This window comes from Moschus berezovskii, chromosome 9 (genome assembly GCF_049115385.1).
Source record: "Moschus berezovskii isolate FMDL1 chromosome 9, NW_MosBer_1.0, whole genome shotgun sequence".
Lineage (NCBI taxonomy): Eukaryota > Metazoa > Chordata > Mammalia > Artiodactyla > Moschidae > Moschus > Moschus berezovskii.
Genome location: NC_142468.1, coordinates 27,690,940 through 27,798,589, shown reverse-complemented (window position 1 = coordinate 27,798,589; position 107,650 = coordinate 27,690,940). Strand labels below are relative to the sequence as shown.

General features: G+C 41.0%; 1 protein-coding gene and 1 pseudogene across 4 annotated transcripts; both read right to left on the bottom strand.

Annotated features, from left to right (window-relative positions):
- Positions 1-27,177: 27,177 nt before the first annotated feature.
- Positions 27,178-84,321, bottom strand: WDR89 (WD repeat domain 89). Of its 4 annotated transcripts, XM_088839551.1 has the most exons (5): positions 84,249-84,321; positions 67,261-67,385; positions 49,839-49,948; positions 28,799-35,527; positions 27,178-28,513 (listed from the first exon to the last, which is right to left on the bottom strand). In XM_088839551.1, the coding sequence occupies exon 4, from the start codon at positions 35,494-35,496 to the stop codon at positions 34,336-34,338; it is 1,161 nt and encodes a 386-aa protein (XP_088695677.1). In that variant the 5' UTR covers positions 35,497-35,527; positions 49,839-49,948; positions 67,261-67,385; positions 84,249-84,321; the 3' UTR covers positions 27,178-28,513; positions 28,799-34,335. The 4 variants fall into 4 exon arrangements, 3 of the variants coding, with proteins under 3 accessions (XP_088695677.1, XP_088695678.1, XP_088695676.1); XM_088839550.1 differs by lacking the exon at positions 49,839-49,948 and having other exon boundaries at positions 27,179-28,513; XM_088839552.1 differs by lacking the exons at positions 49,839-49,948; positions 67,261-67,385 and having other exon boundaries at positions 84,249-84,305.
- A 3,929-nt stretch (positions 84,322-88,250) lies between these two features.
- LOC148776417 (28S ribosomal RNA) lies at positions 88,251-89,413 on the bottom strand (annotated as a pseudogene).
- Between the last annotated feature and the right edge of the window lie 18,237 nt (positions 89,414-107,650).

Below are 107,650 nucleotides of genomic sequence, written 5' to 3'. Positions count from 1 at the left end.
AAGAATACTGGAGTGGTTGCCATTTCCTTCTTCAGGGGGTCTTCCCGACCCAGAGACCAAACCCAGGTCTCCTTCATTGCAGGCAGATTCTTTGCCATCTGAGTCCAGTGTAAAACCTTGTGACCAGGAGAGGCAAATGGAAAAAAAAAATAAAAAGAGGGCGTGGTATATAAGCTAAACATTGTGACACTCAGAGCTCTCATTCATTCCTGGCTCGGCATCTTATTTGTTTCCTTGTTTGTTTAAAATATTCTTTGCTATAGCCAGGAAATATCCAAATGAGTCACATAAATTATTTTCATTTTATAAATAAGTGCTCAACTGATGTTGAATTCTTCCTTCCATTCCTTCTCCTCTTCCCCAGTCCACCTTCAGAGTTAGGAATTATGATATTTATTTCCCTTCACACTCTGTGTGCTGGGATATTGCAGAACGAGGTAGAATCTAGGTTCTCTCTCTTGAATCAGAGCAGCAGGGTCCTGGAGAGTGGGATGAATTGGGAGATTAGGATTGACGTATCCACACTACTATGTATATGCAGAGGACATCATGAGGAATGCTGGACTGGAAGAAGCACAAGCTGGAATCAAGATTGCTGGGAGAAATATCAATAATCTCAGATATGCAGATGACACCACCCTTTTGGCAGAAAGGGAAGAGGAACTCAAAAGCCTCTTGATGAAAGTAAAAGAGGAGAGTGAAAAGGTTGGCTTGAAGCTCAACATTCAGAAAACAAAGATCATGGCATCTGGTCCTATCACTTCATGGGAAATAGAGGGGGAAACAGTGGAAACAGTGTCAGACTTTATTTTTGGGGGCTCCAAAATCACTGCAGATGCTGATTGCAGCCATGAAATTAAAAGACACTTACTCCTTGGAAGGAAAGTTATGACCAACCTAGATAGAATATTAAAAAGCAGAGACATTCCTTTGCCAACCAAGGTCCGTCTAGTCAAGGCTATGGTTTTTCCCGTGGTCATGTATGGATGTGAGAGTTGGACTGTGAAGAAAGCTGATCGCCAAAGAATTGATGCTTTTGAACTGTGGTGCTGGAGAAGACTCTTGAGAGTCCCTTGGACTGCAAGGAGATCCAACCAGTCCATTCTAGAGGAGATCGATCCTGGGTGTTCATTGGAAGGACTGATGCTGAAGCTGAAACTGCAGTACTTTGGCCACCTCATGCGACGAGTTGACTCACTGGAAAAGACTCTGATGCTGGGAGGGATTGGGGCAGGAGGAGAAGATGACAACAGAGAATGAGATGGCTGGATGGCATCACCGACTCGATGGACATGAGTTTGAGTGAACTCCGGGAGTTGGTGATGGACAGGGAGGCCTGGAGTGCTGTGATTCATGGGGTCGAGGTCACAAAGAGTCGGACATGACTGAGCGACTGAACTGAACTGAATTGAACTGATATGGAAAATAGATAAATGAGAACTTACTATATAACATAGGGAACTCTGTTCAATGCTCTGTGGTGACCTAAACGGGAGGGAAATCTAAAGAAGAGTGGATATGGGCTTCCATGGTGGTCCACTGGTTAAGAATTCACCTTGCAATGCAAGGGACACCAATTCAATCTCTGGTCTGGGAGGATCACACATGCAGCGGAGCAACTAAGCCCATGCACCACAACTACTGAGCCAGCTCTCTAGGGCCCATGCTCCACAATAAGAGAAGCCACTGCAATAAGAAGCTCATGCACTGCAATAGTGAGTAGCCTCTGCTTGCCTGCCGCAGTTAGAGAAAGCCCGCATGAAGCAGCGAAGACCCACCAGTCAAAAAATAAAAGCAATAAATAAATCATTTTAAAATACAAGAGTGGATATATGTATACATATAACTGATTCACTTTACTGTACAGCAAAGTGTATCAGTCAGTTCAGTCACTCAGTCGTGTCCAACTCTTTGCGACCCCATGAATCACAGCACGCCAGGCCTCCCTGTCCATCACCAACTCCCGGAGTTCACTCAAACTCATGTCCATTGAGTCGGTGATGGCATCCAGCCATTCTCTGTCGTCCCCTTCTCCTCCTGCCCCCAATCCCTCCAAGCATCAGGGTTTTTTCCACTGAGTCAACTCTTCACATGAGGTGGCCAAAATATTGGGGTTTCAGCTTTAGCATCAGTCCTTCCAATGAACACCCAGGATTGATCTCCTTTAGAATGGACTGGTTGGATCTCCTTGCAGTCCAAGGGACTCTCAAGAGTCTTCTCCAACACCACAGTTCAAAAGCATCAATTCTTTGGCGATCAGCTTTCTTCACAGTCCAAATCTCACATCCATACATGACTACTGGAAAAACCATAGCCTTGACTAGACGGACCTTGGTTGGCAAAGGAATGTCTCTGCTTTTTAATATGCCATCTAGGTTGGTCATAACTTTCCTTCCAAGGAGTAAGTGTCTTTTAATTTCATGGCTGCAATCAGCATCCACAGTGATTTTGGAGCCCCCCAAAATAAAGTCTGACACTGTTTCCACTGTTTTCCCGTCTATTTCCCATGAAGTAATGGGACCAGATGCCATGATCTTAGTTTTTTGAATGTTGAGCTTCAAGCCAACCTTTTCACTCTCCTCTTTCACTTTCATCAAGAGGCTTTTTAGTTCCTCTTCACTTCCTGCCATAAGGGTGGTGTCATCTGCATATCTGAGATTATTGATATTTCTCCCAGCAATCTTGATTCCAGCTTGCGCTTCTTCCAGCCCAGCTTTCCTCATGATGTACTCTGCATATAAGTAAAAAGCAAGGTGACAGTATACAGCCTTGACGTACTCCTTTTCCTATTTGGAACCAGTCTGTTGTTCTATGTCCAGTTCTAACTGTTGCTTCCTGACCTGCATACAGGTTTCTCAAGTGGCCGGTCAGATGGTCTGGGATTCCCATCTCTTTCAGAATTTTCCACAGTTTATTGTGATCCACACAGTCAAAGGCTTTGGCATAGTCAATGAAGCAGAAATAGATGTCTTTTTGGAACTCTCTTGCTTTCTCCATGATCCAGTGGATGTTGGCAATTTGATCTCTGCTGCTTCTGCCTTTTCTAAAACCAACTTGAACATCTGGAAGTTCATGGTTCACGTATTGCTGAAGCCTGGCTTGGAGAATTTTGAGCATGACTTCACTAGCGTGTGAGATGAGTACAATTGTGTGATAGTATGAACATTCTTTGGCATTGCCTTTCTTTGGGATTAGGATGAAGACTGACCTTTTCCAGTCCTGTGGCCACTGCTGAGTTTTCCCAATTTGCTGGCATATTGAGTGCAGCACTTTCACAGCATCATCTCTCAGGATTTGAAATAGCTCAACTGGAATTCCATCACTTCCACTAGCCTTGTTCATAGTGATGCTTTCTAAGGCCCATTTGACTTCACATTCCAAGATGTCTGGCTCCAGGTGAGTGATCACACCATCGTGATTATCTTGGTCATGAAGATCTTTTTTGTACAGTTCTTCTGTGTATTCTTGCCACCTCTTCTTAATATCTTTGCTTCTGTTAGGTCCATACCATTTCTGTCCTTTATCGAGCCCATCTTTGCATGAAATGTTCCCTTGGTATCTCTAATTTTCTTGAAGAGATGTCTTGCCTTCCTATTCTGTTGTTTTCCTCTATTTCTTTGCATTGATCGCTGAGGAAGGCTTTCTTATCTCTCCTTGCTATTCTTTAGAACTCTGCATTCAGATGCTTATATCTTTCCTTTTCTCCTTTGCTTTTCGCTTCTCTTCTTTTCACAGCTATTTGTAAGGCCTCCTCAGACAACCAATTTGCTTTTTTGCATTTCTTTTCCATGGGGATGGTCTTGGTCCCTGCCTCCTGTACAATGTCATGAAGCTCCATCCATAGTTCATCATTCCTTAGAAGAAATGGAGTAGCCAACATGGTCAACAAAAGAGTCCGAAATGCAGTACTTGGATGCAATCTCAAAAATGACAGAATGATCTCTGTTCGTTTTCAAGGCAAAGCATTCACTATTACAGTAATCCAAGCTTATGCCCCAACCAGTAATGCTGAAGAAACTGAAGTTGAACGGTTCTATGAAGACCTACAAGAACTTTTAGAACCAACACCCATAAAAGATGTACTTTTCATTATAGGGGACTGGAATGCAAAAGTAGGAAGTCAAGAAACACCTGGAGTAACAGGCAAATTTGGCCTTGGAGCACGGAATGAAGCAGGGCAAAGGTTAATAGAGTTTTGCCAGGAGAATGCACTGGTCATAGCAAACACCCTCTTTCAACAACACAAGAAAAGACTCTACACATGGACATCACCAGATGGTCAACACCGAAATCAGATTGATTATATTCTTTGCAGCCAAAGATGGAGACGTTCTATACAGTTAGCAAAAACAAGACCAGGAGCTGACTGTGGCTCAGATCATGAACTCCTTATTGCCGAATTCAGATTTAAATTGAAGAAAGTAGGGAAAACCACTAGACCATTTAGATATGACCTAAAGCAAATCCCTTATGATTATACAGTGGAAGTGAGAAATAGATTTAAGGGACTAGATCTGATAGACAGAGTGCCTGATGAGCAAAGTGTATACTTCAATAAAAGTAAATAATAATAAAAGAGCAGCAGGGGCCTTATCAGGGATTTAGCCAGTGTAAAAAAGGGATGAATTGTTATTAAAATTCTGGGCAGGGACATACAGCCTCAGCACACAGGGACTAGCTGCAGGACAGGAAAGCCCTGAGGTCTTTTTTTGTCTCTGTCCCTTGCTGTGATTGTACTCTATTTTTTTCTCTCATTAAACAGGCACTTTCTTTGAAGACCAGGCTATGGTGCAAAATGGCAGATCAAGCTCTCACGCTTTCATTGTCTCCATTTAAGACAGTATCCAGAAGTTAGGCTAGACTCCCTGAGGAGGGGACTCTGGTCCAACCTAGGTCCTCCCCACATCTGGCCCTGTCACCTGTGGTCAGGACATCAGAGGATTGTTGCATAAAATGATCAATGAGGCTTTCTGTTGTTTCCATGTGTGTTGAGAAAGAAAAAAAAGAAAAGGAGCCATTACCCCAAGACACATGCAATGACTGTCTGCTTATGACATCTTTGATTTTTTTTCCTCAAATTAAATTTATAATAGTGGAATTAATGATCTGGGGAGAAGAGTATTCGTTAAGTCCTTGATTAAGTTCTGCCACATTGCCAAAACTATTACTCCCTTTCTCATCTTGTCTAAGTTGATAGGTCCCAAATTTGAAACTAATTTTAACTTTCATCTCTTTAATTATAGAGCTAGAATAGTTAAAATATTTTCCATATTTAGTAGTCATTTATATTTATTTTCCTGCAAATTGTTTGTTAGTGTTCATTGCTTGTTTTTCTATTATAGCTTTTATGATCTACTTTATGAATTTTTTACATATTGATTTACATACAGGAATATACTAGGTTTCCTTTGGGATTTCTTTCATTGCTAAGCATAAATTCTTAGAAATTCTTTGCCTTAAAAATTCCTCCCTCTGGAAATAATTCAAACAAAAACACTCCTAAGGTTTACCAGGGATATTCATTGCAGAATTTTAATAACAAAAAAATATAAACAACTTAAATATGTATCAGTTGAAGGATAGTAAAATGAATTATGGTACATTCATACTATGGAATACTATGTAGCTATTAAATATAAGGGAGATGTATATGCATTCATATGGTAAGGTGTCTACAGCAGTAAGTGAAAAAAGCAAGAATCATAAAATTTTAGATAAGGTAGTCCCCCGTTTGTATTAGGAGAAACCTGATGTATAAATAGATATATAGATATATAGAAAACATCTGGAAGAATATATCTGGAACTATTAACAGTGAATTTTGATGGCATGGCTCAGAGGAAGATGGTAAAGGTTAAATTATATACTGAGATATTGTTTTAATTTTTATAAAGAATATGCATTATCTTACATTTTATTTAACAAAACATTTTAGGGAATTCCCTTAAACAGTGGTCCAGTTGTTAGGACTCCAGGCTTTCACTGCTGAGGGTCCAGGTTCAATTCCTGGTCAGGGAACTGAAATCCTACGTGCCTCATGACTTGGTCAAAAGAAAAATTATGGTGGAAGTCTCTTATGTAATGGTCTCTCATCATGCCCTTTCTTTTCAGAGGTTACCATGACCCCGAATCTGGGGGGCTTTTATTCTCATGACGTCATATTTAAGTACATGTTCCTAAACATCATGTAGTACTTTTTTCATGTTTTCGGTTCAGTTCAGTCACTCAGATGTGTCCAACTCTTTGCGACCCCATGGACTGCAGCACACCAGGCTTCTCTGTCCATCACCAACTCCCAGAGTTCACTCAAACTCATGTCCATCGAGTCGGTGATGCCATCCAACCATCTCATCCTCTGTCGTCCCCTTCTCCTCCTGCCTTCAATCTTTCCCAGCATCAGAGTCTTTTCCAATGAGTCCATTCTTCACATCAGGTGGCCAAAGTATTGGAGCTTCAGCTTCAGCATCAGTCCTTCCAGTGAATATTCAAGACTGATTTCCTTTAGGATTGACTTAGGATTAATCTCCTTGCAGTCCAAGAGACTCTCAAGAGTCTTATCCAACACCAAGTTCAAAAGCATCAATTCTTTAGCACTCAGCTTTTTTATGGTCCAACTCTCACATTCATACATGACTACTGGAAAAACCACAGCTTTGACTAGACAGACCTTTGTTGGCAAAGTAACGTCTCTGCTTTTTAATATGCTGTCTATGTTGGTCATAGCTTTTCTTCCAAGGAGCAACCATCCTTTAATTTCATGGCTGTAGTCACTATCTGTAGCAATTTTGGAGCCCAAGAAAATATAGTCTGTCACTGTTTCCATTGTTTCCCCATCTATTTTCCATGAAGTGATGGGACCAGATGCCATGATCTTCGTTTTTTGAATGTTGAGTTTTATTTATTTATTTATTTAATTAATTTTGAGTTTTAAACCAGCTTTTTCACTCTCCTCTTTCACTTTCATCAAGAGGCTCTTTAGTTTTTATATTTTCATTTCAGTTCAGTTCAGTTGCTCAGTTGTGTCCGACTCTTTACGACCCCATGAATCACAGCACACCATGCCTCCCTGTCCATTATCAGCTCCCAGAGTTCACCCAAACTCATGTCCATTGAGTCGGTGATGCCATCTAGCCATCTCATTCTCTGTCGTCCACGTCTCCTCCCACCCCCAGTCCCTCCCAGCATCAGAGTCTTTTCTAGTGAGTCAACTCGTCGCATGAGGTGGCCAAAGTATTGCAGTTTCAGCTTTAGCATCAGTCCCTCCAATGAACACCCAGGATTGATCTCCTTTAGAATGGACTGGTTGGATCTCCTTGCAGTCCAAGGGACTCTCAAGAGTCTTCTCCAGCACCACAGTTCAAAAGCATCAATTCTTCGGCGATCAGCTTTCTTCACAGTCCAACTCTCACATCCATACATGACCACGGGAAAAACCATAGCCTTGACTAGACGGACCTTGGTTGGCAAAGTAATGTCTCTGCCTTTTAATATGCTATCTAGGTTGGTCACAACTTTTAGGATTGCATATAATTGGTATTATATTGTACATTATCTTCTGTAACATAATTATCCACTCAACTTGATATTAACCATGATGATAGAGATGCGTTGGATCCTTCACCTTCCCTGCTATATAGCATTCTACTTACAAATGCTCTGCCATTTATTCGTCCTCTTATTTTGTGATGTTTGGATTGCTTCCCAGCATTTTGTATCTTGAACAGCGGTGCTGTGAACATTCCTCGTGTACTGTGGATTCTCCAGTGTGCATGTCTAGAAGAGGCATCAGGTCAAAGGGTATGTCCTCTCAACTTCAACAAGATTGGGGCATACTGCTTTCCTAAATGTGTGCACCAATCTACAGTCTCATCAGCAGCATACAGGAGATTTTGATGTCCAAAAATATCCCTTCTCATTCAGAAAGTAGACATTCATCAACATTATCTTCTAATTTTTATTTCTCTCTTATACTACATCCTTTAATTGACCTTGAATTAATTTTGGCATATGGTATAAAATAAGAACCTAATTTGATTTTTTATAAATAACCAATTTTTCCACCATCATTTATTGTCATGACAAGTCCATTTTCATTAAACTTTTAAGCCTTTTTCTTCCTTATTCTCACCTGATGACTTGCATAGTAGACTATCGGAATCATGTTGTAACTCTCCTAAATAGCTTATCGAGATTTTATTGTAATTGCATTAGGTCCAAGAATAATTTTAGTCTAAAACCCACACTAAACAGATCAAACTTCCACCCTCAAACTGAAATGACTAAACTCTTCACTGCACAAAATCCAGTACCCTCAGCTTCTACTGAAGTCCCTTCTATTATCTATACCTCTTTCTCATCATTCAAGCTCATTATTTCAAGCAGACTTGTATCCTCTTTGCCCCTTAAACTTTTCTCTTCTATTTTTGTCTCCAAACTTTGCTCATGAGGTTTCCACCCACCAGAAATGCCAACCCTTCCTTCCATTCCCCAAAGAAGGGGTCCTAGCTACTCTAAGAGTCTTAGTAGTTATCCCACTATCTTGCATTGCAATTCTATTTCCTCATGCTTATATTTAATCTCTCCAACTCGATGACTGGATTAACTAAAATAAGAAAAGGGAGGCAAGAAGAACTTGCCTGGAGAGAAGTCAGTAAGAACAGTTGTTGAGTGACTTCCCTGGTGTTCCAGTGGTTAAGACTGTGTTTCCTCTGCAGAGAGCGCAGGTTCAACCCCTGATTGGGGAACAAAGACTTTTCCTGGTGGAGCCAGGAAAAAAAAAAAAAGGTTGCTGGTAACAGGATCAGCAACCAGGTTAGGCGCTCTACTTTTAAAATCTGTAACCTGGAATTGAAGCAAACAGCAGGACAAATGGAAGAGAGATGCTCGGTTATCTCATACAGTGCCTCAACATCCTTCCAAGTCCAGGTATGGCCAGATGCCTCAGTGGGGAAGCCAGATAATAGAGAAACCCATCATCATATCAACTAGCAGTGTTTTAGGTCTGCCAACTTGCGCAGACATCATCTCACTATCTCACTTAACCCTGCAGAACTTCTTTTTCTTTGAGTTTTTTGGGAAAAACTCATATTTTTATAAACACTGAAAATTAAATAGTGTAATTTTAAAAATTGTAAGATGATTACCTGCAAAACTCTTTGAAGTAGTGACATGACCTCCGTTTTATCAGGGAGGACACTGTAACTGAGAGGTTAAATGCAAGTCCAAGGTCACAGTCACACAGCTAGGAACTGGCAGGGCTAGGTCTATAACTTCAGTCTTCTAACTGACCCCAACTCACCACTCCTTCTATCATACCCACAGTTGTTTCCATGGTAACCATGTTAACTTTTTAAAATTACTTCTTTAAATTTTTAATTGTGGCAAAAAACTGACATAATATAAAACTTTCCCTTAACTATTTTTAAGTGTATGGGTCAATATGTTAACCATGATCACATTATTCTATAATGGATCTCTAAAATTTTTTTATCTTGTGAAACCGAAATTCTTTAGCCATCAAACAACTCATTTGTCCTTCCCCTCAGTCCCTGGCAACCATCATTTTACTTTCTGTTTCCATGACTTTGACTGTTCTAGATGTCTCATATAAGAGAAATCATACAGTATTTGTCCTTTTGTGACTGGCTTATTTCACTCAATATAATATCCTCAAAGTTTGTCCATGTTGCAGCATATGATGGGATTTCCTTCTTTCTTAAGGCTGAATAATATCCCATCGTACAGTATTTTCTTTAATGTATTTGGGAGGATAGAAGCAAGATCTTTTTAAATTATTTATTTATTTATTCATTTACTTAATTTTGGCTGTGCTGGGTCTTCATTGCTATGCGAGGGCTTTCTCCAGTTCCAGAAAGCAGGGCTACTCTTCATGGCGGTGCATGGGCTTCTTATTTCAGTGACTTCTCTTGTTGTAGAGCACAGGTTCGAGGGTGCACTGACTCAGTAGTTGTGGCACCTCAGGCTTAGTTGTCCCAAAGTATGTGGAATCTTCCCAGACCAAGGATCGAACCTGTGGTCTCCGCATCAGCAGGTGGATTCTCAGCCACTGGACCACCAGGGAAGTCCCACTGTATGTTTATATCACATTTTCTTTATTCATTCATCTGTCTACAGATGAATGGTGGACTGCTTCCACCGCTTGGCAATCGTATAATGCTGTGACAAACAGAGGTGCTGATATCTCTTCAAGATCCTGCTTCTGATTCTTCTGGAATATATCCCCTTCATGGATCACTGCCTTCTCATGGAGCAGGGACTTGCATAACTTGATGAAGCTATAAGCCATGTCGTGTAGGACCACCCAAGATGGATGGGTCATAGCAGAGATTTCTGACAAAATGTGATCCACTGAAGGAGGGAATGGCAAAACCCCAGTATACTTGCCGTGAGAATTTCATGAACTGCATAAAATGACAAAAAGATATGACACTGAAAAATGAGTTCCCAGGTCTGAAGGTGTCCAATATGGTACTTGGGAAGAGCAGAGGAAATTCATAACAGCCCCAGAAAGAAAGAAGCCGCTGGGCCAAAGCAGAAATGATGCTCAGTTGTGAATGTGCCTGGTGATGAAAGTAAAGTCCGATGCTGCAAAGAACAGTATTGCATAGGAACCTGGAATGTTAGGTCCATGAATCAAGGTAAACTGGACGTGATCAAGCAGGAGATGGTAAGAATAAACTTCGACATCTTAGGAATCAGTGAACTAAAATGGACAGAAATGGGCAAATTTAATTTAGATGACTATTTTATCTACTACTGTGGGCAAGAATCCCATGGAAGAAATGGAGTAACCATCATAATCAACAAAAGAGTCTGAAATGAAGTACTTGGATGCAACCTCAAAAATGACAGAATGATCTTGGTTCATTTCCAAGGCAAACTGTCCAACATCACAGTAATTCAAGTCTATGCCCCTACCACTGATGCTGAAGAAGCTGAAGTTGATCAGTTCTATGAAGACCTAGAAGACCTCCTAGAACTAACACCAAAAAAAAAATGTTCTATTCATTATTGAGGATTGGAATGCAAAAGTAGGAAGTCAAGAGACACCTGGAGTAACAGGCAAGTTTGGCCTCAGAGAACAAAATGAATCAGGACAAAGGCTAACTGAATTCTGCCAAGAGAATGTACTGGTCATAGCAAATACCCTTTTTCAACAACACCAGAGACGAATTCACACATGAGCATCACCAAATGGTCAGTACCGAAAGACAATTGATTACATTCTTGTAGCTGAAGATGGAAAAGCTTTATACAGTTAGCAAAAACAAGACCTGCCTCTTGAGAAACCTGTATGCAGGTCAGGAAGCAACAGTCAGAACTGTACATGGAACAACAGACTGGTCCAAATAGGAAAAGGAGTACGTCAAGGCTGTATATTGTCACCTTGCTTATTTAACTTATATGCAGAGTACATCATGAGGAACGCTGGGCTGAAAGAAGCACAAGCTGTAATCAAGATTGCCGGGAGAAATATCAATAACCTCAGATATGCAGATGACACTACCCTTATGGCAGAAAGTGAAGAGGAACTCAAAAGCCTCTTGATGAAAGTGAAAGAGGAGAGTGAAAAGGTTGGCTTGAAGCTCAACATTCAGAAAACAAAGATCATGGCATCTGGTCCCATCACTTCATGGGAAATAGATGGAAAAACAGTGGAAACAGTGTCAGACTTTATTTTTTTGGGCTCCAAAATCACTGCGGATGCTGATTGCAGCCATGAAATTAAAAGATGCTTACTCCTTGGAAGGAAAGTTGTGACCAACCTTGATAGTACATTAAAAAGCAGAGACATTACTTTGCCAACCAAGGTCCGTCTAGTCAAGGCTATGATTTTTCCTGTGGTCATGTATGGATGTGAGAGTTGGACTGTGAAGAAAGCTGATCGCCAAAGAATTGATGCATTTGAACTGTGGTGTTGGAGAAAACTCTTGAGAGTCCCTTGGACTGCAAGGAGATCCAACCAGTCCATTCTAAAGGAGATCAATCCTGGGTGCTCATTGGAAGGACTGATGCTAAAGCTGAAACTGCAATACTTTGGCCACCTCATGCAACGAGTTGACTCACTGGAAAAGACTCTGATGCTAGGAAAGGTTGGGGGCGGGAGGAGACGGGGACGACAGAGAATGAGATGGCTGGATGGCATCACCGACTCGGTGGACATGAGTTTGAGTGAACTCCGGGAGTTGGTGATGGACAGGAAGGCCTGGCGTGCTGTGGTTCATGGGGTCGCGGAGAGTCGGACACGACTGAGCGACTGAACTGAACTGAACTGAAAGCTGACTGTGGCTCTGATCATTAGTATCTCATAGCAAAATACAGGTTTAAACTAAAGAAAGCAGGGAAAACCACTAGGCCAGCCAGGTATGACATAAATCAAATTCCTTATGAATTTGCAGTAGAGGTAATGAATAGATTCAAGGGGTTAGAACTTGTAAGAAGTGTGCCTGAAGAACTATGGATGGAAGTTTGTAACATTGTACAGGAGGCAGCAAATAAAACCATCCCAAAGAAAAAGAAAAGTAAGAAGGCAAAGTGGTTATCTGAAAGTGAAAGTCGCTCAATCATGTCCGACTCTTTGCAACCTCATGGACTATACAGTCCATGGAATTCTCCAGGCCAGAATACTGGAGTAGGTAGCCTTTCCCTTCTCCAGGGGATCTTCCCAACCCAAGGTTGGAACCCTGGTCTCCTGCATTGAAGGTGGATTCTTTACCAGGTGAGCCACAAGAGAAACCCAAGAAATACTGAAGTGGGTAGCCTATCCCTTCTCCAGTGGATCTTCCCAACACAGGAATCAAACCAGTGTCTCCTGCCTTACAGGTAGATTCTTTACTGAGTTTCGTGGAAGCCCTTCCCTCTGAGGAGGCTTGCTGCTGCTAAGTCACTTCAGTCGTGTCCGACTCTGTGTGACCCCATAGACGGAAGCCCACCAGGCTCCCCCATCCCTGGGATTCTCCAGGCAAGAACACTGGAGTGGGTTGCCATTTCCTTCTCCTGAGGAGGCTTACATATAGCTAAAGAAAGAAGAGAAGTGAAAAGCAAGGGAGAAAGAGAAAGGTATATCCAACCAAATTCAGATTTCCAAAGAACAGCACGAGACACAAGAAGGCCTTCTTCAATGAACAGTGTATAAAACTAGAAGAAAACAACAGAAGGGGAAAGACTAGAGATCTCTCCAGGAAAATGGGAGATATCAAGGGAACATTTTACCCAAAGATGCACGCAACAAAGGACATAAACAGTAGATACTGAATAGATGCTGAAGAGATCAAGAAGAGATGGAAAGAATGCATGGAAGAATTGTACAAAAGAACTGTACAAAAAAGATCTTAATTAACCGGATTACTATGATGGTATGGTCAGCCACCCAGAGGCAGACATTCTGGAGAGTGAAATCAAGTGGGCCTCAGGAAGCACTGCTGTTAATAAAGCTAGTGGATGTGATGGAATTCCAGAACTATTCAAAACCCTAAAGGATGATGCCAGCAAGATGTTGCATTCATTATGTCAGCAAATCTGGAAGATCCAGCAGTGGCCACAGGACTTGGGAGCTTAGTGCTACCAATTCCCAAGAAGGTAGTACATCAGACAACTGCACTCATCTCCCATGCTACTAAGGCAATGCTTAAAATCTTGCATGCTAGGCTTCAGCATTATGAGAACCAAGAATGTCCAGATGTCCAAGCTGGGTTTAGAGAGGAAGAGCAACCAGAGATCAAGCTGCAAACATTCACTGGATCATAGAGAAAGCTAGGAAATTCCAAAGAATATCTACCTTGGCTTCATTGACTACAGTAAGCCTTTGTGTGGATCACAACAAACTGGAAAATTTTTAAAGAGATGGGAATACCAGACCATCTTACCTGTCTCCTGAGAAACCTGTATGTGGGTAAAGAAGCAATAGTTAGAATCCTCTTTGGAACAACTGATTGGTTCAAGATTGAGAAAGGTATACAACAGGGCTGTCTACTGTCACCCTGTTTGTTTATTTTAGATGCTGAGCACATTGCGAGAAATGCCAGTCTGAATGAGTTACAAGCTGGAATCGAGATAAGGTGGGAGAAACATAAACAACCTCAGATATGCGGATGATACCACTTTAATGGCAGAAAGCAAGGAACTTAACAGCCTCTTGATGACAGTGAAGGAGGAGAATGTAAGAGCTGGCTTAAAACTAAATATTAAAAAAACTAAGATCATGGCATCCGGCCCCATTACTTCGTGGCAAATAGAAGGGGAAAAGGTGGAAGTAGTGACAGATTTCCTCTTCTCAGGCTCTAAAATCACTGTGGATGGTGACTGCAGCCATGAAATCAGAAGATGTTTGCTTCTTGGCAGGAAAGCTATGACAAACCTGACAGTGTGTTGAAAAGCAGAGACGTAACTCTGCTGACAAAGGTCCATATAGTCAAGAAGACTATGGTCTTCCCAGTGGTCATGTGCAGTTGTCAGAGCTGGACTGTGAAGAAGGCGAAGCACTGAAGTACTGATGCCTTTGAACTGTGGTGCTGGAGAAGACGCCTGAGAGTTTCTTGGACAAGAAGGAGATCACACCAGTCAATCTTAAGGGAAATCAACCCTGAATACTTGTTGGAAGGACTGACACTGAAGCTGAAACATCAGTATTTTGGTCAGCTGACTGTTCGCATTAGATGAAAAGTCTCTGATGCTGGGAAAGACTGAAGACAGCAGGAGGAGAGGGCATCAGAGGATGAGATGTCTGGATGGCATCTTCAATGCACTGGACATGAACTTGGGCACACTTTGGTAGATGGCAAGGGACAGGGAGGCCTGGCATGCTACAGTCCATGGGGTCGCAAAGAGTCAGACACAACTGGGCAACTGAACAACAGCATATACCCAGAAGTGGGATTGCTGGATCATATGGACCACATTTAGTTTTTTAAGGAACAAGTTATCTTTTAAACAAATAGCCCCATTCTCATGGACTCTCCTGCAATATGTTAAGAGACAGTACATTGCCTTCCCTGTAATAAAATTGAAAATAGCAATCCATACTCATCTATAACAATTAAAATATGTTTAAACTTTTTACTTAAAATGCATCAGTTACAATGATGCCAAATGTAAATGCTTCCATTTCCTCCCATTCTCAATTATAATCTGTTCTTCACTTTTAATACCACCCCCCATCAGGGTCACTAGGTCAGAAGATTCATAATGGAAGGATCTTTCTGTTTTGTCCAGCACTGTGCCTCAAGTAGTTACTTAAGGCTGCCAGTGGCTGGCATTGAATAAGCAGTCAAAAATGGATAAATGAATGGGTATATGAGTAAAAGACCATGCTTCTGGTTATAGTTTAAAAGATTAAACTTAACCCCAGAAATGGGTGTTGTCACTGATGAGAGAGAATAGTTTAGCACTTCTTGTTCCAACAAGCAGGAAGTATAACACAGATGGCAAAGAAACACTCAATGACATGAATTTTGCCAGAATGATGATAATATCCCTAGGATGAATTCAGACTAGATCTCTGCTAGTAACATGCTGCTGCTGCTAAGTCACTTCAGTCGTGTCCGACTCTGTGTGACCCCATAGGCGGAAGCCCACCAGGCTCCCCCGTCCCTGGGATTCTCCAGGCAAGAACACTGGAGTGGGTTGCCATTTCCTTCTCCAATGTGTGAAAGTGAAAAGTGAAAGTGAAGTCACTCAGTCATGTCCAACCCTTAGTGACCCCCACGGACTGCAGCCTACCAGGCTCCTCCATCCATGGGATTTTCCAGGCAAGAGTACTGGAGTGGCTTGCCATTGCCTTCATACTAATCATGAGGTTTTGGGGAGCTCAGAAAACCCTTGGTATTCTAATAAAATCAGTGAAAGTGTTAGCCACTAAGTCATGTCCTACTCTTTGCAACCCTATGGACTATAGCCCACCAGGTTCCTCTGTCCATGGAATTCTCCAGGCAAGAATACTGGAGTGGGTAGCCATTCCCTTCTCCAGGGGATCTTTCCAACCCAGGGATCAAACCCAGATCTCCTACATTGTAGGGAGATTCTTTACCATCTGAGCCAACGGGGAAGCCCTTGGAATACTAATAAAGTCCTGCCAAATTGACAGGATAGTGCTTTATGTAGAAAAAGCCAAGAGAGGGTGCTAGTAGTGTAGGACTGTATTTTCCCTTCTATTCTGCCAGACAGCAGGAGCCCTGGATAGAGAGCATCAGAAGTAAAAGCATTGTCACCCCAAATGGAGGAATCCGTGATGACCAGTTTGCTGTGCATTAGGCTGACTGATGCCCTCTGTTGGGGACAGGGGTGTAGAAGCAAAGAGTGTTAAACACAATGAGGGTAGTTATTGTCACATGGAGAAAGCAAGTTTTTCCTGTGAAAGGCTGCTGTCCATACATCTTTGGACTTTATGTATCTTATGAAAGGAGAAGTAGGATTACACTATCAAAGAAAATTAAATTTAGACTTTAAAAAGGATACATGCACTGGAACAAATTGCTTGGTAGAATCTATGCTCTGCGCATATCCGAAGAATGAATGAATTGTAGCTTTTTTCCTGTCAAATGAAGAGATGGAATTCAAGAGAAAATTATCTTCTAATAGGCACGTCTCCCTCCCTCAAAGAGGGGAAAGACAGGGTTAAGTTGTTTAGTGATTATATGAAATCTTTTCCCATTCTCTTAGTTCAGAATTTAAATTCACACTAGCAAATCATTAAAGAGTGGGACCTTTGATAAACTGCTCTGTAGAAGGGTCAGCATGGTTTAATGGAAACCATGCTAAACTTGGGTCAAAAGACTTGAGTTCTGATATTGGTATTGATTTGACAATTTTAGCCTTTTAGAATATAATCTCCCCCTTGTCTACTCTGTCAACTGTTGCTGCTGCTGCTATTTAGTCACTAAGTTGTGTCTGACTCTTTGTGACCCCATGGACTGTAGCCCACCAGGCTTCTCTGTCCATGGGATTTCCTAGGCAAGAATACTAGAATGAGTTGCTATTTCCTCCTTCAGGGGACCTTCCCAACACAGGGATCCAACCTGCGTCTCCTGCTTGGCAGGCAGATTCTTTACCACTGAGCAACCTGGGAAGCCCCACACTGCCAACAATTCTCATCCTGCTACTCTCCAACACAAAATCCATCACCTACAGGGCAAATTCTGAACACCTCTGTCCTAGTACATTCCTTCATTATCTGACTCCTCCTGCTTGTGTAATTAGCATTAATTTCTATCATTTGCTGCTCACTTTGTGTCAAGCAACACTGAATGGTTCATAATTTCCTCAAGCTATAGCACAGTCATTCATGCTTCCTCTGCTTGAATACCTTCCTCTCTTCATTTATTGCAAACTTCCTAAAGTTCCTGTCCCTGGTTAAATGCCACACCTCTGACTCTCCTCCTGAAAGTCCTACATGTGCATTGACCCTTATCTGCACCTCCGCTGTGACAAATGTATTCAGTTAGTTCAGTTCAGTCGATCAGTTGTGTCCGACTCTTTGCGACCCCATGAATCACAGCACACCAGGTCTTCCTGTCCATCACCAACTCCCGGAGTTCACCCAAACTCATGTCCATCGAGCTGGTGATGCCATCCAGCCATCTCATTCTCTGTCGTCCCCTTCTCCTCCCGCCCCCAATCCCCCTCAGCATCAGAGACTTTTCCAGTGAGTCAACTCGTCGCATGAGGTGGCCAAAGTATTGGAGTTTCGGCTTCAGCATCAGTCCTTCCAATGAACACCCAGGATCGATCTCCTCTAGAATGGACTGGTTGGATCTCCTTGCAGTCCAAGGGACTCTCAAGAGTCTTCTCCAGCACCACAGTTCAAAAGCATCAATTCTTCGGCGCTCAGCTTTCTTCACAGTACAACCCTCATATCCATACATGACCACGGGAAAAATCATAGCCTTGACTAGACGGACCTTTGTTGGCAAAGTAATGTCTCTGCTTTTTAATATGCTATCTAGGTTGGTCATAACTTTCCTTCCAAGGAGTAAGCGTCTTTTAATTTCATGGCTGCAATCAGCATCAGAAATGATTTTGGAGCCCAAAAAAATAAAGTGTGACACTGCTTCCACTATTTCCTCGTCTATTTTCCATGAAGTGATGGGACCAGATGCCACGATCTTTGTTTTCTGAATGTTGAGCTTCAAGCCAACCTTTTCACTCTCCTCTTTCCTTTCATCAAGAGGCTTTTCAGTTCCTCTTCACTTTCTGCCATAAGGGTAGTGTCATCTGCATATCTGAGGTTATTGATATTTCTCCCGGCAATCTTGATTCCAGCTTGTGCTTCTTGCAGCCCAGCGTTCCTCATGATGTACTCTGCATAGAAGTTAAATAAGCAGGGTGACGATATACAACCTTGACGCACTCCTTTTCCTATTTCTGCATGGAAGTTAAATAAGCAGGGTGACGATATACAACCTTGACGCACTCCTTTTCCTATTTCTGCATGGAAGTTAAATAAGCAGGGTGACGATATACAACCTTGATGCAATCCTTTTCCTATTTGGAACCAGCCTGTTGTTCCATGTCCAGTTCTAACTGTTGCTTCCTGACCTGCATACAGGTTTCTCAAGAGGCCGGTCAGGTGGTCTGGTATTCCCATCTCTTTCAGAATTTTCCACAGTTTATTGTGATCCCCACAGTCAAAAGCTTTGGCATAGTCAATGAAGCAGAAATAGATGTTTTTCTTGAACTCTCTTGCTTTCTCCATGATCCAGCCAATGTTGGCAATTTGGTCTCTGGTGCCTCTGCCTTTTCTAAAACCTGCTTGAACATCTGGAAGTTCACGGTTCACATATTGCTGAAGACTGGCTTGAAGAATTTTGAGCATGACTTTTCTAGCGTGTGAGATGAGTGCAAGTGTGCGGTACTTTGAGCATTCTTTGGCATTGCCTTTCTTTGGGATTGGAATGAAGACTGACCTCTTCCAGTCCTGTGGCCACTGCAGAGTTTTCCCAATTTGCTGGCATATTGATTGCAGCACTTTCACAGCATCATCTTTCAGGATTTGAAATAGCTCAATTGGAATTCCATCACCTCCACTAGCTTTGTTCATCGTGATGCTCTCTAAGGCCCACTTGACTTCACATTCCAAGATGTCTGGCTCCAGGTGAGTGATCACGCCATCGTGATTATCTTGGTCGTGAAGATCTTTTTTATACAGTTCTTCTGTGTATTCTTGCCACCTCTTCTTAATATCTTCTGCTTCTGTTAGGTCCATACCATTTCTGTCCTTTATCGAGCCCATCTTTGCATGAAATGTTCCTTTGGTATCTCTAATTTTCTTGAAGAGATCTCTTGTTTTTCCTATTCTGTTGTTTTCCTCTATTTCTTTGCATTGATCGCTGAGGAAGGCTTTCTTATCTCTCCTTGCTATTCTTTGGAATTCTGCATTCAGATGCTTATATCTTTCCTTTTCTCCTTTGCTTTTCGCTTCTCTTCTTTTCACAGCTATTTGTAAGGCCTCCTCAGACAACCATTTTGCTTTTTTGCATTTCTTTTCCATGAGGATGGTCTTGGTTCCTGTCTCCTGTACAATGTCACGAACCTCCGTCCATAGTTCATCAGGCACTCTATTTTGAAATTGAAGAAAGTAGGGAAAACCACTAGACCATTCAGATATGACAAATGTATTATAATTAGTAATTTGCATCCCTGTCTCACCATTAGACACATCCCCTATGCCACACCTTTTACTTTTCTGACCACAAAATTAATATATTTTTATCATATAAATTTAAACAAAGTGTAGAAAAAGAAAAGGCCTCTCAAAACCCACTCCGAAAGATAGCTCTTACTGACCTAGAGCAGGAAACATGCTATCTTTCTATCTTTGAGTTTACAGACCATAACAGTGCCTGGCACATGAATGCCTGGCACATAACTCTCACTAAGTAGAGTTGAATATCTCCATAAAATGAAGATGGCATAACTGACTACACCAGCCAATAGAGTGATGGAATCACACGGGATAATAAATGTGAAAGTTCTCTGAACACTGAAAAACACTGTGGAAGCAACAGATTCGTGTGATCAGTGTTGAACAGCCATGGGCCTCATTTTATCTGAATTCTACCACCTGACAAACTCAGTTCCACCGATGACCATGATGATGATAATAACCAACATTTATCAAGGACGTTTCATGTCCCAAGCACTCTGCTACATGCTTCAGTTGTATCAACTCATTAAAATTTTAGAACAACCGAAAAGGTAAAGGCTATTAATTGCTCCATTTTTTTTTTTTCAGATGAGGAAGCCAAGGCACAGAGAGATTACGTGACTTGCCCCTCAAGCCACAGAAGCAACAATACAGCCAGGACTTAAACCCAGGCAATCTGACCTCTGAGTCCACACTGTTAACCGCATAGATCACATTACAGCCTCCTACCTACAATCCTGAGAATGTCACCAGCTCAGAAGAGAAGCCAGCTACTTCCCATTCTTATCTTGGAACCGTAAGTAACTTTACCTCTGCAAATCTCTGTTTCTCCCCTGTCCTGCGTTTCCTCTTGGGATTAATGGTTGGTGTTGCACAAAGTTGCCTGGAGGATTCTTTCTAAAACTGCTTCAGAGAGCAAAGCCAGGTCGGGGATCAGACTAGATTCTAGAGCAAGTGGCTGACTACATCAAAACAGGTGTGGCAGGAAAGAGAATCAAAGGGACCACACTGCTGCAGGGAATAAGTACTCCAAATCTAGGAGGAGCTAAAGATCTATTGATGGCTACATTGCGTGGTTCTTGATGCCACGAACACAGCATTCAAAGTTGGACCTTATCAAAGACTCCACGCCAAGTGAGCAGGCTTGGGGAAGAGAAGAGAGTATTCACTAAACTCACCTCTTTTTTTCTTTTTCTTTTATTTGGCTACTCTGCTCAGCGGGTGGGATCTTAGTTCGCGATCAGGGATCAAACTCCTACCCCCTGCAGTGGAAGCTCGGAGTCTTAACCACCAGACTGCCAGGGAAGTCCCAAGATTCACTTCTTAATAATTCAGTTCTTTGGCTTTGGCCAATACAAATGGTGGCGGCAGTTAATAGTACAGTTAGAAATGTAAACTATCATCTATATGTAACAGCTGAGGTGTGTGAGCAAACTACAAAGGAAGCAGAGAGAACCCCGGACTGGCAGGTGCTTACAGTTGGTATCTGGATCCAAAATAGCCTTCAGGGCTCACAAAACTCAATCCAAATTTAAAAGGAGTTGCCAGGTGGAGTGTGGCAGCTCTATCCAGTCAGGTGACAGTAAAATCATGCCAGGTCCAGTGCATTATGAGACTCATAGCCACTGAAGGTCTCCAAGGAAAGAGTTCATTCAACACCTGAGCCAAGATACATTATTTGCAAAGCCCTTAAGGAAATATGTAGCCTTTGTTCCTTCCAAGAGAAGAGAAATCAAAGCACAGAGAGCAACTTTATAAATACAGTCTAGTTTAATCAATGAGGAGGCTATTGGAATCAAAAAAACAAACACAGAAGGACTAAGGCTAAATGAGCACAGCATTGTCCCTAGGCTAGGGACTAAAGACAGAGGGTAGAAAACTAACCAACCTGCTGTTAACTAGAAAAGGAAAGCTAAGCACTAACCACTAAGTTTCTACAAAGTAATCTTGCAAATGCTCTGAATGTCAAAGAAGAGCATGAGCCTTAGAAGGAAGAGCTTCTGAATATTCACAATTGCAGGATGAATCAACAGTGAGGCCCTGAACTGGCACCATGGGATATTTCTCCAGAAGAGAAATTAACAATTTCAGCTATTATATCGTGTTATTGAGTCCAGAAAAGAGGCTCAGGGAAACACAGCCCTCAGACTAAAGCAGTGAAAAATCAAGACAGAAGAGATGAGATGAACCATCTGCAGAGGTAGCTCACCCCTCGAAATATTTTGTGAATGCGTTTGCATAGAATCTCAGAAAGACCTGAGTACAATGCTCATGACTAAAATTAACCACGAATTTTATGCCTCTGCGCCTGTACACATGTTGTTCCTTCTGCCCAATTTATCTTCCTTGCTCTTTTCTCCCCGTTCTCCAGTCTATCGGGTAAACTGTTTTTCTTTCCAAACACAGTCCAGGCATCATCTTTTCTTAACCTGTGCCTGAGAACAGAATGAATCACACTCTTCTGCCGCCTACTTGTTCACTCTGTACATTGTGTTATTTTTATTAGAGACCCTGTCTCATCTAGCACAGTGCAAGCCCTACGAGGACGAGACCAAATCTCTTCCTCCAGCATCATCTGCCACAGTGTCCAGATCAATAGGCATTCATCCTCACTCATCAGTTGAGTCAGCCAGGAGAGGGGAGGAGGGGTATGTCTCCTCTAAGAGAGGTGCATCAGTGTCTTTAGGCAGCAGTGGCAGGGAGTGGGGAGGGAGTTGCAGGATTAGCATAGTAATACAGTAATAGATTTGAAAGTGCAATTGAAAGTCTCTCAGTCGTGTCTGACTCTTTTCGACCACATGGTCTGGGGTCTGCCAGGCTCCTCTGTCCATGGAATTCTCCAGGCAAGAATACTGGAGTGGGTAGCCGTTCCCTTCTCCAGGGGATCTTCCCAACCCAGGGATCAAACCTAGGTCTGCTGAATTGCAGGCAAATTCTTTACTGTCTGAGCCACCAGGAAAGCTTTAGGGGCAGTAATAGGTTTAGGGGCAGTATTGGAATCCACATGAGCCATGAGATTTTTATGTTTATTGAGAGAGGATTCCAATTGTTTTGTTTTGTTTTGAATAAGAAAAAGTGATTTAGTAGGGAGACAAATTTGTAAACTGAAATGTCAAGCTGCTATAAAAGTATACACAAGATGGAGAGAAAAAAGGTTAAGAACCGGTATAAAGCAGAGGAATGATTACCTCCCCAGGTGGGGATCAGAAAAAGTTTCAGAGAGGAGAAGTGATTAATCTGGGGCTTAAGAACAAATACAAGTTTGCCAAATAAACCCCCAGGCAGATAGAACAACCTTACCAAATCACAGAAATAGTTTCATTGTTGTTCAGTCACTCAGTCGCATCAGACTCTTTGTGACCCCATGGACTGCAGCACACCAAGCTCCTCTGTCCTCCACTATTTCTGGGAGTTTGCTCAGATTTGTGTCCATTGAGCTGGTGATGCTATCTAATCATCTCATCCTCTGTTGCCCACATCTTCTCTTGCCCTCAATCTTTCCCAGCATCAGGGTGTTTTCCAGTGAGTCAGCTCTTCACATCAGGTGGCCAAAGTATTGGAGCTTCAGGTTCAGTATCAGTCCTTACAGTGAATATTCAGGGTTGTTAGAAACAAAGGGAGAAGAACCAAATCAATAAAATTAGAAATGAAAATGGAGAGATCACAACTGACAACACAAATACAAAGGATTATTAGAGAATACTATCAGCAATTATATGGCAATAAAATGAATAACTTGGAAGAAATGGACAAATTCCTAGAAAAGTACAACGTTCCAAAACTGAACCAGGAAGAAATAGAAAATCTGAACAGTCCCATCACAAGCATGGAACTAGAGGCTGTAATCAGAAATCTTCCAGCAAACAAAAGCCCAGGTCCAGACGGCTTCACAGCTGAATTCTACCAAAAATTTAGAGAAGAGCTAACACCTATTCTACTCAAACTCTTCCAGAAAATTGCTGAGGAAGGGAAACTTCCAAACTCATTCTATGAGGCCACCATCACACTAATCCCAAAACCTGGTAAAGATTCCACCAAAAAAAAGAAAACTACAGGCCAATATCCCAAAGAAAGGCAATGCCAAAGAATGCTCAAACTACCGCACAATTGCACTCATCTCACATGCTAGTAGTCATGCTCAAAATTCTCCAAGCCAGGCTTCAGCAATATGTGAACCGTGAACTCCCAGATGTTCAAGCAGGTTTTAGAAAAGGCAGAGGCACCAGAGATCAAATTGCCAACATACGCTGGATCATGGAGAAAGCAAGAGAGTTCCAGAAAACCCTGCTTCATTGATTATGCCAAAGCCTTTCACTGTGTGGATCACAATAAACTGTGGAAAATTCTGAAAGAGATGGGAATCCCAGACCACCTGACCTGCCTCTTGAGAAACCCGTATGCAAGTCAGGAAGCAACAGTCAGAACTGTACATGGAACAACAACTGGTTCCAAATAGGAAATGGAGTACGTCAAGGCTGTATATTGTCACCTTGCTTATTTAACTTCTATGTAGAGTACATCATGAGGAACGCTGGGCTGGAAGAAGCACAAGCTGGAATCAAGATTGCCGGGAGAAATATCAATAACCACAGATATGCAGATGACACTACCCTTATGGCAGAAAGTGAAGAGGAACTAAAAAGCTTCTTGATGAAAGTGAAAGAGGAGAGTGAAAAGGTTGGCTTGAAGCTCAACATTCAGAAAACAAAGATCATGGCATCTGGTCCCATCACTTCATGGAAAATAGATGGAAAAACAGTGGAAACAGTGTCAGACTTTATTTTTTGGGCTCCAAAATCACTGCAGACGCTGATTGCAGCCATGAAATTAAAAGACGCTTACTCCTTGGAAGGAAAGTTATGACCAACCTTGATAGTATATTAAAAAGCAGAGACATTCCTTTGCCAACCAAGGTCCGTCTAGTCAAGGCTATGGTTTTTCCCGTGGTCATGTATGGATGTGAGAGTTGGACTGTGAAGAAAGCTGATCGCCAAAGAATTGATGCTTTTGAACTGTGGTGTTGGAGAAGACTCTTGAGAGTCCCTTGTACTGCAAGGAGATCCAACCAGTCCATTCTAAAGGAGATCAGTCCTGAGTGTTCATTGGAAGGACTGATGCTAAAGCTGAAACTGCAATACTTTGGCCACCTCATGCGACGAGTTGACTCAATGGAAAAGACTCTGATGCTGGGAAAGGTTGGGGGCGGCAGGAGAAGGTGACAACAGAGAATGAGATGGCTGGATGGCATCACCGATTCTGTGGACATGAGTTTGACTGTACTCCGGGAGTTGGTGATGGACAGGTAGGCCTGGAGTGCTGTGATTCATGGGATCACGGAGAGTCGGACACGACTGAGCGACTGAACTGAACTGAACAGGCCAATATCACTGATGATCATAGATGCAAAAATCCTTAACAAAATTCTAGCAATCAGAATCCAACAACACATTAAGAAGATCGTACATCATGACCAAGTGGGCTTTATCCCAGGAATGCAAGGATTCTTCAATATCCGCAAAATCAATCAATGTAATACACCACATTAACAAACTGAAACATAAAAATCATATGATTATCTCAATAGATGCAGAGAAAGCCTTTGACAAAATTCAACATCCATTTATGATAAAAAAAACCCTCCAGAAAGTGGGAATAGAAGGGACATACCTCAACATAATAAAAGCTATATAAGACAAACCCACAGCAAACATTATCCTCAATGGTGAAAAACTGAAAGCATTTCCCCTAAAGTCAGGAACAAGACAAGGGTGCCCACTCTCACCACTACTGTTCAACATAGTTCTGGAAGTTTTGGCTACAGCAATCAGAGCAGAAAAAGACATAAAAGGAATACAAACTGGAAAAGAAGAAGTAAAACTTTCACTGTTCGCCGATGACATGATCCTCTACACAGAAAACCCTAAAGACTCTACCAGAAAACTATTAGAGCTAATCAATGAATACAGTAAAGTTGCAGGATATAAAATCAACACACAGAAATCCCTTGCATTCCTATACACTAATAATGAGAAAATAGAGAAATTAAGGAAACTATTCCATTCACTGTTGCAACGAAAAGAATTAAATACTTAGGAATATATCTACCTAAGGAAACAAAAGACATGTACATAGAAAACTATAAAACACTAGTGAAAGTAATCAAAGAGGACACTAATAGATGGAGAAATATACCGTGTTCGTGGATTGGAAGAATAAATATTGTAAAAATGAGTATACTACCCAAAGTAATTTATACATTCAATGCAATCCCTATCAAGCTACCAATGATATTTTTCACAGAACTAGAACAAATAATCTCACAATTTGTATGGAAATACAAAAAACCTCGAATAGCCAAAGCAATCTTGAGGAAGAAGAATGGAACTGGGGGAATTAACCTGCCGGACTTCAGGCTCTACTACAAAGCCACAGTCATCAAGATAGTATGGTACTGGCATAAAGACAGAAATATAGATCAATGGAACAAAATAGAAAGCCCAGAGATAAATCCACACGCCTATGGACACCTTATCTTTGACAAAGGAGGCAAGAATATAAAATGGAGAAAAGACAGTCTCTTTAACAAGTGGTGCTGGGAAAACTGGTCAACCACTTGTAAAAGAATGAAACTAGAACACTTCTTAACATCATACACCAAAATAAACTCAAAATGGATTAGAGAGCTAAATGTAAGACCAAATTCTATAAAACTCCTAGAAGAGAACATAGGCAAAACACTCTCTAACATAAATCACAGCAGGATCCTCCAAGACCCACCTCCCAGAATATTGGAAATAAAAGCAAAAATAAACAAATGGGACCTAATTAAAATCAAAAGTTTCTGCATAGCAAAGGAAACTATAAGCAAGGTGAAAAGACAGCCTTCAGAATGGGAGAAAATAATAGCAAATGAAGCAACTGATAAAGGATTAATCTCCAAAATATACAAGCAGCTCCTGCAGCTCAATTCCAGAAAAATAAATGACCCAATCAAAAAATGGGCCAAAGAACTAAACAGACATTTCTCCAAAGAAGACATAAAGATGGCTAACAAACATATGAAAAAATGCTCAACATCCCTCATAATCAGAGAAATACAAATCAAAACCACAATGAGATACCATTTCACACCAGTCAGAATGGCTGCTATCCAAAAGTCTACATGCAATAAATGCTGGAGAGGGTGTGGAGAAAAGGGAACCCTCTTACACTGTTGGTGGGAATGCAAACTAGTACAGCCACTATGGAGAACATTGTGGAGATTCCTTAAAAAACTGGAAATAGAACTGCCATATGATCCAGCAATTGCACTCCTGGGCATACACACCGAGGAAATCAGAATTGAAAGAGATACATGTACTCCAATGTTCATCGCAACACTGTTTATAATAGCCAGGACATGGAAGCAACCTAGATGTCCATCTGCAGATGAATGGATAAGAAAGCTTTGGTACATATACACAATGGAGTATTACTCAGCCATTAAAAAGAATGCATTTGAATCAGTTTTAATGAGGTGGATGAAACTGGAGCCTATTACACAGAGTGAAGTAAGCCAGAAAGAAAAACACCAATACAGTATACTAATGCATATATATGGAATATAGAAAGATGCAAATGATAACCCTGTATACGAGACAGCAAAAGAGACACAGATGTATAGAACAGTCTTTGGGATTCTGTGGGAGAGGGTGAGGGTGGGATGATTTGGGAGAATGGCATTGAAACATGTATATTATCATATGTGAAACGAATCACCAGTTCAGGGTTGATGCATGTTACAGGATGCTCGGGGTGGTATGCGGGGATGACCCAGAGGGAGGATAAGGGGAGAAGGGAGGTGGGAGGGGGGTTCAGGAAGGGGAACTCATGTACACCCGGGCGGATTTATGTCAATGTATGGCAAAACCAACCAATATAATATTGTAAAATAATTAGCCTCCAATAAAAAATAAATAATATTCCAAAAATAAAAAAAATAAAAGATATAAGGTGATTAAGTCTTCATTTTTCTGATTGCTAAGAAGTTTGACAGTTTTTGTGGGTTTCATCTGAAATTTGCCTTTATATATTTATTGCTAATTTTTCCATTGGTATTTTCCCTTATTGATTTGCAGAGTTCCTTCTATAGTCTACATTTAACCACTCATTGATTCCAAGTATCTTTTCTTCCATCTGTCATTTATCTATAGATCTTTTGTGACCAGAAATGCTTAATTTTGCCATTTACCACCTCTAAATTAGAGCTAACCTCATTTAAGATCATGGCATCTGGTCCTATCACTTCATGCAAATAGATGGGGAAAATGTAGCAACAGTGTCAGATTTCCTTTTCTTGGGCTTCAAAATCAAGGCAGGCAGTCCCAGCAGCCATGAAATTAAAAGACGCTTGCTCCTTGAAAGAATAGCTATGACAAACCTAGACAGCGTATTAAAAAGCAGACACATCACTTTGCCGACAAAGGTCCATATAGTCAAAGCTATGGTTTTTCCAGTAGTCATGTACAGATGTGAGAGTTGGACTGTAAAGGCTGAGTACCAAAGAATTGATGCTTTCAAACTGTGGTGTAGGAGAAGACTCTTGAAAGTCCCTTGGAGAGCAAGATCAAACCTGTCAATCCTAAAGGAAATCGACCCTGAATATTCATTTGAAGGACTGATGCTAAATCTGAAGTTCCAATACTTTGGGCACCTGATGTGAAGAGCTGACTCATTGGAAAAGACCCCGATGCTGGGAACAATTGAGGGCAAGTAGAGAAGGGGACAATAGAGGATGAGATGGTTGGATGGCATCACTGACTCAATGGACATGAGTCTGAGCAAACTCAGAGAGATGGTGAAGGACAGGGAAGCCTGCTGCTGCTGCTGCTAAGTCACTTCAGTCGTGTCCGACTCTGTGCGACCCCATAGACGGCAGCCCACCAGGCTCCCCCGTCCCTGGGATTCTCCAGGCAAGAACACTGGAGTGGGTTGCCATTTCCTTCTCCAATGTATGAAAGTAAAAAGTGAAAGTGAAGTCACAGTCGTGTCCGACTAGTAGTGACCCCATGGACTGCAGCCCACCAGGCTCCTCTGTCCATGTGATTTTCTAGGCAAGAGTACTGGAGTGGCTTGCCATTGCCTTCTCCGCAGGGAAGCCTGGCATGCTGCAATTCATGGAGTCACAAGAGTTGCACACGGCTTTATCAACTGAACGACATTTATCATTTAAGGAATCTAGTTTTGTTTTTCTCTATATAGTAAGCTGCTGCTGTGTTGCTTCAGTCATGTCTGACTCTGTGCGACCCCACAGACAGCAGCCCATCAGGCTCCTCTGTCCCTGGGATTCTCCAGGCAAGAACACTGGAGTGGGTTGCCATTTCCTTCTCCAATGCATGAAAGCGAAAAGTGAAAGTGAAGTCGCTCAGTCGTTTCTGACTCTTAGTGACCCCATGAACTGCAGCCTACCAGGCTCCTCCATCCATGGAATTTTCCAGGCAAGAGTACTGGAGTGGGGACAGTAAGCTGCTGCTGCTGCTGCTAAGTTGCTTCAGTCGTGTCCGACTCTGTGTGACCCCATCGACGGCAGCCCACCAGGTTCCACCATGTAAGCTGCTGCTGCTGTTGCTAAGTCACTTCAGTCGTGTCACTCTGATAGATTTTCTGATGTTGAGTCACCCTAGTATTCCTGAGATAAACCCTATTTGTCATGTTTTTAAAAAATACACCATTGGATTTGGTAGCTAATATTTTAAACTGTGAATATATAATTCATAACAAACAAAATAAGCTTTTTTCATCATTTTCATCTGATTTTAGAATCAATGCTACATTTGTCAATAATTACATTTATAAATTCCATTTGTCAGTCATTAAGATTACCACCTAGCTTTTTGGTTCATATCTGTTTGGTGTTATCTTTTTTTTTTGGCAACAGTTTATTCAGATGTACTTCACATACAATTCATATATTTGAAGTGTACAGTTTAATAGTTTTTAATATGCCCAGAGTTATGCAACCATAACCACAATCAATTTTTGAATATTTTCATCATCCCCAAAAGAAATCCTATCAGCAATCAGCCATCAACCCTCCCATTTTCCCCCCACCTCCCAGCCCCAGGCAAATACTGTATATATATGTTCTCTTTATAGATTTGACTATTCTGAAATTTTGATGTAAATGGAATCATACATATTTAGTCTTTTGTGGCTATCTTTACTTAGTGTGTTTTCAAGATTCACCAGAGTTGTAGCGTACATTAGTACATGGATGAATATTTCTTTCCTTTTCATGGATGAATAATATTTCATCATATGTGTACTTTTATCCATTCATCAACTGATGGACATTTGAATTTCCCTCTTTTGGTTATTGTGAATACTGTTATGAATATTCATACACAAGTTTTTGTGTGGATTTGTTTTCAATTCTCTTCAGCATATACCTAGGAGTGAAACTGTTGTATCAAATAGCAACTGTTTGGAGAGCTGCCAGACTGCAACTATACCATTTTATATTTCTAACAGCAGTGTGTGAAGCTTTCTCTACACTCTCACCAATACTTTTTTTTTTAAATTATAGCCATCCTAGTGGGTATGAAATGGTATCTCATTGTGGTTTCAATTTGCATTTCCTTACTGAATAATGATATTAAGCATCTTTTTTTGTGTATTTATTGTCCACTTGTATATTTCTTTGGAGAAATGTCTATTCAGATCATTTGACCACTGAAAAAATTGGGCAGACTTATTATTGTCATTATACTTGACACTCTTGTTGGGCCTTTCAACCTGAAGACAAGTTCTGGGATAGCCTCTTAAGTTATTTCAATAACTGAATTTTTTCCCACTTACAACAGAGTCAGCATTAGCTCACATCCTAAATATGTTAAAAACATGGCTTTTCATTTTTACATAGTCCTCTATCAAAAGATCAAAAGTATCAAAGATTTTAAGCAGCATGAGGCATTATAAAACCTGTTTTTGATGTTCAGTCAAGAAGAGTAGAGAAAATGAACTGGAGTAGATAAGAGTCTATAATCTTGGAGAGAAATGATGGAAGTCTTATCTAAGGCAGTAGTGGTAGGGAATAAAGCAAAAAAAAAAAAAAAGGATGACAAGTTTCTATTTCTATTAGGAAGCAAAATGGCACAGGACTTGGTGAGTGATTGAGAAAAAGTAAAAGTACTAAGTTACTCTCAGGTGTATGATTTGGATAATACCAAGCATAGTTGAATTTCTTTAAATAAGAATCATGTATTTTTATTATGTTTAATAGTTACTTACCTATTGTTTGGGCTTCCTTTGTGGCTCAGCTGTTAAAGAATCTGTCTGCAATTCAGGAGACCCAGGTATGATGCTTGGGTTTGGAAGATTCCCTGGAGAAGGGAAAGGCTACCCACTCCAGTATTCTGACCCGGAGAATTCCATGGACTATATAGTCCATGGGGTTGCAAAGAGTCGGACATGACTGAGAGACTTTCACTTTCACCTATTGTTCAGTCTTACTTAAGTTAGATCATATCTAAATGTAAGTTACAAATGTTCTACAGAAAAAAAATTTCCCCCAGTGCTACAGTCTCATAGACAAGGTACCAAACCTTTAGAAGGATCAACTTTTTAACTAAGATTCTTTGGAGAAACAGTTAAAAGGAAGTATGGAAAAATTAGCAGTAAACAAAAATTCAACTTTAAAATTATGGATGGAGGAAACACTTTGGAAGAAAATTTTATCACAAAATATTGGAATCTTTTGAAAATAAAAAGTCATTCCACTCTTATAAATACTTTCATTTTTGTATATTCACTTTGAGTTTCAAAATGAATTTTGCAAGATATTTTCCTTTTCATCAGTGAAACACCTGTTTAACCAATAATATTAAAAGTATTGATGTAAATTTACTCAATATATTTTTCTCAAAAATGCAAGTAGTATTAAAAGTATAAATGCAAATTTACTCAATATATTTTTCTCAAAAATGAAAATCACTATTTCTGAAAAAGTTTAATTCTATTTAGAGTATTTATATTTAAATATGTCAGTGTATTTAAATATAAATAGGACAGAAAGAGTAAGGACCTAACAGAAGCAGAAGAGATTAAGAAGAGGTGGAAAGAATAGACAGAACTATACAAAAAAAAGTCTTAATGACACGGATAACTACAATGGTGTGGTCACTCATCTAGAGCAAGACATCCTGGAGTGTGAAGTCAAGTGGGCCTTAGGAAGCATTACTACAAACAAAGCTAGTGGAGGTGACAGAATTCCAGCTGAGCTATTTAAAAACCTAAAAGATGATGCTGTTGAAGTGCTGCACTCAATATGTCAGCAAATTTGGAAAACTCAGCAGTGGCCACCAGACTGGAAAAGGTCAGTTTTCATTCCAATCCCAAAGGTAATGCCAAAGAATCTTCAAACTACTGTACAGCTGTATTCATTTCCCATGCTAGTAAGGTTATGCTCAAATCCTTCAAGCTAGGCCTCAGCAATACATGAACCAAAAACTTCCAGATGTACAAGCTGGGTTTAGAAAAGGCAGAAGAACCAGAGACAGAATTGCCAACATTCACTGGATCATAGAAAAAGCAACAGAATTCCAGAAAAGCATAAACTTCTGCTTCATTGACTACACTAGCCTTGACTTTGGTGCTAAGTCACTTCAGTCGTGTCTGACTCTTTGTGACCCCATGAACTGTAGCCTGCCAGGCTCCTCTGTCCATGGGATTTTCCTGGAAAAGATATCGGAGTGGGTTACCATTTCTTCCTCCAGGGGATCTTCCCAACTCACAGATCGAACCCACATCTCTTATGTCTCCTGCATTGGCAGGTGGGTTCTTTACTACTAGTGCCACCAGTCTGCTTTTTTTTGACTGTGGGGATCACAACAAATTGTGGAAAATATTTCCCTGGTGGCTCAGACAGTAAAGAATCTGCCCACAATGCAGGAGACCCAGGTTCAATCCCTGGGTCGGGAAGATCCCCTGGAGAAGGGAATGGTGCCCACTCCAGTATTCTTGCCTAGAGAATTCCATGGACAGAGGAGCCTGGTGAGCTATGGTCCATGGGGTCTCAAAGAGTCGGCCACAACTGAGTGACTCACGCACACTTAAGGAGATGGGAATACCAGACCACCTTACTTGTTTCCTGAGAAATCTGTATGCAGGTCAAGAAGCAACAGTTAGAACCCTACATGGAACAAATGACTGGTTCAAAATTGGGAAAGGAGTAAGACAAGGATGTATATCATCACCCTGCTTATTTAACTTATAAATAGAGTGTTAGTCCCTCAGTTGTGTCCGACTCTTTGCAACCCCATGGACTTCAGCCCACCAGGCTCCTGTGTCCATGAGATTTCCAGGCAAGGATACTGAAGTGGGTTGCCATTTCTTTCTCCAGGGTATCTTCCCAACCCAGAAATTGAACCTGAGTCTCCTGCACTGCAGGCAGGTTCTTTACAGACTGAACTACAAGGGAAGCCCATATATAGAGTACATCATGTGAAATGCCAGGCTGGAGGAAGGAGAGTGAAAAAGCTGGCTTAAAAGTCAACATTCAAAAAACTAAGATCATGCCATCTAGTCCCATCACTTCATGGCAAATAGAAGGGGCAAAAGTGGAAACAGGGACAGACTTTATTTTCTTGGGCTCCAAAATCACTGCAGATGGTGACTGCAGCCATGAAATTAGAAGACACTTGCTTCTTGGAAGAAAAGCTATGACAAATCTAGACAGCATGTTAAAAAGCAGAGATATCACTTTGCCAACAAACGTCTGTATAGTCAAAGCTATGGTTTTTCCAGAAGTCATGTATGAATGTGACAGTTGGACCATAAAGGAGGCTGAGTGCCAAAGAACTGACGCTTTTGAACTGTGGTGTTGGAGAAGACTCTTAAGAGTCCCTTGGACTACAGGGAGATCAAACCAGTCCCCTAAGGAAAATCAACCTAAATAGCCACTGGAAGGACTGATGCTGAAGCTGAAGTTCCAATATTTTGGCTACCTGATGTAAAGAGCCGACTCACTGGAACAGACCCTGATGATGGAAAGACTGAAGGCAAAAGGAGAAGAGGATGACAAAGGATGAGATGGTTGGATGGCATCACTGACTCAATGAACATGAATTTGAGCAAACCCTGGGAGACAGTGAAGGACAGGGAAGGCTGGCGTGCTGCAGTCCATGGGGTCACAAAGAGTTGAACATGATTTTGTGACTCAACTATAATGCTAGTGTAATCTACATGTATTAAGCAAGTAGGGGCTTCTCGAATAAAGAAAAAACAATCTTATTTGGTTTTATAAATAATAAAGATGATTTAAAAAGTAAAACATTGAGCTTAAAAAACACAACCGAAACCACCTGTTTTTAAAAGTCACACCAGTCATCTACTTCTAAAAAACCCTTATCAAAGCTATTTCTTCAAACCCAACATTTACTAATTCAACAGATGGGTTTTTAAAAGGAATGTAATTTTACTTTCAACTCACTGATTATATACTCAACTGGCAGCTTTAAAAAAATAATTTTAGAATACATGAAGACTTGAATTAAACCATTCTCAGCATTTTCCCAGGATTATTTGCTAACTGGCTTGTTTTTATTTATATATGAGCTTTTAACATGTCTACCACAGGAAGTACACAGAAATAATCATTTGCAACTATATAACCTATCAAGTAAATGCCCAATGTAACATCATTGCTTTCTCCTTCTCTTATAAGAATCATTACTGTGAATGCGAACGCGCTGGTATACAGAGGATGCTATTTTCATGCTGTCTTTCTTTGTAAATGTCTTCTCTACTGCTCCAGGTTTCCAAAGTAACAACTGTGCGTCTTCTCCTCCAGTTAGCAAAGAATCATCCTGCATATTCCAACAGAAGGACCGGACTGTAGCAGCATGCCCTCCTTGAAGGCTGGTCACATGGACCAATCCTGATGTCATACAGCTCATTATGTGAATAATTCCTGTGTTTGTCCCTCCAACAACAAACAATTTGTCCGTCTTTTCATGATATAGACCACCAATCAAATAGTCCAAAATCCCTTCTTTTATGTTAATTACTTCTCTGACATCTGGAATGTTTAAACATGTAATTGGTTCATCTGTATCCAGATGATTAAGATCCCACCAACAAAATCCCTCATCATGTGTCATGCAGTAAATCTGTTTATAATCTTTCCCAGACCAACCAATAAAGCTTACTGATGAAACTGAGTTACAGGTTGTGACCAGCGCATCGTCTTCATTATCCGCGCTAATATCAAATACATTCACCAGGCCATCAGTTGAACCTGAGACTACCATGTTTGGATTACTGGGATGGAAACGTACTTGAGTGATATCATCACTATGCGTCTCTGAATACGCACCAAGTGGCTCTTTGGTAGTAGACAAGTCCTGGGAATTAATTCTTGCATCCCAAAATACCAACAATGCATCATCGTCAACTTTTTCTGTACCAGCACAAATGACATGATCATTAGAGCTGATATCAAAACTGATAAAAATATTGGAAGGGTAACCCTTGAACAGCTGGACAGGTTTTCCACTGGCCAGTCGAGCGTCCCAACACTTTACAGTGCCATCAGTGCATGAGGAATACACACGGTCATGGGAATTCGCAAACTTGACTCCATTAAGTCCAGGATATCCTCTAAATTCTCGTAGTACATTTAATCTTTCTTTATCATATATTCTGATTGATCCATTAGAACATAAAACAGCAACCAAGCTTCCTTTTTCTGTTTGTACAGTCTTTGATGTGTCTATGCCAAGCAGGTAAGTAGGCTCTTTAGTTTCTGAGGAACGTTTAACAATGTTCAAGTTGGCAAATTGTTCTTCAATCTTCTCCATATTAGAATTGCATCCAAAGGTAGTAAAAAATCTGTAATAAAAACAAAAATTGAAATTAAACCCAAAGCATCTCTACGTTGTAATTAAATCAAGAACATCTCCCTCTGAGAGCTGGCATAAGAAAACAGAAATAAAATCTAATATTTTAATCATTCCCCTACCATGATGTAACTAAAACTCAGCTTCTTCCTTCTAATTCAACCATTTTTATATACTGACTCTACTGCCAGTAAGAGATTATAAAAATGTATGTACATGTACATACATTGCTTAGTAATTACTTTCAGCTCAAACTTAATTATTGGTCCTACTCATGGTCCTCAGCATTAGCCAGGATCTCTACTTTGGGATCATCTTCTCCTGGCCCAGCTACCTTATACAGTTATAGAATCTAACACAGATGTGTTGGCAGAAAAATAGTCCCTTAAAGATGTTCATGCCTTCATCCCAGGAACCTATGAATATGTTAGGTTACATGGCAAAGACAAATTGAGGTAAATGGAATTAAGGTTGCTAATCAGTTGACATTAAAACAGATTATTGAGGATTATCTAGGTGGACCCAAAGTAATCACCAGTGCCCTTAAAAGTAGAAGCAGGCAGAATATGAGAATCAATGGGAGATATTCCTGTGGAAGAAAGGTTCAGAGAGATACATGACTGGTTTGGGCGAGGGAAGCCAATAATTGGGTGGCCTCTAGACAGTGGAAGAGGCAAGGAAATAGTTTCCTTTAGAGCCTCCACAAGAAAGTACAGCTCTGCTAATCCTTAATTTTAGCCCAGTGAGACCCACTTGGAACTTCTGACCTCCAGAGCTATAAAATATGTATGTCATTTCAAGCCACCAATTTTGCAGTAATTTGTTACAGCAGCGATAAAAAAAACTAACAGAGGTACCCAGTAGGAATTGCGGAGATGTGCTTTCTCAGGCAGGAGCAGCTTGCAAATGGTGGAGTTAGAATTTGAACCCAGGCATTCTGGCTTCAGGAACGGTGATCTTCACCACCACACTAGATTGCTTCTCAATGGTAGGTTGCATATAGAACAAGTTACAGGCCAGAAAACTATGCATAAAGTCTAGTGACTTTATCACAAGTTTTTCTATCTTGGTTTCACCAAATGAATATTCTTGCCAGCCTCACAAATTCACATTTTCATTCTTAAGATGAAATGCTTTTTTTTTTCCTGTTGCTGTAGTGATAGCTTTTTAGCTGTCTGTCTTTTCATCTTTACAAGGAGAAATGAATATGAACTCAAGAGTGGTTAGACAGATTAACTGAAATAATGTGTCTGGCATATCATGGTACACATTTAACAAATGTTACATAACAATGACCAGGATTACCATTACCAATAACACTAACACCACACGGTGGAGAATTCAAATCTATCAGAGTGGCTCCAAACAGCACATTTAGACCAATAGGCAAAAAATATTAAAAGCTGGATTGAGGTTCAAAAGAAGAATAAGAATCGTCTCCAACTTTAAATTTTGAATATTTTAAAACTTACAAAAGTTGAAAGAATAGTACAGTGAACACCCACACATATACACACAGGATTTCACCTCCAAGGATCACCAACTTGCTTTCTTCTATCTCTATAAACACAGACACACACATTTTTGATGAGCTATTTGAAAGTGAACTGCAGACAAAATATCATTTCACTTCTAAATACTTTGATACAGAGAACCTCCCCAATCTTCTGTTTTCTTAACACTGAATTTTTTGAAAAGTCCAGCCAGTTGTCTCTTAAAATGTCCTATATTCTAGATTTTTCTAATTGTCTCCTCTTCGAGATTAGATTCCAGTTCAACACGAAGCGAGAGACGCCGGCCCCGGCGGCGCAGACGCGACGCGAGAGACGCCGGCCCCGGCGGCGCAGACGCGACGCGAGAGACGCCGGCCCCGGCGGCGCAGACGCGACGCGAGAGACGCCGGCCCCGGCGGCGCAGACGCGACGCGAGAGACGCCGGCCCCGGCGGCGCAGACGCGACGCGAGAGACGCCGGCCCCGGCGGCGCAGACGCGACGCGAGAGACGCCGGCCCCGGCGGCGCAGACGCGACGCGAGAGACGCCGGCCCCGGCGGCGCAGACGCGACGCGAGAGACGCCGGCCCCGGCGGCGCAGACGCGACGCGAGAGACGCCGGCCCCGGCGGCGCAGACGCGACGCGAGAGACGCCGGCCCCGGCGGCGCAGACGCGACGCGAGAGACGCCGGCCCCGGCGGCGCAGACGCGACGCGAGAGACGCCGGCCCCGGCGGCGCAGACGCGACGCGAGAGACGCCGGCCCCGGCGGCGCAGACGCGACGCGAGAGACGCCGGCCCCGGCGCAACGAACCACGCAAAGAGGTGCGGCCGTGAGGAGCTACCCCACGCCTGAGGCCAGGGCCGGCGGCTGAGAGGAGCTACCCCACGTCCAACAGGCAGTGGCTACGTGGGCGCAGGAGGGCCGAGAGGAGCTACTCCGTGTTCAAGGTCAGGAGGGGCGGCCTTGAGGAGATACCCCTCGTCCAAGGTAAGGTACAGCGGCTGCACTTTGCTGGAGCGGCTGTGAAGAGATTTTCTACGACCAAGGTAAGAGAAACCCAAATAAGATGGTAGGTATTGCTAGGGGGCATCAGAGGGCAGACAAACTGAAATCATAATCACAGGAAACTAGCCGATCTGATCACATGGACCACAGCCCAATGTGGTCCACTGGAGAAGGGAATGGCAAACCACTTCAGTATACTTGCCTTGAGAACCCCATGAACAGTAACAAAGGGCAAAATGATAAGATACTGAATGAGGAATTCCCCAGGTCGGTAGGCCCAGTATGCTACTGGAGCTCAGTGGAGAAATAACTATAGAAGGAATAAAGGGATGGAGCAAAAGCAAAACCAATACCCAGTTGTGGATGTGACCAGTGATAGAAGCAAGGTCCGGTGCTGTAAAGAGCAATATTGCATAGGAACCTGGAATGTTAGGTCCATGAATCAAGGCAAATTGGAAGTGGTCAAACAGGCAACGGCAAGAGTGAATGTCGACATTCTAGGAATCAGTGAATTAAAATGGACTGGAATGGGTGAATTTAACTCGGATGACCATTATATCTACTACTGTGGGCAGGAATCCCTTACAAGAAATGGAGTAGCCATCATGGTCAACAAAAGAGTCCGAAATGCAGTACTTGGAGGAAATCTTAAAAACGACAGAATGATTTCTGTTTGTTTCCAAGGCAAACCATTCAATATTACAGTAATCCAGGCCTATGCCCCAACCAGTAATGCTGAAGAAACTGAAGTTAACCGGTACTATGGAGACCTACAAGACCTTTTAGAACTAACACCCAAAACAGATGTCCTTTTCATTATAGGGGACTGGAATGCAAAAGTAGGAAGTCAAGAAACACCTGGAGTAACAGGCAAATTTGGCCTTGGAGCACTGAATGAAGCAGGGCAAAGGCTAATAGAGTTTTGTCAAGAGAATGCACTGGTCATAGCAAACACCCTCTTCCAACAACACAAGAGAAGACTCTACACATGGACATCACCAGATGGTCAACACCGAAATCAGATTGATTATATTCTTTGCAACCAAAGATGGAGAAGCTGTATACAGTTAGCGAAAACAAGTCCAGGAGCTGACTGTGGCTCAGATCATGAACTCCTTATTGCCAAATTCAGACTTAAATTGAAGAAAGTAGACCATTCAGATATGACCTCAATCAAATCCCTTATGATTATACAGTGGAAGTGAGAAATAGATTTAAGGGACTAGATCTGATTGATAGAGTGTCTGATGAACTCTGGACGGAGGTTCGTGACATTGTACAGGAGACAGGGACCAAGACCATCCCCATGGAAAAGAAATGCAAAAGAGCGAAATGGCTGTCTGAGGAGGCCTTACAAATAGCTGTGAAAAGAAGAGAGGAGAAAAGCAAAGGAGAAAAGGAAAGATATAAGCATCTGAATGCAGAGTTCCAAAGAATAGCAAGGAGAGATAAGAAAGCCTTCCTCAGTGATCAATGCAAAGAAATAGAGGAAAACAACAGAATAGGAAAAACAAGAGATCTCTTCAAGAAAATTAGAGATTCCAAGGGAACATTTCATGCAAAGATGGGCTCGATAAAGGACAGAAATGGTATGGACCTAACAGAAGCAGAAGATATTAAGAGGTGTCAGGAATACACAGAAGAACTGTACAAAAAAGATCTTCACGACCAAGATAGTCACAATAACGTGATCACTGACCTAGAGCCAGACATCTTGGAATGTGAAGTCAAATGGGCCTTAGAAAGCATCACTACGAACAAAGCTAGTGGAGGTGATGGAATTCCAGTTGAGCTGTTTCAAGTCTTGAAAGATGATGCTGTGAAAGTGCTGCACTCAATATGCCAGCAAATATGGAAAACTCAGCAGTGGCCACAGGACTGGAAAAGATCAGTCTTTATTCCAATCCCAAAGAAAGGCAATGCCAAAGAATGCTCAAACTTCTGCACAATTGCACTCATCTCACACGCTAGTAAAGTCGTGCTCAAAATTCTCCAAGCCAGACTTCAGCAGTATGTAAACCGTGAACTCCCAGATGTTCAAGCAGGTTTTAGAAAAGGCAGAGGCACCAGAGATCAAATTGCCAACATCCGCTGGATCACGGAGAAAGCAAGAGAGTTTCAGAAAAACATCTATTTCTGCTTCATTGACTATGCCAAAGCCTTTGACTGTGTCGATCACAATAAACTGTGGAAAATTCTGAAAGAGATGGGAATCCAAGACTACCTGACTTGCCTCTTGAGAAACCTGTATGCAGGTCAGGAAGCAACAGTTAGAACTGGACATGGAACAACAGACTGGTTCCAAATAGGAAAAGGTGTACGTCAAGGTTGTATATTGTCACCTTGCTTATTTAATTTATATGCAGAGTACATCATGAGGAACGCTGGGCTGGAAGAAGCACAAGCTGGAATCAAGATTGGTGGGAGAAATATCAATAACCTCAGATATGCAGATGACACTACCCTTATGGCAGAAAGTGAAGAGGAACTCAAAAGCCTCTTGATGAAAGTGAAAGAGGAGAGTGAAAAGGTTGGCCTGAAGCTCAACATTCAGAAAACAAAGATCATGGCATCTGGTCCCATCACTTCATGGGAAATAGATGGAAAAACAGTGGAAACAGTGTCAGACTTTATTTTTTTGGGCTCCAAAATCACTGCAGATGCTGATTGCAGCCATGAAATTAAAAGACGCTTACTCCTTGGAAGGAAAGTTATGACCAACCTTGATAGTTTATTAAAAAGCAGAGATATTAGTTTGCCAACCAAGGTCCGTCTAGTCAAGGCAATGGTTTTTCCCGTGGTCATGTATGGATGTGAGAGTTGGACTGTGAAGAAAGCTGATCGCCAAAGAATGGATGCTTTTGAACTGTGGTGTTGGAGAAGACTCTTGAGAGTCCCTTATACTGCAAGGAGATCCAACCAGTCCATTCTAAAGGAGATCAATCCTGGATGTTCATTGGAGGGACTGATGCTGAGGCTGAAACTGCAATAGTTTGGCCACCTCATGCGGCGAGTTGACTCACTGGAAAAGACTCTGATGCTGGGAAAGGTTGGGGGCGGGAGGAGAAGGGGACGACAGAGAATGAGATGGCTGGATGGCATCACCGACTCTGTGGACATGAGTTTGAGTGTACTCCGGGAGTTGGTGATGGACAGGGAGGCCTGGCGTGCTGTGATTCATGGGGTCGCGGAGAGTCGGACACGACTGAGCGACTGAACTGAACTGAACTGAACTGATCAGGGATACAATTTATGTGATGCTGTGGACTTCTTATTGCATCACATCATAGAGGCTCATAATAACAACTTTGATCACTTTCTTAAGTTCTTGGTGCTCAGACTGTCTCTGACTGGACCACTGAGAAACTGCGTAGGCCAGCTTCTGTGCGCTTTTGATATGTCATTATCACAATTAGTCTGTAAGTCCCTACACGGAACAACTCTGTATAAGAATAAGCGAAGTTTGAAAATAGTGAGCTTCCTTTAAGTATTCAGAGACTAAACAGCGTAACTGTTTACCTTCACAGCATAACTGTTGGTTCTATAACCAGATAGGTTAAATGGCCTTCTCTCCTTGAACACGTCATGCTTCTGTCTCAGGACTGTGGCAGTAGCTGCTTCTCTGTTTGGAATACTATCTGTACATTTTTGGTGTGAGTAACTCCTGCCTGTTATTCAGGTCTCAATACGTTACCTCCCCAGAAAGAACTTCCCTGATCAACCAACCTAAAGCGGCCGGTCACTCCCTATCATATTGCCCATTTTGTTAAATAAAAAATTAAAAATGCTTTAATTATGAACTATTTCAAATGTACAAAGAAGTGTAGAAAACAGGAAACATACTCAAATACTGTATGTATACTACCTAGATTTAACAGATGTTAACATTTTGCCATATTTGCCTCAGTATTCTATTTAAAGAAATGAAACGATAGATACAACTTCTATGATTAAGAAATTCTAAAAATGGCATCACATTTATATGTATCTTTGCTACAATTTGCTCTTTTCACTCAATATTTTTGAAAAACTTGATTTTACCTGACTTTCTTTCTTTTTTGTTATCAATATGGTTGTTGAATAAATGAATGAATAATTGATTCAGCTTTCATGCATAAAGAGCTGAAGAGCTCCAGGAGAAGCAGAATAAACCTAAAATGATATGTCATATGTCTGTATGTTTGCAGGAAGAGCTCTGCTTATGGAAATTAGTAACATAATGGCATTCTTTAGCAGTACTTTAAATAAAGCACAAAAAGGAAATATAAAGACTTTATATTTGTGAAAGAAACATTCTTTAACATAAATTTTTTTTTTTTTTACTACAAGCTATTCAAATATGTCCTAAAATGTGTGTTCACTTAAGAGTATACTGCCTACACACTTTAAGGAAAAAATCCTTTTTAATTCCAGATAAAAAACAACTACCCATTCTTGAAATAATCAAAGTGTTAATAAGAGTACAAAAGAAACAATTCTTTGCTACTGTTTCATATTGATCTCTGTCTATGAAATATCAGATTGATGAGAATTTTAAACAATAAGAAAGTTTAATGTGACTTTTACGTTAAGAGTAAGTTACAGGACTATGGCTGTGCACTGCTACCCCCAAGCAATATAGCAGTGCTGTACTTCTCCCCCAACAGTGCTGCCCAGAGTCTGCTCCACATTGGAACAGTCCCCTGCAAGGCTTTAATCCAAAGGATTCTGGGATCGATGATGCAGGCAGAGTGGGCCCCAGATGGAATGCTACAGCAAACCAACATTTTAAGATAGCAGTAATGGTAACAATCTCACTAGTGTTCCACCTGACACACTGTTTAAATGCAGTACAGTGCTTCAAAAAAAGAAAGATATTAGAAGACAGGTAGATCCCACAACACTCTCAATATTACAGAGTTTATATTCATTCATCCACAGATACAAATAGTAAAATACTACTTTAATATCCTTGGGAAAAGAGGAAAACCTCTGACTTATGCTTTAACACATTAATATGCATATGCAAATGAGCCATATTGGAAATATAACTTACAAGGTTACACAGTTAATCTTAATTTTACATACTAATGAATCATTGTAAAATGATAAATAAACCTTTTTACTTCTATGTATGCCCTTATCTGAGGTTTTATTTTTTTTTTGGCATGATCCTCTTCCCCATTCCTCAAGATAAGCCATAGTCTCTCTTTTCTTCTCACTCAGTAACCTCATTGAAATTCAAGTTTTCAAGTGCCACCTACATGCCAATGAGCTCATCTATTTACAAGTCCATATTTCCAAGTGTCAACTAGCCATCTCTCCTTGAATCCCACTACAACTCCAAATTAAACTGATTATTTATGCTTCCCCTCCATGAAACAGTCTCCTTAAAAATAAAACCAAATTATGCTTTTCGATGTTCTCCATGTTGGTCGATGGTATTGGCACCATGACAACACTCTCATCTACTCAGTTACCTAAGCCAGAATCTCTGGGGAATATCCAATTCTCCTACTCAGGCTCTCATCCAATCCCTTGTCAAATCTTTTGCTGCAGGCTACTAACTGAAGTATAATGTTCAATCTATTTCTGGAGATCAAAACAATATTGACAACTTCATATGGTTCAACCTAACAAAAATGTATATAAAGAGAACAAATAAGATTAACCATAATTTTAATATTTTCTCTATTTGTTTCTGTTAGACACATTAAAGAAGGTAAGTTAGCATTTTAGATCTCAACAGGCTAGTGAGAGCTGAGGACATCCTTCTTATACTAAGGCACACCCACAAATGGAAAAGAAGAGAAAAGAACACTGAAGCAAAGAATAGGGAGGAGAAAAGAAGAGAATGAAGATAAGCCCAAAGAGAACAGAACAGAAAAGAGAAGGGAATGCAGTTACTGCCACTACCTCTTAAATCACACTGCACTTTGTACTTTCCCAATACTGAGATGAGACAAGGAGGAAAAGTCCAGATAAAGGAAGTTCAGTAGACTCAAGCTATGTTGGCTAAAAAGTTTTCATTAGGCCATCTTGAAACACATCAGATGGAAAATGCTCATTAATCTCTAATCTGAGGAACAGTCCTTAGATAATTGAGAGCTGATTTACTTGATAACAACATCCCTAAACATTAAGTATTTCTTCTGGGGCTTTTGCCTTAGTAAGATTTAAGTTATCTTTATCAATCAAAATGTTCTTTTACTTCCTATTAAAATAAACCCAATAAAGTGCTATTTCTATATATAAAGTACATTCTAAATACATCTAACTGCAACTAGGCATTCCTCTTATTCTTGAATTGACCAAATTTGAATATGAAATCTGAAGGACAGCCTAGCTAGCTTAAATAATTCCATAATGGAAGTGAAAGTCGCTCAGTTGTGTCCAACTCTGTGCAATCCCATGGACTATACAGTCCATGGAATTCTACAGGCCAGAATACTGGAGTTGATAGCCTTTCTCTTCTCCAGGAGATCTTCCCAACCCAGGGATCAAACCCAGGTCTCCTGCATCGCAGGCGTATTCTTTACCAGCTGAGCCACAAGGGAAGCCGATAATAGAAGAGGAAGTAGCTTTCTTTCCCTTTTAAACAAGATGAAAAAAAGTATTAAAAGAAAACACACATTTTATACCTATTTAGAAACTTTTGATTACAAAAGGCACTCTACTAAAAGTCTTTGGCCGTGTATTATTGTGTAGGAAGTCAGAAATGAGCAGTATGTTTAGAAATAGATGCATTTCTATCTTTCCGGTATGAATGTTCATCATACTTGAAAGATTTGACAACATAAGCAACAAATACTATTACATTTTCCTACTAAAGAATAATAGTTGTATTTAAACTATATGTTGGATAAAGGACTAGTTTTCTTTTGAAACAATTTATCAGACTTGGGTCAGAAAATGGAATTCCCCACAGCTGATACTTAATATTGCCCATTGACCACAAGGAACTCTGATGATGGTAAAATGCAGAGATTCAGCTAATGTCCTAAATGTAGGGAGAAGCTAAATGAGAAAAGTCATTCAGGGATGGTCTTTAACAACAAATAATCCACATTAATAATGTAACTACAATAACACTAAAACAACTAGCAAGGTGGGCTAGGACGATAGAGGCTTGCAGAGAAGAAAACAATCATAATTGGAGTTCAACAAATGCTAGACTGTGTGCTGGAAACTTACATCTAGTATTTTTTTTTTAAATCTTAATCATTTAACCCTATGAGACAGGCATTATTATCAACATTTTACAGAAGAAACTGAAGCTCAGAAAAACTGAGTAACTTGCCAATGCTCTTACAGGTAGTAAGGGGAAAATACAGGGGGAGTTTGATCTGAAACCAAAACTGTAACTTCAGAACCTGTGAACCTGCGTTCATTTCAATTCTATGCTATTCTTCTTCTGTGTAAGTACTAAAATATTAGTGTTGACTTTAATTAAAGAATATGCCTATTAGGCTTTGAGAGGAGGAATTACACATCAGTTTTACATATAAGCAGAGGAGAAGAAAAGGGAGCAGGATTATTGCAAAAACACACACCAATATGGAAAAAAGCTATAGTAAGTAACCATCACTTTTTATTTTTTGGGGTCCCATTTTTTAATCACGAAGTTTGTATGGACTAGAGAATAGTAAAAGAACCCTTATGCAACCTGTTATCCACCACAAACAATCACACTCCTCAAAAATTATTAAGGGCAGAGGGGCCATTTATATATCATATTTTATTTGAAGGGCAATTAGGAAAGTCTAGAGGCCATCACTTCATGGGAAATAGATGGGGTAACAGTGGAAACAGTGTGAGACTTTATTTTTTTGGGCTCCAAAATCACTGCGGATGCTGATTGCAGCCATGAAATTAAAAGACTCCTTGGAAGGAAAGTTATGACCAACCTTGATAGTATATTAAAAAGCAGAGACATTACTTTGCCAACAAAGGTCCGTCTAGCCAAGGCTATGGTTTTTCCCGTGGTCATGTATGGATGTGAGAGTTGGACTGTGAAGAAAGCTGAGCGTCGAAGAATTGATGCTTTTGAACTGTGGTGCTGGAGAAGACTCTTGAGAGTCCCTTGGACTGCAAGGAGATCCAACCAGTCCATTCTGAAGGAGATCGATCCTGGGTGTTCATTGGAAGGACTGATGCTAAAGCTGAAACTGCAATACTTTGGCCACCTCATGCGACGAGTTGACTCACTGGAAAAGACTCTGATGCTGGGAAGGATTGGGGGCAGGAGGAGAAGGGGACAACAGAGAATGAGATGGCTGGATGGCATCACCGACTCAATGGACATGAGTTTGAGTGAACTCCGGGATTTGGTGATGGACAGGGAGGCCTGGGGTGCTGTGATTCATGGGGTCGCAGAGTCGGACACGACTGAGCGACTGAACTGAACTGAACTGAGAGGCCATCTAGTATGAGGGAAACCCTCCAACCACCCCTCTTCCCTCTCCATGTGGCATCAACACGGTTTCGGGGTTGACCATAGGCCCAGAATTGAATTCTGATTAACCTAATCATAGCAATGCCATTCCTTTTAACCTGTAACTGGTAAAGAAATCCTATATTTTTGCCAATTCACACATGTATCCCCCTCTCAACTAAAATCTGTTCACATGTGAAAGACAAATTCTAAAGTGCACCCAATCCAACCAATGGAAAGAACTTTTATTTTATGTTTATGAGATTCAGTATTTCCTGACTATTTAAGTCAATTTGCAGTAGAGTTTTTGTTAATGCAGTCAGAACCACCCAAACTAATTAGAGATAAAGTCTTGGGTTTTATTACCAAGTTCTGACTTAATGTAAAAGGCTTCCAAAAGAAAGATTTAGGAAACATATTTTAAAAAGTCAAATTTCATTCATTTTAAAGACAGGGATTTTGATCATTTGTTCCCTTTAGAACATTCTATCCTCTCCCTTTCCTACCTTTTCACCTGTTTTTTTTTTTCCCCAAAAAAATAAAAGGGAAAAAATAGGATACAAAAAGGAATTGTCAGAAGACTATAAAAATCTATGCCAAGTAATACTGGTAGGATTCTTGATTCTAAAGACATCAACAACAACAAAAAATGAACCACTGAAATGATACAATATTTTAAAACTTAATATAAAACTCTATCTGCTAAGTTTCTGTGTATTTTTAATCTATTTTTGAATATTTAAAATAGCCCCATAGTTCAAATTTCAAAAAGTTCCAAAACTAACGTCTTTCCAGAACATTTCTGTCCTTAAGCCCCTTTCCTCTCGCAGGAGGTCTCAAATATTATGTTTCTTATGAATACTTTCAGAGATTATCAATTTCGAAATAATGCAGTGAATTATTCCCAGTGTGTCAATAGTCTGTCAATGTGGTACAATAAAAAAGCAATATGTTTAAGAATAAAACATCCTAAGTCTTTGTTTACCATAAACTAGCAAAGTCATCATTGTACAAATTAACCTAACCTCTGCAAGCCTCAGTTTCTTCATCTTTAAAATGTGGATAGAAATGGATATACTTGATATTGAGTGCCTTTTATAGCCAAGTAAAATGCTAAATGATGGAGATTCAGATGAGAAACACACTTGCTGTCTTCAAAAGTTTGGGAGAAAGACCAGGAAACAATTACAATATACGGTGATGATACAAGGACATGAGAAATCACAGAACACAGAAGGAACACATAATTCTTGGTATAAAAAAAAAAAAGCAAATATTGATTTCCTTTCTAATAAATTTTCATTTGATTTTCCTTATTTCATTTCACATTCACGTTTTTAAAACTATCATTGTACAGCTTTAAAAAAAATAAAGCAGTCTGTTACTTTTATATTAAAACTATTCTTTAAAAAATGAATCAATACGCAAAATTTCATGAACACAAATATCAAACCAATAATTCTCAATTCTGAACAAACCACTGACATATCAAATTGAGTGAATGCTTTTTAAGATTTTTTCATTTCATAATGAAAAATACATTTCTAAACAGCAAATGGACTTCATTATGTTTTAGAAGAAAATATACTTTCACTGAAGTGAAACTCAAGTTCTCAGTCAACTTCTCCAAGATTCTTTAAGTTAGGTACCAGTTCAGTTCAGTTCAGTTGAGAGGCTTATTATCTATCCCATTAAAAATACCCTTTGATCTCCTTGGAAAAATGGCCTGAATCTAGGTCTCAGACAGGGAAACTAGAAGATGAACCTAAAGCAACAAATAGTGCCCAAAAGCAAAGAAGTGATTAAAAAAAAAAAAAAGACACAAGAGCTATGATCTCCCACTGGTCACTCTAGACCAATTTGAGCAACAAAATAACACTGGGTTATAACCTAAAGAATAAGATCAAAAAGAATAAATAGCCATGAATCCATATTGATAAAAATAAATGACTCTCCTCTCCTGGAGTACAGGCTGGACTTAATTACTTGCTTCCAAAGAACAGAGTAAGGAAAGAGTAAAAAGAGACTTTATCTAGAGAAAACCAGAAGATAACACCTTGAAAAACCAATCAAGGTTAACATCACTGGCAGTAAATTATGTTGATGTCACTTGCCCCCTGATGTGATGTGATGAGAAAGATTTTACTTCTGTGACATTCTTCTCAAAACTTCACATGTGTCTGAGTGCTAAGTCACTTCAGTTATGTCCGACTCTTTGCAACCCTATGGACTGTAGCCCACCAGTTTTCTCTGTCCATGGGATTCTCCAGGCAAGAATACTGGGGTAGGTTGCCATGACCTCCTTCAGGAGATCTTCCCAACCCTGGGGTCAAACCTGTGTCTCCTGCAGCTCCTGCACCGCAGGCAGATTCTTCTTCTTTTTTAAAAAATTGATTTATTTTAATTGGAGGCTAATTGCTTCACAATACTGTAGTGGTTTTGCCATACACTGACATGCAGGCAGATTCTCTACCCCAAAATTCATAACCCCAGCCTATTCTTGAGAAAACATCAAACTCAACTGAGGGACAACCTACAAATATGTGGCTAGTACTCTTCAAGTTTCCAAAGTCATGAAAAAGAAGGAAGGTCTGAGAGATTGGTGGTATTCTTGATTAGATTCTTAACCAAAAAAAGAATATCAGTGGGAAAACCGGTTAAATCCAGATAAACTCTGTACTTTAGTCAATAGTATTATACCAGTGTTAATTCTGGTTTTGACAAATGTATCATGGCTATGTGAAGGGTACAGAAGGGTGAAGGAGGGCTGCCTACTATATTTCTAAGGTCTCCACACTGAGTTTGGGACATGAGAAACAGCCCACAGGAATAGATATACCTGGGATTTGGTATAGGACACTCATGGGATCCCAGAAGGGAAAAGAGTCCAGGTCCCCCAGCAAAGATTGCCTCAGCCCTAGCCTATGATGACTTTTTGCCAGTAGTAGTGAAGCAATGGAGAAGGCGGTAGCACCCCACTCCAGTACTCTTGCCTGGGAAATCTCATGGATGGAGGAGTCTGGGGCTGCAGTCCATGGGGTCACTAGGAGTTGGACATGACTGAGCGACTTCACTTTCACTTTCCACTTTCATGCATTGGAGAAGGAAATGGCAACCCACTCCAGTGTTCTTGCCTGGAGAATCCCAGGGATGGGGGAGCCTGGTGGGCTGCCGTCTATGGGGTTGCACAGAGTCAGACACGACTGACGTGACTGAGCAGCAGCAGCAGCAGTAGTGAAGCAATGGTTGTATTTGGGTCAGGTGATCAAAAGGTGATGCCTTCTTCACCTTCTCTTCACCCACCTGCTGGCTGGATGCAGAGGATGCCAAGGCCCTAAAGAATGGTTGAGTCAAGCTTCCCTGGTGGTGCAGTGGATAGGAATTCACTTACCCGTGCAGGAATCACAGGTTCGATCCCTGGTCCAGGAAGATCCCACAAGCCACAGAGCAACTAAGCCTGAGTGCCACAACTACTGAAGCCGAACACTGAGAGTCTGTGCTCTGCAACAAGAGATGCCACTGCAATGAGAAACCCGAGCACTGCAAGGAAGACTCAGTGGGACCAAAAAAAAAATGGCTGAGTCATAAAATGAAAGGAGTCTGATTCTGCCGATCACCACATGAAAGGCTAACTGCAGAACAGAAAAACCTACATCTGACTGCGTCAGTTTATCAGCAAGGGAGATGCCACCTGAAAGATGCAGTTTAAAAAACTCCACAGCATAATGACTCCAACTTTTTAGTATCACTCATCTTTTCTTCGGGTTAACTCAAAGGGAATTTGCAAAGGAATTCATAGTAAAGAAACACCTAAATTCTAGCTATTTCTTTCATTTTATGTTTTTGTTAATTAAACCCAAGTTAAATGCAATACTATTCAGAGAAAATATATACCAATAAATATTATATAAAATAATTTCTATTCATGCATGCTTCTGTTCAATTTACCTGTATATATACAAGAAAGGTCTTGGAATAATGTTCATAAAATGTATGTCAAGTATCTGGAGTGTGTGTGTGTTTGTATGTATCTGTGTACAGAGGGAATATGTTGCCTTCTTTTCAGTACGTTTTCTATATTGCTTAAATTTTTAACAATGATGATATAATCCAATAAGTACTATTATGTTCATTAAACTGATAAGAAAAGCACAGCTAACATGCAGCTAACCTAGAGGGTGGGATGGGGTGGGAGGTGGGAGGGAGGTTCTGAAAAAGCTGGCTTCTGAACTCAAGTATTCTTGTTCCAGAGCCCATACATAAAATTAACTCCTATACTATACTGTGTCTATCATAAGCACTTAGCATATTTTTTAGAAATAGGTGTAGGCTATGTTGCTACTGGTGCTGCTAAGTCGCTTCAGTTGTGACCAACTCTGTGCAACCCCACAGACGGCAGCCCACCAGGCTCCTTGGTTCACAGGATTCCCTAGGCAAGAATATTGGACTGGGTTGCCATTTCCTTCTCCGTAGGCTATGTTATCTGTATAATAAGCATCAGTTCAGTTCAGTTCAGTTCAGTCGTTTAGTCGTGTCCGACTCTTTGCGACCCCATGAATCACAGCACGCCAGGCCTCCCTGTCCATCACCAACTCCCAGAGTTCACTCAAACTCATGTTCATCGAGTCGGTGATGCCATCCAGCCATCTCATTCTCTGTCGTCCCCTTCTCCTCTTGCCCCCAATCCTTCCCAGCATCAGAGTCTTTTCCAGTGAGTCAACTCTTCGCATGAGGTGGCCAAAGTATTGGAGTTTCAGCTTTAGCATTACCACCCTTATGGCAGAGAGTGAAGAGGAACTAAAAAGCCTCTTGATGAAAGTGAAAGAGGAGAGTGAAAAGGTTGGCTTGAAGCTCAACATTCTGAAAACAAAGCTCATGGCATCTGGTCCCATCACTTCATGGGAAATAGATGGGGAAACAGTGGAAACAGTGTCAGACTTTATTTTTGGGGGCTCCAAAATCACTGCGGATGCTGATTGCAGCCATGAAATTAAAAGACACTTACTCCTTGGAAGGAAAGTTATGACCAACCTAGATAGCATATTAAAAAGCAGAGACGTTACTTTGCCAACAAAGGTCCGTCTAGTCAAGGCTATGGTTTTTCCCGTGGTCATGTATGGATGTGAGAGTTGGACTGTGAAGAAAGCTGAGTGCTGAAGAATTGATGCTTTTGAACTGTGGTGCTGGAGAAGACTCTTGAGAGTCCCTTGGACTGCAAGGAGATCCAACCAGTCCATTCTAAAGGAGATCGATCCTGGGTAGACTTATTTTTTAAGGGAAGGGGTGTTAGCAGAGACTTTGGAAGAAGTGCTGATATCTCATGACATGTGCTACTGGCAAGGTCGATGGCAAACGGGAAAAATCTAATGGTAGTTACAAAAGTTCTATACTGAGCGTTAAAGAACAGCCACTCATATGCATTACCACTATGTCCTAGAGAACATCTTGGGATAAAAAGCAAGAACTGGTTTAATGTCAGCTGAACGTTTCTCAGAAAACTTTTATATAACAAATATAGAGAAATTTGTATGTATGTTTTAAACTAACAGAGAACTGGCTTTAAAACAATTTATCAAGAAACCACTTGTTTTATTTTTTAAATTTTTTAAAATTTATTTTCAATTGAAAGCTAATTGCTTTACAATACTGGCTTCTGCCACATGTCAACATGAATCAGCCATAGATATACATAAGTCCCCTCCCTCTTGAACCCCCCTCCTACCTCCCACCCCATCCAACCCTCTAGGCTGTCAAAGAACCATTTGTTTTAAATTGGGCAGAAGTGCTACATATTTAATGGAAGGTATGCTAAACTGACATCTGCTACAATTTCAGTGTAATTTCAAATATCATACTCATTAATGACTGAGACTTAATGTCTTTGTAAATTAATGCTGCTTAGTGAGACTGAATATGCTATTCTTACTCACATGAATGTTCAAGATACTGGTTGCAGCAACATATGGTACTTCATGCATTAAATACACTAAAATTCTTAGGGAGAGCACAGTTTTTAAAGTGCAGGAATTTGTTACCAAGGGAAAGGGGGTAGTGGGTAGGGAGGAATGACACACATACACTCTCTCAAGCACTATGAGATTATCCTTCAGCTTCCAGATATAACATTCAGAGTATCTTTTAAAAACCAGACACTTTCCTCAGTAACATCTTGAGGTGTCCAGCTTCTCAAGTAAATCCTCCACCCCAAATCCATCCTTTATAGTAAGTCTATGAACACCCAGCTTCTTTCAACAAGAACAATAAATTGCCTTTGCCTTTCCAGAACAACCAGCTGGAGAACCAGAGAGGAACCAAACTTCCGCAATCACTTGGAACAGACAGTAGCAATGTGGAAGAGATCACATCTTGAATTGGTACTCTTATGTTTACTACTTCTTTTCATAATTTTAAAAATTAATTAAACGTTCTCTTTAATAACTGCGAAAAGACAAAGGAAGATAGGAGGGAGAACAAAAAGAATCATGGCTTATAATGGAATGATGTTAACATCAAAGAACCAGTCATTTGAATACTGTTACAGTTAGAAACTGATAAGCAATATCATTAAATCCTTATTCAGTAATTCAGAAATAATTCTTGAATGGCTGACATGACAGGCCTAAAACACAATGGATTTAGCAAAGAACACAGGCAAAGTCCCTGCTTTCAAAAGAGGGTGGTGAGGAGACAGACAGATATATAGATGGTTATAATGGAAACCGTGCGTGCGACTCTGTGAGACCCTGGGGACTATAGCCTGCCAGGCTCTCCTGTCCATGGGATTTTCCAGGCAAGAATATTGGAGTGGGTTGCCATTTCCTTCTCCAGGGGATCTTCCCAACCCAGGTATGGAACCCATGTCTCTTATGTCTCCTGCATTGGCAGGTAGGTTCTTTACCACTAGTGCCATCTGAAAAGTCCTAATGGAAACAGTGATAAGTATTATAAAAAATAATGTGTAAGTCAAGACATGAGACAGGAAGAGCCTTTTACTTATTTTATTTTAGATTTTTTTTTTTTTTGATGTGGATGATTTTTTAAGTCTTTATTGAACTTGTTACAGTATTGCTTCTGTTTTACATTTTGTTTTTTTGGCCACATGGCATGTGGGATCTTAGCTTCCTGCCCAGGGATGGAACCTGAACCCCTTGCCTTAGAAGGTGAAGTCCTAACTCCTGGACTGTCAGGGGAGTCCCAGGGATAGCTTTTTAGATTTGGTCATTAGAGGCAAGCTTCTCTCATGAAGTGACATTTGAGCCAAGATCAGAATAAAATTCGGAAGCAAAGTATTGGACCATGTGAGGCAAGAGCCTCCTGGGCAAAGAAAAACAGCAGGTGGGCCGGAGCAGCTAAAGCTGCGTCAGGGAAAGAAAGCGGCACAGGAATTACGGTTGAAGAGGTAGCTGGAGTCAGAGAAGAGCTCTGCAGGCCACGGTAAGGACTTCAGCTTTTACTCTCAGGTAAGGACGCAAGCCACTGCAGGTTGACAGCAGGTGAGAAACGTTTGTGACCGATTCCTTGGCTGGCTCAGCCTGGAGAGCACACCTTTGGGTAAGAATGAGGCAGTGAAAAGCCTTGTTGCACAACTGTGGACAAGAGATATGAAAACAGGGAGAAGTGGCTGGATTGTGGCTGTAATTACGAAAGAGGAATAAACAGAATTTTCTCATCAGACTTCAAGAAGAGTATGAGAAGTGTCAAAGATGACTCTTAGGTTTCTGGCCTCAGGGACAAGGAGAATAGACCGTTAGCATGTTACTTTCAGGATAATTATAAGCATTTAGGACAATTACAAGATGATTAATTAGATAATTAATCATACAATTGTTTAAATAGTCTTTATAAACTGTGGAGCCTATGTGCATGCTAAGTTGCTTCAGTAGTGTCCGACTCTTTGTGACCCTAGGGACTGTAGCCCGCCAGGCTCCTCTGTCCATGGGATTCTCCAGGCAAGAATACTGGAGTACGTTGCCATGCCCTCCACCAGGGGATCTTCCTGACCCAGGGAAATCTGCATCTCTTATGTTTCCTACATTCGCAGGCAGGTCCTTTACCACTGCTCCACCTGGGAAGCTCATAAACTGTGGTATTGATATATTAATATAACAGAATTATACACAGCAAAGAAACCAGAAAGCCACAAACCACCAGTACATGCAACAAGGTGGATAGACCTCAGAACTGTTTAGTGATAGAAGCCTGGCACAACAGGGTGCTACAGGATTTCCCTGATACAAAGTTTAAGAACAGAAAAAACGAATCTGTAACGGTAGCAGCTGGAATGCTGCTTATCTTTTGGTGGGATCCAAACTGAGAAAGAGCAAGACGGCTTTTGAGAGGTGATTATACACAGATGTGTACAAATTTGAAAAAACAAGCCATCCTGGAGCAGAATGACCTTCGGCCTCCATCAAGATTCTCATTCTGAGTAAAAAGGAACAAGTCTACTGCTGGAGGAGGAAGGCTGAGGTGAGAAATCCCCTATCTGGCTCAGCATAGCAGTGCCTGCCTAAAGTTAAGAGTGGAGGAGGAACAATGAGGAAAGCCCTCCAGCATCCCAACACTGCAGGCTCAGTCCCTAAGTCGTGTTTGACTCTTTGCAACCCCATGGACTGTAGCCTACCAGGCTCCTATGTCCATAGCATTTTTCAGGCAAGAATACTGGAGTGGATTGTCATACCCTCCTTCAGGGGATCTTTCCACCCTAGGGATTGAACCTGCATCTCCTGCCTTGGCAGGCAGATTCTTTACCACTGAACCACCTGCGAAATCCCATGGACAGAGAAGCCTAGTGAGCTACAGTTAATGGGGTTGCAAAAGAGTTGGATAAGACTGAGCGACTAAACAACAACAACATACTAACTTACAAACCAACACTGCAGTGGCTTATTAATATCAGATAAAGGAGAGGTCTGAACAAGGACTATTAATTCACTTAAAATTGTCATAAACCTAAATGTGAGGGCAAGGACTACAAAACTTCTAGGAAAGAAGTAGGGAAGTTATGACCCTGGGTTAGGTGAAGATTTCTTAGTATACAAAAGCACAAACCAGCAAAGAAAAGCTTGACTTAATTAAAATTTAAAACTTTTGCTTTCTGAAAATTCGTTAAGAAAATAAAATGTCAATCTAAAAGAAGTGAAGCTCAAGTTACCAGCAATCAAGTTTACTTGGGAACAGTAGAGGAACTGCAATTCGGGACACCAAGCTGTAACAAATTACAGACAAGCCTGTTAAGATTTAGGGTGGGTTGCTTTTATGAACAAAGTGTGCAAATGGGGATAGTCCAGCTGGGAGACATGCAGAGAGTTCACTGGCTCGAAGATGGAAAGAAAGTTTTGGAGGATGCTCATTGGTCACAGGTTAAGCTTCAATACATCTGTAAATCAGATAATCCTTTATACAGCTCTATACAGTCAGCAAAAACAAGACCAGGAGCTGACTGTTGCTCAGATCGTGAACTCCTTATTGCAAAATTCAGACTTATATTGAAGAAAGTAGGGAAAACCACTAGATCATTCAGGTATGACCTAAATCAAATCCCTTACGACTATATAGTGGAAGTGACAAACAGATTCAAGGGATTAGATCTGATAGACAGAGTGCCTGAAGATCTATGGACAGAGGTTCGTGACCCTACAGGAGGCAGTGATCAAGGCCATTCCCAAGAAAAAGAAATGCAAAAAAGGCAAAATGGTTGTCTGAGGAGACCTTACAAATAGCTGAGAAAAGAAGAGAAGCTAAAGGCAAAGGAGAAAAGGAAAGACATACCCATTTGAATGCAGAGTTCCAAAGAATGGAAAGGAGATATAAGAAAGCCTTCCTTAGTGATCAATGCAAAGAAACAGAGGAAAACAATAGAATGGGGAAGTCTAGAGATCTCTTCAAGAAAATTAGAGATACCAAGGGAAAATTTCATGCAAAGACGGGCACAATAAAGGGCAGAAATAGTATGCATCTAACAGATGCAGAACGTACCAAGAAGAGGCGACAATAATACGCAGAAGTATAGAAAAACGATCTTCATGACCCAGATAACCACGATGGTGTGATCACTCACTTAGAGCCAGACATCCTGGAATGTGAAGTCAAGTGGGCCTTAGGAAGCATCACTATGAACAAAGCTAGTGGAGGTGATGGAATTCCAGGTGAGCTATTTCAAATCCTAGAAGATGATGCTGTCAAAGTGCTGCACTCAGTATGCCAGCAAATTGGGAAAACTCAGTAGTGGCCACAGGACTGGAAAAGGTCAGTTTTCATTCCAATCCCAAAGAAAGGCAATGTCAAAAAATGCTCAAACTAACCACACAATTGCACTGCTCTCACACGCTAGCAAAGGAATGCTCAAAATTCTCCATGCCAGGCTTTAACAGAAAGTGAACCGTGAACTTCCAAGCCAAAAGCCAAAGCCTTTGACTGTGTGGATCACAACAAACTGTGGAAAATTCTTAAAGAGATGAGAATACTAGACCACCTGACCTGCCTCCTGAGAAATCTGTATGCAGATCAAAAGCAGCAGTTAAAACTGGATATGGAACAGACTGGTTCCAAATAGGAAAAGAAGTATGTCAAGGCTGTATACTGTCACTCTGCTTATTTAACTTATATGCAGAGTAGTACATCATGCGAAATGCTGGGCTGGATTAAGCACAAGCTGGAATCAAGATTGCCGGAGGAAACATCAATAACCTCAGATATGCAGATGACACCATCTTAATGGCAGAAAGCAAAGAAGAACTAAAGAGCCTCTTGATGAAGGTGAAAGAGGAGTGAAAAAACTGGCTTAAAACTCAACAGTAAGAAAACTAAGATCATGACATCCGGTCCCATCACTTCATGGCAAATAGGGAAACAATGGAAACAGTGACAGACTTTATATTTGGGGCTCTAAGATCACCGCAGATGGTGACTGAAGCCATGAAATTAAAAGACACTTGCTCCTTAGAAGAAAAGCTAGCTAGACAGTATATTAAAAAGCAGAAACATTACTTTGCCAACAAAGGTCCGTCTAGTCAAAGCTATAGTTTTTCAAGTAGTCATGTATGGTTTTAAGAGTTGGACTATAAAGAAAGCTGAGCTCCGAAGAATTGATGCTTTTGAACTGTGGTGTTAGAGAAGACTCTTGAGAGTCCCTTGGACTGCAAGAGATCCAACCAGTCAATCCTAAAGGAAATCAGTCCTGAATATTCACTGGAAGAACTGACGCTGAAGCTGAAGCTCCAATACTCTGGCCTCCTGATGTGAAGAACTGACTCATTGGAAAAGACCCTGATACTGCGAAAGATTGAAGGCAGGAGAAGGGGACGACAGAGGATGAAATGGTTGGATGGCATCACCGACTCGATGGACATGGGTTTGAGCAAGCTCCGGGAGTTGGTGATGGACAGGGAGGCCTGGCGTGCTGCAGTCTTTGGGGTTGCAAAGAGTCAGGACACGACTAAGTGAATGAACTGAACTGATAATTCTCTAAGTCAGGTATTTATGGGAAATTAGTCTCTCAGTCTTTAAGTTTTGCTTTTCTGAGGGCACATGAATGCTAGATGTTGGGCTGTGTATACCTTGAAATTGCAGAGGACCAACCTAGGATGCTCTGTCCCAAAGAAGAGGGCATGACAAGTTGATTTTTTGCCTCATTTAAACATGGAGAATCTCAGTCACACTCCTCTAAGGGAGTCAATTTGGTTTCATGGTCAATTAAGCCTCAGGATAAACCTTAGGAACTTTATTCTGTACATATATCTGAGAGAAAGGCATTTGCCTACTGAAACAAGACAGTAGAAATTTCATTAGAAGGATTATACCCAGGGTCAGAAGTCCAATTATAGCTACTGACTGGAACAAACTTCTCAACCAGTTTCCCCAGCTACCTATACTTAATAGCTTGAAAATGTCTTAAGTCCTAGGGCTTGGCCTATTTCAGTTAAGAAATTGATACTGTCCATCATTTTTAGTTTGTGCACTGTGTTTCCTTATTTGTTAACATAAAAAGAGCATTCTTCCCAGAGCAAGGCACAGGTTATTCCCTACTGTGCAGTAAGGAGGTTTAGGGCTCTGTGGTTTTGTAAGACTACTTTTGCTAGCCTTTCTATCTGGGTTTGCTGCTATTCAAAAGCTCTAAGAGAAGCACTTAAGGTAGTTCCCATGACTATGGAGAGGTTTTGACTTGCTTTTTCACAGTCTATTACTCTAACCCAAGGGGAAAAAGATAGCCAAAGACACACTCAAATCCCTTTCTAACTACTACAGGGTCATTAGAGGGCATCCATCCAAAATTATATCCATCCTAGTTTGTTTTTTTTTAGTTTTCACACTGATATTTTTAGTTTTCACATTAAAATTAAACCCCTATGATAAAGACAATACGGTGTGTTAATTTTTCTGCATTGTGAATTATTCAAAACTTTGCAGATTAAAGCAATAAGCATTCATTATTTCACACAGTTTCCGAGAGTAAGAGAGGGGCTTAGACGAGTGTTTCTGACCCAAGGTCTCACATGAAGCTACAGTCAAGATGGTGGCGAAGACCATGGTCAGCGGAAGGCTTCACTGATGCTGGAGGACTTTCTTCCCCAGAATGCTTGCTCACTGTGGATGAGGCCTCACCTCTTACTGGTTATTGGCAGGATGCCTAAATTCCAGATCAGATGGACCTCTTCATAGAACGGCTTGAGTGTCCTCAAGATGTGGCAACTGACTTTCCCCAGAAGATGTGATCCAAGAGAGAGACAGAGAGAAAGCACACACACACACACACAAAGCCACGATGCCTTTCATGATCTGTTTCTGAAAACCACATTGTCACTTTTGACACATTTTACTTGATAGACGAGAGTCACTAACTACAGCCCACTTAAGGTAGGACAATTAGGTTCCACCTATTGAAAGGAAGAATATCTAAGAATTTATGGATATATTTTAAACCCACAACAACTGCTTTACAACTTTAACTGAACAAAAGGTTCACATGCTCCTTTAAGTTGTGAGGATTAAGAACCTGAGTGGGTTCTTCCAGTGGAAGGGAGGGTTTCCCTGACTCTGGCATCAGGAGTGAGGGAGACAACTCTGCAGTGTCCTTTCCATTGAAGGGGAAATGTGGAATGCGTATTTCTTCTGCCCAGAAAGAAATAACCAGTGTTTTCTGAAGAAAGGGCATAAGTGGGCCCTTTAGCCCGGGTATTTTTTTTCCTCTGATAAAAGAAGAGCTCTCATGACCAAAAACAGTCATTAACATATAGCGCATGATAGTCGGCATGGTGGAAATGGCTATAAGAACATCTTAAATTTCTATATATTTGGAATAATGGGAGAGTTGGATTGTTGTGGATGAGGTTCTGATGGAGGTCTAGGGAATCTCCAGGGAGAAGGTACGTTTCCCCCACTTACTAGATTTCTTATCAACCAAATTACCATTGAATGGAAGGACATCCACTGTCCATCCCCCAGTACCATTATAATTTTTGCTACCCCACCACAAAGTTTTTACCTGTCCCATTAACGTTTTTGAAACACAAAGGAAGATTATGGGTAAGAGTCCAGACTTGAGTGAGGGGTATACTTTTGTGGGTGGGGGGCACCCAATGGAATGTTGTAATGTCTGGTACCAATTTGCCAGAAGGAAGAATGTGTAACAGTTCAAAGGGACCAAAGGAAAATACTACATCTCTGCCAGAGAGACCTTGCCATCCTTCTAAGGATAATAGCCAGGCTACCAGTTCAGGTTCATCACGAGTGTCATTAGCTCTGGCACAAATGAAACTATCAGTAAGGTTGGTAGAATCTGGGAGTTTTTCTAAGCAGGGAACCAAGGGATGTGCTAAAGCTAAATGAGGGGGCAGCAAGAAATCCAAAGAAAGGACCAATAGAACTTTAAGCAGCATGACACAGGCCTGGTCTGGTTATCTCCGGAAAGCTGTCTATTTCTGATGTCATCGGCTTCAGTCACTAGAAAATTTTACCTTTGAATCACCAGTTAGGTTGCAGATCCACTTTTTATAGAAGAGACGCACAAATTCAGGAGTCCACCCCTCGGAGCTTAGTGACACAGGTGTCAGTCAGCAACACCTGCAAAGGGCCCTTCCAACAAGGTTGGAAGGAAACTTTATGGAGATGCCTTTTCCAATAGACCAGGCTGCAAATGTGGTATTTGACATCTTTGTCCCCTGGAGGCATGCCATGGAAAGATTATTTTTCCAAAGCATTATTATTCTCAGTGGATTTAATTACACCTTTGAAAAACTGAAGTATATCCCCTTTTCATTATTTGTAGGTCAAAGGAAGCAGGGACTGTCCTGTAATTAGTTCAAAGGGTAAGAGCTCATGAATCCTAAATGGAATGGGTCTAAGATTTAGAAGAACCAGCAGAAAAAATTTTGGGTGAGGTATTTGGAGGTTTTTGACTAATTTAGCCAATGGATCTTGATAATTCCATTTGAATGTTCAACTAGTCCTGAAGAGTGAGGATGATAAGCAGAATGAAAATGCCGCAGAACTGGCCAGATGGCACAGATCTTTCAATGTACTTGTTCTGTAAAGTGGGTTCACTTTACAGAACAAGGAGTTCCAGGGAGGGTCCTCAAATGGAAATAATCTTTTTTAAAAGCACGTTAGCTATAGAAGAAGAAGTTGCCTCTCTACATGGAAATGCTTCAGTTCCAGTGAAAACCTTCAAACCTGCAAGACTAATATATTTGTATCCATGAGACAGGCACTACTGTATGAAATCCATCTGTCAGACCTCAGACGGTCTTTTAGGTACGTCAGTGTGTCCCCAGCAGTATACATAGTCTTCTTTGATTGAACTTAGGGCAGGTAGAACAAACAAGACATGCGCCTTACGTGGCCTTGCCAATGTTTCTCCACCGATATTCATTCATAAGTGTTACTGTTTTCTCATTGGACCAATGGTTTAATTCATGTATGGTGGCCAATGAGGGAAATCTTAGACTTTCTTGGCAGGATCAACTTATTACTGGGTCCAAACCAAAGTCCCTTTAATTGATGAGACCAACAGCCTTTAGATTTCCTATTCTGTTTTTCTTTCAGAGGCCAACTGTTGTACTTTCCTGACTAGTGCCCTTAGGTCTTCACAGGGGGAACAGCCTTCTGGACCATGATAGAGGTTTGGTTTATAGATCTCCAGAAGGGTGGCATTTCTTTTGTAGGAATATTGGTGAGGTTGTTTCCTTTGGTTTCCAGAAATCAGACTTGGAATGCTCAGGGACTTTAATGATAGCTGGCAGCAGTATAGCAGCCGACAAATTCTAGACATAAGGGCCATTCTTAATTTTATCTCCACTAGAAGAAAGGAAACCCCACTGTTTCATAATATTACAAAGTCAGGGGCTATCCCAAAGGCCTGTCAACTATCTGTATAGATGCTGGCCATCTTGCCTGTGACTAAAACACACTGAGCAACAGCATATAATTCATTCTGCTTGTTGGACTGAAGTGGCTGAAGGAAAGAGTGCAGCCCCAATGACCTGGAAAATGGCTAACACTGCATACCTGCAATAGCCATCAATAAACCAGATTACCATTCACCAAGGAGGTTTCTTGTAAGTCATCATGAGGGGTCAAGTGGTGATCCATCAAAGTCAAAGGCACATGGGGAATTTCATCAGTGCAAGAAGGAAGAAAGAGAGCAGGGTTGAGACTATTAGAGTGAATAAGAGTGATACGAGGATTTCATACGTGGTAAGATGGTTCGCTGAAAGATGTTGAGTGTGGCATGAAATTTAAGAGAGGCTCAACAGGCTAAGGTACAAAGGTGATTAAAGAGGATCTATAACGATTTCTTCAGTAGCCTTTGCTAAAAGAGTGGAAGCAGGCATAGCTCTCAGGCACAGGAGGGAGGAAGGTATCCTCAGGTCACTGCATCTAACTGTTGGCTGTGCAACCTAGAGGTTGGTGAGAGCCCCATGGTTTTGGGTAAGTAATCTGAGGGTATTCCCTTCTTTCTCATATACAAAAAGGGAAAAGGGTAGCTGACAATTTAGGTGTCCAAGGGCAGGTAGACTTATTAAGCTTTCCTTCAAGATCTTAAAGGCCAAGCTATCTTGATCATCCCAAACTATGGGGTCAGGCTGGTGTTCTTTAGCAGAGTATACAGGGGCTGAAACAACAAAAAGAAATTTGGGATCCAATTATGACAATGGCCAGCTAGCCCAAGAAAACCTCACAATTAACATTTGCTTTTGGGAGTTCCCTGGTGGCCTCGTAGTTAGGATTCTGGGCTTTCCCTGCCAAGGTCCAGGTTCAGCCCCTGGTTGGGGAACTGATATCCCACAAACTGCATGGCATGGCCAAAAACCAAAACCAAGAAACATTTGCTTTTATGGTTTGAAAAGTTTAAAATGCCTTGAAGCCTATCAGCATCTAGGTGTAGCACCTGTTTTGAGATTAAATGTCCTCAAGATTGAACCTGAGTTTGGACAAATTGTAATTTCTCCTTCAAGACTGTGTGTCCCTTAAGTGCTGAGATTTTCAGCAAATACTTCTTTTTGCAAGAAGTATTTAGAAGGGCAAACAAAAAAGAAGCTCATCCAAATGTAGTAGTAAGGTGGAGCCCCTAGAGAATTTTGTCATTTAAATCAGCCTGTCAAAATTGTGAGAAGTAAAAAAGGAGTACGTCAAGGCTGTATATTGTCACCTTGCTTATTTAACTTATATGCAGAGTACATCATGAGGAACGCTGGGCTGGAAGAAGCACAAGCTGGAATCAAGATTTCGGGGAGAAATATCAATAACCTCAGATATGCAAATGACACTACCCTTATGGCAGAAAGTGAAGAGGAACTAAAAAAGCCTCTTGATCAAAGTGAAGGAGGAGAGTGAAAAAGTTGGCTTGAAGCTCAACATTCAGAAAACAAAGATCATGGCATCTGGTCCCATCACTTCATGGGAAATTGATGGAAAAACAGTGGAAACAGTGTCAGACTTTATTTTTTTGGGCTCCAAAATCACTGCAGATGCTGATTGCAGCCATGAAATTAAAAGATGCTTACTCCTTGGAAGGAAAGTTATGACCAACCTTGATAGTATATTAAAAAGCAGAGACATTACTTTGCCAACAAAGGTCCGTCTAGTCAAGGCTACGGTTTTTCCCGTGGTCATGTATGGATGTGAGAGTTGGACTGTGAAGAAGGCTGATCGCTGAAGAATCGATGCTTTTGAACTGTGGTGTTGGAGAAGACTCTTGAAAGTCCCTTGGACTGCAAGGAGATCCAACCAGTCCATTCTAAAGGAGATCAGTTCTGGGTGTTCATTGGAAGGACTGATGCTAAAGCCGAAACTTCAATACTTTGGCCACCTCATGCAACGAGTTGACTCACTGGAAAAGACTCTGATGCTGGGAAAGGTTGGGGGCGGGAGGAGAAGGGGACGACAGAGAATGAGATGGCTGGATGGCATCACCGACTCTGTGAATATGAGTTTGAGTGAACTCCGGGAGTTGGTGATGGACAGGGAGGCCTGGCATGCTGTGATTCATGGGGTCGCGGAGAGTCGGACACGACTGAGTGACTGAACTGAACTGAAGAAGGCCTCAGTAGAGCCTTGAGGCATGACTGTCCAGATATACTGTTGTCCTTCTCAGGTAAAGCCAAAGAGACAGTGACTATCCCTTTCAACAGGGATACTAAAAACTCACTGCCTAAACTGATTAAAATGTAAAAGGTGCTCCAGCATGGATGGATACTAATAGCATGCAGGGATTAGAAAAGACAGGATGGCAGAGAATTACAATGCTATTTATTGCTCTGTGGTCTTCGACAAATCTCCATTCTCAGCCACTGGTGTGTTTTTTTTTTTTTTTTTCCACAGGCAAAATAAGGGTATTATTAACACAAAGACAGAACAAAGGATAGTAAGTGCCTGGGCCTTATAGTCCTCTATAATTTGCCTTATGCCCTGTAAGCTTCTTTATTCATAGGGTATTTGTTTATCCTTAGGAGAGGTTTTGTGGGGTCCACCTGGATCATAATGGGAGGGGCAATATGAGTTGTGTCTTGAATGTTAAGGATTTTACCCAAAGATCCGGGAATTCCAGGTTTAATAGAGCAGATGAGTGCGAAGTTTGGACTGCCTTGGTTTGTAGAGTGCAAATAATGGCAATGGGGATTGAATTTTCCTGAGTGTTGAACTTAAACTCAAGAGATACTTCCACTTTTTTTTTTTTTTTTTAAACTTCCATCTTTTGAGAGAAAAAAAATGGCAGCATTGTGTTTCTCCAGAAAATCTCATCCCAATAATTGTTTGGGACCCAAATCACTGAGAAGAAGCAGACATTTGCCGTACAAAAGGTCCAGACCGAAAAATATGGGCTGAGAAATAGGGACACACTGCAGTTTACATAAGACTCCCACTATTTGAACGTATATACTACTTCAGGGAAGGGACTGTTTAATTGCAGTGGGATGGAGCACTGACAGGAGCAGCCCCTGTGTCAGTTAACACTGTAAGGAATTTGATCCTGATCTGGAGAGTAGTTTTTCTCAGTCTATTTAATGGCAGAACAGGAACAGTCCCTGTCTGTCCTTGAAGCCCCATCATTGGCATGGATTTGGCCACAGTTCTGAGAAGGTTGTAACTATTTGGAGTTCAATTTATAGCAATCCTTTCCCCTGGTCAGGTTTTCTACAATAATGATACATTCTTGTAGGATGGATTTGCTTTGGAGTTTCCATCTATTGGCGCTGTAGATTCAAAATTTTAGTTATCATTTTTTTTTCTTTCTGGAGTCATCCTATGTGTTTGAGCTAAATTATTAGCCAGATTGACAAGGTCAGGGTTGAACACTCTCTCCCCTTTGATACAGGTTCTTTCGACCAACAAGGATATGTCCTTATATAGGCCATTTATACATATGGAATTAAAAGCCACCTGAGGACATGAGTTTGAGTGAACTCTGGGAGTTGGTGATGGACAGGGAGGCCTGGAGTGCTGTGATTCATGGGGTCGCAAAGAGTCAGACATGACTGAGCGACTGAACTGAACTGAGAGGACTCAACATCTATAGGGAGTCTAGAGTTTCCTTTGGAAACGGTTTGGAGTTTGTTGTAATAGTCATGGAAGGATTCAACAGGTTTTTGGATGCATGCTGCTGCTGCTGCTGCTAAGTCGCTTCAGTCGTGTCTGACTCTGTGCGACCCCACAGACGGCAGCCCACCAGGCTCCCCCGTCCCTGGGATTCTCCAGGCAAGAACAATGGAGTGGGTTGGCATTTCCTTCTCCAATGCATGAGAGCGAAAAGTGAAAGTGAAGTCGCTCAGTCCTGTCCGACTCTTCGCGACCCCATGGACTGCAGCCTACCAGGCTCCTCTGCCCATAGGATTTTCCAGGCAAGAATACTGGAGTGGGGTGCCACTTCCTACTCCATACCTGACTTTAATTCCAGTCTACAGGTTTTGGGAAGGCTCCAGGGATGGCTCTGCATAGCCATTTGGCTCTGCCATGAGGTTAACTGTATAAAAGGACTAATGGTTGGTTTAACTTAAACCCTAGAAATCGTTCCAGAGAAGACAGTGGCAACCCACTCCAGTACTCTTGCCTGGAAAATCCCATGGACGGAGGAGCCTGGTAGGCTACAGTCCATGTGGTCGTGAAAGTCAGACACGACTGAGCGAGTTCACTTTCACGCATTGGAGAAGGAAATGGCAACCCAATCCTGTGTTCTTGCCTAGAGAATCCCAGAGATGGGAGCCTGGTGGGCTGCCGTCTATGGGGTTGCACAGAGTCGGACACGACTGACGTGACTTAGCAGCAGCAGCAGCAGAAATTGTTCAGGGTTTCCCCAAGCTGCAGTTTTAATCCACTGTGGGGCTTGACTTTCTCCAACAAGCAAGCAGACTAACAGAGATTAGAGAGATGAGGTTGGTGGGTTTGGGTTACAGCATTGAATTCTTCAGCAAATATATTGGGATCCTCAGTTATCAAGGGGAAATCCTTTATTATAGCCCTTATGTTGCCCTTTGTCCATGGGGTATAGGAAATCTAGGGCAGTTTTCAGCAGGATCCTCAGCAGGTCTCAGTTTGAAAAAGAAGGTCTTAATGGGTTCTGTTTGGTAAGGAAAGTAGATTCAGAGAAGAGACTCAAGAAGGGTAAAGGGAGATATGGAGGAGGTGGAACAGTGGGGTTAGAAAGGACCTTAGTTAGCACTGAAGAAGAGACCTGAGATTTTTTTAACCCATCTTTGATTGTTTATTTGCTTCAGTTAATTTAGAAACAATAAGGAGGCAATTTTAGAATGCTGTAGCCTCTAGCGACTTCACTTTCACTTTTCACTTTCACACATTGGAGAAGGAAATGGCAACCCACTCCAGTGTTCTTGCCTGGAGAATCCCAGGGACAGGGGAGCCTGGTGGGCTTCCGACTGTGGGGTCACACAGAGTCGGACATGACTGAAGTGACTTAGCAGTAGCAGCAGCAGCAACAGCAGATACCAATTAAAATAACTATTCTACTCAGATTGCTCAATATTGTAGCCATGGTCTTCTAACTTAGTTCAAAGAAAACAAGTGTACAGAGATCAAAGTTTCCACATAATGGCCATTGGAGTTCTGTGTTATCCTTAGTAAGACTGGTCTATTTAGTCAAACATGCACATGAGAAAAGACCATACATTGTTTTAACATAAAACCAGCTAGATCCCTCAAGGTGGCGGTTGTGGGGGGGTACTTTAGTACATTCAGATGACTAGATACAATTATCAGAAACAAGAGTATGTACCAGAAGGGCAATCTGTCTCTATCTAGAGCCTGAATAAAGTAGGAGAGCTCAAACAAAAGAAGGCAGCTTGAGCTCTGAGAAGACTTACCAAAGTTAGAATGGCTCACAGAAGCTAACAGTGCAAAGGACTCAAGTACAGGAAATTCACTTGATTCCAGAGGTTCAAGTGGTTGGTGTCTTCAGATCCCACTTATGACACCATGTAAGGTCAACCTAAAAGAAAAGAGGTAAGCTGAGGCAAACTCAAGATACCAATGTGTGTGCATGTTAGTCACTCAGTCATGTCTGATTCTTTGCGATCCCATGGATTTTAGCCTGCCAGGCTCCCCCGTCCATGGAATTCTCCAGACAAGAACACTGGAGTGGATTGCCATTCCCTTCTTCACGAGATACCAAAAATCGAGTTTATTCTGGAGTAGCAGAGATATTGTAATTCAGGACATGCAGCTGCAGTAAGCTATAGGTGAATCCACTGAAGGTTAAGAATGGGTTGCATTCATGAGCAAGGAGTGTGAAAGGGGAGAGCCCAATTAGGGGCCATGCAGAGTTAACTGGCTCACAGATGGGGAGGAACTCATTGGTCAGGGGTTAAGTTTCAATCTTTTATAAATCAGGCATTTATGGAAAATCAGTCTCTTAGTCTTCAAGTTTCGCTGTTCTGAGAACTCAAGTGTGAGATTATCCATTTCATATCCTTTAGTTTCATTTTACATTAAAACCTTTTATAGTTTTATCCACAATAAGCTGGAGGGACATGCGGGGGTAGGCAAAGGAGGATGTACAACAGACATTTGGATACATCAGCTTACAACTCAGGAGGAAAGTATAGAATTGGATCACTGACCTATAGGAAGTAGGCAGCAGTTTAAAACTAGGGAAGTGGATGAACCTCCTGAAGGGGAATTATACAGAATGATATACAACAACAGGTCAAGAATGGAACCCTGAAACACCAGTTAAAAGAAATGGGCAGAGGAAAAATAAAAACTATAAAGGAGACAAAGAAAAAAGAAACAGAAGAACCCAAAAAAAGTAGCCAAATAAGTATTAACTGATCATTAATATCTAGGATCCTGAATCAGTCTCTTAACAAGCATTGCTTTATTAAGTCCTACCAATCAGTAACCCTAAAAAGTAAACTTTTTAATACTGCCCTTTAGGTGAGGAAACTGAGATTTAGACATATAGATACTGTACAATAGTTAAGAGGATGAGTATACTGCCAGACTGTCAAGGTTCAAATTCTAGCTTCACTAGCTATGTGTTTCAGTTTCTATTCTTTAAACATGGGTTAACAGTTCCAACCTAATAGGGCTGTTATAAGGCAAGCTATTAGGGTTGTTATAAGAGACAAATTAACTACTACATATTAAGCGATCAAAATGATGGCTGGCCCATAAGACTAGTGTCAGCATAGAAAATTTCAAAGAAATGCAAGTGTCAAATGATAAACTTGCAGAATAACTTATTAGATTTTACATACACACACACATCTATGCTGTTAACAATGTGTTCATGCTAAGTCACTTCAGTCGTGTCTGACTCTTTGTGACCCAATGGACCACAGCCTACCAGGCACCTTTGTCTATGGGATTCTACAGCAAGAATACTGGAGTGGGTTGCCATGCCCTCCTCCAGGGGATCTTCCAGAACCAGGGATCAAACCTGTGTCTCTTGTCTCCTGCACTGGCAGGTGGATTCTTTACCACTAGTAGCACCTGGGAAGCCCATGATTAATCATGACAACTGACATCAAATTAAATATACATACTGGGGAAAGAACACCTTAACATTCTTTTAATTTCCACTGTTAATCAGTACTTAAGATTAAGCCAGAATGAGGCTTCCTGATACTGCAGAGCTTATAATCGTGTCACCATATCTCTCACACAAAAGGCTATATTTTATAAATATTTATAAACTGATAGTTAAAGGCATCTTTTACATTTCAAAGTCTAGGTTCACTATTTATTACTCTAAATTAGGTGAATAGCCAAATGGGATCTGTTGAAATAGAAATCAAAAGAGTGGTAAAAACCCTTAAACATAAATATTTATAGTTTTATGTCTGTGTAAATATTCAATAGGACAGACCAGTGCTCTTAATCATTCTGTGCCATATCACAGGAAGATAAGAATGTAGTTAAGTTCTAAACTTATTTCCTTTTCTCTGAACACAGTGAAAGATCCTGATATCAGAGAAATAACCAACAAAAGGCATAATTCTTGAACCATTCTGCAAAAGCCGGATATTAACAGAAAAAAAAATTCCACTTACTATATAGATTTGATGTGAAGGAAAAAAAGGACTGAAAATAATGTAAAATGTACTGTCAATTTTAACTTTACTAAACACGAAAACATTTAGCTTGGACTTAAACTATCAAATTCGTTTTAAATACTCGCCTACTTTGCTCTTGGCACCAATGATTAGCGCTATTAAGCAACAGGTGCACAAAAAAAGCAGAATTAAAAGAGACACATGTACCCCAACGTTCACTGTAGCACTGTTTACAATAGCTAGGACATAGAAGCAACCTAGATACCCATCAGTACATGAATGGATAAGGAAGTTGTGATACATATTCACAATGGAATATTACTCAGCTATAAAAAAAAAGAATGCATTTGAGTTAGTTCTAAAGAGGTAGATGAAACTGGAGCCTATTATACAGAGTGAAGTAAGTCAGAAAGGGAAATACCAATACAGTATATTAATGCATATATACGGAACTTGGAAAGACAATAACAATGACCCTATATGCAAGACAGCAAAAGAAACGCAAATGTAAAGAACAGACTTTTGGACTATGTGGGAGAAGAGGAGAGTGGGATGATTTGAGAGAATAGCATTGAAACATGTATATTACCATATTTAAAACAGATGACCAGTGCAGGTTCAACGCGTGAAGCAGGGTACTCAAAGTCGGTGTTCCGGGAGAACCCAGAGGGGTGGGGTGGGGAGGGAGGTGGGAGGGGGGTTCAGGATGGGGGAACACATGTGCACCTGTGGCTAATTCATGTTGATGTATGGCAAAACCCATCACAATATTGTAAAGTAATTACCCTCCAATTAAAATAAATTAATTTTAAAAAAAGCAACAGGTGCAAAAATCAGAGAATGACAAAAAACATCACTCAGGACTTAACTACAAAGTCTCTAAACAGAATAAATTTAAACTGTTCCCAGGACAACTAAGCCTTTCTTAGTTGTTCTTTTCCTCTCTTCCACTGCCAATATAAATTACTACCTCTATATGAACTCCTAGTTTTTATCCTCAACACTGATCTCTCTTCAAAATTCTAATCCTGTTTTTCTAATGTCTGCCTAGACCTCTACCCCTGAACATGCTGCTAAAACTTGAAATCAAATATAATGAAAATGTAACTCAAACATATATTCTTCATCTCTGTTAACTGCACAGTCTTCTCAGTCACCAAGACTCAAAATCTCAGAATTACCTTTGATTAAAGGGAGGCCAAGGACAAGACTCCACTAGCTAATAAAGCCCACCTTGAAAATCGCCCTTCACACCCACCTCCTCACTGTTTGTCCTGCCACTGTCTTCCTGGTTTCCATTACCTCTAGTCTGCAACTGTAATAACTTCCTCTGTGCCTGATACGGAGCATGACAGGAAACACTTGATTCAACAGCTGACTGACTCCTGAACAAAGATGGCAAGAATGGGAAAGTTTCTTACTTCTCACAGGAGAAACAGCATGTAAGAGTTTTATTCTTAGATGCCAACTTCATCTTGTAAAAAATATTGACATTCAGTATATTAGAAATAAAAGCAAATATATGATTTCATGAACATTTAAGTTCATAAAACTAAATAATTTTCATAAAGTACGACACACGCTCTAGTGTTGCTTCACACGTTTCACATGCAGACATTTGAACATGTGAATTACACAATGTATTTTATAGCAACCCTAGACTCAACAATATTTTAATAGGCAAAATATTTTCTCCACAACACAGCTGCTAAAAGATTTGCTACTCTTCCCAAGAATCCTACCTCATTTTCTTGAGTTATCTAGATAATACCCATGCTTTCAGTTCCGTTCAGTTCAGTCGCTCAGTCGTGTCCGACTCTTTGCGACCCCATGAATCACAGCACGCCAGGCCTCCCTGTCCATCACCAACTCCCGCAGTTCACTCAAACTCATGTCCATCGAGTCAGTGATGCCATCCAGCCATCTCATTCTCCGTCGTTCCCTTCTCCTCCTGCCCCCAATCCTTCCCAGCATCAGGGTCTTTTCCAGTGAGTCAACTCTTCGCATGAGGTGCCCAAAGTATTGGAGTTTCAGTTTTAGCATCAGTCCTTCCAATGAACACCCAGAACTGATCTCCTTTAGAATGGACTGGTTGGATCTCCTTGCAGTCCAAGGGACTCTCAAGAGTCTTCTCCAACACCATAGTTCAAAAGCATCAATTCTTCAGCGCTCAGCTTTCTTCCCAGTCCAACTCTCACATCCACACATGACCACTGGAAAAACCACAGCCTTGACTAGACGGACCTTTGTTGGCAAAGCAATGTCTCTGCTTTTTAATATGCTATCTAGCTTGGTCATAACTTTCCTTCCAAGGAGAAAGGGTCTTTTAACTTCATGGCTGCAATCTAGCTAAAGGTTCACCAGTACGACAAAATCCTTCTTAACTCAACCTAAAGTGTTTCTACTTACTCTGAATGCCAAAATACCAACTGTTACTCATTTGCAATCACATACTAAATATACTAAAATGTTATTTATCCCTAGTTGTATGTGTTATATATTTATATTTGCTTCTCTCCCCAGTATAAAGTATAAATTTCTTAAGGACAGGACTATATTTTTCAGTTCTCTAATATCAATCTTCTATGAGCTGGAGACTAACTCCACAGCATGCTTCAGGAAATCCTACTTCCCATGAGAGGAGTGTAGAAATACAAACACATACGAAACACACTCAAGAGAGGCAGACAAGGGGGCAAAGATAAGGAACTACCCACAGATGTAAAACAATGACAGCCAAAGACAGGAAACACACACACAGACCAACCTTTAGAAGCAGCTATCCCCTTTCTAGAGAAATTAGAGAGTAATAATCTTATCAATACTGATTAAAAAAACAACAACCCATAACCACAGTTTTGAGGTCAATTCACTCGACCTCCTAGAAAACACCATGAAAGCACAATTGAAGAATGGGCTAGGATTTAGGAACGTCACCCTATATGCAGAAAGTATTAAACACCTGATTTGATTGTAATTTAATAACTAGTCCTACACACGCAAATTTGGAGCAAATATGTTCAAAATGCAACTCTTCCTTCACAAAACATGTTACAGAATAAAAAAAAAAATACAAAATTCCAGTATAAAGCCCTAAATACTACTTGCTTTGCTCATATAAACATGTTTTTGATGCCAAAAAAATATATCCAAATTATAATCTTTCAAAATTTTTAAAACTAAACTGATGATTCACAAATTGTATCCTTCCTATTTTTAGAATGGCTCAGGGTATTTGTGTGATTTTCAAGCTCCTTTCTTAGTTCCTAAGAAATAACTTCAGTTCAACTTTACAATTGCAGGGCAGGGTGGGGGAGGGTAAGTTTAGAAAGAATAAAATAGCTCTGTAAAAATAATTCAGTGCTACATGAAACACAAATTAACAATAAGCTAATGAAGTCAAATGCTTTAAAATAAACTAACCACTATGAAAAATTTAGCTTCAATATCTATTCTTCTTTCTTGAAAATAGATGCCTGTCATGCATGCTGCAGGACTGAAGGATTCATGAAGAAAGAGAAGCAGTCTGACAGAATTAGAACCAAGATAAAAATACTCTAACAAGCAGCCAAGAGTTGGAAACACAATGGAAAATGAAGGAACACGTCTCTGGGATGTACCCAGTCATTATGAGTGAGCTGAAAGGTGTTGATGGTAGAAAAGGAGACACTCTTTTCATGGGAAAACATATGCACTAGAAGTGAGGGGCCTTGCTTTTTTCTTTTTTGCATATGACCCTCAGTAAATCACAGATTCCGTCTGAATCTTAGTTTCCTCACATTTCAACTTACTGTGTTTGCCGATTCTTCTGTATACATCAGTGACATTAACACTAACTAAGGATAGACTGAACTTGTGCTATAATCCAGGCACTGTTCTAAATGTCTTATATGAATATTTCATTTATCCTCCCAGACAACCCTACATGTAGATACACTTACTTTCCCTATTTTATAATTAGGAATTAAAGCTTGAAAGGGTAGGTGACATGCCAAAGGTCACTCAGCTCACAAATGCAGAACAGGGACTGGAACTCAAATCTGGCTTCAGAGTCCACAGTCTTAAATACTTCCTTATACTACCTCTCAAATGATATAAAGAACGTATTTCACAAAGCATATTAAAATGGCCATTCAGGATTTCCCTGGTAGTCCAGTGGCTAAGACTCTGTGCTCCCAATGCAGGGGGTCCGGATTGGATCCCTTGTCAGGGAACTGGATCCCACATGCTGCAACTAAAAGATCTTGCATGCTGCAATGAAGACCCAGCGTAGCCAAACTAAAAATAAACAGTCTAATATAAAGTGGTGCTATTATAATTCTTATTGGCACTAACAAAAATGAATTCATACAACCAAGTGACATATAGTTAAATATTTAAAGCATATATATGTGGAAAGTCTTCATACTAAGGAAGGTTTTAAAAAGACAGTGGCAATATCAATGATGTGAAATCCAGTGCCAATTTTAGATGCCTAGATGTGCAAATTTCCAAGTATTTATAGGCTTAAAAAAAGATTTAAAATAATGTCAGGTACAAGATATAATTTAAAATATAAGCGATCATCTAGAGTTTCTTCTCTTCTCGCTATTATTTCACATTCATACTTGATGAATGATATATGAATAAAATCATCAAGGAAGGAATTTACTTAATAGTGTGTGTCAGCCAATATAGTATACTAATGCATATATATGGAATTTAGAAAGATGGTAACGATAACCCTATATGTGAGACAGCAAAAGAGACACAGATGTATAAAATAGTCTTTTGGACTCTATGGGAGAAGGCGAGAGTGGGATGATTTGAGAGAATAGCACTGAAACATGTATATTATCATACGTGAAACAGACCAGGTTTGATGCATGAGACAGGGTGCTCAGGGCTGGTGCACTGGGATGACCAGGGGGATGGGGTGGGGGGGTTGGGGTGGGGAGGGAGGTGGGAGGGGGGTTCAGGATGGGAAACACATGTACACCCATGGCTGATTCATGTCAATGTATGGCAAAACCACTACAATATTGAAAAGTAATTAGCCTTGAATTAAAATAAATAAATTAAAAAAAAATAGTGTGTGTCAGGCACTGTTTCAAGCACTTCACAAATATTTACTCATTTAACTCTCCTAACTGCCGACAAAGTACTTATAATTGGAGCCAGTATTCAACTCAGGTAGTTTGGTTCAAGAATCTTTGCTCTTAACCTCACTAGCTCTGTTGAAATTTAAGAAATGGTGATATTTGCAGATGACATAATACTATATGTAAAAAACCCTAAAGATATCACCAGAAAATTACTAGAGCTAATCAATGAATACAGTAAAGTCACAGGATATAAAATTAATACACAGAAATCCCTTGCATTCCTATACACTAACAATGAAAAATCAGAAAGAGAAATTAAGGAAACAATCCCATTCACCAGTGCTACAAAAAGAATATTTAGGAATAAACCTACCTAAAGAGTCCCTTGGACTGCAAGGAGATCCAACCAGTCCATTCTAAAGGAGATAAATCCTGGGTGTTCACTGGAAGGACTGATGCTAAAGCTGAAACTCCAATACTTTGGCCACCTCATGCGACGAGTTGACTCACTGGAAAAGACCCTGATGCTGGGAAGTACTGGGGGTGGGAGGAGACGGGGACAACAGAGAATGAGATGGCTGGATGGCATCACCAGCTCTATGGACATGAGTTTGAGTGAACTCCGGGAGTTGGTGATGGACAGGGAGGCCTGGTGTGCTGTGATTCATGGGGTCGCGGAGAGTCAGACACGACTGAGTGACTGAACTGAACTGAAAGAGACAAAAGACCTATATGCAGAAAACTATAAGACAGTGTTGAAAGAAATAAAAGATGAAACCAACAGATGGACAGATATACCATGTTCTTGGATTGGAAGAATCAATATTGTCAAAATGACTATACTACTCAAAGCAACCTACAGATTCAATGAAATCCCTGTCAAACTACCAACAGAATTTTTCACAGAACTAGAAAAAACAATTTCACAATTTGTACAGAAACACAAAACACCCCAAATAGCCAAAGCAATCTTGAGAAAGAAAAATGGAGCTGGGGGAATCAAACTTCCTGACTTCAGACTATATTACAAAGCTATAGCCATCAAGACAGTATGGTACTGGGACAAAAACAGAAATATAGACCCAAATATAGACCAATGGAACAGGATAGAAAGCCCAGAGATAAACCCACACACCTATGGGCACCTTGTCTTTGACAAAGGAGGCAAGAATACATAATGGAGAAAAGATAGCCTATTCAGTAAGTGGTCCTAGGAAAACAGGACAACTACATGTAAAAGAATGAAACTAGAACACTTCCGAACACCATACACAAAAATAAACTCAAAATGGATTAGACTTAAATGTAAAACCAGAAACAATAAAGCTCTTAGAGAAAAACATAGGCAGTATACTCTGACATAAATCACAGCAAGATCCTCTTTGACCCACCTTCTACAATAATGGTAATAAAAATAAACGAAACCTAGTTAAACTTGAAAGCTTTTGCACAGCAAAGGAAACAATAATCAAGATTAAAAGACAACCCTCAGAACAGAAGAAAATAATTGCAAGTGAAACAACTGACAAAGGATTAATCTCCAAAATACTTAAGCAGCTCATACAGCTCAATATCAGAAAAACAAACAGCCCAATCGAAAAATGAGCAGAAGACCTAAACAGACATTTCTCCAAAGATACATACAGATGGCCAATAAAACATGAAAAGATGCTCAACATCACTATTGAAGTGAAGTTGCTCAGTCGTGTCCAACTCTTTGCGACCCTGTGGACTGTAGCCCACCAGGCTCCTCCGTCCATGGGATTCTCCAGGCAAGAATACTGGAATGGGTTGCCGTTTCCTTCTCCAGGGGAACTTCCTGACCCAGGGATCGAACTCAGGTCTCCCGCATTGCAGGCAGACGTTTTAATCTCTGAGCCACCAGGGAACATCACTATTAGAGAAATGCAAATCAAAACTACAATGAGGTATCACCTAACACCAGTCAGAATGACCATCATTAAAAAATCTACAAACAATAAATGCTGGAGAAGATGTGGAGAAAAGGAAACTCTCTTGCACTGTTGGTAGGAATGTAAATCGATACAGTTACTATGCAGAACAGTATGGCGATTCCTTGAAAAACTAGGACTAGAACTACACTGTGCATACATGCTCAGTCGTGTCCAATGCTATGAGACCCCACCAACTGCAGCCCGCCAGCCTCCTCTGTCCATGGAATTTTCCAGGCAAGAATACTGGAGTAGGTTCTCCCTTCTTTCTCTAGGGGATCGTTCCTGCCCAGAAAAGAGTCTCTTGAGTCTCCTGCATTGAAGGTGGATTCTTTAACAACTGCATCACCTGAGAAGCCCCAAACTACCATATGACCCACTGATCCCACTACTGGGCATATAGCCTGAGAAAATCATAATTGAAAAAAACACATGTACCCCAATGAGGACATGGAAGCAAACTAGATGTTCATCAAAGGGTGAATGGATAAAGAAGTTGTGGTACATATATACAATGGAATATTATTCAGTCATAAAAAGGAACACATTTGAGTCAGTTCTAGTGAGGTGGATGAACCTGGAGCTTGTTATAGAGAGTAAATTAAGTCAGAAAGAGAAAAACAAATATCGAATATTAACTCATACATAAAATCGAGAAAAATGGTAATGATGAATCTATTTGCAGTGAAGGAATGGTGATGCAGATATAGAGAATGGACTTGTGGACATAGTGTGGGAAGGAGAGGGTGAGATGAATGGAGAATGTAACATCAATATATATAGACGACCATATGTAAAACAGATAGCTGGTGAGAAGTTGCTATGGAATACAGGGAGTCCAGCCTGCTGCTCTGTGATGACCTACAGAGGTGGGATGGGGCTGGGCTGGAGGGAGACTCAAGAAGGAGGTGATATATATATAAAATTATGGCTAAATTGCATTGTTGTACGGCAGAAAGCAACACAACATTGTAAAGCAATTTTCCTCCAATTAAACAATAATAATAATAATAAAGAAATAATGAGACTCTTTTTTTAAAAAGCTAATAAAAAGTAATAATGATCAGAATGAATGTCCACAGAGATAACGGCACCATCACTTACCTCAGTATATATACCAATACAAAGGACCATGTAAAAGAAATATATTAACTGATATGAGAAACTAATCTACACTACCAGGGAAACAATTTTAACTATAATGGCATAGAAGTTTCTTTGAATTTTCCTACGAAATTCTACTGTTAGCAAAGCAATGAAATTTGGAGACAAATATTAACTAACACTAATATTAACTTAAAAGACTTGACAGACAGCATTTTTATTGTAATTTGGTCCAGTCAACTTATGAAACAGCAAAATTTCAAAAATCACATGAACTAGTGGAGTTCACAATAGAATTAGTGACATATTTGAACTCTTTTAAGGCACTACCAATACTTAATATAACCTATTTTACAAAAGAACCACGTTTTTCTAAGGACTACAGTATTTGTCATTTCATCTATTTCTTACAACCCTGAAATAGGACAAATACTATTATTCTTATTTTGATAAGTAAACTGAAGCTCAGAGAAGTTAAAGAGTTAACACGGTCTAGATAGATCTGACTCCAAGTGCTTCTTTTATCACATTATGCTGCCAAAATTTTAAGCTTTATACTTTTCAAGTTGCTTTACAGCCAAGAAAAGTTGGAAAATGTACAGTAGAAAACATAATGAAGTTTTATGGTCTATTTGCTAAAAATCTCATTATTGTATGATGTACAAGTTATCTAACTGAAACGATGAACTAGTTAATTCAGCTAAAATAAACTTGGAACCCAAGAAAAATCTGCATTTAAAGCTAAGTGAGGACTTCCCTGGTGACCTAGTGGTTAAGACTCTATGCTTCTAATGCAGGGGAACTAAGATCTCATATACTGCGTGGGATGGCACAAAATAAAAAATAAAATAAAGCTAAATAAATCCAATTTTAAATGCATAAATGTGAAATAATATAACTACAATACTATTTTCTAGGATTCAAAAAAAATAACACTTCTATCATTCACCTCAATCACTTAAATGTTAGCTTCCTAGAGACTATCAGTTTCAAAGATAGTTTCAAAAATATTCACTCCTCTATATTTATTTCATATGAATTACTACAGGGCAAAGAAACAGATAAGACTAGTGAACCAAAGAGAAACATTTAGTAAGTGAAATACCCTGCACGCATGCTAAGTTGCGTCAGTCATGTCTGACTCTGTGCAACCCTATGGGACAGCAGCCCACCAGGCTCCTCTGTCCACAGGATTCTCTAGGCAAGATACTGGAGTGGGTTGCCATTTCCTTCTCCCAAGTGAAATACCTTAGGTTTGGATTTTTTTTTAAATTCAAACTACTGGGAGATTTTTTTTAAATATCAGTTAAAATTACCAAGAAAATACCCAATAAACTGTACCTTAAATGCACAAAAATATATTACAGTCTAAGACTGTGTATTATACCCTCACAGTCCTAAGTTAGGAAGCAGACCACTCACACTGGACTTGTGAAGAAGGTAGCCTAAAACTGATTTTGTAATCAGCAGCATGACATCCATTTTAAGGAATAAAAGCACGAAACAAGCTGAAAAATAATTTTTTGGAATAAGTTATTTGTGGAAAAATACTGTGGAATTTTTTCTTCATGCCCACTTTTATGAGAGTAGCTCAGACCTTGATCTGGTACCCTGTTAACTATTGATACAAGAGCCATGCCTGGAAAGGTCCAAGAGACTGTGGCTGGATACCTGCTCAAACAGGAAAAGGATAAATGGATGTACTGCAATGCATTGTTATTTTCAGGGCAAAGGATGTGAGATTTTTTTCCTACGGATCTGTTGATGGCACAGGAAGGGAGCCAGCTTAAAAAGGACTTGGGCTTCCCTGGTGGCTCAGACGGTAACGAATCTGCCTGCAATGCAGGAGACCGAGTTTCGATCCCTGGGTCAGGAAGATCCCTTCCCTTGAAGAAGGGAATGGGTGTTGGTGATGGACAGGGAAGCCTGGTATGATACAGTCCCTGGGGTCCACGACTGAGGCACTAAACTGAACTGAACTGACTTCTTGAATACCAAATGACTACTTGGAGTTGAGTTCTTTCATATATTATCTTATTCCAATATATCTATACTTGGATGGTTAACACACTCATCAGATTCTGTCTCTTGATAATTATTAATTCCAACCCAGACATGAGAACAACGGAGTATTACCTTCTGAAGATACAAGTAAAAACTGAAGTCATCAGAGCTACTGTTTCCTTGCTGGGGGGACTGCAGGGTATTAATGATGAGGGACTATCAGTCCAGTTCTCCATGAAGACTCACACATATTCCAGCCTTAGGAGGAATGAGACTGAGTCTTTACTGACTTCCTTATAATACATCTCCATCTTCTGAGGTCATGCTTCTTAAACTAGGGACACACCTATGACTACAGTAAACTGGCTATAATAAGAAGCTACAAAATAAACTCTATTCTCCCTAGAACAGCAATGTTATGATATGGCAACAGTTCAAAACAGTATCAAACACAAATATTATGAAACTGAAGGCAAAACTCACGTGAACTTTTACGGCTGATTAGAATTCAAAGAAATTTCACTTTTCTAAGGGATTAATTCAGGCTTTGTATCCACATTATCACAGGAATACTCATTTACCTCTTCTATTCCCAAGTAGAAAAGCTGAAGCACCAACCTATGGTAACTAAGAAGGGTCTTTTTGCAGCAATCCGGAAGTCACTTAATATTTTTTCTTTCAGTATATCCTACTACTCTTTACGCTGCACTAGTATAGAACCTATTTAACCCTTCTTTATACCCTTTGTGGCAAGCTAAATAATGCACCCCCAGAACATCCTTTCTCTAATTCCTGGAACCTATGAGTGTTTCCTTACAAGTTAAAGGGATTTTGTAATTAAGCTAAGGATCTTGAGATTGACAGATTACTCTGGATTCTATAGGTGGATTATCTGCCTACAAGACCTTCTAGAATTAACACCCAAAAAAGATGTCCTTTACATCATCACTTCAGTTCAGTCGCTCAGCCGTGTCCGACTCTTTGCGACCACATGAATCGCAGCACGCCAGGCCTCCCTGTCCATCACCAACTCCTGGAGCTTACCCAATTCATGTCCATCAAGTCGTGATGCCATCCAGCCATCTCATCCTCTGTTGAACCCTTCTCCTCCTACCCCCAATCCCTCCCAGCATCAGGGTCTTTTCCAATGAGTCAACTCTTCGCTTGAGGTGCCCAAAGTATTGGCATTTCACCTTCAGCATCAGTCCTTCCAATGAACACCCAGGACTGGTCTCCTTTAGAATGGACTGGTTGGATTTCCTTGCAGTCCAAGGGACCTTCAAGAGTCTTCTCCAATACCACAGTTCAGAAGCATCAATTCTTTGGCGCTCAGCTTTCTTCACAGTCCAATTTTCACATCCATACCTGACCAATGGAAAAACCATAGCCTTGACTAGATGGACCTTTGGAAAAAGAGGCAAATTTGGCCTTGGAGTACAAAATGAAGCAGGGCAAAGGCTAACAGAATTTTGCCAAGAGAATGCACTGGTCATAGCAAAAAATTAGAGATATCAAAGGAACATTTCATGCAAAGATGGGCACAATAAAGGACAAAAATGCTATGGACCTAACAGAAGCAGAAGATACTAAGAAGAGGTGGCAAGAAGATACTAAGAATACACAGAACTACACAAACATGATCTTCATGACCCAGATAACCACGATGTTATGATCACTCACCTAGAGCCAGACATGAGGAACACAAAGTCAAGTGGGCCTTAGGAAGCATCACTACGAACAAAGCTAGTGGAGGTGATGGAATTCCACTTGAGCTATTTCAAATCCTGAAAGATGATGTTGTGAAAGTGCTGCACTCAATATGCCAGCAATTAGGAAAACTCAGCAGTGGCCACAGGACTAGAAAAGGTTAGCTTTCATTCCAATCCCAAAGAAAGGCAATGCCAAAGAATGTTCAAGCTACCACACAATTACACTCATCTCACACACTAGTGAAGGAATGCTCAAAATTCTCCAACTTAGGCTTCAACAGTACATGAACCGTGAACTTCCTCTATTTCTGCTTTATTGACTATGCCAAAGTCTTTGACGGTGTAGATCACAACAAACTGTGGAAAATTCTGAAAGAGATGGGAATACCAGACAACCTGACCTGCCTCCTGAAAAATCGATATGCAGGTCAAGAAGCAACAGTTAGAACTGGACATGGAACAACAGACTGGTTCCAAACTGGGAAAGAAGTACATCAAGGCTGCATATTGTCACTCTGCTTATTTAACTTACACGCAGAGTACATCATGAGGAACGCTGGGCTGGAAGAAGCACAAGCTGGAATCAAGATTGCTGGGGGAAACATCAATAACCTCAGATATACAGATTATACCACCCTTACGGCAGAAAGCAAAGAACTAAAGAGCCTCAATGAAAGTGAAAGAGGAGAGTGAAAAAGTTGGCTTAAAACTCAACATTCAAAAAACTAAGATCATGGCATCCAGTCCCATCACTTCATGGCAAATAGATGAGGAAACAATGCAAACAGTGACAGACTTTATTTTTTGGGTCTCCAAAATCACTGCAGATGGTGACTGCAGCCATGAAATTAAAAGACGCTTGCTCCTTGTAAGAAAAGCTATGACCAACCTAGACAGTCTATTAAAAAGCAGAGACATTACTTTGCCAACAAAGGTCCATCTAGTCAAGACTATGGTTTTTCCAGTAGTCATGTATGGGTGTGAGAGTTGGACTATAAAGAAAGCTGAGCGCCAAAGAATTGATCTTTTGAAATGTGTTGTTGGAAAGACTCTTGAGAGTCCCTTAGACTGCAAGGAGATCCAACCAGTCCATCCTAAAGGAAATCAGTCCTGAATATTCATTGGAAGGACTGATGCTGAAATTCCAATACTTTGGCTACTTGATGTGAAGAACTTTCTCCTTGGAAAATACCCTGGTGCTGGGCAACAATGAAGACGGGAGGAGAAGGGGACGAGAGAGGATGAGATGGTTGGATGGCATCACTGATTCGATGGACATGAGTTTGAGCAAGTTCTGGGAGTTGGTAATGGACAGGGAAGCCTGGAGTGCTGCAGTCCATGGGGTTGCAAAGAGCTGGACATGATTGAGTAAACTGAACTGACTGATCTAGGTGGGACCTATTTGTAAACACAAATGCCCCATTAAGAGGAAGGCAGAGGGTGATAAGATCATGGAAACACAGATTTCAGAGATGTGCTTTTGAAATATAGGAGGCACAAGTCAAGGAATATAAAGGGCTACTAGAAGCTGAAAAAAAGCAAAGAAATGGGACTTCCTCTTAAGAGTCTCCAGAAGTAATCAGAACTCAGAAAAGCAGTTAAATGAGCTGAACTATTTTTGCTTTATGCTGTCTACAGCAGTGTAAGATAAGAATACAAACCAGAAAAGTACCATTTCTGCATTCATAGGGAATAAGATCCTGAACCCTGGATAAGCAGCTAAGTGGGCCACATAGGCTTAAGAGGTATTTCAACTCCAGTGGTAATAGGATGCATGTTATCCACTGTGTGTGTTTGTGTATAATATTTTAAGTATATTATATATTGCATATTAAAGGTAGTCTAGCTTCCACGGCTGGAAAAGGAAATGGCAATCCAATATTCTTGCCTGGAGAATCCCAGGGACGGGGGAGCCTGGTGGTCTGCCGTCTATGGGGTCGCACAGAGTCAGACACGCTGAAGCGACTTAGAAGCAGCAGCAGCTTCCACGGCAAAGAAATTGAAAAGCAGAAAGAGTCCTATGTAGTTAACATCAGTAATTTATATTCATTATCTCATTTGATCCTCACAACTCTAGGAACCGTTAAGTCTGGTACTGAATTCAATTCTGCAGTGGAAAAAGCAGCGGCTGAGAGGGTGACTTGCCCAGTTAAAGGTTAGTAAATGGCTCCTATTCCGATGTCTTTCAACTAGATTATTTTACCTCGACAACAGCAATCGATCTACATCTAGGTATGTTGTATTAACTTCTAAAATAACTTCAAGTTAGAAAAGAAAACAAGACCAACATTTTACAAGCAAAACCATATTTTAATTTTACGTGCATAGAAACCGAATGTCACACGCAAGTGGTTAGAAAGAAGCTGAAGAGAACACGTAGACGAGTAATGCGTTTCTCTGCATGAAAATGAGTATCTACCCTTCTAGGTGTTGCTGTGTGGATTAAATGACATAATACAAGTAAAGTGCTTATCAGAGCAGCCAGTCTCACAGTTCGTACTACATTCTCCAGGACGTTTCTTCCTAGAGGAGAATCTGCTCTTCTGATCCCGAAAATTAACCAGCCCAGGAGGTGGGTAGGAAAGAATGCGAGGGGAGGGAGTGCGGGTAGGGGAAAAACAGGTCCCAGCTACCCCTCCTTGAACACTTGACAAACAGGCGCTTAGTTTTTACCCAAACAGGACGGCTTCGGCGACACCAACCTAACCCTCAGAAGGTCGGCGGAGCAGTGACAGCACAGGTATGACCCAGGGTCTCGGATTACTGCACCAGACGTCCCAACACGTGGCTCCCTCCTCTCACCGCCTCCCCCGATTTCCCTCTGACCCTAGCGCTACAGACTCAGCGACTTCGGTTTTCTAAAGTCAACTGGCACTGTCGCCGACCATCAAGATAGCTGCCCACCCCAAGAACTCTACCCACCCCAGGCCTGGAAAATATACCTGACCAGGAAGCCCACGACTGTGCAGGAACGAACTCGAGCAGAGACTCGGAGCCGAGCGGACGACCGGAACTCCACCCTCCAGCTCTCTGATTGGATAAACGCGCAAAGGAGCCCGCAGAGGATTGGTCAACAGCAGAGAGGCGGGCCATTGCCCAGGGGAGGGGAAAGAGGTGGGGCGGAGAGGTAAGAAGAAACGTCGGGAGTTGGCCTCTTTCCGGATTGGACGAAAGCTGGACATCTGCGCAGACGTAGACCCAGCTTCCGGATAGGGACGCGCAACAACGCCCTTTACGTTACGGAAGTACGTTACGTTAGCGGAAGTTTTAATGACTCATTGGCTGTAACGAAGGCATCTGTCTCCTGGCGGCGTGTCCGAGAAAGGGCGGGAAGAAAGCGAGTTCCGCCTCTTCCTTGGGCGACTGGGTCCTTCCGTTGACAGAAGGCAACGTGAGTTCCTTTCAGCGTTTAGACGCTAGACCTGCCACCGAGCCAGACTCGGGTAGACAGTTGGTACGTTGACCAGTAAGTTTCTGCGGGTGAGAAATACTTAGTACTTCGAATCGGGCCCAGAAACACCCATGTACACTCAGAACTTTTCAATAATGACTTCAGTGTTGGAACGCAGAGGAGTCTGGCCTTTTCGCGGTCTTTGACTTGGCTGTGTCATTGGCTGAAAAAGTTATCAATTTGAACGTAGCTCCGCGTCCACCCCAGGCTATCCTGGGACTTGTGGTCCTGGGTGCAAGTGTCCCATAGCTTTGAATGTGATTGTTGTTGCTACTTCTCCGCTGTTAACAACCACTGATAGTTACTGTGGTTTTCTTTTTTTCCGTTGTGCTTTCTTATCCTTTGGCTTATCCGCAGTATTAAAACCAAAGGACACTTAGGAAAACTAGAAGGTCTTCATGTATGTAAAGATAAATACTAGTATTTAAAACATTTCACTACTGTGCTTCTGCTGATGCTGCTTAGTTGCTTCAGTCGTGTCTGACTCTTTGCGACCCTATGGACTGTAACCTGCCAGGCTCCTCTATCCATGGGATTCTCCAGGCAAGAATACTGGAGTGGGTTGCCATGCCCTGCGCCAGGGGATCTTTCCAACCCAGGGATTGAACCCGGATCTCCTGCATTGCAGGCTGATTCTTTACCACTGAGCCACCAGGGAAGCCCTCTGCTAGAAGTTCGTGATTAACATACAAAGTGGATAGTAAAAGTATTGGTTTTTTTTTTTTTTTTGCTTTTATAGCCAAATGGTATTTGATTTTCATGATCGTGTTCACTCAACAATATTTGAAAAGTGCTTTAAACTTGACAGTTATGTGTACTATTTTGTCTGTTTACGTAAATCAAGTGTTGATATGATATGGCTACTGTGTTGATAGGAAAATAATGCGGTAGTTAAAATGTCAACATGACCAATTTCAGGAGGCACACACACTGTGTATTATTCAAGATTGTGTTATGAAGTCCGTTTTCAGTCTTATTGGAAACATGCTGGTTTAAGGCAGAGTTTCCTTGGTTTTAGGACTTCCCTGGTGGCTCAGATGGTAGAGTATCGGCCGACAATGTGGGAGACCCGGGTTGGTTTCCTGGGTCGGGAAGATCCTCCGGCAAAGAAAATGGCCACCCAGTCCAGTACTCTTGCCTGGAAAATCCCATGGATGGAGGAGCCTGGTAGGCTACAGTCCATGGGGTCACAAAGAGTCGAACACAACTGAGTGACTTCACTTCACTTCTTTGGTTTTATTGAATCATGAACTCCTTCACGTCTGTGAGCACATTTAGTAATATTTCATTGCTTTGTGTTTAGCAAAAGTGAAAATCTGTAAATACCAAAAGTTTTTCTGAGTGGCCCTTTACAACATTTTTTTTTCTATTTAATATGTAATACAAACATTCATATGTGTAAGAAAAAACAGGGCTTGTTTCTGGACAAAAAATTAAGTACAATTTAGAGGAGTTAAGCCAAGTAGAAACTACTTTTATGACTGATGCTTGGAATAATTGCTTTTACAATTTTTTGTGTCTTGTAAATGATGACAGAAGGTCTCAGGTTTTCTTTGTAAATGAAACATGAGAAACAGAAGTGGTTTTTTTTTTCTATAATTCTCAGTACATAAAGAGCCAAATGGAGTGTTCAGTTCAGTTCAGTTCAGTCGCTCAGTCGTGTCCGACTCTCCGCGACCCCATGAATCACAGCACGCCAGGCCTCCCTGTCCATCACCAACTCCCGGAGTACACTCAAACCCATGTCCACAGAGTCGGTGATGCCATCCAGCCATTTCATTCTCCGTCATCCCCTTCTCCTCCCGCCCCCAACCTTTCCCAGCATCAGAGTCTTTTCCAGTGAGTCAACTCGTCACATGAGGTGGCCAAAGTATTGCAGTTTCAGCTTTAGCATAACCACCACTATATTTCTCCTTTAACTATTTGATATGATGTACTCGGTGAAATATATTGGTGTGAAAATCACTATCAGACAAAAATGTAAATTTGTTAGTTTTAATGCCTTCCATTAACATTTTGAAAATATTTTTCCTTTTGCCCCCTACTTTAAATCAGTGATCCATTTTGGATGTTAATTAAATTTGTATTCAGTTCAGTTTAGTTCAGTCGCTCAGTCGTGTCCGACTCTCCGCGACCCCATGAATCACAGCATGCCAGGCCTCCCTGTCCATCACCAACTCCCGGAGTTCACTCAAACTCATGTCCACAGAGTCGGTGATGCCATCCAGCCATCTCATTCTCGGTCGTCCCCTTCTCCTCCCGCCCCCAACCTTTCCCAGCATCAGAGTCTTTTCCAGTGAGTCAACTCGTCACATGAGGTGGCCAAAGTATTGCAGTTTCAGCTTTAGCATCAGTCCCTCCAATGAACATCCAGGATTGATCTCCTTTAGAATGGACTGGTTGGATCTCCTTGCAGTCCAAGGGACTCTCAAGAGTCTTCTCCAACACCACAGTTCAAAAGCATCAATTCTTCGGCGATCAGCTTTCTTCACAGTCCAAATCTCACGTCCATACATTACCACGGGAAAAACCATTGCCTTGACTAGACGGACCTTGGTTGGCAAAGTAATGTCTCTGCTTTTTAATGTACTATCAAGGTTGGTCATAACTTTCCTTCCAAGGAGTAAGCGTCTTTTAATTTCATGGCTGCAATCAGCATCCGCAGTGATTTTGGAGCCCAAAAAAGTAAAGTCTGACACTGTTTCCACTGTTTTTCCATCTATTTCCCATGAAGTGATGGGACCAGATGCCATGATCTTTGTTTTCTGAATGTTGAGCTTCAAGCCAACCTTTTCACTCTCCTCTTTCACTTTCATCAAGAGGCTTTTGAGTTCCTCTTCACTTTCTGCCATAAGGGTAGTGTCATCTGCATATCTGAGGTTATTGATATTTCTCCCAGCAATCTTGATTCTATGGTTAGCATGGTTCAGCAGAGTGACAAATCAACTGAATAACTGAATCCTGGGCACATTTGGCTAATCTGTATTAACTGTCCTAAGTGTTCATTCTTTTGGAGTATTTCAGAAGCACTCAAAGTGTTCCATTTAAAGAGAAACATCTTGAATAGTTTTTTTTTTTAACTGAGAATTAAAAAATATAAATTGCAGCAGTCACCACTACTTTCCTTTTACCCAGGAATCATCTTTGTACACCATCTGTTGGGAAATAAAGTTTTAAGAAATGACCTCAAAGTGAGAGAAATGCAAGATGACTTTTGCGATACAGGAAACTAATATTACAATCCCTGGTTGTGTTTACTTTTTGAAGCTATTTACTTGTTTATTTATTTGGCTGCCCAGGTCTTAGTCATGACAGGAGGGACCTTTTATTTGCAGTGCACAGGATCTATTGCCCTGACCAGGTCAGACTGGGTCCCCTGCATTAGGAGTGTGGAGTCCCAGCCACTGGACAACCAGGGAAAGTTCCTATGTTTACTTTTTATATCAACACTTTTTAAAAAAATCTTTTTGTTTTTTGTTTTTTTCCTTTTTTCAAACCCTTGCGTTCAGGACTGACTTTCAATAGATCATAGCAAGGGAGCTGCTCTGCTGCATATGAAACCCCAACCCAGAAGCAGGTCATCTACCAATGGTTTAGCACCAGGCTCCCCACAAACTCGCAGTGGTGACGGGCAAGGGGGCAGCCGCCTTCCTGGCCGTGACCCATGTCTCAGGACGAAAGACTTTCTGCACCAGACCCGGTCCTAATGCATGACCTGGTCTCAACACGCAGCAGGGTACGCCATGCTGTGCACAGAGCGACGTGGGCGGCAGCAGGGATGGTGGGGGACTGGCTGTCCAAGGCCAACTGAGGATTCCCAGCTCTGCCATTTCTTTCTGCCTGGGTGGGATTCCAATGTGGAGGCATTCATTCATAATCCCACAGATGGTAGCTTTGACCCATTGACTCCTCAGCCAAGCACATACACCAAATGTCTAAACCCGCAGTTCCTCTCCTACTGAGCAGGATTACCATGGCAACAACACATCATCAGTAGGGTAAAACTAATCTGTCTCATGACAGTCTAGTCCCAGCTCACATTCCCCATTAGTGGGTGAACACCCCAACGCTTGGTGAATTCTGCTTCAAAATGATAGAAAAAGCCAACATCAAAGGATCAAAAAGCAATGTGAACACTTGGCCACCACAAGCCAATTATCCCTGTGGTAACTTTTCTGACACCTCCTGCTTAAAACCCCAAAGGTCAGAAGGATCGTGAGGACCCGCTTTCACGGTCTATATTCATACTGAAAATCAAGATCAAGCGAGCTTTTGCCCTTCTGCCCCATGGGAGGTTTCTGTTCTCCCTGAGCTCTCCTTAGGACACCATTTGCAGGTGTACAGCCCCAGCCAAACTCCCCACTTGGCACTGGCCCCGGCAGGGCACTTGGTGCCAAAAACGAGAGCCCCTTAGGGCTTACCACTGCCATACACACCCCCATCCTCCCCCACCCCACCATGCCTCACTCGGTCAGTGAAAAAATGATCAGAATATTTCACTGGTGGCCTGCAAGGGTGGTGCACCCCACCCCACTCCCTCGCAGGGATAGGGGTGGTGGGGCGCCGGGGTCCTCCCACTTATTCTGCACTTCTCATTTCTCTTCACCATGCCAGACTAGAATCAGTCTTAACAGGGTTTTCTCTCCCTGCTGATTTGGCCAAGCCCATTCCCTTGGCTGCGGTTTCACTGGATAGTAGGTAGGGACAGTGGGAATCTCATAACACTTTTCTGTATGTGTGTGTGTGTGTGTATATATATATATATGTATTTTTAAAAATTGTGAACATGATATAGCAGGATAAACTTTGAAACCCAACCACATATATGTATATGTTTACATATGTGTGAGTGGTAAAAAAAATTATTGAGAAATACATGATCGCCGAAGAATTGATGCTTTTGAACTGTGGTGTTGGAGAAGACTCTTGAGAGTCCCTTGTACTGCAAGGAGATCCAACCAGTCCATTCTAAAGGAGATCAATCCTGGGTGTTCATTGGAAGGACTGATGCTAAAGTTGAAACTGCAATACTTTGGCCACCTCATGTGACGAGTTGACTCACTGGAAAAGACTCTGATGCTAGGAAAGGTTGGGGGCGGGAGGAGAAGGGGACGACCGAGAATGAGATGGCTGGATGGCATCACCGACTCTGTGGACATGAGTTTGAGTGAACTCCGGGAGTTGGTGATGGACAGGGAGGCCTGGTGTGCTGTGATTCATGGGGTCGCGGAGAGTCGGACACGACTGAGCGACTGAACTGAACTGAACTGAACATGATCAAAAAAGCCTGAAGTGTTAAAGAAAAAAGTTATTAATGATACTTTTTAAGAAGGTCTGAAGAATTGATGCTTTTGAACTGTGGTGTTGGAGAAGACTCTTGAGAGTCCCTTGGACTGCAAGGAGATCCAACCAGTCCATCTTAAAAGGAGATCAATCCTGGGTGTTCATTGGAAGGACTGATGCTGAAGCTGAAACTCCAATACTTTGGCCACCTCATGCGAAGAGTTGACTCACTGGGAAAGACTCTGATGCTGGGAGGGATTGGGGGCAGGAGGAGAAGGGGATGACAGAGGATGAGATGGCTGGATGGCATCACTGACTGGATGGATATGAGTTTGAGTGAACTCCGGGAGTTGGTGATGGACAGGGAGGCCTGGCGTGCTGTGATTCATGGGGTTGCAAAGAGTCGGACACGACTGAGTGACTGCACTGAACTGAACTGAAGGCAGACTTTCTTCGAGGTAGGTACTGTGGTAGGGTTCTGTAAAAAGGGAGAGAGATTAGAGTCAATTCTGAGTGCAACAGGGAAAGCAGGGATTTATAGCCAGGGGATAGGGGGTCAGTGGGTGGAAGTTTACTGTGAGGAAATATCAGGGTTGGGGGGATTATTGCCACATTACTCAACAGTTCTTACTAAAAGTTAGTAGATATAATCGGACATCACCCGGGGGATAATGAAGGATGAGACACTCAATCAGATATTGAGAGAGGGTGATTCTGGTTTAACTGCCTTAGCAGGATTCTTGCTATAGGATTCTTGAACACTGCAGGAGGGACATGGGGCTGAAGGTCAAGCCTAGTCAAAAGAGCACACATATACATACACTCCACACATACTCTCACTCCTGTGTCCAGCTCTTTGTGGCTCCATGGATTGTGGCATGCCAGGCTCCTCTGTCCTCCATTATCTCCTGGAGTTTGCTCAGATTCATGTCCGCTGAGTTGGTGATGCTATCTAACCATCTCATGCTCTGCTGCCCCCTTCTTCTTTTGCCTTCAATCTTTCCCAGCATCAGGATCTTTTCCAATGAGTTGGCTCTTTGCATTAGGTGGTCAAAGTATAAGAGCTTTAGCTACAGCATCAGTCCTTCAAATGAATATTCAAGGTTGATTTCCTTTAAGATTGACTAGTTTGATCTCCTTGTAGTCTAAGTGACTGTCAAGAGTATTCTCTAGCACCACAGTTCGAAAGCATCAATTCTTGGGCTCAGCCTTCTTTATGGTCCAACTCGCACATCTATGTTGCTGCTGCTGCTAAGTCACTTCAGTCGTGTCCGACTCTGTGTGACCCCATAGACGGCAGCCCACCAGGCTCCCCCGTCCCTGGGATTCTCCAGGCAAGAACACTGGAGTGGGTTGCCATTTCCTTCTCCAATGTGTGAAAGTGAAAAGTGAAAGTGAAGTCGCTTAGTCATGTCCGACCCTTAGGACTACTGGAAAAACCATAGCTTTGACTAGATGGACCTTTATTGGCAAAGTGGTGTCTCTGCTTTTTAACACACTTTCTAGGTTTGTTATAGCTTTCCTTCCAAGGAGCAAGCATCTTTTAATTTCATGGCTTCAGTCACCATCAGCAGTGACTTTGGAATCCAAGAAAATAAGATCTGTCACTGCTATATATACACAAAAATATTTTTATTTGCTATTGTTAAAGTGTGAAGTCTGAATCACACATAATACTATTTGGAAATATTCAGGCTCAATCACTGTACCAAGGCTCAATGAGAGAAATAGAACCAGTCAGAGATATATATTAAGGATTTTTTTTTTTTTTTTTGCAAGGAATTGACTTAGTTGTGGGGGCTGGCTCGAAGACGAGTCTGAAATCTGTAGAGCAGTGTGTCAGGAGGAGTCTGGAACTCTCAGGCATGAGCTGAAGTTGCAATCCACAGGCAGAATTTCTTTCTAGTAACCTCGGTTCTGCTCTGAAAGCCCTTCAGCTAATTGAATTGGGCCTGGCCAGATTATCTAGGATAACCTTTACTTAAAGCATAATGAACAGTAATTACATCTACAAAATACCTTCATGGCAGCACACAGATAAAGAATTTAAGATCTTTGAGAGTTGGAGTTCAGGCTTGGAACTCATTCCCGGAAACTGTGTTTGATGTTGTGTCTTGTATTTTGGGAAGAGTGTTAGTATAAGCACACAGGATGTACAAACCAATTCCATTTCCACTCTCTGGTAAAGTGCATCTAAAAGGAATGGCTCTATCTTCAAACTCCATTCCAGCCTGTTTCTTTAACTTTCTGCCTCTTTGGCTATTCCTTAAGATATTGGCCTGACAGCCTACATTTGGGTGATTCCCTAGCACCAGGAATATGTTGCCCAACTCTTGAATCACAGAGGTTTCCCAATAGAAGGCCCACCTGTAGCCATGTCTGCCTCTGTATAAGAAGGACTTCCTGGCAAGCTACCAGCTCTGGAGCTTTTGAAAATGTCAACAACATTGCCCTTGAAGCCACAGGGTGGAGTGGTGGCTAGAACATCCTGTAACAGGTGCCAGTTGGTTTACTCCAGTCACCATGCCAATTTTTCAAGATAGTGGAAGTGTTTTAATTCCTTCAGTTTTAAGATGGACTTTCCTATAACCCCTTTAGACAGCTGAGAGTTGAAGAGGCAGAGCTGGTACTGCAACTGATAATTATATTGACCAAAAACACCACCTGCCTCCAGAAAACGTCTCTACAGAGCTGCTCAAAGGTGGTGAATTGACTGGTTTAAGCTGTTTGTTCTCTTCATGCTATTTTGAAGTTAAAAAGAATGAACAAATAGTAAAATAGTACACTCGATGGAGTCGAGGAGAAGAAAGAAAGACTAGAGTATTTGACAAACCGGTCCTTGGGTCTTCTATTTAACTAAGAATTAGGACCATAGTTTATTATAGAGGTGTGGTTTGGATCAACAGGAGCAGCTTAGGATCTTAATAATTACTTTAACAATTTTTTTTTTCTTTTTTGACTGTGTTGCCAGGCTTGCAGGATCTTAGTTTCCCAACCAGAGATCGAACTGGACCAGCAGTGAAAGTGCCAAGTACTAACCACTGGACTGCCAGGGAATTCTCATCACTTCTTTATTAAATAAGTTGTGGAAGTACCCATTTACCCACGCGCGTTTAAGTTGATCCAGGCTCTTCCTCCAGATCAGCTCTAAAAGGATGCAGCTGAAAGAGCTCTTGAATTGCTAAGGTGAACACTACTACAGATTTGTTGTTGTTCAGCCGCTAAGTTGTGTCTGTCAACTCTTTTGCGACCCCATGCACTGCAGCACCCTTCACTGTCTCCCGGAGTTTGCTCAAAGTAATGTCCATTGAGTCAGTGATGCCATCCAACCATCTTATCCTCTGTCGCCCCTGTCTCCTCCTGTCCTCCATCTTTCCCAGCATCAGGGTCTTTTCCAGTGAGTTGGCTCTTCACGTTAGTTGGGCCAAATACTAGAGTTTCAGCTTCAGCATCAGTTTTTCCAACGAATATTCAAGGTTGATTTCTTTTAGAATTGAGTGGTTTGATTTCCTTGCAGTCCAAGGGACTCTCAAGAATCTCCTCCAGCACCACAATTTAAAAGCATCAATTCTTCTGTGCTCAGCCTTCTTTGTGGTCCAACTTTCTTTTTTTATTGTAATTCTACATTCTAGGCTACTTACTTTTAAAAACTTCAGTGTGGGAAAGTTCCATCTTATACAAAAGTAGAAAAAAATGGTATCATGAACCATTATATATATGACCCTATCACCCAACTTAACTGATGGCTAAACTTATATCTATGCTCGCACCCACTTTCCCACCACATCTCCTATCAGATTATTTATAAGCAAGTTATTTCATTTGTAAATAGGACTCTTTGTATCTCTAAATGATGACTCCCCCACCAAATATAACTAAAATAAGCAAATATTTTAGTAAGGACTATCACTGAAAACTATGATTTTGAAGAAGTTATTTAATCTCTCTAAACTTCAAATTATTCATCAGGTGACAATATATTCCTTTCAATGAGATTATGAAAAGTAACACAATGTAAATAAAATACTCCCCACAGTGCTCGCCACAGTATAGGCATTCAGGAGCTACTGGTTCAAATTCCAGCACTTGGTCCATTTATACCACTTGCTCTGAGTGATTCTAGGAAGGATGATAAAGATGTTTGCTGAGACCTTTAGTTGTTAAAAATTATCCTTGAAAAAAAAAATTTAGTGATAACACTAGGAGTATACAACAGCCAAGAAGTGAAATCAAAGTTTAAATGATGAAGTAGATCAAAGTTATAGGCAGAGTAGAGTGCAGTAATAAAGAGACAATATGAATTTATGTGAAATACAAACTCATAGGCTCATATCATGTCCTTAGGATTTTTCTTTTTTTCATGTGATTTCCAATTGGTTTATATGATGGTATAATACAAAATTATTTGAGCTGTAAAAGAAATATGAACACCATCTGTTTTCTTTTGAAAGATGTCTGGAACTTTTGGTTCTCAGACTCAAATACCACTGGTAACCCCACTCATTGTCTACCCATTTTTGGATTTACATATAGTTTGATTCTCTCTCATCACTATCCTAGAAAAATATTTAATAGGAAGTTGGATTTAGTTTTCTAAGTATTGTATTACAATAAATAAATTTCCATACCAGATGACACAAAATCCTAAGTTGTGCAAAGAATTGTAAAGATGGATCTCATCATGATTGCCAACATCTTAATATCTGAGAAATAATATCACATTGCAGCAAAGTCAAGTTTTCTTTCCTTTAAAGAAATACGTTGTGATGATGGTGATAAAATACAGAGTCACAGTGAGAGTCAGAAGCTTGACTTGAGAGTCATCAGTTTGTAATCAGATGATTATAAATGATTACAGATGATTGCTCTCAGGCTAATGAAGTGAAAGGTTAAAAGAGGGAAGGAACATTAAATAAAGTCTTAGTCATGAATATATTAACCTAATTAATTAACATTTTCTCACCCTTAAATTCCCAAATTGAAAATCTATTCAGGATAATTGTGATCCACACAGTCAAAGGTTTTAGTGTAGTCAGTGAAGCAGAAGTAGATGTTTCTCTGGATGTCCCTTGCTTTCTACATGATCCAATGAATGTTAGCAATTTAATCTCTGGTTTTTCTGCCTTTTCTAAACGCAGCTTGTACATCTGGAAGTTCTTGGTTCACATACTATGAAAGCTTAGTGTGAAGGATTTTAATCATAACCTTCTTAGCATATGAAATGAACACAGTTGCACGGTACTTGGAAAATTCTTTGGCAGTGCCTTTCTTTGGGAAACTGGAAAATTCTTAAAGAGATGGGAGTACCAAACTACCTTACCTGTCTCCTGAGAAACCTTGTATGAGGCAAGAAGCAACAGTTAGAACCAGACATGGAACAACTGACTAGTTCAAGATTGGGAAAAATATACGACAAGGCTGTATATTGTCACTCTGCTTATTTAACTTATATGCGGAGTATATTTTGCAAAATGCCAGGCTGTTGGAATCAAGATTACTGGGAGATATATCAACAACCTCCGATATGCAGACAATACCACTCTAATGGCAGAAGGTGAAGGGGAACTAATGAGCCTCTTGATGAAAGTGAAAGAGGAGAGTAAAAAAGCTGGCTTAAAATTCAACATAAAAAAACAAAAGACCATGGCATCCGGTCCCATCACTTCATGGCAACCTCAGAGGGGAAAAGTGGAAACTGACAAATTTTACTTACTTGGGCTCCGAAATCACTGCAGATGGTGATTGCAACCATGCAATTAAAAGATGCTTATTCCTTGGAGGGAAAGCTATGCATGGCAAATCTAGACAGTTATGACAAACCTCTGTATTAAAAAACAGAGACATCAGTTTGCAACAAAGGTCCATATAGTCAGTTCAGTTCAGTCACTCAGTCGTGTCCAACTCTTTGCGACCCCATGGGCTGCAGCATGCCAGGCCTCCCTGTCCATCACCAACTCCTGGAGTTTACTCAAACTCATGTCCATTGAGTCGGTGATGCCATCCAACCATCTCATCCTCTGTCATCCCCTTCTCCTGCCCTCAGTCTTTCCCAGCATCAGGGTCTTTTCCAATAAGTCAGTTCTTCACATCAGGAGGCCAGAGTATTGGGGTTTCAGCTTTAGCATCCATCCTTCCAATGAACACCCAGGACTGATTTCCTTTAGGATGGACTGGTTGGATCTCCTTGCAGTCCAAAAGACTTTCAAGAGTCTTCTTCAACACCACAGTTCAAAAGCATCAATTCTTTGGTGCTCAGCCTTCTTTATAGTCCAACTTTCACATCCATACATGATTACTGGAAAAACCATAGCCTTGACTAGATGGACTTTTGTTGGCAAAGTAATGTCTCTGCTTATTAATATGTTCTCTAAGTTGGTCATAAGTTTTCTTCCAAGGAGTAAGCGTCTTTTAATTTCATGGCTGTAGTCACCATCTGCAGTGATTTTGGAGCCTAAAAAAATAAAGTCTGCCACTGTTTCCAGTGTTTCCCCATCTATTTCCCATGAAGTGATGGGACCACATGTCATGATCTTAGTTTTCTGAATGTTGAGCTTTAAGCCAACTTTTTCACTTTACTCTTTCACTTTCATCGAGAGGCTTTTTACTTCCTCTTCACTTTCTGCCATAAGGGTGGTGTCATCTGCATATCTGAGGTTATTGATATTTCTCCCAGCAGTCTTGATTCCAGCTTGTGCTTCCTCCAGCCCAGTGTTCCTCATGATGTACTCTGCATATGAGTTAAATAAGCAGGGTGACAGTATACAGCCTTGATGTACTGCTTTCCTGATTTGGAGCCAGTCTGTTGTTCCATGTCCAGTTCAAACTTGCTTCCTGACCTGCATACAGATTTCTCAAGAGGCAGGTCAGGTGGTCTGGTATTCCCATCTCTTTCAGAATTTTCCACAGTTTATTGTGATCCACACAGTCAAAGGCTTTGGTATAGTCAATGAAGCAGAAATAGATGTTTTTCTGGAACTCTCTTGCTTTTTCGATGATCCAGCGGATGTTGGCAATTTGATCTCTGGTTCCTCTGCCCTTTCTAAAACCACCTTGAGCATCTGGAATTTCATGGTTCACGTATTGCTGAAACCTGACTTGGAGAATTTTGAGCATTATGTTACTAGCGTGTGAGATGATTGCAATTGTGTGGTAGTTTGAACATTCTTTGGCATTGCCTTTCTTTGGGATTGGAATGAAAACTGACCTTTTCCAGTCCTGTGGCCACTGCTGAGTTTTCCTAATTTGCTGGCATATTGAGTGCAGCGCTTTCACAACATCATCTTTCAGGATTTGAAATAGCTCAACTGGAATTCCATCACTTCCACTAGCTTTGTTCGTAGTGATGCTTCCTAAGGCCCACTTGACTTCACATTCTAGGATGTCTGGCTCTAGGTGAGTGATCACACCATTGTGATTATCTGGGTCGTGAAGATCTTTTTTGTACAGTTCTGTGTATTCTTGCCACCTCTTCTTAATATCTTCTGCTTCTGTTAGGTCCATACCATTTCTGTCCTTTATCGAGCCCATCTTTGCATGAAATGTTCCCTTGGTATCTCTAATTTTCTTGAGGAGATCTCTAATCTTTCCCATTCTATTATTTTCCTCTATTTCTTTGCGCTGATCCCTGAGGAAAGTTTTCTTATCTCTCCTTGCTATTCTTTGGAACTCTGCATTCAAATGGGTATGTCTTTCCTTTTCCATATAGTTAAACCTATGGTTTTTCCAGTAGTCGTGCACATGTGAGAGTTGGACCATAGAGAAAGCTGAGCACCAAAGAAGTGATGCCTTCAAACTGTTATGCTGGAGAAGATTCTTTAAGAGTCCTTTAGACAGTAAGGTGATCAAAGCAGTCAATCCTAAAGGAAATCAGTCCTGAAGATTCATTGGAAGGACTTACATTGAACCTCCAATACTTCGGCCACCTGATTCAAAGAGCTTCTTCATTGGAAAAGACCCTGATGCTGAGAAAGATTGAAGGCAAAAGAGAAGGGGGCTGCAGAGGATGAGACGGTTAGATAGCATTACCAACTCAGTGTACATGAATTTGAGCAAACTCCCATAGTGGAGAACAGAGGAGCCTGGCATGCTGCAGTCCATGGGGTTGCAAAGAGTTGGACATAACTTAGCAGCTGAACAGTAGCATGGTAGTTGTTGGTTGTACTACAAAACTGATGACTTTGGTAATTATTTCCCACTTAAACTTGTAGCAAGTATTCATTTTTCATATAAATCTTCCATAGTAAAATACATATTTCAAAACATATATTTGACTATACTTAGAGCAACATGAACTGTGAAGGGAAGCAAATGGTTTCTTTCAAAGAGCAAGGTTATAAATGCCAAGACTAAGTGACCTAAATTATTTCCTTTGTCCCCCCGCTCTGAGAGGGTGCTCTGTGCAGGAGAAAACAAATCTCCCTCTTTGTAAATGCCTTGACTGTCTATTTGATCAGCTAAGATAAGGAAGAGTGGGCTTCCCTGATGCCTCATGGTGAAGAATCCACCTGCCAATGTAGGAGACACAGGTTTAACCCCTGATCCAGAAAGATCCCACATGCCATGTAGCAAGTAAGCCTGGAGCACAGCTAATGAGTCTGTGCTCTAGAGCCTGGGAGCCACAGCTACTGAGCCCTGTGCCTCAGCTACCAAAGCCTGAGTGCCCTAGAGCCCACGCTCTGCAACAAGAGAAGCCACAACAACGAGAAGCCCGTGAACTATAGCTGGAGACTAGCCCCACTTGCTGGAACTAGAGAAAAGCTCATGCAGCAAAGAAGACCAAGCACAGCCATCTCCCCCAACACACACACTCACTCACACACACTCACACACACACACACTCACTCACACACACACAAACAGATAAAAGAGATAAGGAAAAGCAAGGACCTCAAAGTTCTGTCTGATCTTTAAGTGGATAGATGGTGAAATAGAGGTAAATGACTAAAACATGAAATGTTTGCCATTATGATCCTTTCTGTACAAAGAGGCCTCTGGGCATGATTAGGAAACTGGAGAATAAAAAGTGAGAAATGGAAACCACTCTGCAAAAGTACTACACCCATTATGGCCAGGAATTTACATAAAAGTGCTTTATTTAGAAAATGTTTCTCCTTAATATGAATTGATTCATTCATTTAATAAATATTATAGATCACCTGTTATGTACTCAGTATATTTTACCTCCTGGAGTTGTAGTGTTAAAATAAGGTGCCTATCTTCACACAGTTTACTTTCTGGTTGGGAAGACACTAGAAGTATAATTTATATTTTAAAAGTATATAGTGTAATTTCAGCTAATGACAAGTACTATGAGACTCCAATACTTTGGCCACCTGATGCGAAGAGCTGACTCATTTGAAAAGACCCTGATGCTGGGAAGGATTGAGGGCAGGAGGAAAAGGGGATGACAGAAGATGCAATGGTTGGATGGCATCACCGACTCAATGGACATGAGTTTGGGTGAACTCTGGGAGTTGGTGATGGACAGGGTGGCCTGGTGTGCTGCAGTTCATGGGGTTGCAAAGAGTCGGATACAGCTGAGCAACTGAACTGAACTGATGCAGGGTGAACATGCATTCACAATAATGAGGGAGTGGACCATGGCAGAAAGAGTCCTTATCCACCATGCTGGGAAGTCAGTGTCTAAAATTAATTTTAAAAATAGCCATTTAAGAACATTGATTAGAAATATGGCTGTAAATTCAAGTAAACAAGAATTGAAGACATTTGCCTAGTGAATAGGACTGGGAGCAGAGCAGGGAACTACTCTTTTAATTGTAAAATAGTTTTAGTACTATTTCTTGTTTTAGTACTATTCTTTTTTTTTTTTAATTGTAGTTGATTTGCAGTGTTCTAGATGTACAATCGGAGAAGGCAGTGGCAAGCCACTCCAGTACTGTTGCCTAGAAAATCCCATGGATGGAGGAGCCTGGTGGGCTGCAGTCCGTGGGGTCGCTAGGGGTCGGGCACGACTGAGCGACTTCACTTTCACTTTTCACTTTCACACATTGGAGAAGGAAATGGCAACCCACTCCAGTGTTCTTGCCTGGAGAATCCCAGGGACGGGGGAGCCTGGTGGGCCTCCGTCTATGGGGTCACACAGAGTCGGGCACGACTGAAGTGACTTAGCAGTAGCAGGTGTACAATAAAGTGATTCAATTATATATATACAATATATACATATTAGATATAGCACGTATTCTTTTTCAGATTCTTTTCCATATAGGTTATTACAAGATATTGAATATAGTTCTCTGTGCTATACAGTGGGTCCTTCCTGTTTATAGATGAATTTTACATATAATCATGTATATCTGTTAATCCCTCCCCTCTTTTTCCCTTTGGTAAACATAAGTTTGCTTTCAATGTCTGTGCGTATATTTCTGTTTTGTAAATAAGTTCATCAGTATCATATTTTTAGACTCTACATAGAAGTAATATGTATTTATCTTTCTCTGACTTACTTCATTTGGTAATATAATCTCTAGGTCCACTCACATTGCTGCAAATGGCATTATTTCATTCTTTTTTATGGCAGTACTGTGTCTTTTTAAAACTATAGATTTGTATTACTTTGGGAAAGTGTATGTGCTGTTAACAAAAAACCTTTGCTTCCTTTTACCTACAAATAAGCCTTAAATCCCAGAGCATGCTTTTTAAAATCAAGCTCCACCTACCTTCTGATTTCATTTACCACCCCTTTCTCCCCAGCCTTACACATCCTGCACTCCAGTCACTCACTCCTTTAAGAGCATGTGTTGAGCACCTACTGTGAACAAGTAGGTATAAAAAGATGAATATGATACCTTTCTCATCCTCACTGCACTGTCTAATGGTAGAAACAGATGCATAAAAAATAAACTCACTTCAGTGAGTTTGATGTGTGAATGAAAGTATAGACAGTGACCTATTCTATGAGAATCTAAGAGAAGTAGCAACAACTTACCCAAGTTTGTGCCTCATTCATAGCTTCACGCCCTCAGTAATGCTTGTTTGTGTGTTTGGGCTCTTTGTGACCATATGGAAGGACACCATGTAACTCTCTTACAGTTCCTACCCAACCGTTCCTCCCAGAAAAAAAAAGGCTTTTTCTTTTTTACTCCCCAACCACTTTGCCCTTAACACTCTGATTCTGTTTCACTCAGGAAGTATCATAAGATAATAACTAAAAACTCCAATGCTGGGAGTCGAAGACTCTAGCACTTGCTGGATACGTGACAGAACAGGTGACACATCCACATAGCATTCACTTGCTTCATTTCTTAGACAAGAAAGTGAGAAGTAAGGCAACTGACATAATAGGGTTGTGTTGAGCATCACATGAGATGACATTTTATAACACACACACACATGCTTAGAACATAGTATTTATTATGGTCATGTCAGTCTTCCCTATTGGATACAGGGATTGTGTTTAATTTGACTTTTGTCACCAGTGTCTAGTCCAGAGCTTGACACTTGGCCAGTTACATGTTTGCTATGATGATATAGGAAGAAAAGAAGGTATTTGCAGATTCGATGGAGACTATGGAAACTAAACTGGGGTTAAAATATGAGTAATATCCAGCTAGGCAGTGAGATTAGCCAGTACAAAAAATCTGTCATTGGGAGAGAGCATGTGGAAGCCTGTCTGAAAAGAGAGGGTACGTTCTGAATTTATGGGAGGTTGGTAAGTGGGATAAAGTTGTGAGCATAAACACAAACAAAGGTACTTACACCTGAGCTGGTAAATAGAGATTCTGCAGGCTCTTGAGCAGGAATAATATACTACTACCAATACCCGAGGAAGCTTGGTATATAATTCAGCAAGAGGCAAGACTGAGTTCCTGGCCTATTTTCTTTTCATACTCTCACCCATAGAAGTCACCACACTTGGCATGGAGCTTGCTGAAATGAAAAGAGAAGTGAAAAGCTTGCTGAGAAGCTCTTAATCTGAGAAGGTAATGAAAGGAAAAAGAGAGATAAGTAAATGGCTACCTATAATGAAAAACAGAGTCAAAGATAAATTTGAAAAGGAAAGCAGATTTAGAAGAAATGTGGGAGACCAACATTCGTTTTTTAATTCAGCAAATACTTATTGGAAAAATACTCATTGAACTTCTGTTACATGCAAAGCACTGCTGAGTACTGTAGTGAATACAAAGAGTTCCATCTCTTCAAGTAGAGGGAATAACACAAATCTCTGTGTACTAGGAGGAATATGATAATGCTGAAGGAGAGAGGAGAGAGAAAAGGTGGGTGAAGAAGACAGCATTCTCTAGACAGTTCTAGACCTTCTAGACAGTTCTCAAACATTTTGGTCTCAGGACCTCCCTATGCTCTTAACAATTATCTAGGACCCCCAAAAGTTTTTGTGTGTGTGCATTATTCATTGACATCTATACTATATTTGAAATTAAAATTTTTAAATATTTACTTATTTTAAGTAACAGTGACATTAAACACATTACATGGTAATATAAATAATATTTTATGAAAATATATTTTCAAAAACGAAATAGTAAGGAGTTGCTCTGCTTTATATATTTGCAAATCCACATATGCATATATCCTTGTTCATACCTCTCTATGCACATGCACAAGTATATCTTTTGCATAAATCAGAAACAGAATTGTTGGGTCAAAGGATATGCATTTTACATTTTGATTGGTATTGCCAAACTTGATCTCCATGAAATATCTATAAGTGTGTTTACATTTCAATGAACTATTTCATGCTCATTTCCTTGTTGGATCATTGTTTTTTTTTTTTATTTATAGAAACTTTTTATTTAGAAAGGCTGTGCTAAAATAAAAAGAAAGGCTGTGCTGAAAATGAGAGTTTCTAGCAAGCAAGATATACAGTATGAAAGCAGCAGGCAAACGTAGGACAGGGCATATACATAAGAAAAAAGACACTGGAAGGGGAGGTAAAAGGATGTAGAATACCAGCTTTTTCTATCACGTGCTTCATAGGTCTCATGTCCTTGTTTTATCAGCCTGGGCATTAGAGTCTGGTACAGTGATCTCCAAGGTAGAGTTTGCAAGGTGACTTACTGAGGTTCAGAAAAAAAATATTAGAACTTGTATTCGTCTCTTTTTTGTCTGAAAATAGGCCAATTTTTACTCATCTACAGAATGTCACTTTCATCATTACTCAGTCTGAAGGTCAGATGGTCACATAAGGTAGTGCGTATCCACCAACACAAGCAGGAATTCTGCAACTGTCATCCTCTTGTGTTTATTATTCCTTTTCAGGACATTGTGACACATTGTACAGAGGTAGAGTAAAAGATTTACCAATTATGACACCTAGTTTTAGCTAAACTAGCCTCACAAATGGCAACCCACTCCAGTGTTCTTGCCTGGAGAATCCCAGGGACGGGGGAGCCTGGTGGGCTTCCATCTGTGGGGTCGCACAGAGTCGGACATGACTGAAGTGACTTAGCAGCAGCAGCAACCTCACAAAATGGATATTGGTACCCTGCCAAGATCCTCCTTACTGGTCATTGCATTCCTCATATGTTGTGACTCTTGGCTGCTAACAGCTCATAGCTGTACCATTCTGCTTGACAGGCTTGTTCTTAAATGATGGGAGTTACCTAATCAGGGAGATTAGAAATTACCTCCAACCCCCAACCCCAGGTGACCTATAGCCAATGACTCAATGATAAGGGAATATAAAAGTCTCTCCTTTCTTGGAAGTGACACACACAACTCCATGGTGCCATCCATGCACTGGAGCTTTTTGTAGGATCAGACTGAGGGTAAACTTCAGGTAAACCCACATCTTTGCCAAGCCCTTTTCTCCGTGCTGTTCTGTTTCCTGCACTGCCTTGGAGGTTTCATCTGACATCCCTGTTTCTCCAAAATTCACTGGCATGAGAATCCTTATCTCAGACTCTTCTTCTTGAGAACCTGACATGAGATAATAAAACATTTGATGTTAAAACAGTTATGCAAAGAAGACGAGACAAAAAGATCAATAATAAAAGCAAAAGCAATAACCAAATGGAAGGACTAGATTTTTCCTCCTTTCTGGACAATCTCTTCTTATCCAAAAACGTGATAGAAGTGACAGTTTTGTAAATGAGATCTAACAAGTCAGCCAAAAGAATTAGAAACTCAAAGGAAGACTATTTGGGATTTCCCTGGTGGTACAACTTCCAGTGCAGGGGATATGTGTCTAATCCCTGGTCCAGGAAGATTACACGTGCTGTGGAGCAGGTTAGCCTGTACACCACAACTACTGAGCCGGTGCTGCAGAGCCTACGAGTCTCAGCTACTGAGCCTATGCTCCAGAGCTACTAAAGCCCGTGCACCCAGAGCCTGTGCTCAACAAGAGAAGCCACTGAATGAGAAGCCCATGCACGGCAGTGAAGAATAGCCCCTGCTTGCCACATCTAGAGAGAGCCCGCACTCAGCAGTGAACACCCAGTGCAACCAAAGATAAATAAGTAGCTAATTAATTTGACATACAGATTTCTATCCACTTTTCTAGCAAATGAATCTTCCCTTAGTGGCTATAATGGATTGAGGTATTAGCTGGTGGTAATATAAAAACACTATTCGCAAAGTATTTAAAATCGATACATCCAGAATATGAAGCTAAATCTCAACAATCTTTTGAATGGTATTTAAAATTATGTGACATGTGACACTTTATACAGTTGCACTAAACTAAGTGGTAAATGTTTAGATTTCTAAGTTTTCTTACTTCCGAGGTTTCTTACTTAAAAGTGGAAGACAAGACAAAAATAGCAGTAACTAAAAAGAATTCATACACCACTGGAGAAATATATCTTTCCTACAACAGTTAAAATAACTAAAAAATTTTTTAAAAAGACAAACTAAAGTACATTATTCAGGTAACATATACTAAAGTGTATATGTATAGAAGATATTGTGAAAAGTTGAAGATTCAAGTATTAAATTATGCAGTGTCGGGGGCTCCTGTTCATTTGGATGAAAGTGTTTTCATCTGTTTCAGCTTATGGTGTTTGTTAAATTCTGAGTTAAGGATGAAATATAGGAATAACTAGAGTCCCTTGGACTGCAAGGAGATCCAACCAGTCCATTCTAAAGGAGATCAGTCCTGGGTGGTCATTGGAAGGACTGATGCTGAAGCTGAAACCCCAATACTTTGGCCACCTCATGCGAAGAGTTGACTCGCTGGAAAAGACTGATGCTGTGAGGGATTGGGGGCAGGAGGAGAAGGGGATGACAGAGAATGAGATGGCTGGATGGCATCACCGACTCGATGGACATGAGTTTGAGTGAACTCTGGGAGTTGGTGTTGGACAGGGGGTCGCAAAGGGTCGGACACGACTGAGCGACTGAACTGAACTGATTTGAGCCATTAAAAAAAAGATATTATGTTTTCAATAATAAATGACTTTGCTAATAAAAACAATTTTACATGGGAAAAAAAAACTGATTTTCTTAGTGGAGCAACTGATTTCACCAGGATAAATTAATTCTCTGGAACCTGGTTACAGTGCTAATGACACATGTGAAATAAAATCATTGGATTCTTCTTTGGTAAGTTACAATGACAGGGAAGTTGGCGCCAGACTGTATGAACTTCTGTAGGATATCATCTATTTTAATAAAAAATTAGACATAAAAATTTCAGTGTTAAGGTCTTTACAGTATTTTTCAATTCTCTCTAGAGTGAGCATAAAAAAATTGAATACAACAGAGGTTTACTGATATTTGTGGCAGAATCCTTAAAAGAGTGGCCAAAGTGAAGATGAGTTTCACATTTTCCTTTTACTAAAAGGAAAGTTTCAAATTTCCTGTCTGTTCCTATGCTGACAACTGACTCTGTGTAAAATGCAATGTTGGCAGATATTTTGGGGAACAGAGAAAAGGAACACTTTATCTGTTCTTTCAAGGTAACAGTGACCTTTTAACAATGAATGGGAAAGTGACTGCTTATCAAAAACAAGCACAATTTGAAAACATATTTGGCAATGTTTCTATCATTCTCTGACTTCATTGCTGAAAATGATTTGTTTGTCATCTATAAAAATTCAAGTATGCAGATATTGGGAAACAGAACTGTGAAACTTGTTTGAAAATTTTCCAAATGAAGAGTGACAGTAGATACTTAATCCAGATGTCAGATACAAATATATAACATCTGACTGATATTAGGGAAGATAGATATTTCTAGTGGAATTTCAATAAAGACCTGTCCATAATTAGGATACATGTAAGAAAAAATGAGAATCCTGATTTTGTACCACTTCCTTTTAAATCTTAGTACCTTTTTGAGGTATGTTTTTTATACATTCAGTTCAGTTCAGTTGCTCAGTCATGTCCAACTCCTTGCGACCCCATGTACTGCAGGACATCAGGCCTCCCTGTCCATCACCAACTCCCAGAATTTACCCAAACTCATGTTTGAACTTCCCTGGTGGCTCAGACGGTAAAGCGTCTGCCTGCAATGTGGGAGACCTGGGTTCAGTCCCTGGGTCAGGAAGATCTCCTGGAGAAGGAAATGGCAACCCACTCCAGTACTCTTGCCTGGAAAATCCCATGGACAGAGGAGCCTGGTAGGCTACAGAGCATGGGGTCGCAAAGAGTTGGACACGACTGAGCGACTTCACTTTCTTTCTTTCATGTCCGTTGAGTCGGTGATGCCATGCAACCATCTCATCCTTCTCCTTGTCCCTGCTTGTTCCCCTCCTTGTTGTCCCCTTCTCATCCTGCCCTCAATCTTTTCCAGCATCAGGGTCTTTTCAAATGAGTTTTTATACATTCAGTTCAGTTCAGTCGCTCAGTCATGTCCGACTCTTTGTGACCCCATGAATCACAGCACGCCAGGCCTCCCTATCCATTACCAACTCCCAGAGTCCACCCAAACCCATGTCCATTGAGTCGGTGATTCCATCCAACCATCTCATCCTCTGTCGTCCCCTTCTCCTCCTGCCCTCAATCTTTCCCAGCATCAGGGTCTTTTCCGAAGAGTCAGCTCTTCGCATCAGGTGGCCAAAGAATTGGAATTTCAGCTTTAGCATCAGTCCTTCCAATGAATACCCAAGACTGATCTCCTTAGAATGGACTGGTTGGATCTCCTTGCAGTCCAAGGGACTCTCAAGAGTCTTCTCCAACACCACAGTTCAAAATGAGCATCAATTCTTTGACAATCAGCTTTCTTCACAGTCCAACTCTCACATCCATACACAACTACTGGAAAAACCATAGCCTTGACTAAACGGACCTTGGTTGTCAAAGTAATGTCTCTGCTTTTTCATATGCTATCTAGGTTGGTCATAACTTTCCTTCCAAGGAGTAAGTGTCTTTTAAGTTCATGGCTGCAGTCACCATCTGCAGTGATTTTGGAGCCCCGAAAAATAAAGTCTGACACTGTTTCCACTGTTTCTGCATCTATTTCCCATGAAGTGATGGGACCAGATGCCATGATCTTAGTTTTCTGAATGTTGAGCTTTGAGCCAACTTTTTCACTCTCCTCTTTACTCTCATCAAGAGGCTCTTTAGTTCTCACTTTCTGCCATAAGGGTGGTGTCACCTGCATATCTGAGGTTATTGATATTTCTCCCAGTAGCCTTGATTCCAGCTTGTGCTTCTTCCAGCCCAGCGTTTCTCATGATGTACACTGCATAT

Bases quoted from the DNA above. Each gene is read 5' to 3' on its own strand.
- WDR89 (XM_088839551.1), bottom strand. From the start codon at position 35,496: ATGGAGAAGATTGAAGAACAATTTGCCAACTTGAACATTGTTAAACGT.